Source organism: Myotis nattereri (assembly GCF_964212035.1).
Source record: "Myotis nattereri genome assembly, chromosome: 18".
NCBI classification, from domain to species: Eukaryota; Metazoa; Chordata; class Mammalia; order Chiroptera; family Vespertilionidae; genus Myotis; species Myotis nattereri.
This window is the reverse complement of record NC_138093.1, coordinates 2,671,188-2,814,303: the sequence shown is the minus strand read 5'-3', so window position 1 is coordinate 2,814,303 and position 143,116 is coordinate 2,671,188. Positions and strand designations below refer to the sequence as shown.

The window sequence follows — 143,116 nt, the reverse complement described above, 5'->3', positions numbered from 1 at the left end:
GACCTAAGACTACAGCAAAAGCAACTGGGTAGGAAACGGAGGAAAACAGTGTTTACTAAGGTTGTTCATACTTGGGTTCCTTGGGAAACTGAATAGTAATGAAAGTTGAGAGCCCTGGACCATGAACCCCATGCAAAGTGCACACTAAAAATTTCAACGTGAACCAGCTGGGATTCAAATCAGCAACTGAGTTTTTTTCTTCGTGTGGAGTTTTCAATCAGGCTTATGTGCTTCAGACAATGAATGGACTGCATGACGGTTGAGGACTGGAAATGATACCTCATTATCCACTAGCTAGGTCAAGAGCGTAGGTAACAGCTAATACCACTGTTTCCTTGAACCCAGAGAGTGCTGTAAGTCAGGCATATCCTTTGTCTGCTAGTTCTTCCTGTATCTGCTCCTTCCCCGAGGAAGAGAGAAACATCACCTTATTTCATAAACAATAAAGTCTCTGATGCTCACGCTCTTCTCTCCATTGAGCAAACATGGGTTTGAAAAGGACAGTGGAGATGGGAAAATTACTCATTAAACTTGGTTAATAAGATGTAAAAAAAACCTACTTTATGATGAGGCTTAGAGATGGGTGAGCAATATGACAGCGAGTGTAGAGAAGGAACCCAGGAAACGAGCCCACTGTCCAGTTCTGATAGCTGTGCAGATGGCGCTTTCAGGGCCTGCCGCGAACCTTCGTGAAGAGGGGCTGTGGAGCTAGAGGAGACTCACATCTGGAAGCAAACAGAACTGTACACAAAGCAGGCGACTGTTGAGTCTGTGCCTATCTGACTGTCGGTTAGCAGGTACGCGCCGTCTCATGCTGAGCACTGGGCCCGGAATCTGGACAGAAACTTCTCTGGCCCTTGTTTTCTCCATCTATTCATAGGCAGGAATATGCTGTTGGTGGCCGTCAGTCATTTGTGGCATATAACAGGCTCACAGCGACTTTCTTAGAAATTTCAGATTCAATATCTGTATTAGCTAAGATTAGGTTTAGCAGCAAATTACAGAAATAATAGCTCAGTAAAAGACGGAGGGTTACTCTTATCTCATAGAAATGTCTGGGGAGTGGTTTGTGGCTGGCACACTGACCAGGCTACCAGGAACCCAAGACCCATTGATCTCGATGTCTGTCCTGCCAGGCTTCACCCCCGTATCCCAAGGTGGCAGCACATTGTTCCAGGGGAGCAGATGGGGGAAAGCCAGAGGCCAAGGGTGAGGAATGTCCATGACGACAGCCACAGACACTCCATTTGCACGCTGTTGGCCATGCCTGGCTGCAGGCTGGAGAGAGTGCACTGAGAATGGCCGTCAATCTGAGGCCCTGCCACCTGGGAACAACTTCACGGCGATAACGAGCTGTCCCCCCAGTTATCATTTAAACTCACATCATTATTTTTATTTAAAAATGCTTTTTCTTGAATGGGTAGAAAGAGAATGGGCTAAGAAATATGTCTTGCTTATTTGTTTGCTTTTAGATTCCACATGTAATTAAAAACCATCTGGTATTTCTTTCCCTGTCTGACTTATTTCACTTAGCACAACACCCTCTGGGTTTACCCATGTCGTCACAAATGGGGAGTAGTTGCTAACAGACAGTCTGAAACCAGACTATGGAGTACTTTCTAACTGTGCTTTCAAGGTTCTGAACAGGAAGATGCTGCCAGCTCTGTGTTTGAAAGTCTTAAGGATGGGCTGAGTCTTAAAAGAATGTTTAATACACCCACCTAATGAATGACCAGTGGACTAGGACTCACCACGCTCATCCCTGCGTGACCCCATCTTCCCTCTCTCCCAAGCACGATGAAAAATCATGTGCTCTGATTGCATTCTTGGAGACCCTGCTAACTTACTGGTGAAAAATGCCAGCTGCCAGTATTTGGCTTTATGTTGTCATGTACTCGGTGAGTGATGCCAACTGTAATATTAACTAAAACTCAAAGACCATGAAGTTATTAAATGTTTGTTAATTAGTCAGTTAATACAACCACAATCTTCCTGAAAAAGTAACCTTAAGGTAAGGCTTCAAGCGTAAGAAAGGGCTGGTCAGATAAAGAGAGAAACAGGGTGGGAAGGGAGAGAGAGTTCCGGGCCGCAATCACATCCTGTGGGAAGAGAGAGCCAGGCCAACTGAAAAAGTTCAGGGAGCAAAGGATGGTGGGAGATGAGACTGAAAAGGCAGGTGGGCAGAAGCCAGAGGGGGACTCTGTAAGCCGCCGGGGCTGTGGGCCTTTCTGTAGGGGCCATGGGAAGTCAATGAAGGGTTTTGAGCAAGGAGCGACATGCTCAGAGCAGATCTACAATTAAACAGTTCAGTCCAGATACCATGTGGAAATGGTATTAATACCCTTGCCCCACCACTGCTACCTCCAGAGGTACACACACCCTACAGCGACTCCTACAGGTCAAAGCAGAAACTGAGGAAAGGATCTACCTAATAAAATGGTCATTTTGAATTCTCAGATTTTAAATTACAGTAATTAAACACACAAAGGCTTTCCTCTTAAGCCCTCAGAGTGCATGTGAGTGTGTTTTTATAAACTTTCGTAGCTGGGATAAACAAATTACTCAGGAGTGCTCCATTTTAGAGATGTTGCTCAACACATGAAATGGGATATTACAGCACTGCCAAACCACTTTATAATCGTTTTAAAAAGTGGTTATTTAAGTACACAAATGTGATCAATGAATACAGAATTACATAATCACTGAGAGAAGCTACCGAGTTTTCATAACGGCCCTTGCCTTTTCCTCTGCTGATATTGGCACCAAAGAAACTAGGTTATAAGCATTGTTTCTCTCTGTGGCTGAGGAGACAGTTCCAAGTACCGAATGAATGGAGTTCATTCAGAGGCCTTGTAAGGGGTGGCTCCTTTCTGTGCATAACGGGCTCAGCAAGGATTTTTAGAACAGAACCCACTTTCACTTTGTAACCCGCTGCCAAGGTCCTCGCATTTTCAAGGAGCTCCACACACGGCAGTTACTCAGGTTTACCTCTTCTTCCATCCCAGTTTCTACAGAAGAATATTAAGGATGCTAGTCTACCATTCAGGGAAGGCAGCTCCATCTTTAAAAAAAAATCATATGTTGCTTAAAACCTAAATTACAGAGGACATGTAAATTCCCAGTAGACTAAGCTTGACACCTTGGCATGGGATCCGAACATCTGAGAGGAAAACGGAGAGAGAGCTGGGGGGGGGGAAGCGGCCCCGAAAGGAAAGAAGGCGAGGAAACCGGCCTCTTCAACAGGCCGCGTCTCATTGTCACTGTTGTCCCGAACGCGTCAGGGCCCCGTGTACTTTTGTAACTAATCTTTCTAAAGGCAGGACAACACACCACAACAGCGGGAGAAAGGAGGCTCGCGCCCACTTCCTGCGCAGCCTCTGACACCCCGTCACCCCTCGGGTGGCCTCTGGCTTCTGCAGTATCCTTTCTCATTATGACTGGACTACAAAGAGTCAGAAAGACAAATTGAAGGTCCCCCCCCCCTTTTTTTGTTAAATGTACCCATTTTGTCAACTTATTCTTTTTCGTTTTCCCCGTTTGAACCACAGACCAACTTCCCGAAGGTGCCAAGTTCCCAGCTGGCAAAGTAAACTGTAATCTAATGCCACGGCTTCAGAACAACACAGCCAAACGACTTTGATGTGACAGGGAAGGACTTTCAAATTACATACTATAATTGTACATGTTTTTAGATGCTTCTGACTTTTCATGAGTTCAACACTTAAAGGTACGCCGGGGTTTTTTCCTACCTCGGCCAGGGAGCTAACAGATTCCCAGGACGGCCCGGGGCCATGGTCCTCCTCAAAGTCACCGGCAGTAGGCTCGCAGGGGGCACGCAGAACCCGTGAACCGGGAGGAACGAGGGCAGGAGGGCCGGGTTCCTGGCACCTGCTCGCCCTTCAGCCGGCTTTTGTGCCGACACCCCTACTCAGGCCTCCGCACCTCACTCCCCTGAGGGGCGTCAGGAATGCTCCTCCTCGACAGAAACCCCTCCGAACGGGGACGAAAGATCACAGCGCCACCCGACACTGAGCCATTGCGGGGGGGGGGGGGGGGGGGGGGAGGAAACTAAGTCAGGGGAACCCGCCTCTGGCAGGAGTCCCACTGACAGAGGACAGGTCCTCTTTCTCCACGTGGTCTTCAGGCCTGAAGGCGGCAGAGAGAGCACCGCTGACCAACCCCTCCATGTCCTCACCAAGTAAGTATCTATCAAACTCACCACGCTGGAGCTGGATCTGTATTAGGGAAACGCTGTGTGATAGCTGCACGCGTGTTCTGACCATAGTCCGTAATGACCGAGGAGCGTGACAGTGCCTACCTCACAGGGTGTGGAGAGGATGAAAGGAGGTAAGTACAAGGTGCTGCGAGCCATGTGCCTGGGGGGTTGTGACTGCTCAGTAAGTGGTCGCACTATGGGAGCTGTCAGGTAAAGCTTCACTCCTAATCCAACTAGAAGAACCTTCTAACGGAGCTACCTGAGGATAAAGCAGGATCCGGCCCGTTTGAAATGAATAAAACTAAAAAAAAAAAAGACCGTACCCTTTTATGTAATGATGTTTACTTTGAATTTATATTAGTTCACACAAACACTCCATCCATGCTTTTGTTCCGGCCCTCCGGTCCAATTTAAGAACCCATTGTGGCCCTTGAGTCAAAAAGTTTGCCCACCCCTGGGCTAAAGAGTAGTTCTGATGTGTGCAGGATCTAGGAGAAGAAGGGAAACTTTTGACATGGAGTTATGTATAACCACCCCAACACTTAGATTTCCTGTAGCTTCTGTAATTCCTGGCGTTTGTGAAAAGATTCGCACAGCAGAGAGGAATTATTTATGACTGTTTAATTATTTTAACTAGATTTGACTAGACCAGTGATGGCGAACCTTTTGAGCTCGGTGTGTCAGCATTTTGGAAAACCCTAACTTAACTCTGGTGCCGTGTCACATATACAAATTTTTTGATATTTGCAACCATAGTAAAACAAAGACTTATATTTTTGATATTATTTTATATATTTAAATGCCATTTAACAAAGAAAAATCAACCAAAAAAATGAGTTTGTGTGTCACCTCTGACACGCGTGTCATAGGATCGCCATCACTGGACTAGACTGTCCCAATATCTTATCAGTTCAAATGTAATATTAAATGCTATGTTGTATGTTGCTCTATACTTATTTTAAATGAATTGTAATGTTAGTTATAAGATTTGGGATTATTTGTTACTTCTTAAACTTTTTATATATTGATAGTCAGCTGATCACTCAGTTTAGCTTCGGTTACACAATGATAAGGTCTTTTTCATCACACAATTATTCTTTTAAAACTGAATGTGCATGTACCAATGTCAGAGTGTGGACAGCTGTCCAAACAACGCGAGCTCTATGTATTGGGACAGGTGCTGTTATTATCCCCAAATCCACAGCACAAGTGCTGCTTTATAAAATATTTCGAGAAAAAAATAAATACGTATATTCCAGTACTAAAACAAAGCAAGAAATTTCATTTTATTCCATGCACAAGGATCAAAGGATATCACATGGAAAGTTTACAGAAGATTGGAGGGGTGTCTGCCGCTCTGAAGGTGTTTGAGGCCACAGAAGAGTGCCTGGTTTGGGTCTTTCTGCAAAGCTCAGGCACTGCTTCAAAGGGTTCCTAAGAATCACGTGACACACCTGCAAAACCCGAAAAATCTTAATTTCCTAATTGTTAGACGGCGAGTTACTTCAGGGCAAGGGCCATGTCACTCATCTTGGCCTTGCCGGTCCCACGTACAAACTCGGCCATGGCTGCATGAGGAGCATGGCTGACGGAAGACCCACCCCCTGGAGGAGAAGGCACGGCCTGGTCAGCATGCACCGTCCCATAGAGCAAAACCAATGGCCGGATGATCAAGAGCGCTTGTTCTCAAGGAGGGGTGGTGTGACTCCCTGGTGGACATTTGGCAATGTTGGGAGTCAGTTTTGGCTGCTACAACCTGGGGCTGCTGTCATCCGAGCGACCAGGGACGCCACCAAATACCCTACATGCCCAGGAAACCTCCCTCCACAAGGAATGATCTGGCCCCAAATGTCCAGTGTCAAGGCTAAGAAACCCTGACCTAAAAGTCGACTATTCACAATAGCATCAGTGAGAATCCACAGAATCCCACCTTGTTTAAATAAAAAAGCTTTGTTTTCAGTGCTCATTCCCCGCCCCCCGCCCGCCCCCCCGAAACAGCAAATCTGCTGACGTGGAAATGTGGAAGCAGAATACAAAACCTCCCATTTTCTCTCGGCTGGTGGATATCTTTTAATACGTGTTTGTGTTTATCGCCACGGAGGACCTGTAGGAACTGTGCAAGAACACACGTGACGGCGGCATGCGGACACACGAGGTGCTTCATCGCCCCCAGGTGCATGACCTGTTAGTGAGACATGGAGAGTGGGCGCACGCAGGAGGGCTGGGCCTGTACTGCCATGAGACACTGAAGCAGGAGAGGTAACAGCGATAATGATCAGGAGAGAGGGAACACTGTATGAGTGCTTCAATCTGCCCGGTTCTATACTAAGCACTTTACATGCATTTTCAACTAACTGGTGAGCTCTACCAATTTCAGAAATTAAATGTTCCAGAAGGAATAGAATTTGCTCACATAAAACTGTATTGCAATTCCTCTTTCACACATCCTCTCCTCCTCTAGCCGGGGACCTTCAGGAGGGCAGGGTCTCTTGTCTTATTCATCAGTGTGTCCCCAAGGGCCTGGCCCTCTACCACAAAACAAGGCATTCATCAGAGGTCTGTCGAATGAAAAAGGGGCATCACTGTTCAATGAAACATACATCTAGGGAAGTTGCCTAAAACCCTCCCAATCCTGCGGAGAAGAGAGGTTGCCACGAATCTGGCCTTGGCGCCTCCCTGAGCGAGCACCTCACTCACCTGGGCATGCACAGTGGCTAGGAGAGTCTAGCATGCCACAGGCACTCGGATGATTTTGAACTGGACAGACATTGAGACTGTCACCTTCTCAAGGTTTTCCACGACGGGAAAGGTCGCCTACTCCTTACAAGGATCGGACTCAGCAAATAGTCACTCCCTTCTGTCATGTGAACTGTCTACAGCCCTTGTGTGGTTCCTGCCCTTGACATGTTCGGTCCTGATAACAATGAGTGGCACTCAAATACGTCAAAATGAGGAACTATTCCAGTTGGGTGATTCCTTCACTCAGCTCTCTATCTGTCCACGTGAGCTGCAGAGGGTTATAGAAGTAAAGCATTTCTTACTGAGCCTTACGCAAAGACCTCCAGCGGCCCAGCGAGGCTGCTGCCTTATCAGGGGAGCCACCCTGGGTGTTGGGGTGGGTCTGTGGGAAAGGAGGAAGAACGGGAGCAGGAACAAGTTAAAAGTGCTGAGGCAGAAACTGCATTTCTATTCTGGGCCTAGCACTCAGAGACCACCGCCAATCAACCTTCCCCACGCCTTATCCACAAAGACAAGCATCCCTTCTCTCTTGCTTCTCATCCACTCAGAGAAGTTCTCCCTAAGCCTCAAAACTCGAGCATGTGGGCAGGACAACAGCACCTGGACAGGATTTGCTTGCTGTACTGTTCATTCAGAGACGACGCCTTCCTCATTCTCTCCATGAACTAATATCTAGGGAATAGTCTGGGACACATGCTCACCACCACACACAACTCAGAAAGTAAAACAGAGAAGTGTCTGCCTCCCGAGTTTCTGTGTGTCATAAAGAATAAGGGAAAGAAGAAAAGGTCATATTCCCGCCCTCTAAAATGCCATAACCAAACTAGTACATATATTATTATTGCAACCACTCAGTGCAGACAACAGTATAGATCTGACCAAACTGAATGCGGATCAGATGCCCCAGAGTGTGGAGTTGGCAAGTAAACACAGAATATAACAGTGCCCAACTTCTTTCAACAGAATTTCCACATCTGTTGATTCTGAGCTGAGGAAAAGGCTTCCTGGTCATCTCGGATCACTTGGCATCAGTCTCCAAAAGCAGATTCCTTCTCAGTCTACCAGCCACAGAGTGGAAGACCCCAAAGGGGGCTGCCAGGGAGCCGAGCACATGGGAGCACTCGCAACGCTTCTTGCCTTCTTATTTTTCTGTTTTCTCTGGCAGAACTTCCCCCTAGTCCAATGCAGAGCTGCAAATGAAAGCAGCTGTCCACAGGGCAGGAATTCCAAAGACCAAAGCAAAAAGAGAAAGGAGTGGGGGTCAAGTGAGGAGAAGGAGGAGGACAAGAGGTCTCCTGGCAGCTCGGACTTGCACAGAAGTTGGAGGCAGAAACAGACTGGAGGGCAGATGGCCCAGAGGCAGCCATGGGCAAAGCGATGCCACCCGGCCCACCCCAGGCTCTCAAGCAGCTATTACATTTCTGCACAGACTCACAAATTTTAAACAATCCAAGAGAGAAATATTTCTACATATTTCCCCCTGGACTTCTGGTGGCCACTTTTTTGGTTCCTATTATATATTCATTCATGCTACTGAATCATGCCAGGGATGAAAATCAATTGAAGTTAATGCTTGAATTTCTTATTTTTATTTCATTACTTAAAAGTTATTGAGAAAGTACAGGTCTGATTGTTTTGGAACCTGGTTTCAAATCATTATAAAAGGATTATGGTTTAAATATTGCAATTAATTACTTCCTTTTGAGGGAGAACTTAAAAGAAGTAAAATATATTAAATACAACTACAGAATACAGAATTTCAGAATATGTTTTAAAAACAGACTTAAAGAATATATAAATATGCCACTGTATTTTAGGATTTTAAATATCTTTTATGCAAATTAACATACCTAGCATTCAGGGATAACAATGTATGAATTCTAGAATGTCAGAATTCCAAAGCAGATCGGAAGACTTAATGGAGTGCTGAGGTTCTGGAAGGCAAGTGGTTTGAATCTATTTGCAAGTTTGGGAATCTACACTTTCAGCACAAAAACTTTTCTGCTGCCCTCGCTTCTTTAAAAAATATATTTACAAGCAAGAACGACTGTGAAATAGGACCCACAAATGTTTGATCTCTGTAGAAATTTCAGGAGTGTAACTGTGGGCAGTAAACACTTTTTACAGACCGACTGCCAAATCTGGAAGCCTTTTCTTTCGGCCGGCACTTTCCCACCATCCCGAGGACCACTTCTCGTTAGCAACCGAATTGTTCTCCGCAGCCCTGCTGTCAGGGGTTTCCTTAGAAACCATTTGGTGAAAGGCTGTGGCTTTCTTCCACAGAATCTCAAGCAGTGAAAAGGCAGATTTTCTGGCATAAATCAAACCCCATTTCTAGGGTTCACTAAATCCTTTCTCCTCAATATAATGTTTTGTGACTTGATCTTAGCAGTTAATGGTACATGCAGGAGAGCTGGTGTGAACCAGTTTTCAATGAATTTTATTCCATTTCTTTTGTTATTCAAGCGGAACCATTTCCAGGGCTTGTTATACCTTGCGGAAGGTTTAAGGGCACAACTAAGAGACAGAATTCTACTGTGTCGCAACATCTGTAACCCTCCCCCCCACACCGCCCCCATTGGGTTTACTCAGGTGAATTAACCTTTGTATTGCCATGGTAATGTCGGCTCTAACTTCAGAGTTGTTCTTACTTATGAATATACTTTTTAAAAAGGGATGGAAGTGGGGACATTGGCAATAAATTTTTTTGTACTTAAAGTACAGATACTTCAACTAATATATACCAATAGTGTTTGAGGAAGTAGCTAGATGTACACAAATTCATAAGAAATGCACTGACAAGAAGCATATGTATCAATAATTACGTCTCCAGTGTGGACTTGGAAGACCACTTTAAATGGAAACCTGAAATCATCACTGAGAGAGAATCGTGCTTTTCCAAATCCCCTAACTTTTGCACACGTTGCTCTCTTTGCCAGGAGTGTGCATCTGCCTCCCAAACAAATCCTAGTCCTCCTTCAGACTCTGCTCAACCATTTCCTCAATCACTCATTTATTCACTCATTCATTCATTCCATAGATTTTTCTACTTGCTAGATTCTGTGCGACATGCTGCATGGACAAGGCTGACAGCGTCCCTTCCTCCTGGAGCTGGTGGCTGAATCTGAATCGTTCCTCTGTCCTTGATTTCCTCAGAGACAAACACTTCCTTCTTGGTACTACCATCTGACATACTATGCATTTGTTCCTTTTTCTTTTGCTCTGCCTCCCCTTCTAGAATATAAACTCTACAAAGCTAGATATTTTGACTATATCCTTAGTGATAAGAAGTATACCTCACAAACACAGAAGACTTCTGTAAATACCTGTTGAGTGAATGGGTTTGAGCCAATTGAACTGTGTCTTCAGCATTAACTCTCTACATGAGACTGTCCTTATGAGCATGGACTACAAATTTCTCTATATAAAAGCCCAGCGACCAGAAGAGTGGAATGATCAGAACAACCAGAACGACCGGTGGCTATGACACGCACTGGGGCAGCCAACCAGCCTGATCTGGGCCCTGACTGGCAACCCCCCCAGCCGGCCCGGCCCCCGATTGGTCCCTAACAACCCGATCGGGGGCAGGGCCAGCTGGCCAACCACCCACGGCCCCTCATCCCCCCCCGCCCCCACCGGCCTGGCCCGATGGGCCCCCATCAGGCTGGCTGACCAAACCCCACCTGTGCATGAATTCATGCACCAGGCCTCTAGTCTGGTAATAAACCCCCTGAATTTGTGAATTTTGATTACCTAGGTATTTTGATGATTTGAAAGGCACCTGAAACCGATTCAGAAGCCCAGACCTACCTGGTGCACCTATATTGCTGCAATTTGTCACCCTGACTCCCCTCTCCTTTTTAAAACATATATTTTTATTGATTTCAGAGAGGGAGAGAAACATCAATGATGAGAGAGAATCACTGATTGGCTGCCTCCTGCATGCCCCACCTTGGGGATCAAGCCCACAACCCAGGAATCGAGCCGTTATCTCCTGGTTCATAGGTCGATGCTCAACCACTGAGCCACACTGGTTGGGCCCCCTGACTCCTCTTGCCTCAACACCACTACAGTAGAAAAGGTAGTTCTGTGAACACCAGCAGATTCCTAAGTGTTTCTTAACTGTCACATGAACATAGGAATGGAAGAGGGACATGGTCCCTCCCACACAGTTTTCATCTAGGTGGGACCTCGAAGTGAAAGTGCCACTTCCTCCACAGAGAATTTCTTGTGAGAAAGTGCTAAGCATAGCTAATTATTTTTAGGTGGAAATGAAAAGCTTCACGTTAGGAAACTGATTTCACTGACTATTGAGGGATCTCTTTGTTTTATAAAAACCACTTATGGACATGAATGGGTGGTTGCAGAGTGTTTAGTCAAAGAAAAGATCAGCTGTCCCAAGGTTATCAAGAAAAAGAATATAATAGCCGAAACTGGGGATATGCCCGCAACCCAGGTACATGCCCTTGACCGGAATCGAACCTGGGTCCTCTCAGTCCGCAGGCCGACGCTCTATCCACTGAGCCAAACCGGTTTCGGCCATTTCTTTGTGGTTTTATGCGTGATTACATTGAATGCAGATTACTGTTAACTTGATCTTGTACGAAATTCGTGCAAGAGTAGGCCTTCGTTCCCCCAGCTGCCGGCACCGGCTTCCCTCTGGCACCCGGACCCAGGCCTCCCTCACAGCCCCGCTTCGTCTGGAAGGATGTCTGGTCTAATTAGCATATTACACTTTTATTATAGATTCTCAGAGATGTTATTAAAAGCACCAAGGGCTTTCTTAAATTTGATAAAAAATAAAATTGAAAATATTCTATTAATTCATTCTTCTAGTTATTAAGCTGGTCCTTATCTGCTACATCCAGTTACTACCTTAGTTCTTCTGATTTTTCAAAAATTTTTTCATAGCACTTAACCCCTCATAAACAAATATACACACCCTTGTGCATGTGCGCGCGTGCGTGTGCACACACACACATACACAGAAAATAAATCTTGGTCAGAACCTACTTTTCAGCTCTATCTATGGCATCATATAACCTTTCATGCAAGCCATCTGGCTCCCTTTCCTTAATTTCCAATCTAGTACTGCTTTTAATGATCACCCAGCACTCACTCATTCGCCTCAGGGATTCAGCTCTCATGTTCTATATCTTTTCACCCTCAGACGGCTGAGAAGACTAGTGAACTTCCATCAGGACTAGCAGCAGAAAGAGGTGTTGACCTTTAGCCACAAGGGCTGGAGGTACCAGGAGAGGTGTGGACCAGGTTAGTGGTAGGATGGCCAACTCATTCTGCTGCTGGGATTTTTCCAGTTTAGCACTGAGATTCCCATATCCTAGGACTCCCCTCAGCCAAGGGGTAGGTCACCTGACTGAGAGGAGCCTGATCTCTCTGCCTTTCCAGTGAGCTACTTCCGAAGACACAGGAAATATGGATGTGGCTCCAAGAAGAGTCAGGCCAGTGGAACCTAATTCAGTGGGTGAGACCGGAGGGGCAATGCTGGTAGACAGACAGCAAGCACTGGGGTCCAATGGTCTGAACTTGGGTCAATGTGGCCTTGTGGGTATCCATGGAGCACAGGACACAAAACCTCTGGCAGGATAGCTAGCCTGGCTCCATTGCCTTGGCAATCCTGCTGGGAAGGAGTTGCTGGTAGAGTGACATCTATGGAAGGCCATGCCAGACAGACAGGGGTGAAATGAGGACTCCGGGTCCCATAGCCAGGGAGAGGCACAGGTAAAATTTAAACCTAGGTCTTTCTGTCCCCAGGTCTGCTGCTCAGGCATTTAAATAAAGGTTATACTATAAATTCTACTCCTAGAAATCCCCTCCTACAGTAGTTCTGTCCATGTCATTTCTTGCTTCCCAGATGGTTAAATTCTATGAAGGTAAAGATTACTTCTCATTTATCTTGTATTTTTTAATTAGCAAAAATACTCAGAAGAACCTAACCTTTTGATGATGTTGAATTACATAAAATTAAGTGAGACTAGTATACTCCTACTTTATTCCCTTGACCATTAACTAGATTAGTGATAGCGGACCTTTTGAGCTCAGCATGTCAGCATTTTGAAAAACCCTAACTTAACTCTGATGCCGTGTCACATATAGAAATCTTTTGATATTTGCAACCATAGTAAAACAAAGACTTATATTTTTTGTATTTATTTTATATATTTAAATGCCATTTAACAAAGAAAAATCAACCAAAAGAATGAGTTCGCGTGTCGCCTCTGGCACACACATCATAGGTTCGCCATCACTGAACTAGATGCTTGTGCCTGCCCCAGGGCATGTCCTTCAAATTCTATCCAACCTCACAGCCCAGCTCCAGTTCTAGAATCTTAACTTGAGATTATAGAGATCTCTGCCTTTTCTGAAGTTCACCTCAACATTTTATCTTTTTGTGGATTTAAGTCTTAATCTCATTGTTCTCAGAGGCATCACTAGCTCCTTTGTATCCTTACGCTTATAGCAGACAGTCAATCAACGCCGATGACTTGAAATCCAGAAGCAAAAGCCTGCCGACAAATCTGCTCCCTTCATCGACAATTCAAAACAGGAAAAGAATGCTAAGCTCCTAACGGCAGCCGGACAGCACTGTGTCCAGGCGTTGCTGTTTAGTTTACAAAAGAGTTCCTTTTGTCCTGAATGAGGAACTTACTCCATCCCCCACATGTGAGTCATGGAGACTGTTAGCACATTGCTAGGGATTTTTAAATTTTTTTTAAAGAAGAGAGCCTTTCCTTATGAAAAGGCATTCTCAGCATTTTCTCAAAGAGAAAAATATTAATATACAGTTTCTTTAAAAATAGAATGAATATATGCAATAAAAACGAACAGGAGCCCAATAACTTTGGGGGAACTATACTTGGAGAAAGGGATCACAGAAACAAACAAACAAACAAACTTCAAAAGACCATAAAAACGATGATCAAAAGTGTCAAGCGCTAAGCAGGGGTCACAAGATAAGAGCTGAAATCTGTTCATGGAAATTGTCACTTGGTAGATAACTGCCAGCCCCGTTAGATCTGCTGGGTGGGGTTTAGGGATGGGGCAACATTGCTGAGCGTTGAAAGGGGGAGGGAGTTGCGGAAGTGAAGACCGCATTGCAATATATTAGTAGGACAATGATGGAAATGTCCCCCCAAAAAGTTTTCTTTCTTCAGCTTGTGCCTCCCCGCCACAAGTTATTTGGGTCTTCCCCAGACTAGACCCACTCCCTGAGGGGCGCCCCCAGCAACAGGTGCAGCGCGGCTGTTAGAATTCAAGCATCACGGAAATTAGCTTCCTGTCACAATGACAACGTACACATTACAGTGGAAATTCTGGTACTCCCTAGAAAAGTTCTTAATTTTTTTTTTTAGAAAGGAATGTAAATGTACTAATCAGTAAATTCAAACACTCTATTACATGCCCAGTGTTGTTAAGTGGACAGACTTAAAGTTTGGCTGACTAAAGATGAGCATACTTCATAAAGAAGACATTTATGAGAAATGGGTGAATGGCAGGATTTCATTATGATAGTGAAGTAGACCTTAAGTTAGTTGTTCATCAAGGTAAGTCTTAGTTTGTCTCCAATGAAGTCAAGGAGAGATATTACTTGGAGTGAAAACACCACCTAAAATACTTTAATCTCACAATAGTTATGAATTTGTTTGATTTATAATCTTAATATTTACTTGATAAAATAATAATCTTATGTGTGTTTCTTAACTTAAAACAGACACACCAATTATTTGGGCCTCCCCAAGGCTAGAACTACTCGCTGAAGGGCTTCTCCCAGCATTCAAGAGAAAGGCCACTGGGTCTATGAACTAAAACCAAAATTTCACAAAAATTTTTTTAACACTGGTATTTGGGTAGAGGACCTGTACCTATAGGCTAATCATGACATATATGGTTTTACTGTCAATGACAATTTTGCCTAAATCAATAAATATTTATGCAGACCCAACATATGCAAAAACTGGTTAAATGAGCTGCCCCCTTCTTATTTCTATTTCCCATTGAAAGGTAAAAGAGAAAAGACTAAATAAAATAAAATTACTGAAAAAGAGAAATCTTTTTTAAAGGCAACAGGGAAAACAAACACTATCCAGAAGCACCAACAGGGCAAGTGTCTCTGTAACAGAGAACAAGAGGACACCTTGCCAGGTGCCAAGTTGGAGGGGTCATCCAGGAAGGGCTTCTTTTTATTTTTTAAAATATATTTTTATTGATTTCAGAGAGGGAGAGGGAGAGAAACATCAATGATGAGAGAGAATCACTGATTGGCTGCCTCCTGCATGCTCAACTGTGGGAATCAAGCCTGAAACCTGGGCATGTGTCCTGACTGGGAATTGAACCCTGACCTCTTGGTTGCTAGGTCCACCGCTCAGCCACTGCGCCATACTGTGGGGCTGGGGAGTGTTGATTTTTTTTTTTTTAATTTTAGCCATGCTGATGAGTGTAGAGTGGTATCTCATTGTTAATATTACCTAATGACTAATGATGATGCTGAGTACCTTTTCCTGTGTACTAGTCATTCATAAATTTTCTCTGGTGAAGTGGTGGTATTTGAGTCATTTTTAAAAACTGAGTTCTCTTAACTTTGAGTAGTGTAAAATAACAAAAAAATGTCTATATTGGCCACTTCCCCAATACCTAACACAGAGCTTTCAAAACCCTTGTAAGGGGGGCGGCTGGGAGAATCTTTGGTTCTAATCTTTAGTCTTTGGCCTGGGTTCCTGACACAGAGCTCCTAAGACTTTTGTAATTCCCCAGGTGACAGGAACATCTGACACTGAGCTCCTAAATCCTTTGGAATTCCCTGGTGACAGAGACATCATTTGTTCTGAGGAGGCTCTGGGTGGGCTCCTGGTTACCAGAAAGAGCATGATTAGAAGCTTGGAACTTTCAGTGCAGTCCCTCAGTCTCTGGAGAGGGCAGGGGCTAAGCAACAGTGCCAACGTGATAAAGCCTGCATAGAAACCCCAGTAGTTCAGGGTTCGGGGAGCTTCCGGATTGGTGAGCATATCCATGTGCCAGGAGGGTGGTGCACCGCTACACAGGGACAGAGGCTCTTGTGCTAAGGACCCTTGTAGACCTCACCCAATTTACCTCCTCATCCAGCAGTTCATGTGTGTCCTTTATTACATCCTCTATCTACAATAATAAAAGCGTAATATGCTAATTAGACCAGATGTCCTTCTGGATGTCCTTCCTTCCAGACAAAGCCACAGTGGGCAGGGGCTGGGGCAGAGGCAGCTGCTGCGGTGGCAGGGGCCAAGGCCCTTGCATAATTTTGTGCATCGGGCCCCTAGTCCTATATAATAAAAGCGTAGTATGCAAATTGCCCCCTCGGCTAAGAGGTGTCTGGAATTTCAACCAGGGGCCAGGACCAGCTGGGGGAAGCTGGCAGCCACTAGGGACCCTACCTGTGCACAAATTTCATGCACTGGGCCTCATTATACAATAAACCAGTAAACAGAAGTGTTCCCCCTGAGTTCTGAGAGCTGTTCTAGCAAATGATTTAATCCCAGGAGGATCATGCAAAACTAAAATTGTAGTTAAACTGGACAGAAGTTATGGGTAACCTGGTGTGATATTGCAATTTATAATAAGAAATATACATTTGGTCTTCTTCCACTGTTCCTGGCACAGAACTCCCAAAGCCTTTTGCTTTCCTATATACAACCATAGGGGCATCTTTTGTTACATTACATGGCCTGTGCCACCAGTTACTGAAATAGCTCCGAGCCATAAAGAAAAAAAGGAGTGTCTTGCTATGCACGACTAGCCTCTTTTCAACCACACCTGAGTGTATGTCAATGAGGTAACTTTTGAAAATCCCTAAAGATGGGGGGCTGTCAAAGGAACCAACCATAATTAGAGAATTACAACTTTTAATCCCACTGCTTCACTCTGACCTGCAGAGAGGGAGGGGCTGGAGGTTGAATCAATCCCAGTGGCCACCCAGCTGGCGTGGCTCAGGGGTTAAGCATCAACCCACGAACCAGAAGGCTACGGTTCGATTCCCTGTCAGGGCACATGACCGGGTTGCAGGCTCGATCCCCACTATGGGGCGTGCAGGAGGCAGCTGATCAATGATTCTCTCTCATTGATGTTTCTCTCTCTCTCTGAAATGAATAAAAAAAAAATTTTTTTTAAAAATCACAGTGGCCCATGATTTCATTAGCTGTGCTTAAGAAACGGCGCCTCCATAAAAACCCCACAGGAGGGGTTCAAAGTTCTCAGGTTGAACACCTAGAGATGGTGGGAGAGTAGCCCAGAGGTCATGAAAGCTGAGGCTCTTCCTGCATACCTCGCACTACACATGTCTTCCATCTGGCGGTTCCTGAGTTCTATCCCTTTATAACAAACCAGTGATTTAGTAAGTAAAATGCTTCTCCGAGTTCTATGAGCTGCTCTAGCAAATGCATCAAATCCTGATAGGGGCAGTGGGCATGTCTGATCTACAGCCATCCAGCAGCCCGGGGAACCACGGGGGCTGCCTCCTAGGACTGAGTCCTTCATCTGTGGGATCTGACATTATTTTCCAGAAGACAGTGTCAGAATTGAATTCAATTGTAGGACATCTGGACACGATCTCAGTATTCGGGGGATTGCAGACTTGCTTGGTGGTAGAAAAAACAAGCATCATTCCTCGGGACTATTACTTGTGATTGGTGAAGTGGGAAGCAGTCTTGTGGGGCTGAGCCTTAACCTGTGCAGTTGAATTGTAGGATGCTCAGCTGCTGGGGGGGAAACCCCACACATCTGGTGTCAGAGAATGTGGCTGTAATGTGAGAGTAAAGGAGAAAAGGGAGCTTTCCCTCTGAGCAGAACTTACTGGTAAGTCTTCAGATGCAAATCCTTTGTCATTTTGAACATTTCCTCTCAGAAGTTATTTCCGTGCTCTGATCAACTTCTATTGTATGGACAGCCTCTAACAGGCTGCCCACTGGAAACCCATGCTGACAACCCAGTATCTGAGTGCCTTTCAGACTTAATCAGAACATGAATGCCAGAGTCCTTTCTTCTTCCTTTGGTGATAACATTTAAGTCTACTCTCTTAGCAGATTTCAATTATATAATACAATGCTATCTATAATAATAAAAGTGTAATATGCTAATTAGACCGGACGTCCTTCTGGATGAAGCCGGGGCTGCGAGGGAAGCCTGGGTCCCGGAGGGAAGCAGGTGTCAGCAACCAGGGGAAGGAAGGCCTACTCTTGCACGAATTTCGTGCATCAGGCCTCTAGTTAACTATAATCATGTTACCCATTAGATCCTCAGACCTTATTCATTTTGTAACTAAAACGAAGTTTTACCCACCTTTCCATATTTCCCCTACTCTGTAGTTCCCGGCAATCACTTTTCTACTTCTCAAAGTCATTTGACTTCTAAGATACCACATGTGACACTACTTAGTACTTTCTGTCTCTGACTTCTCTCGCTTGGCATGTCAAGGTCCACCCAGGTTGTTGCAAACAGCAGGACTTCCTTTCCTCATAGCTGCATATGTACACCTCTTTATCCATTCATCTGTGGATGGACACTCAAGTTGTTTCCACATCTTGGTATTGTGAATGATGCTGCTATGAATACAGGAGTGCAGGCATCTCGAGAGCCTGTTTCATTTCCTCCTAATCGTGGTCCTTTCTTGATATGAATAAAACAGACAAATGAACACGGATCCGGACTATCAACACAATTTATGTTTTGCAAAGCTTTAGTTCCAGTGGCCAGGCTTGTTTTCCGATGGTCCCTGACTGCTGGATAAAGAATGTGGGTGCCCCATTTTCCAGGTTCCTGAAAGGTAGCCTTTAAATCTTGGAATTTCCCAGTGATAGGTCTATTATTTGGGAACCTCCCAAATCTGTAAGCAGCTAAGAAGTGAGGATAGCCCTGGGGATTCCTAGGCTTGCAGCGGTGTGTGAAATGAGGGCGGTTTTGTGGAGGAAGGGGCCCTTCACCTTTGAAGTTGGGCGTAACTTGAGGCAGCTAGTGTCAGGTCTCCTGTATTCACTGCCACTTGTTTGCCTGACCTACTTTCTCTTATCTCAAAGCTCTTTGATTCAACAGTTGTGACTATTTTGAGAAGAAACCTATTTTGCATTATAACATCTGTGTAAAAAGCATTGTAATTGTGGATAACAGTAATTATTTGTGAAGAACTGATACCAGACACATTTTTATCCAACAAACTTTTATTAAGTCTGTTGCACAGGTACATTCTAGTCGACAGGACACAAAGATAAGACAGTTCTTGCCGTCAGGGAGCTTCCAGTCTAGGGAAGACTCGGACCAACGTGGACAGTAGAAATGCTTGGTGCCATGGAAGGAACAGGAAACAGGAAGAATGCCACTACCAGATGAGTGGATGAGGAAGAGAAGCAGGGCCTAGAAGAAGTGACATTGGACTCAAGTGTGAGAGCTGAGCAGGGAGCACCCAGGAGGAAGGGGCACGCTCGGGAGAGGTGGTGTGGAGGTTTGGGGGGGCTGGGGGCGGCCTCAGTCCCGACTGCAGGTGAGTGGCACGCAGCAGAGGTCAGAGTTGCAGTTAGAGAAACACCGGCCAGAACACCAAAGGCCTTATACACACGATGACAAGAAGTCTGGATTCTACGTTCCAGATGCTGGGAAGCACTGAAGGATTTCAAGCTAATAAAGTGTTTTGGAAAAAAATATTTAGAGTAGTGTTACAATAGATTATATGTCCTCGGAGCCTGGAATGGGTTTTAGGGAGTGATGAGGTAATTCTGGAGGAAAACAGGAGGCCCTGGAATGAGGAATTAGAAACAAGCGACATAAGCAGCTGAGGGGCCAGCACCATGAGGCGGAGGGCTCGGTGCGGCCGTGCGCTCCTCACAGCAGGCGGCTGGGGAAGAAAGCGTGTCTGGTGGGAAGAGGGCCAGCTCTTAGTGAAACACTGAGAGCAGCAGGCCTGCGGTTCAATAGCTGGGTTGGCAGCTCAGCAAAAAAAATTGCAAGTGAAAACAGACAGGAATACCATGAATTCAAGAAAATTTTATTAGAAAGTACGTATGAGGTTAAAAACAGAGGCAGACCCTTCTAGATAAAGGATAGTAAAACCACAAAGATCCACTCCATTAAAAATGAAATCTAAAATGTTTAGAAATGTAAGATAACGAACAGGGTCCTGAGGCCGATTCCGGCCCCTACCGCAGTCCTCCTATGTCACAGCTGTGGGGGCTCTCTCAGCTCCTGAACTCTCAGGGGGAGCAAGATCAGCCAGGTGACGTTTTAAAGTAGCAAACTGAGCATCGTCTTGAATTTCTGCTTGTCTCTCCACTGTATAGATTTGCTATTCCTGATCTTTTGGGGGGACCACCTTGTGTATTTGAACATTTCCCGTGCTTCCTCTTACAGGAGCTGGGTGGCGGGGCACAGCTCAGGCCACAGGTACTGAAGCTTCCAGAGTGGAGAACACTGACTTAAAAATCAGACATAAAAAGGAGACGATCCCCAGGGAGGACCTCAATCTAATGGTACAACCAGTGGGATGGTATCGGGATTCATAAAAGCCTTCAGGCACCGAGGTTCCAGGACACTGATCTCCTAGGAACACTTCTTCAGGGGCCACGGGTAGGTTGTTGCCAAGTGCAGTTGACTTGACTCTGGCCAGGTACAGAGAGGGGCTGCATGGTTCGTACACTGGTTGTTCTCCACAGCAAGTCCAAACCAGAGAAAAAAGGAGGTGCAGGCCCCCTAACAGCAGAAAGCCCTTCACCTGGCCAGAGCTCCAGGCAACATCCATTCAGAGAACAGGAAGTTAGGAAAGCCATAACTTTAACAGTGACCATGGAGCCACAGGAGTGGATAAGCCCTCCTAGGCTCTCACTGGGTTGTACTGGAAACAGCTAGATGGGCAAAACTCAGAGGAAGGGGGTGCTGACCATTAAGTCGGGTACACTCTAATATGCAGAAGGGAAAGCCAGCAGGGAGGAGTAGGCAGAACTATGGAAGAGGCTATAGATGAGACACGTTCTCTGTAAAAGAGGGGGAAGAGATGCACTGCAATCCAGAGAAAGGTAAGGAGTCATGCTCATCACACAAGATGAGGAACCCTGTATTCCCTGAAAAAAACCACATCAGTAGGGGGAGACTAGAGACAACACTGAAGTTCAACTCCTAGCTAGTCATGTGTCCAAGGTAGACTATTCCCAGGGACAAAAGCAAACCAAGAATATCAGGTAACATGAGATTCAAGCAGGGGCACAGCAGGTGAACAAGGGTCACTGGGCCACCACGTCCACCTGAGCAGGTCGTCTGGCGTCCATGTGAGTGGCACTTCCTGCGGCCGTGCAGTGCACAATCGGTTCACTGCACTCAGTCACCCTGGCAGTTCCCACAGGGGAGGACCTAGCTCTTTTGGGCTCTTGCTTTGCAAAAGGGATGAGACCAGAAGGACTGAGAGCTGGCCAAATGTATCCACACATCACAGGGAACTTTTCCCGGTGGTAAGGAATGGCAGCCAGACCTCAGCCCAGCCAGTGCCTTTAATGCACAGAGAGACCATATGAAAACATCAGCCCAGGAAGGAGGGTTCAGAGAGGGAACTTGTCTATGCGGCTCAGAAGGGTTCCATTAGTGAGTGTGCTGGGTGGAGGATCGACATTTCCCTGTCTTCCCAGAGTCTAGTAATTATACTCACTTACCTATTTGGATGTAATGCTCATCAAGTATCTTCAAACGGCAGCTAAGAGAAGGAATGCCCTAAGTAGAATACCCATTCTTTGTCTCTCCCCAACACCAGTACAGCTGACAAAATGGCAGCCAGCTCTGTGTCTCAGAAACCGGTAGACGTAGTTAGGATCAGTCCACACTCAGAAACATGTCTGGGCAGCCTGAAGGGTCCTGTCAGCACGTCTGTAGGCTGAAGTCCATCCGCAAGGCTGTCCATCTGCACCGAGTTAGGATCCCTGGACAACACCCTACCAACAGTCCCCCCAAAACCACGACACACATCAACTGTGGTTATCTGGGGCCCGTCAAGCATCCAGAAAGAGGTTCCATGTGTTACCTGGATATTATAAAAAGAGCAGAATTAGACCAAGCTATTAGAGCAGTGTCGAGCATATCAACCTCATTCCCCTCTTCCCGCTGTGCAGCTGGTCAGTGTGTACAGCAGGCGTCACTATGGTCAGGTCACCCAGGGAGCGCAGCCATGAATGCTGCATTCCCCTCTCGGTGTCATCTCTAGAGGGTGGAGACGGTAACTTGTGCTTCTCCCTGGCCCCGAGAGAACAGAACACACCGCCCTATGCATGACACTCAGAAAATGTTTTTTGTACTGAAAGGCACGGTAAGGGCCAGTTAGTTATTATAGGTCTTCAAATTAGTTGTGCAAGGACTTAGGCTAAATCTCTGCAAGTGGTGAACACCCCGGATGTGCAAGGATCTCGAAAAAATGTGATCCTCATGAAAAAAGGAAGCCTAGCTCTCAGGAGGCTTTGGGAGAGGGATGTAAAAGTACTGCCAATGACTCGCAGAAATGAGTAATAAGCTCAACTCTCTCCATGCCCCTCGTCATGTGTCCAGCTGGTTACAACAGGGAAGAAAAATCCCACATCTCCTTTCAGTTTTGTAGGAATTTCACCCTGAAGTGGAGTTTACATTTACAGCAATTAAATGTTAGCACAGCCCTGGAAAGACTAAGTGAGGCATTTCTAGGATCCATTTCTTTGTGTGTGTGTGTGTGTTTTTTATTTTTATATATTGTATTGATTTTTTACAGAGAGGAAGGGAGAGAGATAGAGAGTTAGAAACATCGATGAGAGAGAATCATCGATCAGCTGCCTCCTGCACATCTCCCACTGGGGATATGCCCGCAATCCAGGTACATGCCCTTGACCGGAATCGAACCTGGGACCTCTCAGTCCGCAGGCCGACGCTCTATCCACTGAGCCAAACCGGTTTCGGCCATTTCTTTGTGGTTTTATGCGCGATTACATTGAATGCAGATTACTGTTAACTTGATCTGAATTTATTTTCCCGACATCTGACATAAACTTCTAAGAGTAAGAAATATCAGGTTTTAATCAGTCCCTGTGCTCCCCTCCAATTTAACTGTGTTCATGGTCATGCACATTGATTTATATTCAACGTATCTCAACTCGATTTCGCCATTGAGAACATTCCAGACTGAGTGTCACCTAACGCATGATCACTAATCGTGTTCTCAATCACCTCCCTGGCCTCGCCTCTCCCCTCGGGTCCACTAAGTGCATCCCAACTGGATGGCTCTTGTTAGGCCGCATGTTCACCAAGTCCTTCTACAATCATTCACGTGGCACCTGTTATGAGCAAAGCATGAACACAGGTGTACAGAGACCATGCAGACACACAAAACACAGCCCTTGGCTTGAAATCTAGTCTAACTAGAGAAATAACATGCAAGACTAATAAGATATTACCGGGAATCAAAAGAGCAAGGGAAGAAACTGCAGCTTAGGTAAGGTGGGAGGGCACCCCAGACAAGGGGCTCCTAAGTTAGCATTTAAAGGGTAAGATTCCTGTGGGATAAAGTAGGGAAGGAGCGGCCCAGGAAGAGACACAGCACCTAGCAACGAGTGGCTGTGAAAATCAAGACAAAACTGACCAGATATACTGACCAGAAGCAAGATGCAACGCAGACGATACCAAATAATGGAAGACAGGCGAGGATCTCCGCACATGCTGCCAGAGAAGACCGCCCTTTGAAAGCGCCATTTCAGCATGTGATGGTATGGCATGAACCATTCGTTAAAAGCAGAAATAAATCAATAAATACCAAGTAGCACGCGGTTCAGAGTAGCTATTCAAGCAGGAGCACACCTGGTGAACAAGTCACTGGGCCACCACATCCGGCTGAGCAGGTCGCCTGGCGTCCACGTGATGGACTTCCTGAGACTGTGCAGTGCACAACCCGGTCAACTGCACTCAGTGACGCTGACAGTTCCCACAGGGAGGGACCTAGCTTCCTGGGGCTCTTGTTTTGCAAAAGGGTACTCAAAGGGACCAAGGGCAAGAAATCAAGTCTCTCAGCAGACTACCATCAGTGGCCTGGTCCAACCTCTTGAAATAGTACGGGAGAAAAATGCAGGTACAAGGCAAGGCACTCTATTCCTGAGAAACACCGGGAGGCCAGACAGGGGCCCAGACCACAGGTAAGTGATGCGAGTATCAAGATTAGTATGATTCTATTAGTAACTTCTATGTAAGAATTCTTACAGATTCTTGAAGTGTTACCTGAAACTAATCTAGTTTTGTAATAAAGAAAATAAAAAGAATTCTTACAGCTTCTTTAAGAATTGAATTAGTCCCAGAGTCTCACACCACCACGTCCGCAAACCCCAACTACTGATGGAGTTTAACTGGCCATAGGACAAAATTATTAGAAACTAAAACATGTCATCACATCATTATTTAATAAAAAATGTTTATTTTAAAAAAATTAATTATTTATTTTTGAAAACATATTAATACCAGTTACTGCTTCCTTTCATTACACATAACACTTCAGCTGCATTATCACTATTAAAAGCTTTAATCTTTAGCCTGGAAATCCAGGTTTTCTGAGCTCCAAATATTCTACTTGCAAATTCACTTTTTTGAGTGGGTGGGTGGTGGGGAGAGGGGGTGTACTAAAGTGCAATATTACTTAATACACAGAAATCGTGTAGAACCAACTGGCCAGAGGAAAATCTTTGTTTGGTAGTAATATCAACAGGCCTTTTGACATACATTTTACTTATATCATCACATTTAATCCTCACGAAAACCCTAAAGACAGTAATATCTATAAGGAAACTGGCATTTAATGAACGATTTCTAAGTACAAGACACTTTTCAAAGTTGTTCAAATGTGTAGTAATACCCCATTCAATCCACATGATAGTCTGATGAGGGAAGTACCTTTATTATCTGACTTTTGCACGTAATAAATACAATTGAGAACTCGGGGACTTTCCTAAGGTTACATTGCTAATAAGAGGAGTCTGATTTCAAGGGTTCACACCACTTGACTCCAAAGCCCAGGCAGGCTCCAGACCACAGCTTTTCCCTGTTTCTGCAATTGGTGTGCATGGAATAAGCAACGCTGTTTACACTACTGTCAGAATTTTGTCAAGTATTGTTTAGTGAATGACCAAAGACCAGCAACAGCCAGAAGCAAAGGTATGATTAAAATACAGTAGATTCTCTGTGGGTCGGGATCCAAATAAGTCACTATTTTCAAAAGACTTAATGAGCTCTGATGGTGAGTTGTTTTAAAATGCTGAAAAGAAACACTGTCACCCAAAGTTACAACAGAGAATATTGCTGCAAAACAAACAGAAAACCAAATAAACAAAGTAAAATGCAAGGAAATGAGGTTAGGGTGAATCATATCCCAGGCCTGCCTAGGTTTTAGAAAATGCGAAACTGAATCCACTCCAAGTAAATGAAGTCTGTGGAAATCCTGCAATTTGATATTGACAAGGGTTTAATTTTAGTTGAAAAGATTCTAGATATACATGGGGGGAGGGGGGTGGGCACAATCTATAAGTATCAGAAGTGACCATATGGCTAAATCTGAATAACTCAAGATCGACACAGCTTATTACCTATTAGCACACACGTTTAATGACAACTTATGTGGTCTTAAAATTTTGTATATTGTTTTGCTAATCTCCAGGCTTAAAGGATTCTAGAATTGCTTATTTTCAAATCACAATCTGCTCAAGGAAGGTAGAGGAGGAGGGAGAAGAGACTTACTGGAGTTTAGACCATGAAATAAAGCAAAGGCCCGCAAAGAGCCCAGGTTGATTACTGATCTAGTATTCTTTCCATTCTAATCCACTTCCTCCAGACTGAGGTTTCTGAATCCTACAGTGAGCGTGGTTTAGAACTCACCCAGATTAAAGCATTCATCTCAGAACAGCAAAATGGTCCCAACTCACATAGTTACTGGCAACAGAGCCAAAAAGAGTGGGCACCCTGACTCTTTAGGCACACACAGTTCCTGTGCACACACACGAGGCCCGTTTACAGAGAGCACCTTATTGGAAATGCGGGTACTCACGAGCACAGGCTCGCTACTTAAAGGACACTGTGGTGGGGAGATAAACACTTTTGCATTAAAAATATTTTTTTAATTACCTAGAAAAATTAGATATGAGGTGATGAATACCACTGATCATTAGGGAACTGCAAATTACAACCCCAATGACATACCACTACGCACCCACTAGTACTCAAAGCACTCACACACAGCACTAAGTGTTGGCAAAGATACGGAGAAACTGGAACTCTCACCAGCAGTTAGTGGGAATGTAAGTTACACATTTTGAAAAACTGTTCGCACTATTTACTAGACTAGAAACACATGCATCCTATAACCTAGAAATTAAATTCCTGGGTATATGTTCCAACAGAAATGGGTGCTATATCCAACAAATATACAACAAGGTTCGTATCAGATTTATTCATACTGACCCGAAACTAAAACATCTTAAACATCCATGAAAAATAAGAAGAGAAATAAACATGATACATGCATATAATGGAATACTATTCAGCAAGAAAAAAGAATGAACTTCTGCTTTATAAAACAACATGATGAATCTCACAGAAATAAAGTTGAGCCAAAGAAGCCAGACATGAAAGAGTACATTGTATTATAATTCCATTTATAAGAATAAAGTAATTTATGGTACTAGAGGTAAGATAACGGTTACCTCAGGGAGGGGAAGGCACGTACGGGAGGACACAAAGGGAGTCTTCTGTGATGCTGGGAATGGGCTGTATTTTGATCTAGGAGGTGGGTGCATGGTTGTACACATATGCAAAAATTTGTCAAACTGTACTTACGATTTTGTGGACTTTGCTATACACAAGCTACGGCCCATTCCACGGTATCGTCTGCTCCATGTCCTTTCTTGTCACGGAACTTTTTTCTTTTTCATTGTTGTCCATCTAGTATCGTATTGTATGAATGTACCCCAACTTTCCTTCTTATTGGTGTGGAGCATCTATATAAAAAGTGTAAAAATTTAATTTATTTTTTATCCCAAATGCACATCTCATCCGCTCACTGGTAGACTGCTTGCTAAAATACTAAGAAATAAACTCCATTTGCAACATGACTTTAATGTTGCCACCTTCTGCTTTAAGCATGAACAAATCGCTGGGTCCACATTTATTTGTTAACCAACCAAGGTTACTGCGCAAACCTCAATGGCAGAGAGATAAGAATGAAAGTTTTTCTCAAAGACAATATATCGGAGTAGAATGTTTGCTTAAAATGACCCTTTGTGAACCAACAAAACACTGTATTTAGAGGATTGGTCTACGGTGAATGAACCTACGTTATTTCAGAGACCTTCCGTGAATGGGAAAAAGAATGAGAACCAACCGCGGTGGGATAAAGGAGGCTCGCGGCCATAGCGTAGCCCGGTGGACACCAGGCAGCTGTAAAATTCCGAACTCCATCTCTCCGTCCGCCAACATCACCAACTGCGGGCGCCGTGCGGAGCCCTTTCTGTGCATCCTCCCAGTAACGCCGCCTCCGGGACGGGCCCATCACCTCTGCTGCACGGGCGCGGTGACGTCCGTCTGCCTAAATAAGCTCACAAACATCTCCTCCTAGGTTCTCTCCTGGAAGTTATAAAACTTTTAGGCGGTTTCTCCATTGACATCTTCCATGCCTTTGAAATTAATCTTTGTTTATGGTGTGCGGGATGGATCCGGTGGAATCGCTCGTAAAAGTGTGTAAAGAGCAGCCCGGCCGGAGTGGCTCAGCGGTTGGGGGTGGACCTATGAACCGGGAGGTCGCGGTGGGATTCCCGATCAGGGCACGTGGGGGGTTGTGGGCTCGATCCCCAGTGGGTTGGGGGGGCGTGCAGGAGGCCGCTGACCCATCATTCTCTCACCATTGATGTTTCTCTCTCTCTCTACCTCTCTGACATCAATGAAATAAATAAAAGTGTGTAAGTGCAAAGGGTGGATGGACCCCAGGAAAAAAGCCAAGGCACGGCGGGGGAAGCGGCGGGAGAATTCTGAATAGTCAACACCAGGCCCTCAGATCAGCAATCGGTCTGGGATGACGCCACCAGCGACCAAGGGCATTTACGGTAAACACGACCCGTCCGCCCGCGGAGCCACGTCGGAGCCTCTGGAGGAATTCCCCCGTGGAAGCACCGGGGAGGCCGAAGTCCCCTCGGGCAGGAGGGGCTGGGCTGCCCGACGCCCAGGGCGACCCAGGCCGGTGCCATCACGCCCCCTGGGACTCTCCGAACCGGGTCAGGGGACAAACCCGAGGAAATCAAACCCGCGACCCGCCGGCGGGTGCCCAGCGGAACACTCAGCGGGGAGGCGGGGGCCCAGGGGGGTGCCCAGCGGAACCCTCAGCGGGGAGGCGGGGGCCCAGGGGGGTGCCCAGCGGAACCCTCAGCGGGGAGGCGGGGGCCCAGGGGGGTGCCCAGCGGAACCCTCAGCGGGGAGGCGGGGGCCCAGGGGGGTGCCCAGCGGAACCCTCAGCGGGGAGGCGGGCGGCCCGGGGTGCCCAGCAGACCCCCCAGCGGGGAGACAGGCGGCTGAACGACAACAGAACAAAACGGCGGGAAAGGAACTGTGCCCTCGCGCAACCCCCGGCAAAGGCGGGAGTCCCTCCCCTCCCTCCTCCCCCCACCCCCTCCATCGTGTCCGGAGAAGCAGGGCTCCCCCGTGTACCCGCCGCTCCGACAGGGATGCAGAACCACTGGCCTCGTCCCTCCCCAGAAGCCACGCTGGGGTCCCGGACGGACTAACCTCAGCTCCAGCCGGGCCCTGACCTGCCGACCTGCCCTCCCGCCCCGCTCACCGGCGCGGAAGCCGGCGCGCTGTCGTAAAGTGCCGTGAACGCGCCGGCGCTTGGCGGCTCCGCAGGTGAAGCGTGCGGCTTGGGTCCCGGCTGGGCGCGAACCCGCCGGGGGCTGCTGCTCGCCCGGGAAGGCTGCAGGGAGCAAGTTGGGAAGCACCCGGCCCGACGCCGACGCTCTCGCCGGGTGAGGGTCTGCTGCTGGTCGGGGAGCAGGAGAGGAAGCGGCGGGGCTGCTCAGGAACAGCGATTCCCACCCGATCCTTGTTGAGGAGGCGGGACGTCAGGTGCCACAGCCTCACCCTGGGGCCCGCGGGGCCGCCAGGTGCCCTGTTGGTTTCCCTCTTCGTGTGCATCGCTGGACGTCGGGTGTCCTCGGGGTAGCTGACACCTGTCTCTCTTGTCCATTTGTCCTGCAGGCGCCCTCCCCCCTGGGCTTTGACATGCTGTACCTGGTCGGCTTGGGCCTGGGAGACGCCAAGGACATCACGGTCAAGGGCCTGGAAGTGGTGAGGCGCTGCAGCCGCGTGTACCTGGAAGCCTACACCTCGGTGCTGACCGTAGGCAAGGAAGCCCTGGTAGGTGCCAGCCCGCGGGGAAGGCCGCTGCCCCGCACCCATTGCATCGCAGCGCCGAGCGGAACCGGCGCCCCAAGGATGTGGGGAGAGTGGGATTGTGCACCAGTCAAGCGGCCTGGAAATGAAAGGGCGTCTTGTCGGACTTCGCAAGTCTGATTTTGTGGCTTTCTCCAGTAAATAGGAAGGGAAGGTTATTTTCACCCCCGGGGATGGTTCTCAGAATCCCTTATTTCAGGAGAGCGCCAAGAAATCCTTTCTGAGAGGAGGGCGAGTGAGGGGCCGATCCAGCCTTCATGGGCTGGTTACCTATTCAGAAACCAGGCTGAGAGCCGCCCCTGCCAAGGATGTCCCTAGAGGATGGTGATTGCCTTTCCGCCTATGTCCATCCAGAGAGGTCTTCTCACCTTTAAAGAGCCAGCTCCCATCCCAGTAAGGCTTGTACCCAAACACCTGTGGGTGTTGAGTCATCCTGGTGTACAGCCGGCTGTCATTAAGGGCTCCTTGAATTTTGGAGGAGGGAGTGAGTTCAGGCTCATCGTCAAACTCCAAGTGCGATGTAAATGAAGATGCCCAGGTCGGTGAGCAGGTTATCGGAGGGAGGAGGGAATTTTACAATTGTCCAGTCTAGCAAGTCTTCCAAACAAAAGGCTTCCCTAGGAAGTTTCAGGTCTTCTATCCTCTCAGAGCCACAGCCTCACGGGCAGCATTATTTCTCTATTCCGTAGTGTTCAAGCTTAAACTAGAGATGGAGAATCTGATTTGGGTGTATACATCTTGAATTTCTTTAGGCACTTTCTGTGGATAAATATATGCCTTTGGTATAAGGTACCTGCGTGCATGATGCAGAGACGTGGACTATGATGTTTGTTTGCAAGTGGCTCGTGATACGTCTGTATTTTACCCAGGAAGACATAAATAATAACGGACGATTTAAGGAGCAGTGCATGATGGCAGTGGGAGGGGGAAACTGTAAAATTATATGGCTGGGGAAAACTCACATGATCTTATCTAAGTCCACATGCTTGCTTTTGCCAACTAGGTAGGAGAAGCTGTCTCATGTTAAATAACTAAGTTGTTCATTACAATTGGAGTAGATCAGTGGTTCTCAACCTTCCGGCCCTTTAAATACGGTTCCTCATGTTGTGACCCAACCATAAGATTATTTTCGTGGCTACTTCATAACTGTCATGTTGCCACTGTGATGAATCGTCATGTAAATATCTGATATGCAGGATGGTCTTAGGCGACCCCTGTGAAAGGGTCGTTCGACCGCCAAAGGGGTCGCGACCCACAGGTTGAGAACCGCTGGAGTAGCTGTTGCTTGGTGCTGTGATGGTCAGGGCAGACTGCGGAGTAGTGGAATTTGAGCTTTGTTTCAAAACAGTGCACTCCTACTCTTTCTGTTTTGTTTTTAGTCACATTTACCTCATGGTCCAGCTAGAAAATGGTCATATTTCTGCAGCTCTGCAGGGTCAGTGGAGGAAGCTGTGCCTCCGTTCTCCTGGCCAGAGGGCACTAACTTCGGGGCCCCAGCTCCCTGCACAGAGCGGAGCCCATGGAACTCCGCCCGGCCGTGCCCGGTTGGTGCCTGTGAAGCTGTGCAGTCGGCTGAGGTTCGGAGCCCCAGGCAGGCATGCAGCTTCCCTGTGCTCTCCTTCTTATCTGTAAAAGGATAAAAAATAGTGCCACCCCCGCTGTGGTAAAGATTCAATGCACTCCTGTACTACAGACGTTTTCAGAACAGTGCCTGACCGCAGAGTGAGCCCAGTGTACCAGTAAATGGATTATTACACATATTGTTATTGTAGATGAGATTTAATAAGAGGATGAACAAGAGCATTTCTTGCTGAAGAAAATATAATTGTGAGCCAGAGCGTGGAGGAGACAGGCCCAGTGTTCGCTATGTCCGTTCTTGGGCATAACTAAACTATCTTCCGTCTCCTCCCGGGGTCTCTGTTCCCTCTTCCTTCCGAACCCACGTCCCCTGGATGCCAGCTCACTCTCCTGGTCCCGTCGAAATGCTGTGCATGGACATTGGAGGGACAGAGAAAAGGACAGCGAAGGACTTTGCACTGAGAAATCTGTGGCCAGCTATGACCTCTATTCCCTTCTTCCCCGCGTGCCCTTCCCCTAAATCCGAATCTTAGAAAATGACTTAAATGATGAGGTTCTGGTCCCTGTTCAAAAGTAACTCCATCTAGATGTGTGTGGTGACGGCGAAAGTAAAGAACATTTCTCATCCATAAAACCATCATCGTCCCTGGAAACCTCCGGAACATTATCTCTAGGAATGGCAGAGGAGAGGGCCTTCCTTTCACATTTGAGAAACAGACCCTGGTTAAGGATTAGGAATACTTATCGGTCCCTCTTGGAACGATAGCCTTCCTCCTGAGTTGACATCAGGGGATAAGCTCTCGGAGCACTTCACATGGAGGCTTCCTGTACGTTCCGAGTTCTCTTTTCCCCTGCCTCTCTTCCTTTCTTAGCAGTAACTAGGACAAACAGTTTTAAATCAGTCTTTCCCGCAATTAGATAGGAATGTTTGCTGCTTCTGTAAACAACTAAATCTTCATTTTCTCTCATTTCTCATTGGTGTGACCTTTTATTTTAGCCAAGGTCCCCTAGATTTTCCCATGGAAAATTTAACAAAACCCAAACTGCCATGTATGTTTATAATTATTGTTTAATACAGTTCTGTATTACTGTGTTTCTGAAGGAAGGCTCAGGCATACGTACAGATTCTCTGTTTACCCTCCAATGTTCTGCCTGGTGTACTCGATCCAGATTTAGAGGTAGATTTAAAATGCAAAAAGCCCCAGATGTTAGGAGGTCTGCCTCCTCTGGGGATATTAAGAAAGCCCCAAAGACAGAGTTTAATTACAACATGATATAGACCGCTAGCTCAGTGATGAGTTGTATTCAAGGTCTGTTTGGATAATTGCCAAAATCATCCACACCAGCCCAGACAAAGATTGGTGCGCATGTGTTGAGTTGGTCACCTGCTGTCTCATTTGATACTGGACTTAACATCCACAGGAAGAGTTCTACGGAAGGAAATTGATTCTCGCTGACAGAGAAGAAGTGGAGCAAGAAGCAGATAATATTTTAAAGGATGCTGATGTCAGCGATGTCGCCTTCCTTGTGGTTGGCGATCCATTTGGGTAAGTCGAAGCAGGTATTAGCATTTTAATTGCATTTCCTTTTTTCTTTTCTTTTTTTTTTTTTTAAATCAATAAGGATCATTCTGTTACATTGAAAACCTTTCACCTGCCAGGTTTTGATGGGGGACTCTGTTTGCATGGGCTCTGTCTAAAATCGTATAGTTTGAGCCCTAACCGGTTTGGCTCAGTGGACAGAGCCTCGGCCTGCGGACTGAAGGGTCCCGGGTTCGATTCCGGTCAAGGGCATGTACCTTGGTTGCGGGCACATCCCCAGTAGGAAGTGTGCAGGAGGCAGCTGAATCGATGTTTCTCTCTCATGGATGTTTCTAACTATCCCTCTCCTTTCCTCTCTCTAAAAAAATCAATAAAATATTTAAAAAAAAAAAAAAACACGTATAGTTTGAACTTTCATCATCTCCAATGTAGATGAAGAAAGGGTGCACTCCTATGCAAAGGGGTGTGTACCATTGCTTCTGCTGTTCTTTTAGGCGGTCACTCAGGCCAGGGATGTAGCTAGTCTATCACCATTAAATAAGCTTGTTACGGTATCAAGCGTCCTACCTGCTCTTTGTTTCACAGGTAAATTGCAAGCATCGCTGCTTCCTTTGTCTAGACCTTTTCCTTTCTAATTATCTCATATTTCACAATATTGCTGTCCCTTTACTTGCCTTGAATTCAGCATCTACCAAGCTCAGGTTTCAATTTCTCAGGCCCACGGGGAGCCCTGTCCCTCCCCATGACTAAGAAGATGCGCTTCCCCTGTCTGTCGGCACCATCAATCTCTGATGTCAAGCCGGACAGAAGAGTTCTTTGTCTCCAGCCGGTGACCCAAGATTTATGTCGCACGTTTAAGGGACATAAGGATCATCTAATCACCGTGAGCCCACCACCGAGGATGTTTTTCAAAAGAATGGAGTTATGGTGTGCATGTGTCTGTCAGAAAGGAAGTGATTTATATCCATGTGACGTGCCAGGGATTGGCTGTCATCATTAGACTTGGCTCCTTTCAGATGTACCATACAGCAGCGCCAGCCCTGCTCACGTGCCACCTCTTCCATGCATCCTCCCTTATTTCATTCAGGAGTAAGTGCCCCCTCTCTCTTTTTGGACTCTTAGGCAATTAATTTGTCCTGTGTCAGTGATGGGCCAGGTATAATCCTGGATTCAGGTTTACGTAATAATTGCTGCACTCTGGTTATTTTTCATTCACCCACTGGATTACTATTGGGATATAATAGTTGGGGATACAGTGGTTGGAGACAGGACGGGAGGGGATGCGTACATTTTACTTGGGTCTTGAAGAATTAGCATTTGGGTGGATGATATGGGCAAACCAGGAAGGGAATACAGAATGCAGCAAGGCACCGAAATGTCTCTTTGTGGATGATAGCAGGAAACGTCCTTTGTTTACATTTTCAGCCCCTTACCTCTTATTTGGTTAAAAAAAATTTAAAAAAGGGAAAATTGTACAATCTTAAATTCTTTTTAAAATATTTTTCAACTGTAGTAAATTAATATATAACATAAATGACCACATGGTTTTTTTATCCTTTGTGGGTGCCTTTTCCCTCATGGCATCCACATGCAAAAATACACCTTTCTTCACCTGTTCCCGTGCGCCCTCAGGTCAGTGGGTGTTTCCACCTCATGTGATGCGTTCGGAAAGTGCCTGGCACCTCCTAACTGCCCAGGAAGCGTCTGCATTATTATCAGTAGCCCATTGGTTTCTCCAGTGTAATTAAAACCTGCCACATGGGGATTAATGTATAGGATTCTTCTCTCCTCCCACTTTCCCATCCCCACAGGTTAGAGTATTTTCTCTTGGTATACTTGAGGCCCAATGCACAAAGTTCATGCAAGGGGCACGGGCCTCGCAGCCCTGGCTTCATCCGGGAGGTCGTCCAGAAGGTCGTTCAGTTGTCCGGTCTAATTAGCATATTACGCTTTTATTATTATAGATTCCCTAAAGTAGGTTTAAAATACCAAGAAAGAAAAAAAGGTCAAAAGTTTTAAACATGGACATTTTCAAGCGTATCGTGTCAAATTAGTTTTCCAAAGGATGGTGCCAGTTTATAGCTTCTAGGAGTTCATGAGAGTATCATTTTTACCAGCTCATTGCAAATATTAGTGAATTTCCTGGTCACCAGCCATACTTCTCTCAAACGTGTCTGCAAACTAATGTTACCATCAAATAAAATTTACCATAAACATACCAAGTCCTACACATTCAAATTGGTCGCCATGATGTTCGTTATTTTATTGATGCCATTGATCAAAACATTCTTGGATCTCCTCTTAAACTTGCCTTCCTAGCAATTCCAAGGAACAAGCACATGAAGACACATTTAGTACCATTTCTGGGCACGTGACTATCCACAGTCGTGTGTGTGTGTGTGTGTGTGTGTGTGTGTGTGATTGTGACAGAGCCACGTGCCCAGAAATAGTCATGTTTGTCTTTGCGCGCGCACACACACACACACACACACACACACACACACTTTTCCAGCCACCATAAATGAAGCAACTTTTTCCAAGCCCTGGCGTGGACGGAGTGCTTAGTATACTGGTTTGAGCCCATGTCTCAAACCGGTTTTTTTCCTTCTCATGAAAGCAATATAATCTAGATAATCGTGATGATAAAATACCGGTTTTCGTCACATTTTTATAGCGGAAATGGGGGGGGGGCGCTTATTTAATCACATTCATGTCAGTTCCACAGAATCAAAGCCCTTTGCCAGATCATTAAGTCTTCTAGCACCCCAGCCGCATCTGGTCATTTTAAATGAACTCGTGATAGAGAGAGATACGGTTTTAAACCAGATTTCCTTTCCGCTCATCTATTTAAATCACTCACCAAAGTCCATAATTTAGTCTTCCTTCATCTAGTGATAAGTCGTGAAATTCTGTTGGCTGTGCTCTTAAGAACATTTTTTTTACAACTGCCATCCGTGTCATTTTTTAAAAGCCTGCTCTAAATCAAATTGATGGTTGATTTTCATACTAGTTTTTATTGTATGTGGATGATTAAAAACAGGCCTCCCTGGGGGGGCATTCGTTAATCTGCTTGAGACGGCCTCCTGGGGTGCCAGCCCTTGATCTTCCTACTTGGTATGCGTTGTCCCAGCGTCTCCAACATGCTAATGTTGCCCCCAGCAGGCCTGGGCTTTCAAGGGGAAAGGCCTCTTTAGTAATGCGGTCTGAATCCATGTGGCACATTTCAGAGTCTCTGCATTTACATTTATATACAGGGTGGGCAAAAGTAGGCCTACAGTGGTGAGTACACAAAACAGAGTTTATTCTGGCATTGTTATTTATTATTACAGTTGTTTGTATTACAACTGTACACCTACATTTGTCCACCCCTGTATATTCTCTCTTCACCACAGTCGACCTAATTATAAGCATTAGATTCAGCTCAAAAAAGGAAAGGCAACAGGCAGAATGTTCACACACAATACTAATTAGGATAACAGTTATATATAACATGACTGCCGGACAGGGGTGAAATCTGGCTGATTCTATCAGCTACAACTCTATCAACCACAGCTCTGACTACAACCACGAACATCAACGGGCTACGCAAACGTTCTGTATATCCTGCCACCCTGGATTTCAAGTACAAAACACACCCCTCAGAATAGAGCAGAGACCAAGAAGTAGCTCTGTCTCTGCCACAGTTTGGGTCCTGACGCTGAAAAGTTTGGGAGTCGCTGCTCCGGAGTTCAGCTGCTGGGACCCGTCCACAGGTGTCTGTGCAGGTGTCCACGGGACAGAAGCTCAAGGCAAACTGTCCTGTTCCCTGGAGCTGCCCAGGCTGCTTGACTCGTGTTACAGGTGCAGGTCAGCCTCGCGAAGGGCGTGTGTAGACTTACCCTGTTCCTGCCGAAAGCCCGGGAACTGAGGAAGAGCAGTGCCCTCGCCCCTCGGGTTGACGTGACGCATGAAATATTACGGCTTTGCTGTCTTAGAAAGTCAGTTGGTTCCTTGACCCCAGCCGGTCTGTTCTCATCCCAGGGCCACGACGCACAGCGATCTGATTCTGAGGGCCACCAGCCTGGGCATCCCGTACCGAGTCATCCACAACGCCTCCATCCTGAACGCCGTGGGCTGCTGTGGTCTACAGGTAACCACGGAGGAAGTGGTTTTTAAAAAAAAGTGTCATTTTTCTACAATTATTATATTTCATGGACTATAAGATGTTATTATTTTATGCTACATTTGTGTGTACTCAGTTTTTTAATACTAAAACTTTTTATACTGTTTTTCTATAACTTAGGCTCTCCCCCTCCCCCCCCCCCCTTGGAATAGACCATTGAAATTAACTAGAGGAAGGTTTTAATCTTACATTAATATGCGCCTACCTCAGAAGTAAATATAATCTAATTAAAGTGGCTCAGGATTCCAAAAGCCTCCACCTTCACCTGAATGCCTTGCTGCCTTGCTGAGCCCACTCTTTGCACGCAGTGTTCCTTTCTGTGCCATTAGGGCCCTGTGCTGCAGCATTTCTTAAAAGAATCTATAAGAGTCCAAAGCCACCGATAGTAAGCTTTTAAGCCAATTTTGTGGATATTAATGTGTAAAGTTAGTTATTTTTAACCCAACAATCTTGGTTCTTAGAAGTTTCTTGTTACATGTTATCTTGTCCTTTTCTTGGAATGACCAGAATAGCTGTATGTGGTCACTGTCGCAAACGAGTACCTTACAGGTGATAAACACGAGGCCGGGGCTCCAGGTTCTCCTGGCTTGTCTCTCAAAACACCCAGCAGGGCTGCGGCCTTGCAAGCGGCTGGTGCTTGGAGATGTTATTGACCTGAATTTCATGCTCAGCTTTGTCGTCTTGGCTTTGGGGTGGTAACATCGCTGTCTGAATCCAGTTCCCTTTTGGAAAAGAAATATTGCTTTCAAAAGAAGTGATTTTAGGATGAAATCACATAATACAAACAGCATTGTGATTATTAGTAATGCGCATCGTTAAAATAGCATGAAGTGGTAGGATTTCTTCCTTTGCATGCTTCTGCTGGCCGAGTGGGCAGGTTTGATAAACTAACTGGCCTTTGCCATCTCTACTGTAGATGAGTCTTTGAAATGTTATGTAGACAAGTGCGGGCACTGGTAGGAGCCGTTGGCATCGCTCGTACTCACTGATGGGCTCTGAGTTACCTTAAGTGCGCCGGAAAAAGAGCCCGGGGTCACAGTGGCTTGCTCAATGGGACGTTGCTCGCTGTGCAGGCAGCCAGAGAATGAATGGGGTAGAGGAGGCCGCGCTCACTTTGAGAAAGGGATCAAGAGTAGTGCAGAAAATAGCACAGTGCCCGTAATGTGGCGTTGACTGTCTCTGTAATTACGATAACACATTTTAACGATAAAAAAACACAAACCTGCGTTTTCGGTTGTGGTTGACTTCAGGGCAAGGTTGTAAAATGTTCTCGTCATTATGCGGCACTTCCACTTTCTCCGGCTGTTGCGTAAGTGACCTCACTTGTTGTCATCTGTTGCTCTGTTTATGTGGTGGGTTTCTACTTGTGATAACCGGCACGTTGACCTCAGAGTGGCTCTCCCCGTCCTTCAAAAGCATTAAATGGGCTTTCTTGGTGTCCCGGGGCTGGTGTGGAAGTGACAGCCTAACCCAGCACAAAGGCTAAGCCAGGTGGTACGTGGACCGCGCTCTGCACAGTGATGTAGCCTCGGAGGGACTCGTCCAATACGCTGTCTAGTCTGTGAGTCACTTCGGAATTATTTTTGACCGCCTGCTAAATAATGGGCATATGAAAAAGTTTTTCCTTCCTTCCCATTTCCACTAGAACTTTTACTGTAATCCCTGTTTGAATAGCCATCATTCTCCTCCCCTTGTAGTTGTTTTTTGTTGTGGACCTGAGTGTGCCATTCTCCTACTCAGACAGTCCTGGTAAACCCATCAGGACACAGTGCTGAGTGGTGTGTGTGTGTGTGTGCTATGTCACTGACTCCACCTCCCCCTGCACTTTATCACAGTGCCATGCATGTCCTTGATATGCAACAAGTATCCGCTGAGTTGAATTGCTTATTTATGTATTTATTCCCCCCAGTTGGATCTCGTCTGTGGGATTATATGCTTTAAATTATAATCCTTTCATTTAATTCCTGTGTGGATTCGCTCGTTTGTGTGTGAGAATATAAATCTCGTCATTTTCCGTCTGCCTAGTCGTTCGGTTTTATGTACCTCGTGTGCGGCCCTGTGCAGTCTTCCCAGCGTCAGCAAAAATCCGCGTGGTGTCAATGCTCAGCAGATGCATGAGGGTTCAAAAACCAACTCCCAGACCAGGATTCCATACGGAAAACTAGTAACTCGCCATTATGTGGTTTAGTGGCGCTTTTTGACAAGTCTGCTAGCTCAGCTTTCTTTCATTTTACAGACTTAACTGATCAGATTTTGAAAGCACAGACATATAAGAGATACGTGTGGGGCTTTATTGTGGTCTTAGCAAGTTAAATTTACTAATTTCGCCATTTGCAGAGAAGATATTTTTTAACTTAAAAGTGACAAAATATTTTTACTTGAATGTAAAATAATGAAAGCATTAAAGCCTAATTATAAAATGGAATTTGCAAAGCATCTGCGCTTTGGAAATGATGGGACTACTGGTGGCAGTGAGACGAGTTAGAAAACTATTAACGTCTTTCAGGCAAGTGGTGTTGAGGGCTCTCAGGGAAGAAAAATCAAGTCAGTTTCTAGGTACATTGCTGAGTGGGAATGGACAGGAGTGGACATTGTAGAGCTGGAACGGACGGGTTGGTTGCAGCGGTTCTCAACCTGTGGGTCGCGACCCCTTTGGCGGTCAAACGACCCTTTCACAGGGGTCGCCTAAGACAATCCTGCATATCAGATATTTACATTACGATTCATAACAGTAGCAACATTACAGTTATGAAGGAGCAACGAAAATAATTTTATGGTTGGGTCACAACATGAGGAACTGTATTTAAAGGGCCAGAAGGTTGAGAACCACTGGTTTATGGTAAGATGTCATAAGGTAGAGATACTTATTAGAGGCAAGTCGGGCAATAGTTATTTTTAGGTAAGTTGCTCAATGCCATTGTAAATATTGCCCAAGATTTCCTACCTCTGTCCCCTTGTCCCTGCCAGCTCAGCCTTCCCCAGTGCGCAGTTGCCACAGCCTGAGTCTTACCCTTCCTCCAGTCCCACTGACACCCTCTCTGCAGAAGCCCCAACAGGTGCTCCGTCAGAGGGAAGTGCTGCCCTGACAGCGCTTACGACCTACGTGTCACCGTAGGTCATCGTTGCTTGCTGCCTAACATGTGCTTCACTTGTGTATCTTCTCTAACCAGATAGTGTTTTATATGTAATGAAACGGCTCATTCTGAGTTGAGTTTTTGTCTTCAATAGACAAATCCATTATCCAACATCAAGTTAGATAAACTGCTTTCTGAGTAACTTACTCCAGGTTAAAACAAACAAACAAAAGCGTGCATTGATCTACTGTAGAAACCAGCTCTGGTTATGGCCTTCACGCCTAGCTTTGGGTCAGCAGTGTGTTGGGGGGAGATGGTCACGGCCCAGAGGCTCCTATAAGCCGGGCACCCCGGTCCTGCAGCCTCGGTTCTCGTCACTGCAATGTTGCCGCAGCGGCTTTTCAGTTTACCGGCAGGTGTTGGGTTGTGCAACACAAAGATGGGCCCTTCTGTTCTTTGAGGTACTGGCATCCAAATGGTGAAACGGTTTGCGTAATGTTCCAGGATTCATTGAAGAAGTTTGCGCCACCGCAGCCCTGGGAATGGTAACAGCCCCTAAATCAGGGTCCAGGAAGCAGCGCTGGTGGGCAGTTCCTTTAATCCCCCGAGTCAGGCGGTCCGGTCCGGAGAGAACGGTGCGGCTGGTACCTGTGTGTGACCAGCATCTCAATGCCCGTTTCAACGCTCGGCCCCTTCTCTGTGAACGAGGCACTTACCTCCAGGCCCCTAAATACCGACGCCCCTTCTGAAGTGTTTCTGATGGTTGCCTATATGCTTTTCCTGAACAATAGTTTTCCCTGACAGCAGTGGTTCTCAACCTTCCTAATGCCGCCACCCTTTAATACAGTTCCTCATATTGTGGTGACCCCCAATTTCATTGTTACAAACTGAACATAATGAAAGCATAGTGATTAATCACAAAACAGTATGTAATTATATATGTGTTTTCCGATGGTCTTAGGCGACCCCTGTGAAAGGGTCGTTCGACCCCCAAAGAGGTCGCCACCCACAGGTTGAGAACCACTGCCTTACAGGGTTTTTAATGGAGGTAAGACTTCTATTTCAGAATCTGGTCTCAGATGCCCCACATGCGCTGTAGAGTGCAAACAGCTGAACTTGTCAGAATGCAACCACGAGCATCGTTGCTAATGGCCAGTGCGCACCGGAAGGGGCTGGAGAGAGGCGCGGGGGGCCTTACTGAGGGGCCGGGGCGGAAGGCCCTTCCTTGGACCTCGGCTCCAGGTTCTTCTTTCCTGACTAGCCATTTGCTCCTCTGAGCCGCGGTGGTCTCACCTGTTAGGTAAGGATAATTCCGTTCCCCGGGAACCCCGCCGACTGCTCAGCGGTCTCTGTTGGTCTGTTTCTTACCAGATGCTTTGTGTTTCGGTATTTTTAGCGGCTGCCTAGCGGAGTCACGAACTGGTTATGAGCCTGTACCACACACGGATACAGGGCGTGTCGGCACCATGCCGGCTGCTGGGCCACGAGAGCCAGTTGCCTTTTCCTTTTGGGGACAGATGTGGCCGCCACCCACCCGCCCGCCTCTCAGGCCCGCTTCTAGCTTTTTGTTTCGGCTCTCATCTGTGAACGGCCCTCGGCGCACTGTCCCGCGTTAATTAGGGCTGTGTGTGTTTTTTTCTAGCTGTATAAGTTCGGAGAGACGGTGTCCATTGTTTTCTGGACCGACACGTGGAGACCGGAGAGCTTCTTCGACAAAGTGAAGAAGAACAGACAGAACGGCATGCACACGCTGTGCCTGCTGGGTAAGGGCGTGGGGCCCGGGGAGCCACGGTGTGCGTTCCCGTGGGTAGAAGCGGGAGGCTAGTCCCTCGGGCAGTTAGGAAGCTAGTCCCGCTCTGTACCTGATGCCTGTACTTGGTTTATGCTGGTTTATGCCTCACCTGTGGCTGCGTCCCTGCTGGTGGCAGCAGTAAATGGCCAGGACTCAGGCCTGTGGCCCTCAGGCCCTAAAGGAGTTACTGTCTTGCCCTTTCCACGTGATCTATAGTGACTTTACCTCCTCTAAGGTGGTGTCCACTGTACCCCAGGGGTCTCCTTCCCATTACCTGGTTTAGTTTATTTATTTTTTCATCTTACCCTATTTGAATTATTTTATTAACTTGGGCTTCTTCCCTGCCTTCTCCCCAGTGTGAGAGGTCTGGCACCGGGCAGCGGTACAGTAAATATTATTGGAAGGTCATTGGTTGGAGGGTTTCTGTAGTTTATTTTCTCAGACTTGGTCTCATTGCCCTTTGGCACAGAAAATCTTTCACTCTTACTCATTCAGTTCCCACCAGAACACATTCCTTTTATTCCATCACACGGACACCTGATCATTCTGGGTCCAGACCAGACCTCGGATGCTTCTCTCTGCATACGATGCCCACATCCCACAACTGACCGGGGAGCTGTGTGTTCTCATCTCAGCTGATTGTCAGTGCCGTTTAGTTCTTTGTTAATTAAGTCATTGGTCTCATCGTTTTGTCCTTGGATTCTCCACGGGGAAAGAGGCCAGGCTTACTTCCTTGTAGTTAGTACGACAGCTGGGTGATTGGAAATCGGGGTTCACGGGAGTCTGGGCACTTGGGTGTGTTTTACAATAGAACTGAGCGGTTTTACAACAGAACAGGGAGAGAAGAGCCTTAAGAGGCCGGCCACTCCCACACTTCTCCATGCAGCCATAAAAGGGGGGTGCAGCAAAGTAGCTGACCTTTCGGAAGCTTTGGAGAGCAGGTAGAGGTCAGCCTGCGGGTATTTGCTGAGTGTTTGTTTCCCGGTGTTCACTGTGGCTGGGTGGGTCCTGCCCTCAGGGGTTGGAACGAGCAGTGGCACACATGGAAGTTTAAAAGAACAATTTCGCTCCATTGTGTGGCGGGGCAGGAAGGACAGACTCCAGTTTTGGCTCTTGAACTCTCTTTCTAAGAGCTGCCTCTTTTCTTGGCTTTCCTGGGAAAGGACAAACAAGGCTAAACAATATATCTTTCTTTCTCCGTTAACAAAAGCAGGAACAAGGTGTGAAACACAGGGTGGGGCAAAAGCAGGGTTACAGTTACTTGGATGGAAAAATAATAAATAACAACACGAGAAGAAACTGTTTCGATTTCTCACAACTGTAACCCTCCTCTGCCCCACCCAGTATGAGACTCCATGGTGCCAAACCCTCCAACCGGAGAGCTCATCATGGAGTCATCTGGGGCCTCATTTAAGTTCGTTTGTACTTACTGAATGACCACTATTGGGCCAAGCCTAGTACAGTGGGGTCTTGACTTACGGGTTTAATTCCTTCCGTGACCGAGCTCGTAACTCAATTTACTCGTTTGTCAAATCATTAAAGTGAATGAGTGAGACACGTGATGCCGGGCTGATGTTGTGGAGTTCACTGTGACGTTCGCTGCGCCAACTAGCGGTGGGGTATCTGAAGCTGGCTCGTAACCTGAATTTTAGCTTGCAACTCAAAGCAAAAAATCGGCCGAGAGACGGCTTGTATCTTGAAAAACTCGTTAGTCGGGACACTCGTAAGTCAAGGCCCCACTGTATATACCATGGTAGGCAGCCCCAGAGGATCACACACAGATGAGTAGAGTATAGCATTCGTTGTATAGATTTTCCAAGGACAACGAGCATTCGAGGGAGGTCAACAGAGGCCTTAGGGAGGAGTTGGTGCCCAGCCACTTCCAGGGGGGGCGGGGGGGAGTGGGCGAGCCGAGCACACGTATTCAGGAGGCGGGTGTGCAGTGTCTGCCCTCTGTGCCACGCTGGGTCCTGGCTCTGAGCTGAGCAGAAGCTCCTGTGCCAGCGCGGAGGAGAGGAGGGACTGCGGCCTGTGTCGCGACAGGGACACATACTAGACGGGTCTGGCTTGAGATGAAACCACTTACGTTCAATTTCAAAGCATTTACCTGTGAAAATTCTCCCAAGCCTCTTCATTTTTTTTTTAATCCTCACTTGAGGATATTTTTTTTCTCATTGGTTTTTTAGAGAGAGGGGAAGAGAGGTAGAAGAGGAGGGGAGAGAGAGAGAAACATCGACACGTGCCCCGACAGGGGCCGAGGATGAACCTGCAACTGAGGTACGTGCCCTTGTCCAGGAATTGAACCTGCGACCCTTCGGTCTGCGGGCTGATGCTAACCGCTGAGCCAAACTGGACAGGGCAATCCTCTTCGTTTTTAAAATACAATTCTGTAGAGCATAACATTTAAAAAAAGAAAGGAAATCTTAAATTACAATCTTTACTATAGCAAATGCCAGTTTAGAAGCTCCAGGTGAATGAATGAATGAACGAATGAATGGGTTCAATTCTGAAAAACCTTATAGTAAGCATCCTTTCTAAGAAAAACGTTCACGCTCACTTGGGAGCCCTGAAGGGGCCATCGCAAGCCCTCCGCTGCGCTCTGTTTATTGTTGCAAAAGCAAACTCTGGCTGACCTGCGTGTTGTGAGCCTGTGGAGAGGAAGCAGCTGTTGCCACTGTATTCCGAGTTCCTCTGAGGCCGGGAGGGAGTCTGCCTTCTACCTTTTGCCAACTAGTGCAGCCGAGCGCCAGAGCACCCAGTGTGTGATGTGCGGACGGCCGGGCTTCCCGGGGGTGGACCCGGGCGGCAGCCTCCTTGGCATCCCGGGCCTGGCCCAGGTTAATGCCGGGAAAGCCCTGATCATTTATGACTGTTGGTATCATAGTGTTTCTTCTTGAGTTATCAGGGCACGTCTGACCGTTCAGAGGAAGGCAGACGCCGCTTCCCGCATGCAGTCAGAATTCCCTGCTGTGTGTGTTACGTGCACTGCGACTACGCATGCACTGCGACTGACCGAGGCAAGGACAGGAGCACACCCGCTGCTCACCAGCTGGGAGAAGTGGACGCAAAGCTGCAGATTCAGAGTTAGGGGCTGCGCATGCCGGTGTTTGTCAGACTCTTCCCTGTGTCTTCTCTCCCAAGAGGAACTCGATCCCCTCAGGATGGCCTCGGGGCCAACCTGAGTTTGTTTCCTAATTCCCTGCACACAACCACAAGCTCCCATTCCCCGTGGTTCCGTTGAAAAGCAGCTCAATACAAGCTCATGAGCTTTTTGAAAACTTGAGAAGACTGTTGCCCCAAAACTTAGGCTCACACATAGGACGCTGGATAGAGGGATTAATCACACCCAAAGATAACTGTTGTTTTTTTTACTTCCTACAGACATCAAAGTAAAGGAGCAGTCGCTGGAAAACCTAATCAAGTAAGTCCTGCTCTGGGAATGCTTTTAACCCCTTAGCAAGTCCATAGGGCCTGCTTCAGGGACATGGGTTCTAAGACCGTCGGAAACCAGCTTTCCTTACTGTTAGAATTGGACCACTTGTCATCTTACGAAGTGATAAGGCGTGTGATGGAGCGGAACCAGCAGTGGGCTTGACGGGCTCACTTGTGAGCATGTGGTCGGTGGTCGGCACCTGGCAGGCACAGGGCACTCTTTGTGGAATGAATGAATGAATGAATGAATGAGGCGTCAGAAGACAGGGGTGTGAGGCCTCAGTCTGCCCGTGGTTATGGCTCTCAGGCAGGTAACTTCTGTCTCTGAGCCTCATTCTTCTCATGAAGGTAAGAGTGACAGTCCTTCTCACTTAGAGACGCAGCTCCTTCCCTGTGACATAGGGCTGGTGTCCCTGAGGAACCGAATTTAGAACTTCATTCATTTAAAACTAATATCAGCTCAGTTATTGGAAAACTTCAGTTGATTTAGAACAACTTCAATGTGTAAATCTATCAACAGCCATGCATTTTATGAAATCTAAATGCAGAGCAAGTATTCCCAATGAAAATTTAGCATTTGGATCAAGATGTGCTTTGAGCGTAGACTTCGTAACAGATTTCAAAGACTCGGTACAAGATAACTCTAATAATTTTATAGGAGTGGATGTTGAAATATAACATTTTGGATACATTGGGTTAAATAAAACATTATTGAAATTGATTTTGTCCTTTTAAAACTTTCATTATTAATGTGGCTACTGGACAATGTAAAACGATGCTTGTGGCTTGCGCTATATTTCTTTCAGACAGCTGCCTCAGGATTGTTTGAAAGTCATAAAATAATCTGTAGCAACTGTTTTGTAAGCTGCCACGCTGTTTTTATTCCGATCACTGAGCAAACACTAGGCTTCTTTGTCACACAGACGTAGACATGTCTTATTCTCCAAGATGTTCAAGTTTACTGTTTAGTTTATTTTGTTAGCGGAGGAAGTGAAGAGAGGAACTTGGGGGTCAAACATGGGAATGAAAATGAACGCGATTGGACCCAATTAAGCTGAGATACAGAACAAATTGGCACTCATTTTGGATGAGTTTTGCCTAAGGTGTCACTTTGAATGAAGGTAACTTTTAGGCATTATCTTCAAGTTGCTGGACTTTCTTTTCTGCCAACATGTCAGTGAGTGTAGAGGGCACATGCAGTAGAACAGTGAGCAGAGCTGAGGCACCGAGGAGAGACCACTGAGTTGGTGCTTTCACAGCGGCGTAAGGTGGGTGCCATCTGAGCTTCAAGCAGCCCGGTGTGGTCCCTGAGTGTACCTGGGGGTGCTGCGTTCATATGCACAATGCCTTTCACGGCTAAGACCAACCACAGCCTGTGTTCTATCACAGGGGCAGGAAGATCTACGAGCCTCCTCGCTACATGACCGTGAATCAGGCGGCCCAGCAGCTGCTGGAGGTGATTCGGAACCAGCGAGCACGAGGAGAAGAGCCAGGTACCTGGGTCCCTGATGGGCTCTCACATCTCACACTCAGATCTCACACACACACTGCTGGGCTCTCACACTCACATGCACACACATACATGTACACACATGCACTGCAGCCCTGCGCTGGTGAACGCTGGAGCAGCCGACGGTACACTGGCTAGACGGCCACCACGGAGGCGGCGTCACTGCGCCCCCTGCTCGTTCTTGTCCAGTCTCAGCTGAAACCTCAGCAGCCGAGAGCTGCACTAAAAGAAAAATAATGGGGTTCTTCCTAGTAAAAGCAGTGCCATCCCAGAAAGGGGGGGTTCTCACAAATGAACTGTAGTTACAGTACAGAACTCCACAGTGAGGTTTGTCCGGCAACAGTGTATGTATTCTCTGCTTCTCATTCTCAGCACTGAGACCGGGGCTGGTTGTCTTTAGCACAGACACGAGAGCTTGTCCTTATATTCCTAACATCTAGGCAGCGCGCAGAGCATATAATAACTGTTAGTTGTCAGCAGGTTTTGCTGGGGGGTTCTTAAAGGAACCCGTCAGTAAGTTTCAAGGCACTGACTGCCTTGGGCATCTGTCTCCTCCTGGGGAAAATCTGTAAGGAGATCCTTGAGTGCAGACGATTCAGAAAAGACTTAGGTCAGATCATGGGTCCTCAATGAGCCACTCAGGAGGTTTGCGAGATTTGGGGCCCCTTTAAATGTCCCGTTGGCACTGCTGTTGGCTTGACTGCCGGCAGGTTAGTGCGCCTGCGGAACTGAGCGGCGGTCTCTCTCTTTCTTGCCCAGCGGTCACCGAGGAGACGCTGTGCGTGGGCCTGGCCCGGGTGGGGGCCGAAGACCAGCAGATCGCTGCGGGCACGCTGCAGCAGATGTGCTCCGTGGCGCTGGGGGGGCCGCTGCACTCCCTGGTCATCACGGGGGGCAGCCTGCACCCGCTGGAGGTGGAGATGCTGAGCCTGTTTCCCGTGCCCGAGGCCAGCTCGGGGCCTCAGAGCGCCGAGGGGCCCCGCCCGTAGGCGCGCCTGCGGAGGCTCATTCCGGGCCCGGTGCTCCTGCCTGAACTGTGTGCCAAGGGGAACGGGGCTCCTGTTTACCCGCGAAGCGCCGCACAAGCGACCAAGAGCGAGCGGACTCCACGCTCGGTTTCCTGTGCCCCGAGTTCTCTCTCTGCCATCGTCAGCCGCTGCTGCTGTCCTGGCGGTTTTTCAGGATGTGAACACGTGGAACAGACCAAGCGGGAAGCTGGAGGGTGGCACCACCCGGAGACGTTGAAAAGCAGCTTTTCGTTCTGAAGCCTGCACCAGGCGGGACCCCTTCCTCCTTCCTTAAGTCAGATGCCTGCATGCAGGTGCCCGGTCCCGCCTGCAGTCGCGTGAGCCTGGCAGCCGTGGGGTAAGGGCTGCAAGCCGAGGTGGGGCCTCCGTCACCCTGACTCCCAGCTCACCTGCCACAGAATGACTTCCTCCCGAACCGCCGTGTCTTCCTCCGCTGACATCCTGGTTACGGAGCTCGGATGTGGCTATATTTGGGGCTTATGTAATTGATTGTTAATATAAATGTGCAGCCAGCCATGTACAGTTGCTCTCTGGTTTTAAATAGCAACTCACAGCCAAGTGGGAAACTTACCGACCACGGAATAAAAGTTTTAAAAATTTGGGTTTGAAGACAACGATGGATTAGCACGATGCGTCATGTCACTCACCTGTTAAGATGCCCAATAGAGACGCAGGATTCTAAGGGCTGGGAAGGTACCTCTGCTTCGATGTGAATCTGAAGACTTTGCCTGCTTATACCCTTTTAAAACACTGACATGCCTGCGCTCAGGAAGTGCTGGGGGGTGCTGGGTTTTGCGTGGCTTTGTCTGCAGTCCTGGGCTTAGCGGGGGCTCTTCTAAGGAGGTCGGTTCTCTGGCTGCCTGAGCATTTGCTGTCACTGTGCTTTCAGCGTGACTCCTCGTCATACGTGTTCATCTGACGAGGGTGGCGATTCATTCACACCGACATGGTAGCATGTGCTAAGCCTGAACTTCACGGCCTGTTTTCAGAGCCTGGAATACGGCTGGATGAGCTGATAGTTTGAGTGACAGCCCCACTGAAGCGCTTCCTCTCTCTCTTCCGTCCAGAACACAAAGTACTAAGTGGCTGTCGCTGCAGCTCCATCTGTCTGTCCTGCCGGCTCCTTGCTGCCGTTGCTGTCTCTCTGGTCTAGGAGTGAACAGTGTGCTCACGGCCACATCGTGGGCGATGAGGTGAACAAGGGGAGGGAGAGCACTGATTTCTGAAGCTGCTCCGAGGACTGCACTCCGTGAGCCCCGAGGGAGCCCCTCACACTCATGCCCTGAGCACCGCGCCCCTAGAACAGCACAGGGAGGCTTCTGGGCGCAGCAACAGCAGCTCGCAAGGTCAGCAGTGACCTGCTGCTGGGAATAGCGTGCCTGCGCCTGTGAGAGCAGAGCAGGCTGCTCCGGGGCTGTGACAGGCCTGCGGACTTCAGGGTCAGAGGCGAGTCCCAGGGAACTCCGGGAGGGCGGCCTGCAGATGCTGGAGCCGGGTCAGAGTCCAGTGCGCAGGCGGCAGCCAGGAAGCCGGGGTGGGGGTGTTTGAAAAGGGCCTGGCAAAAGCCTCACTCAGCAGAAATTTCTCGTGCTTCCTGCCCAAAGCCGGACTATTTCTGGGGGTGGGAGTGAGGGTGGGAGTGGGAGGGCCTGGCATGGAGGTGACATGGGGCAGGCGGGAAGCCAGACAGTCCCTCCCAGCGACTGTGTGTGGTCACCCGGGCAGCAAACAGGCCGGTGAGCTGGGAAAGACGAAGCAGAAAGATTGCAGAGGAAGGAAGAGGGGCTATGATGGGCCTTCAGGAAATGGAGGAACCCATGCTGAAGTCCTAAGATGTGGGAAGCTCAGTGTTGTTTTTCCCTTTGCTGGTGTGAGATGCTGGCAGTCCCGCCATGGATGTGACCAGAGAGCAGGTGGCCTTTGACTAACTGCCGCCGAGGGAGGAGGGAGCCCGTCCCGGGAGCCATGGGAAAGGCAGGAGCAGGTGGGAGCAGAAGGAGCACACAGGACAGGGCCTTCCGTGGCAGGGATGGCGACCACCGAAGAGGCCGCTCAGAGAAGGAGGAAGAGGAGGAGGAGGAGGAGGAGGAGTGGGGCCTGGTTTTATGAAAAAGTTTCTTTGAAGGAGAATCACTTCTGAGTTAGAGGGGAGAAAACTGGAAGGAGATCGGAGGCTCACGTCTGCACTCCCTATACGCTGAGGTCACCCCGAGAGAATGAGGGTGGGGAACCATTTGAATTCATGGAAATAAATACCAAGGCATGGTCATGAGGGAAAACAGTGAGTCAGAGCCACAGTGAGGACGTTCACCACGTCCAGACCGCTCTCCACTGACTTGTGCCATTTCCTGGCCCAAGAGTCACTCTTTGCCTCCCCAGTCCTCTAGAATCTATTCATAACCGTGAGGTTCGGCGTCTTCCCGGCTCATCCAACTGATAGGCACAATTCAGGTAGATTTTTAAACAAATTTTATTAGAAGTTTGATATAGTTGTTTATTCGTATTAAATACATCTGAGGTTAAACAAAACGTACATATGAATGTCTTCAGATAACAGAAAGCGAATCTACGTTACAGGCTCATGGTACTGAACTCACTTCCGCACATGGAAACCAATTTACGGCAGTCTCTGAAACTGACATTCCAGCCTCGCCTCACACGCAAACGTTTGCTCAGAAATGTGTTCAGGCCACAGTCTTCACCAAAGGATCCAAACCCAAACTCCACCGTGGCCACCAGTCCGGAGGCCACCCGAGACAGGAGGCCAGGTGTTGCGGGCACTGCGACTACCAGGAAGGATTTGGCAATGTTTCCGTCACAGTACTGGACAGAAAGGCCCATTCTGTTCACTGATCAAACTCAAACATGTTGGGGCATGATATCCCATGGGCAAAAATATCACTGAATTCGATGCTCTTAGAAGCAGTGGGCTAACTTGGCAACCGCTTGCCAGGGACACATCTAGTTCTAACAGGAATCTTCACTGAGCCTCATCAATGCAGGATGTGCGATGTATAAACAAAATTCAAATACTCAAGTTCAAAATAAAGCTGTTTCCACCAGTAGAAGGGGAAGTTACCGGGGCAGCAGCAATGTGGAGGGCGGAAATGAGGAGATACAGGGAAGCTCTTCTAAGATTTATAATCCAGAGAGGAAAAGAGGGAAACGGGGAAACTCCCAGGAGTATTTAAATCACTGCAGGTAGTGTTTATGGAGGCACCTCCAAGCTCTCTCTCGAGAAGTGTTGGGGAGTACATCTGGGATGAATGAAACAGATGATGTGTTCTACGTGTCCTTAAAGCAATAGGAACATGGCAACTTTCCATATAACAAGGGAGACGATGTGCTTTCTCACTTGGATACAAAATCCAGGTGGCCCAGCTGGCCGGTTCCAGGCCCACCTCTGCCCAGTTCCTGCCCAGCATGCATAATAGCCCACATCTCTGTGTGTCCGTGGTTTCTGTTATGAAGGACCAGCTCACCAAGCTACTTAAAAAAGAAGGGCCCAAGGGAATGTAAAGTCACTTCTTTGTGCAAAAATGCCAAGGAGAAGCTGAGCTGAGCTGGGCTGTGCAATAAATAAACAGCACAGGACGGCTTCTGCTTGTCCCAACCCTGCCCATGGCACCCACTGTTACCTACAGTACCTACCAGCTAACCACAGCCCCTGCGCATGTGGGTGTAAATCCAGGCCCAGTTCGGGGTCTGGGGATCTGGTTAAGCATAGATTACTACTGATCATGAAAGAGGGTTGGTCCTTTGAAAAGCTTACTTGGAACACGTTGGTACTTCTCAAAAAGCAACTTCCGGTACGTTCATGTCTCTTAGCCATGAGCTCACGTCTCTCGACGCCCATGGGCACTGGCTGTCTTCAGGCCAGTCCCTTTAGCAGCTTGCTCAGTGAGTGTCAACACTTGTTACTTTTTTTTTTTTTTTAAGTGCTTCAAAGTGCTTAAAGGAGTTATGGCTATTCTTTTTAGCCTGCAGTTGAAGTTCAGGGGCAAAGGCAGGAATTATGCACAGGAGATGATGGGAGGATGTGTCACATGAAAAGCCCACAGCCAGAGCCGGCACAGGAACACTTTGCAAAGGTGGGAGCCCACCTTTCTGTGTCATTCCGTTGGAATGTGGCTGAGGCTGCATCACTGAGGCTTCTGAGGTCGAAACAGTCTCCCATGAATAAAACTTTCAGTCCATGTTCCCGAAAGGCTAATTCCCTTTTTTGCCAGAGATCTTGTGACTTGGAAAATGACTGATTTTAGAGAGGAAGGGGGAGAGAGACATCGATTCTTGTTGTTCCATTTATTTTTGCATGCATTGGTTAACTCCTGTATGTGCCCTAACCGGGGATCGAACCTGCAACCTTGGCGTGTCTGGAAAACGCTCTAACCAACTGAGCCATCCCACCAGAGCGAAATAATTTGTTTTGAAGATGGCGACAGAAAACAAGAACACCTTTCTCAAGGTAATGCTTTTATGAAGAATTGAAAGTAGCAGTTTAGCATTTGGGATTCAGGTAAGAGTTCAGGATTTTACCCTCCTGAAGTACATCGATTTTGTTCTGGACAACATGTAAGGCCCAGTGTGTGTGGCTCTGGGGACAGCGTGCCGCGATCCCAGGCTCTGCAGCGACCGCATGCTAGAGGAGCAAGCGGAAAGGCAGGACCTGAGGCTGAGAGGATGAGTTCCCAGAATGCACACCGAGCAGAACGAAGCAATCCTTCCACTGGCTCAGCCTTGGCAAGTTAACAGAACCCACTCATGTTAGAAGCATCCAATACACAGATGTCATCAAAAAACATTTTTTAATCAGAAACTGGCTTCACAAAGAATAAAAAAGTAAAAATATTTAATTTTATCTTCCATAAAGGATACTACAGAAATACTATTCTAAACCTCATAATTAGGTATGAAAAGTAAGACGCTAAAACTCCATTTATAAAGTGCGTTCATTACCAAAAATGGAGGGCAAGGGCCTTTATTTACAAGGCTGTTTGTCCCACTGACAGAAAGGCAGCTACCCCGTAAGGAGGCGGCACAGGGGGGTAGAAAGCTCTTGGCCTGGAGTCCGAAGGCCCGGGTTTTATTGGCTCTGCCGCTACTCATCTCTGTGACCTAGAGTGAAAGGCAGCTTTTGGGGGCTTGACATTCTCATCTGGAAAATGAGAGGTAGAACAGACTGCTTCGAAGGACAGGCGCCTTAGATGTCAGATTCTGTGTGAAGCAATGAAATACTTTTGCTCATGTTAACAATCTATAAAATGGGTTATAGTAGGAAAAACATCAGCAGACTCCAGCCAATGCATCTGGGGTCAATGATTGGCTGCTTTACAAAGTGCACAGAAGTCACAGTATTTTGGTTACTGGCATCAATGCCGAGGCCTGTGCCTCAGGCCCCTGCTGAAGACGGTGTGGGGACCATGAGGATGGCCGTGGGGAACACGCAGCTACATTTACACGCGGCCCTCCTACGCAGGGATCGGCCAGGTAAGGGAGCTGCACAGAGCTGGGCAAGCCCTTCCTCTTGAGAGTACAATCTACACTCACCACAAAACTAGTGTGGATATTTCCGCGTGGGGAGGCTTACTTGGCAAGGCAAGCTTCCCCGGAGCTGTAGAAATTTGTCCTCCGAGAATATTTTGGTTTTTAAAATATTGGCAAAGTTCAGAGATTCCCCCCAAAGGTTAGCCCAACAAGAGGGATATTCTGAGTGTATTTTATAACAATAATCAAGCAGTCTTCCTCAGTGAAATGGGCTACTTTAGCGATACATCTGGGTCAACAACACTGATGAGACAAAGCAGTTCCTAAGAGTGAGGAAAGGTTGCTTTTTCTCGCTGATCTCTTCCGGCTGCACACACACGTTTAGAGGCACTTCATTCCAGCATAACTGTTCGTGCCACCCGACCACCTCTGGTGGCAGGCGCAAATCAGACTTTCCCGTCACCGGTACTCCCTATTCGCTGCCTCATTGAAGGGAAAGCCACACTCGTGCCTGTTGGTTGAGGGTGTTGTTGGTGCTACTACTTGCACAAAACTTCACTAGGAACAGAGGGCTCAGCGAAAGGCAGAACTGGACCCTCAGAACGCACTCGTACCTTTTACAGGCCACTGCAATCACGCACAATTGGTTTCTAAGGGCGCACATCCCAAATCCCCCCGCCTTCGCCTGGCTGTCCTTCCTGGCATACACCTACCCCCTGAGGCCAGCCAGGCTCCTAAGTGCCGCTCCTCACACTGACGCGGGAGCAGCAGTGCCATTCTCAGGACGTGCCCTTGTATATCCCCCTCCGACAGCGCAACAATGGTTTCGGCTCCGCACAGTCAACCGCAGGGTTCTCAGCGCTGGCACTGCCTGGCAGGCAGGAGACTTGAAAATACTGCTCCGTCTGCAGAAAGGGGACAGTCCGCAGCCCGTGGCCGCGGGCAGCTTAGAAAGGCAGGAAGGGCGCAGTCTAGTCCTCCTAACAGCGTCGTTCATAGATCATGGGTCAGAGACAGGGAAAAGGACACGCTAGAACTTAGACAAAACCAACAGCAATGTCTGCCGCATCCGTGGGAAAGTGCTGCTTCTCAATCTACAGTCTAAACAGCCATTTCCATCCTGCAGTCTGCAACCTGCTAAGTCACAAGGGAAGAAGCACCGTGAAAGAAGGCAGTACAATGGACACGCCAACCACATCAGCATCTCATTAGACGGAATGTGTAAGTGGACTGGTCGAGCACCTGTCATCTCCAATTGCAATTCTGCTTTTCACACACAGGAACCTAGAAGTGAACTTATTTGTGAGTCCTGAGATGCTGTGTGAGGGGGCGTTCTGTTCCCACGTTTACTTGTGCGTCCACAGTCCCAGCGTAGGAACGTCTGTGTGAGGCCCGCACAAGCAAGCCTGGCGTGTGACATCACTGGAAGATTGGAGAAGCAAAATGACACGTCACCATCACTGCTGTCTTCACTCCATTCATAAAATCCTGCTCCCTTCATTAACAAAACCCACAGAAAGCAGCAAGGACAGACACGGGAAAGTTTGTCACAGACACAGTAGCTGTTGTAGAAATCTGGAATCTAGCACATGTGTGGAGTAAGTCAAAACAACTCTCTAAAACAGATACATTTGCAGAGTTCTGAAAACACAGTTCACAAAATAATTTAATGTAATTATTGAATCTGATTTAAAAAGAAAAAAAAATCACCTTTTATTTTTTTGATGAGATAAAGCAATGAACGGAAACTTTCCATATATCTAAACCTCTGCTGGAAGTTCACAGAAAGACAGACTGTACACACCGCTAACTAGAGTCTTACTTTGTGCAGATTACAGAATATCCGCTTAGAAAAACACACATGACCTTGGGTGCTGGCAGACACTTTCTGAGGCGAAGGCACTTTGAAAACCCAATATGGTTTGGTTCATAAGTTTGCAAGGTACAAACAATTTTACAAACATGTGATTACACCGAAGAACGTCAGCGAGTGTGACATTACATATAACACAGATTCCCGGCTCTCTCTCTTTTTTTTTAAGAACACTGGTTTTGTGGGAATGAGAGCAGCAGTTTCCAGCGGCCTCAGTGGAGACGATCCAGACAACTGGAGGCCCACAATCTGAATTTCTTACTGGCCAAGAGGAGGGGTGGCGTGAGGACATTTGAAACAAAAAAAGAAAAAGGAGAAACAAACAAAAAGCAACACCCTGGGACAAAGCCAGAATCTCAGAAATCACAATGGTGCAGAGGGGAGAGCCACAGGGCCAGACCCAAGTCCAGGGGAGGCTCCGCGCCCTGGTCCCCCAGCAGTGACCGCCCGCGTAGTGCTGAGCGGGCGTTCTGGTCTATCTGGGGCTGGCGCTGTAGTGACGACCTGTCTCGGAAAGCTGGGTACAACGTTCGGGATTGTACAGTACCAGAAAAACGCGGTCCCCAAAGCAGCAGTTTTTCGCTCCTTACATGGCTGCGAAGTCGATCTGTACGTAAAGCTGTCTCACTCCGGCCTGAAAAGTTAAAAGAAAATCAGAAAGTCAAACATGCCAGTAACAAACTATATAGTTCAGAAAAGTCATTAAAAAAAAATCCCATTTTTTTGATAAAGGAAATAATTCTTTTTCCCTTTCCTGCCTCTATTTTTCATCATAGAGAATAAGAAGTATGTTCATAAATCACAAAAAAAAGTCCCTATTTACCTCTACAAGAGAAAGCCACGCAACCAATGACAAGCGTGTCCATGAGTGTCAGGAAAATGAGGTCACCGTCTGCCAGGAGTAAGGGGCCTCTCTAATGGAATAAAGAGCTGGGCGGCCCCAGGAGCTCCCCAGCTTTTTGCCTCATTAAAAGAAACCCTTGCTCTGATCAAGTTGAAGCTCTTTGAAATACATTCAATAGCACCCTCTCCTGAAGAGGGTGGCAGAAAAAAAGACAGAACTTAACATCTGTATGATTTTGAGCTTAAGTTAAAACCAATTCACTTATTCTATTTTAAAAGTGTTGATAAAATACCAACCCTACTTATCTCATAAAATTGTTATGTAGTCATCCAGTGTTTGACAAATATTTAATAAATCCTCGCTACATGTCAGGTGCTATTATAAGGATCATGTGTGACATGAGAAAGGATTTCATATGCTCTAATAGGCTAGTAAACCAAATTATTATGATTGATTCATTATATTTGATCTAGTCAATCCATATGGCCCCAAAATAACTATACTTAGGAACTCTCCTGTAAAATTCTAGTGTGTCTAAGCTGAAGACAAAACTGGGGCCCAAGTAAACGGTTTAATTTCTTTTCCCTTTTAACAGAACCGTGAATGAAAGCAAAATGGAAGCAGGGTAGACTCCTGTGCGCTTGCAGATACAGAGCTATGGTGATAAGCAATGACATAGCTCAAGGCCATAAGAGAGAAAGAAATGCAAAGAGGAAAGCAAAGGGCTGCTAAATGATCTTTGCATAATCGTGAGTTAATTACTCGCTGTCCCCTGAGGGGCTCAGCTCCCACAGAAGCTCAGTCTAACAGAAGCCCCTCTGCTTCCTCCACTGCCCCCCACCTGTCCCGCTGGGGGCAGCCTCCACTGGGCCAGCTTCCCATTCTCCTCTCCCAATTTCCTTTAAAGGAGAGAGAAAAGGGAATTTCCAAAGAATGCAAACTAGGGTTCCTGACTCATTCCAGACACCTGACAATCACCCAGCTGGTCAACGGCATGCGGGTCCCCTCAGCAATCCCACCGCTGGGCTGACGCCCGGAGTCAGGCTGGCTGGGGACTGTCCGCACACAGTGGGGACCACAGAACACTCCTGTCTTATATCCTGAGAATAACGCACAAATATAATGCCGCTCATAGGACACTTGTTTAAACTGGAAAGACAGCTAGTTCTTTTTAACACCTATGCGCCCGAGAAAATAAATGTTAACCTGGTGCCACAGACTCAGAACATCCTCACTAAATGCCCATTGTTGTGGCGAGGAAACACACCGGAAGTAAGTGTGGAAACATAAACAGGAATGTGGCTACTGACAGTTACTGGTTGGTTTGTATTCTCTATCAATTCTCCAAAACTACCAACGTTCCACTAAGTCAGCTCAGAATGAGTGAGCAGTGAATCTGATGAGGTCACAGGCCATGAGCAGTGGCTGGGCTCTGGGCTCCCTTCCCTATAAGCTGGGGACAACACTCTTGGGTGGACAGACGGGGCGGTCAGTAAAGGCCGCAGGTGCTATTACCATTCCACCAGGAGCGGCCAACGAACAAATGCCTAAACCTGGGGCCCCCCCAGCACAAGCCCAGGGATCTGTGGCCTGGCCCCGTGGCTGTTCTCTCCCCTCCTCAGGAGGCCGGGTCCTGTGGACCTCAGTCCGTGATGAAGAAAGCAAGCGAAGGGCAGGGAAGGAAACAGGCAGACTCACAAGCAAAGTCAATTTATAACCGAGTCAACCCCCCACCAGCAGGCGGGAAAGAGCCGGCCGCCTGGGAAGGGGAGGCAGCTTCTCCCGCTGCCTGCAGGCCTCCCTCGCAGACACTTGGGGCAGCCCCGGTGAGACAGGAAGGGAGTGGGAGCCGGGCCTGGCGGAGGCGGAGGGTCTGAGGCCCCCAGCTGGCCTGTGAGGAGGCTCCGGGTTCCTTCCTGGTATCAGCTGTGACTTCTATTTTGAGGCTAGAGAGTGGGCACCAAGAGCTGAAGCAGGAAGCTGGGCTCAGGGCTTAAAGGCACCACGGAAGCAGGCCAAGGAGAGGTTGGGAGAAATGAGGAGGTTCTACGGGAGCAGATGGCGTGCGGCAGGGTCACCTTCTGTGCTTGGGCAACCGAGGGGGGCATGAGCCCCAAGCACATTCTAGATTTTTCTTCAAACGTTATTTCTCACACAACAGAAGTGTATTTAAAAACTGACATGATTTTCATTCAGCCAGTTTAAAACTAGAAACATAAAATGTTAAATGGCCTTCCTAACCCAGTGTCCCACTGTCTCCTGTTCAAATACTAAACATACAAAATAAGTTTTCTATCTCACCAATTCTCAAATGATAACTCATTTTTTAAGAGTTCATACAACAGGAGAAAGAAAGGACTTTTTCTATGTCAGTAGGAAACCTTGTAGTTTAAAAAGTGGATTACCACTTAATTAATACTCCTGAAGGAATCTGGGTACCGAAGAGGCTGCCAATTCTAGATCCGTGCCGAGCAGCCAGCGGCTTTAGCCCTGGGAGACTAATGGGCTGAAAGGAGAGTGAAAAGGCCAGGCCTAATAGGCAGTTCTGAAACTGTCAGAAAACATAGCTTCACAAACAACATGGAAGGTCATGCTTCTCAAATGTCTGATGTTATCAGTCTTCTCAATTTCAAGTTGTCCTCAGAAATTTTAATAGCTTTTTAACCAAAAACGATGACTTAAATTCTGATTTAAAAATCAGCTATTAGAAGACACGCAAACAGGTCACAAAACCAGAGAGTAAACTGATTGCTGAGAAAACCCTCCTCTGGCCTCTGGAACTAAGGCCGCCAGCATTCCCAGTCTCTGCAAGACATGCACCTAAAGCACTAGCAGGGTTATGGTTATGAGTCTGATTCCCTCTGATAAGAAAACCTATGAACAGGTATAATTTTAAATGTAAAAATAAGGTTAAAATTTTTTACATTTTATTCATGGAAGAAAACGTTACTGCAAACCCTGGATGAACTAAGAGCATGTGGACATGCATTGCTAGGGCATGAGCAGAAAGGACACATAAGTGAATAAAGCGCTTCAATCCTGCACGTGTCAGAGCTGAACAGTGGTCACAAAAGCACCCTCAAATCTGCGGAGTGGGAGGCATTAGCGGGGCAACCCCGCGCCCCTCTGGGGAAACGTGTCGATCCGTCTGTACCACGGGCCTCAGTCTCTCCAAGAAACGAAATGAAGTTGGCTTGCCCTCAGCTGACAAAAAGGCTTAAAGTATTTTCCAGAGCTTGACATCTTCAAAACCCAAATACAGTTTCCAAAACCAAAGCAGCAGCTGAGTAAACCTTCAGCTCCGGCCGTTTGAAAGGCCAGCGCTTGTCGGGTTCCCGGCAGAGCTTCTCCTCCGGTTACAGCCCCGCAGCTGCCCGCTCGGCTCTGGCCTGGAAACGCGCCTTCTCGAGGGCAGTGTGACCAGGCCGAGCCCTGGACAGGCCGACAGGGGCTCCACTCTGAGGGTGGAAGGGCACGCCCAGGGGAAACTGAGGCTACAGGAGAGAACAGTGACCTGGAAACAGCAGCGAGCTCAGACACCCTGCAGATCTAGCCCGCTTCCCGTGGAAGTCACATGGCGTAGCCTATGTCACATGGTAGCCGCGTGACATAGCCCAGGCCAAGTGGGAGTCACGCGACGGAGACTGGTTAGTGTCTGTGCACCAAGAGGCCTGGTTCTTCGATCTGCAGCAAGCACGCGGCACTGCAGCGAGTCCCTGTCGCCTGTGCACGATGATTTCATTTAGTCCCAAAGGCGCCGGGCCCACTTTTCTCTTCTGGAGAAGAGCGAGCGCTTGTCTCCGAGAAGGTCCTGAATCTAACTCAGCTGCGGGTTCTGTTTGCTGTCCGTGCCTACAGATACGACGTCTCTCTTCCTCTCTAATCTAGAATAATCCCCGCCATTGTTTTTCCTTTCATGACATCGACACCTGGTAAGAACCCAGGCTGACGCCCTTGCAGAAGTGCCCACCAGCGGGTCTGGCTGGCTGTGATGAGCTCCCGCTAACCCTGCTGGCAGGAGGGCCGCGCTCCCAGGGCTCCGGCACAGACTTCCAGGGCACGCTATGCGTTTCCTCGGGAGCGCTGTGTTAAGGTAGCACTGGCAACCGTGTTGGCATCTAGTTTCTCGCTAAGTATTTCCAGCGAACCAGACCAAGAGAAGAATTTGTGTGTTCTCGCTCTCCCCGTGGATGTTCTTGACATAAAGTCTGAATCTCCCAGGACGTCCAGAATCACAGTGGCCGCCCTCACGCGGACTGTCAGTCACTGTGCTCACGGCGGCACCAGCGTTCACTGACATAACCACGTTGCCACTGCACGGGCTGCTTTGTGCTCCCAACAGTGAGAAGAGAAACTCCACAGCATATTAAGCTACTGAACGACACAGATCTGCCGTCAAATAAAAACGCTGGCATCGGCTGCTTTTAGCTGAAACCACGGACAAGGCATTATTCTTATCCCAAATGCTATTTAGAATTCCTGGCTTCACACAGCATCTCGCACGTCTTAAAGGAGCATACAGCAAAGGGGAACCCACTTTTTCTTAAAGGAACACAAATCAGTATAATGATGAGGATTAACTGAAAGAAGGATCTCCCAAATTTGACTGTGATTGGAAAAAAAAATACATCTATGCTTATTTCATAGTGTAGCATATAAATACATATACATACATATATATAATGTTAAATAGTAAATATTTTCAAAACGGTAAATACAATAAATTCTAAGACCCTTAAAAGGAGTTAGTGAAAAAGTCATACCTGAGTAAAAATATTATGTGTTTGGCTTAAAATCCACCTGGTGTCAGCGTCAGGTGCTACTACTAACTTCAAGGTCCCGACGTACACGTCAGAACATAAGGTCCAGAAGTGCTGTTCTTGTAAACTGTAGACTCCTTGTAAGTGCTGCACCTGCAACAGAAAGGCAGGGATTAACACCCTCAGGCGCAGGGGCTCCTCCCACTGTGATTCCTATGCAGCATGTCAGTTCGCACGGATTCTCCCCGCTAGCAAACAAGGCGGGTGTTTGAATCCATGAAATCCTGGGACTCGTGTGCCCGGCACCGTGACAGGCAGGTGTTTGGGAAACAGGAATGAACACATGCTGAAATCTGTCGGGCACAGCTGAGAGTTCCTGGGAGAAATTTACGTGTTCAAATACATCAGTCAGAGAACAAACAGGAACACAAGTGAGCTAAGAAATAGGGAAACAACAACAAAGTAAACTCAAAGAAATAAGAAGGAAATAAAAGGCCGAAATCAATGATCCAGAGAGACAGAAAGAGAGAACTCACAAGATGGAAAAACTAGTCTTTTGAAAAGGTCAGTGAACTGGAGCCAGTGTTTCTTTTTTTCTTTTTAATTGATTGGTTTGAGAGAGAGAGAGAGAGAGAGAGAGAGAGAGAGAGAGAGACACCAATGTATTGTCCCACTTATTGATGCGCTTGCTTGCTGGTTGATTCCTGGATGTGGCCTGACCAGGGATCGAACCCACAAGCTTGGTGCCTGGGACGACACTCTTCCAGCCTAAAGCGTCTGATGCTCCCATTTCATCAGCTAAATCTAACCTCTCAGCACGACCCGAACCTGGGCCTGCCCTGTCCCCTGCCCTCTTCCAACTTCCCGCCACCTTCTCTTCACCAGGCCTCAGCACGTGGCCTTTCTCTTCCTCAAACACACTCGTTCCCCCCACACGACTTCTGCCACCATTTCTCAACCCTTAAAGGCCTAATGCGTGGCAGCAGCACGGCCTGGGGCCGGCGGAGACTCACCCGCTGGTAGCACTGCGGCAGGGCGCCCTCCAGCTGCGGCGGCGTCCGCTGCATCAGCACGCCCACCGACTCCCGCAGGAGAGGGATGACACTGGGGAGAAGGACGCAGGTGATTAAAGCCGCGTTCTGACGGCCTGTCCTGGAAGAGCGTCGAGTACCCCGCCCCCCCGGAGTGGGACGTGGTCAGGTTTATCAGCGAAATATGAAGGTGTTCATGTGATCGATAAGCTATTATCTAAAGTGAAAGTAAAGCGCTAATTAACGTGTCAATGTCTTAGCCACAAAACTTGCACGTTTTGCATCCGAGACCTAAACCAGCAGTCAGCCCACTGTTGTTAAACAGGCTTCAGTCTTCCAAGGCAACCCACCAAGCACCTTTAGCAACAGTCCACACATGCTCAGTAGCGCTGTTAAGGAAAATACAAAACACGATACGGCATTCTAGTCCAGTGGTTACTATTTCTCCAACCCGATTATGTGTGTCTTCTCTCATTATGTAAACCTGGGGAGGGGAACCGTTTTCCCGCCAAGGGCCATTTGGATATTTATAACGTCATTCGAGAGCCATACCAAGTTATCATCTTAAACATTGGTCAAACATTTCATGGACTCACCCCTAATGCCTTGGCAGGGGTGACTTCTCGGGACTGGTTCGGCCCGTGGCCACACCTTCCCCACCGCAGGCTGAAGCCAAGAGGCCTGAACCCAAGCACAGCTCTGGCTGAGCAGCGCCTCCGTGGCGGGCGTGGTCCTCGCCGGGCTGGGGAATCGCGCTCCAGGCTGAGGGTTAAACGTGGCCGACCATGAACGGTGTGGGAGGGCGGCTCTGAGGCCGGGGTTTTGAGTCAGATCCACCTGAGAGTCGGGCCTGTTTTCATCTGACAGTGAATCGGAACCTTTGAGGGAAGGACAAGGCATCCGAATCGTTCCTGCCTCCTCCCTCCCCTCCTTCGGGCGCGCGTCTACACTGGTCTCTCTTCACCGATTACTCCCACTGCCTCCTCAGTGGTCCCCTGCCTCCGGTCCACTGTGGGGTCCACTGTGACGGACCCCAGGACGCTGCCTCCTGCTGTGATCTCAGGTGCACCCTCCCTGGAGTGCGGCTGGACCAGCCAAGGACGTGCTGCTCATGACAGAGATGGCAACAGTGACGAGATGTCACTCTTAAGGCAGGTGAAAGGCTCCGGCTTCCGACTCCTTCGCCCTCCTCGCCGGCTCTCAGGTGCTGGCTCCCAGCGGAGGATGCCCCTGGAGAGGACCGAGACCCTCAGTGCAGAAGCCCAACCCCACTCAATACTGCCAACCACCACGGAGTGGCCTGGAGTGGGTTCTCCCCAGGTGGCCTGGCTGACTCCCATGTCACGGCTTTGGGAGAGGCCCTGAGCCCGAGAGCCCGCGAGCCACGCCCAGGCTCCTGAACCAAGACCAGTGATGGCGAACCCTTTGAGCTCGGCGTGTCAGCATTTTGAAAAACCCTAACTTAACTCTGGTGCCGTGTCACATATAGAATTTTTTGATATTTGCAACCATAGTAAAACAAAGACTTGTATTTTTGATATTTATTTTATGTATTTAAATGCCATTTAACAAAGAAAAATCAACCAAAAAAATGAGTGTCATAGGTTCGCCATCACTGCCCTAAACGCCCCTCTAACCTGATTTCTGTTCCTTCTTTAAAACCTCAGGTGTCACCCCTTTTAGGGCATCTTTCCTGATCCCAAACTGTCCTCCAAACTGTAGGGAATGTCCTCTGCTCCTACGGAGGTTGGAGGGAAGTGGGCAGCTGGAAGCGGGGATAAGGGTTCCGCAGCCCCTCCACCCTCTGATCCGAGCGAGGTGGCTGCCCCATCCACTGCACTGTCACCACAGGCGAGGACCCCCCGGTGTAGAAAAAGGCCAAGAAAAGCATGCAGTGACTGCAAGGCAACCAGGTGACGCCTTCCTTCCCTCTCCATCCTCATTCTCAGCAAAAGGCTCCCGGCGGCTGCTCTCACCCTCACCGACAATCCCCGTCTTCCTCCCTCCGCACTGTCCTTCTCAGAACGACGCACCAACACAACGCCCCTAGAATCACTCGAGAAGAAATAAGCGGGGGTTCTCCCTATCCTGCTTAACTTCAGCTACTTGATAGCTGGTTCTCCAATCTGTACCCCAAGGATCTGCTGATGCCTGGAGATGTCGGTGGAGACCATGACCGTCACAGTGGAAGGAATTACACGGGGAGCGTGTCCTTTTAGTAAGGGTCGAGGTGTTGTGACTTTGCTGCCGAGAACATCTGGAACGGTGGCCTGTTTAGACAGAATTTTAACGAAATGCTTACATTCCACAGCGGCGAGCAGGTCGCCAAAGCGCATGGATGCACTAGTCCTTTTTCTCCAATGAGAATGTTAGAGTCATGGAAGAATTCCAGCTGCAGGAGCTGTAACTAGGTCGCGAAGCCGCGGTGGGGAGAAAAGGGAGCTTGCTACATCACACGGGGAAATGCCATTCAGAACCAAGGTCAATTTCTATAATAATTTCAAAGGCCATAACTACGTAAAAGAAACCTGTAGAAACTCTAGCTTTGCCTTTAAAATTGTGTTTAGCTCAGGAATTTGGGTCCATATTTTTCTGATTAACTATTGTGAAGGGGACTGGTAAAGTAGACTTGAGCATGAGTGTATCTAGCCATAATGAAAGGATAGATATGGGGAAAACGACAAGCGTAGCAAATTCCTGACTGAGCTCAGGCTCAGAGCTGCCCCAAACCCCAAAAGTAAGCATTTGGAAACAATTAGAGGTTCGCTTCTGGTTGACTACTCGATTCCAGCTTTAACAATGCAACGCCGCCTTCCTAGCCGACACAGAAAGAAATGAATCATTTGCTCTGACTTTACCAGTAAAACAGGGTAATGACTTTATTCTTCAAGAGCTGAAGGCAAATCAAATTTATAATCATACGATCTTAAGTGTAAATTTAAATGTGACAGCGGAAATCCCAGCAGACTAAATAAGCACGTTAGTCATTATTCTCTATGGCTAGTAATTTTGCGAATGAAATACATTCAGATCTTATTTCAAAAGCAGCTTTTGTGGAAGAGCCTCCCCTTCCAACAGGAGGGTCTTTGGCAGGAAACTTCTGAAGACCCGCCCGGTAATGATCATGTGTAACAATAGGAACTGAAACTGCTTAGACCTGAGAATAAACACCTAATAGTAATGACTGACACATAATTCCTACTTCAGCTCCTTTATCTGGCTTCTGAGCCAAGTCCTCCTGCACGCTATCAGTGGTGCTTATAATAGACACACACAGAGAAAGATAGTTGTACTTCTTAGAAGAACGCACACATTTGAAGGCCTGGTGTATGTCACATACTCCAAAATGTTTAGTGGACAAAAAAAGCCAAAAAAAAACTGACCCAAAATTGTAATGTACCCTCCACTTAGCCGTGTGGTCCTGTGGCGGGCGTTGAGATGCTGTCACTTTTGTATAAATACAAGTATTCCGTGGTAATAGACAATGACTATTAACCGAGAATTTCCTAAGCCTAACATAGAACAGATAACCCCAAACCACAAGGCCAAGTGGCTTACCTTACAATTATACTGTTTCCAGGCCAGTGGCTTACCAGTGCATCTCGAGAGGACCTACTGTATCAGTAATGGGAAGGAGACGCCCTGAAATACCCTCAACGTGGAGCCCAGCCACGAAAAGGTCGCCTTTTCCTGAAACTTCTGGAACTCAGCTGTAACATGTCACGCATCTGATCTTTAAACCGAAAGCATTAGTAAATAATGCCAAGTTGTAAACAATTAGCAGCGCCTTTGTTTAGACAACACTTAATAATTCCTAAAGTGCTTTCATACATTTTTCTAACTTGATCCTCACGGCGGCCTTAAGTGACCGTAAGGCAATGCTGGAATCACTGTCAGGTCTTCTTTTGTGACCTGGCATGTAGCTATCGGGGGGACACTCCGCGTGGGTGTGAGAAGAATGCGTGCTCTGCTGTGGTTGGGTGGAGTGGTTTGTATCTGGCTGCGAGGCATGGGCCTCAGGCTGTTCAAGTCTTCTCTTTCCTTGCTGACCCTCTATGTGACTGACTGACTGATTTCCTCCTCTGCCTCAGCCATTTTTTAAGTTCTATATCTGAGTTCACTGCCTCTTCCTTCTGCCTGGTCAAATCTGCTGTTGCGTCCCTCCGGGGAAATCAATCCAGTTATGTTTATCCTTCAGTTCCAGAATGTCTGCTGGGCTCTCCTCAATAGATTCTCTCTCTCGGCTGATATTCTCATTTTGTCCATGTACTGTTTTTCTGCTTTTGTTTCGTGTCTGTGCTTTCTTTCCATCAGCTGGGCGCCCTTCTGACTGTAATTTTGAATTCTGTATCCAGCTACTGATATGTCTCCTTTTTGTAGGCTTGGCTTCTGGAGACTGAATCGTTTCCTTTAAATGTGTCATAGTTGGCTGTTTCTTTGTATCTCTTATTTTTTTGTTTGGGTTTCAGTATCTGAAGAATCAGCCACGACTCTAGACTTTGTGGTCTGGCTTCTTAAGGGAGGTCTTTCTCTACGCAGACTGGCGGGAGATCCTGAGATCTCTGAGTCTTGTCTGGGCCCGTGTCCTGTCTGGCAGGTGCATGGTGTCTCCTATTGGAAAGGTTGATGGCTTCTACGCAGGAGTTCTTGTCTGCAATACTAGGCCTTCTGCAGCGGCAGGAAATCAGTCCTAGGGTTCCACCTGGTGTCTGTCGGTGGTACTGCAAAGTCTAATGTATGGCTGGTGTCTTTGCACCTGCCAGTTTGGGCATCTCTCATGTTATTGGCTAATGATCACTAACACACTACTGCACTGGCGCTGTGCTTTCTAATGTTTCCAGGACTGCTTGCCAGGAACCTCACGTGACCTTAAGATGTTGGAATCACTGTTAGGTCTTCTTTTGTGACCTGACATGTAGTCGATCGGGGAGAACACTCCATGTGCCAGCCTTGCTTCCCTAGGGCACTCCATCTGCACCATCGAACACAAGGAATGACCTGAGTGACATTTCTCAGCTCCCCCAAGGACAGTGCACGATCAGTACTTCCTAGAGGTGTAGGTGAGAAGCTAACAGTCACATACACATGGATGCTGTAACGTATTAGGGCAGCGGTCGCCAACCGGTGGTCTGTGGACCACTGGTGGTCCGTGAGGTCCAAAAGGTTGGCGACCACTGTATTAGGGCATTCCCAGAATGATGTCTGAGAAAGGGTGTTAGACGAATCAGTATTTACAAATGTTCTCATGGTTTTATATACAATTAAAAAATACAATTAGTAGGCAAAAATGTTCCCACTGTGGATACACATACAAGCACCAAGTTAAAATCCTGAGAAACTCTATCTTAGTTCCGAAAAGTACAGTTCTCAAATGATACCCACTTGAAAGGCAAACCACAAAGGAAGCTTTCAGACACCACCCAAAGCCATTTCTTAAAAAAAAAAAGTGTATCTCCGCAATTTCTCATAAATGATATGGTAGCTTTTTACATGTTAAAAAAAATGTTTATGTTTACTTAATACGGGCTACGAATAATTACCTATTTGACCACAGAATCTACAAGATTTATCAAAATCAGTATCTGGTCCAAATCCTATCTTCATGAACATGGATAACCGCCTATGATTTAGAATTTCAAATTCATAATTTGGTTTCACTAGTATACATGCTTTCCATCCCGTACCTCTCTTATGACCATTATCTGTCATTTCTAAAGCCTAGTGCCCTAGTTTGCCTCTAAAAGTTGAGCTATTTGTGTCTTCAATATGACAAGAAGGAAAAGATTGAAAAGTTTTGCACCTTTTCTTTATATTAACAAATGATTACGGTTAAGAGGCACAAAGCAGCGTGAGATGATACCTGGTGAGCTACAGAAAACTAATTTAAACCATTTCAGCAAGGCTTTGGAAATACCACCCAGTACCAGCTCATTTCTGCATCCTGTTTGTGTGTTTTTTCCCATCATGCATAGGTACCCCTTTTATTTAAGTAACTCAGAAATCAAGCCACAGATCTGGGCAAAGGGCATCGCTTTAAAGAGAAATTCAGTTACTACTGACTGTTCAAAGGTCTGCATCTAAGTCACGAATCTACTTTCCATTCCAATTCAGCTGCTGATGGGAAAAAGGAGCAAAGCCATTCTGAAGCCTCTTGCGAGAAGCGTCCATTTTCAGAAGATAACAACTGCACTCTCATTGTCACACTCAATCTACTGCTTTCCTGGGAAACGAAATTCATCACAGCACCACCCAGTCTTACCCAGAAATATCTATCACCATTTGCCCACGCTAGGAAATGTGGGGAGAAGAACTGTCTTTTTCTAAGCAATCACTTTCGCTGCGCAAGTGAAAATGGGACATTGGGCAGGCAGCCTGGAAGGGAGACATCCATTTCCATGGCAGGCTCTCCACTGAGGAACATTTATATGCAGAGAACGTATAAAGTCCCATTAGTTCTTTTGTTCTTGATGAATTGCAAATATATATAAAAATTAAGGGTAAGGGAAAATGACTCCTTTATACTCTATTTTGTTGTGGCTGTAAAGGGTTTTCATTTATTTCCTAAAATTGGCTTTGGCTAATCAGGCAAAGTCTTTAGACCAATTTGAAAAACATCTCAGAGTGATCTTGCAAATATTTCATTATCATGTGAACATTTACGTAAATTAAGTTTGCTTTCTTAACAGAAAAGTAGATAATTGGAATGTCTTTATTTTGGACTTTGAAGCTAAAGGTTTTTTATTGCCCTCCATTTAAAAAAATTATGTTTTTTTAAGGTCAAGTCAGAAATGTTGGTTTGCCTTGAAGACATTAAGGAAGAGCATAATTTTATAATTATACCTGGAGAGACCCATGTAGCATTCAGGGTTGAATATATATATACTAGAGGCCTGTTGCACGAAAAGATTTGTGCAATAGGCCTTCCCTTCCCCTGGCTGCGGCACCGGTTTTCCTCCAGCACCCGGGACCCAAGCCTTCGCTCTGGTGGGAACCACCTTCAGTGTTCGTTCCACTGCTTCGCGCCTACGTATGCAAATTAACCGCCATCTTTGTTGGTGGTTAATTTGCATACCTTGCTGATTAGCCAATGGGAGGTGTAGCAAAGGTATGGTCAATTACCATGTTTGTCTATTATTAGATAGGATACACACACACACAAACACACACACTACAGTACTATACACACCCTATATATATCCCCCCGCCCCCCCGTCTATGTAAAGAGAAATATGTGCTTTACAATAATGAATCATTCTTGCCTGGCTGGAGTGGCTCAGTTAGTTGAGCGTCATCCCATGCACCAAGAGGTTGCCGGTTCAATTCCCAGTCAGGGCACGTGCCTGGGTTGTGGGCTTGATTCCCAGTAGGGGGCGTGCAGAAGGCAGCCAACCAATGATTCTCTCTCATCACTGATATTTCTATTTATCCTCTCCCCTCCTCCCTCTCTAAAAATAAACATATTAAAAATAATAATAATGAACCATCCTTATGCGTTGCTCTGTACATTGTTATCATTTATTGTCATTGAATTAAGACCTTGCTAGCTAACTAATCACCCCAAAATTCTATGGACTTAAAATAACAGCTGTACTACCTCTCACCCGGAAGCTGGATACGCGAATGCTGACCAAGCTCAACAATCAGCACAGAAAGCAGAGATTCAATAATGAAAAAATAAAAGCCTAAAAATGACTAAAGAAATACTGTTAACAGTGGAAATGTCACCTCCAGGTGTTGTTCTCCCGATTTTTCTTTATACTTCTCATCCCTTTCCAAGTTTCCTATATTGACTATAAGTTTATAATCAGAAAAAGGTAAAAAAAGTTTTCTTACTCAGAATATAATTTTACACATAATACAAAAAACCCAACAACAACAACAACAAAAAACACACCACAAAACAGAGGCTTAGAATAAAAGAGAAAAGCCGAAGTGACACACACAAAATTATCACACAGTTCTCCTGGCTGGTGGAATGAGAGGTGCTTGTTCCCTTACCCTTTTCTACACTTCGCCATGTTTCTTTGTGAACGTAATGACTTCCAAAGCAACACACCGACACCTACCTCACGACGATGAGCATGGCTATGAGGATGGAGCAAATAGGGTCTGCGATCATCAGACCAAAGTTCTGCATCAGGATGGCGGACGCAATCACCCCGATGCTCCCCAGCGTGTCTGCTAGAATGTGCAGGAACACACCTACAAACAGATCATCGGGATCAAAACGCAGCCGAGCAACTGGCAACGCAAACATTTCTTGAAACCATCGTATTTCCCATGTTAAGTCCTACATAATAATTTGAAAATGGCAAGGCTGTGGAATAACTGTTAGTAATGAAGTAATAGAACCTTGGGGACTAGAATACTCTTTTCTGTTTCAATCAGCAAGGCTCACCACACCTGATGCAGAGTACCATAAAGGAGGAAGCAGGGCAAGGCATGGATTCTAAAAATCATTTGTGCACATTCATCTCTGGTTAAAAGAGCCCAGAAGTTAACAATTTAGAAAAAAATGTCATTGGCAGAAAGAACCTGTCAAGAAAACATGGCTAAAACAGATCATGGACACAGAGAGCCCCCTGCTGGTCACTAAAATTATCATCTGAGACGAATTACCTACAGACCTTAACTATTAAACTTGACAAACTTATTAATTATCCTGAAGACTTTGCTACCTCAAGTTACATACAGAGCTCAAACTTGATATAAAAGTAGGAATTTTAATATTTTTAATTGGATGTAAATATATTTGAACTTTTAATAATTAAATATTTAATTAGTAGGATTCTAACGGTCTAAGAACCTAGATAGAATATTAACATTTAAGAATTGACACGATGGGAAAACCATTTTAAAATGTCAAGAAGCAAGTTTAACTAAATATTTAACTAGCAGATTATTCAACATTTAGATCTTTAATAGATAAAATGTACTGTATGGCAAAACACCATTTCTTAAAATGTCTCTTAAAATACATTTTTTTGTGTGCCACAGAATTTTAGTAATTGGTTTATGTGTGCCATGAGATGAAAAAGGTTGAAAATCGCTGCCCTATACAACTTCAACCAGACCTTGCTAAAAATAGAACATTCAACAGCATCAACTACTTTAGCTGAAAAGAAATATCTAACGTGTAAAAAGCATGGTCTACTTTAGAAATACTTATTTTTCTTGTTTTTTATTCACTGACAATTTTTTAGATGTAAAATATACATTTGCTTAAACTTGAAAACACTTCCTAATAATTTAAAAATAGACTATTAGCCCTGGCCGGTTTGGCTCAGTGGATAGAGCGTCGGCCTGTGGACTCAAGGGTCCCAGGTTTGAATCCAGTCAAGGGCATGTACCTTGGTAGGGGGCACATCCCCAGTGGGGAGTGTGCAGGAGGCGGCTGATCGATGTTTCTCTCTCATCGATGTTTCTAACTCTCTATCCCTCTCCCTTCCTCTCTGTAAAAAACCAATAGAATATATTTTTAAAAAATAAATAAATAAAAATGGACTACTAACCAGTCTAATCAAATCCTAATGCACTCTGGGAAAATAAATTTCAATTCATCTGCCACCGTGGAATTTTATATCAAGTATTATAGCAAATGTAATTCATTCCTCAGTACCTATTACTTTTTCATTGTGTAGGGTAACAATTTTCAACCTTTTTCATCTCATGGCACACATAAACCAATTACTAAAATTCTGTGGCACACCAAAAAAATATATTTTTTTTGCCAATCTGACAATAGATAGATATAATTTTTAATGACTCACACACAAATAGTAATAGTAACTACCGACGCTTTTTAGCTCCAAAGTAACTTCTTAAAAAGTCAGGTACCTATATTTGTATATTAGGATTTCTGGTACCAAGAATTAACCTACCAGATGCAACCTTAATATGCAATTATGCAATATAACTAATAAGATGCAACTCTATTGTATAACCTGTATATTTATGGTTCAAAACAGGGCATTCACACCAGATGACTATTGTCATTTTTTATTCAACCACTTAAAGAAAAAGAGGTCAGTGCCCCTGACTAAATAGTCAGGAATTGCATGTTTTAAAAATTCTTGCGAATCATTGGGATAGGGTATTGACCTTTATAACAATTCTTCAAAAAAAAAAAAAAATGGCTCTTTTTTTTTTAACCTTTGTAACAATTCTTTAGGGAAAAAACAACAACAATGGCTTTTTTCTATCACCAAAATATGTTAGAGGCACCCTTATAGGAAAATATATTTCATTTCCCTAGGGTATTTCAATAGCAAAGAATAGTAAGTGTTGGGATCACCTTAAGCTTTAAAATTAACTGGAGAAAGATACACAGCAAAGTGGATTGAGGGGCCCTACGCTTCAAAACTCTTAAGTGACGTGTGTGATTTTTAAATCTTTATTATTTTTTAATCAGTGTTTCGGTGGGATCAGAATAGAAAACAGCTCTAAACATCAGAAGAAAAAGAAAAGAACTGTTTGTTTTTTATTTTCCTTTGGGAAGTCCTGGCTGCATCTCATTTACTGACCTGACCACTGGCTTTCTTAGCAATATGAAATGCGGCAAGAAGCTGACAAGTTCAGCTCATCAGTTCTCCACGTGGGAGCACCTGTACGGAAGAGGCGAAGCAGCAGGCGGTCATCCCTGTCCTCAGCCATCTGCTGGGCTGCCGCAGCCACCATAAATTAGCGGGCACTTAGAGAATATACACTAATGTTCACAACAGCTGTATAAAAGATAGTTAGAAGGCAAATCTAACCTCCCCTCACACAGTGATGGTTTCTCAACTAAAAATGAACTCTCATTATCCAGGCTCATTGACAGCACTGGATATAGACGCACTCCTTATGCATCATTACAAGCTATTTCAGCAAAGGCTGTTTTAAGACAATTCTGTACATTTTGCAAATGGGAAACTGGGGACTGGAAGACACGCTGAAGTGCCTGAAATAACCTCCTCAGTATAGAGGAGCAGATATACAGGGAAATGTCAAAAGCGAGAGCTGCCTCGGAAGCAGGGGAGATAAGCAGGTGTAGCGGGACCGGATCCCAAGCTACTGAGAAGGTCAGGCCGAAGTCAAGCTCATAAAGGCAGGAAGTCGGGCAGCTGGGACTCAGAAAACCGGACAATGACGTCTAAGTGGAAATTCCGACCAAAGATTGGTTCCCACCCCAAAACAGGAACAGACAAGACGGATCTTCTCTGGCACGTCAAATCTGGGAACACACTGTTTGACATGACAGGTAAGCTCCTGTTTAGGTATCATTTTTGATGCCTGTGGATATAACTGAGGTCTCACTTTGCATTACATTTTTAAAAAATATAATAGACTTTATTTTTGAGAGCAGTTTTAGGTTCACAGCAAAGTTAATGAGATTTTTACACCCCCTGCCCCCACACATGCACAGCCTCCTGTCAACATCCCTACCAGGGTGTACATTTGTTACAACCGATGAAGCATCGTCCACACATCGTCACCCAAAGGCCACAGTTTACATTGGGGTTCACTATGGCCACTGAACATCTTTGGGTTTGGATGCATTGCATTTGTAGCACTAAATTTTCCACAACATAAATACATATGGAATATTATTCTTGGAAAAATTATTTAATAATCCTGCAAAGGTAAATATACGACTATGATGTTACTATAGTCATTGGGATGGGTAGCATTTATACTTATGCAGTATCATTTCTCAATATTTTATTCTTCTTATTACATGTGAGAAAATAGCCAACTGACAATTAAAATAAAAGAATGTCTTTTAGTACATTATAAAGTTGAAAAGGAAGAAAATTGATGCTAAAACCTGTCATAGGCTAATAAGGGTTATTTATCCATAAACTGACATATAAGAAAATTCACTAGGAAGGCTAACGTTTTAAACACAAATACTATGTTAAAGGAAAACTATGAAGCCAGCTTCATGGAACAGAAATGGACAAGTGCCTTGCCATACCTTGTAGAATCTGTCTGCTGGGTCCTGCTGTCTGTTTGAAGGAGGGACCATCTGCAGAGAGGTAAGTTAGGTTATTTTAGAACATGTCTTCAGTTCCTGATGCAATGTTTGCGATTCAGAGTACCTTTCATTCAAATGTATCGCGAAGGATGCATGACTATACAGCCACGTCAGACCTACAAAATTAGGTTTAAAACTTAATATAGTAATAGAGAAAAACACTGTCATTTTGCTGTGTGGGGACAAAATATGTAGCCACCTGCCAATCCTGCGGACAGTCAACAGTGTACCTGTTCTCAGTGCCTTATCCAGGCACCAGATTTGTCTACAGGCTGTCGGCCCAGGTAGAGACAGTCATTCTGACAGCTATTCGGAGGTGTCTCTGCTGCACGGGCATTAGAGCTACAGGAACAACATGACCCCCCCGCGGTCCCCCCCCCCCCCCACCCCGAGCACACTCTCAAAGTCCTTCTGGGAACAGAGCATGCCTGGCTGCTTACCAAACCCCTTTCTCCTTCGTGCTAGCCAACAACAAAACCACACTTCCGGCTGCCTTGAGTTAGAAGGTGTGTGTCACTCAGTAGTGAACAAAGAAATAGGCGGAAAGCACATCCGGGCTCGTCAGCATGTCCCACGTGACCTTCTACCTCATTCTCAGGGTTAAGAATCCCACTGAGGGAAAGAGCCTGGATCCTGGAATTGCCATGAGGGACAGAGCGCCTACCTTATTGACCTAACACAAGAGCTGAGCCTTTACTGTTTATATCACTGAGATGCGAGCAATTAAAACAATAAGCCGCTGGCTCGACTCACGTGCAGGATCCCGATAAATAGGAAGCTCCCAGCGCTTCCCAGGGAGACCGTGCTATCCTTCAGGGCAAAATGGGATCCAGGCTGCATTGCTACTGTGTCCCCAGATGGGCTCCTCAGTATGGAAGGCACAGGATAGTCAAGAGCAGATTCTGGAGTCAGACTCCTTGTCTCGAAGGCCTGGCAGTCCTAGTCACCAGCTGCCAGGATCTCCTCATGACCTGATGTCACGAGGAGTTTTTAAAGAAATCATCCCAACTATGAAGGATACATAGTTTTTCAAAATTATTTTGGGATGCATGTGAGCACAAAACTTAGAAAAGCAAGGTTTTAAAGCATACCAGTGTCACAGTTACAAACTCAGTCTCCAAGGCCCCTGTCATATTTTCAAATCTAAAGCTTTAGAATTCTGCCAATATGGCAAGTACACAAAATATTTAAGCATATTATTTAAAGATCAATCAAATTGTACCCCTTAAGCAGCTATTAGTCTATACTCAAAATTTTCATAAATAAACTATTTCAAATAGAATTTTTAAATAGAATACTATGTTGCTAAATACCTTATAACTTAGTACCCAATGCAATGTAAGTCAGCATACAAAGATTCCTAAGAGCACAATGAGGTAAATATCTATCAAAATTACAATGAAAATGTGAAGAATTGCAAACTCCGATTGTATTTTTATAAGCCTATATATAGCACAAAAGGCCTTGTCATACTTTTAAAAAACCATGCTTCTGTCTGGCTGGGGTGGCTCAGTGGTTGAGAATCAACCTATAAACCAGGAGATCAAGGTTCGATTCTCGGTCAAGGCACATGCCTCAGTTGTGGGCTCAATCCCCATAGGGGGCATGCAGGAGACAGCCTATCAATGTTTCTCTCTCTATATCCCTCTCCCTTCTTCTCTCTCTAAAATCAATAAGAACTTATTTTTAAAAAATCATGCTTTTCATTTGCTGAAATGCAATTGTTCCTCATTCACGGGCACTCATTTAAAATAGTGGCTTTTTATCATAATACTAGAGGCCCGGTGCACAAAAATTTGTGCACTCGGGGGGGGGGGGGAGTGGGGGGGTCCCTCAGCCCGGCCTGTGCCCTCTTGCAGTCTGGGACCCCTCAGGAGATGACTACCTGCTGGCTTAGGCCCACTCCCCAGGGGATTGGGCCTAAGATGGCAATCAGACATCCCTCTGGCAGCCCGGCAGCCCTTGGGGGATGTCCACTTGCCAGCGGGGAGCAGGCCTAAACTGCAGTCGGACATCCTTAGCGCTGCTGAGGCAGGAGAGGCTCCCACCACCACTGCTGTACTGGCAGCCGTCAGCCTGGCTTGTGGCTGAGCAGAGCTCCTCCTATGTGAGAGCGCCCTGACCACCAGAGGGTAGCTCCTGCATTGAGTGTCTGTCCCCTGGTGGTCAGTGTGTGTCACAGTGACCAGTCATTCCCAGTCGTTCTGCTGTTAGGGTCAGTTTGCATATTACCCTTTTACTATATAGGATAGAGGCCTGATGCATGGGTGGGGGCTGGCTGGTTTGCCCTGAAGGGTGTCCCGGATCAGGGTGGGGGTCTCACTTGGGCGCCTGGCCAGTCTGGATGAGAGGATGATGGCTGTTTGCAGCTGGTCACACCCTCTTCAGGGTGGGGGTGCACACTGGGGTGCCTTGCCAATCTGGGTGAGGGGCTGAGGGCCATTTTCAGGCTGCGAGTGACTGAAGCTCCCAACCTCTCCTTTTTTTCTTTTTTTTATTCTGGGATTTATTTACCTTCTATGGCTGTCACTGGAACTGAGAGCTGGCTTTAGCTCTGAGGCTCGGCTCCAGCTCTGAGACCTCGGCTGCTGAAAGCAGGTATCTGCTTTTGTTTGGGTTCTATAATTGAAACACTGTTTCAGCTCCAGCTGGCTGAAAGCAGGTTTCTGGGGATGGTTTTGCTTCTATAATTGCAACATTGTTTCTTAGAGTGCAGCTCAGAGGCCAGCAGCGGCAGGCGGGGAACCTTGGCTTCCTCCATCACTGGAGCAAGCAAGCCTCCTGTTCGCTTCAGCTGCCTGGCTGCTGGCCGCCATCTTGGTTGGCAGTTAATTTGCATATCTCACTGATTAGCCAATGGGAAGGGTAGCGAAGTTACAGTTAATTACCACGTTTCTCTATTATTAGATAGGATACTCACTGAAAAAAAGCCCTATCCACTGCCTGACTCCACGCCAGTTTCACCACACGCTAAAAAAGAACTGGCGTGAGAACCAGGCTGGTTCGCTGGAAAGGAAGCCAACTGTGACACTGTAACAGACCCTTTCACCAGGAAGAGGCCTCTGCGCAGGTCTGCGTGAGGGAGGCCGCAGGCTGCACTCACCGTGGGAGTGGGAGTGGAAGTGTCCATGGTCATGGCTGTGCGCATGGTCGTGGCTGTGCGCACTGCTGTGTTTCAGTTCCGGACCGTGGCAATGGTCCCCGTGGCCGTGGGCCTGGTCCAGAGCACCGTTAAAGAGGGAATGGCTGTGTTCATGGCCTACGAATAGCGTTAGAACAAAAGGCGTGTGAAAATATGTTTGTTAATGGTTACAGTAACACTGACATCAGCAAAAGAACTAGCTCTAAAACCAGACGCAAGTTCAGCCGTGGGCAAACTACGGCCCGCGGGCCGGATTCGGCCCGTTTGAAATGAATAAAACTAAAAAAAAAAAAAAGACCGTACCCTTTTATGTAATGATGTTTACTTTGAATTTATATTAGTTCACACACAAACACTCCATCCATGCTTTTGTTCCGGCCCTCCGGTCCAGTTTAAGAACCCATTGTGGCCTTCGAGTCAAAAAGTTTGCCCACCCCTGCGCAAGTTCATAAACATTTACTTGTAAAGTGTTATTGATTCATTAGAATAACACAGTTCCTACCACACAGTACAGGAAGGAAATAAAGCAGAGATTGACAAACAGATCCTAAAATTTATATGGAAATTCAACAAGGGATCCGGAATAGCCAAAACAATCCTTAAAAAAAAGAATAAAGTAGAAAAATCACATATTGCGATTTTAAACCCAACTCCAGGATTACAGTAGATCAGTGAAGCAGAACTGAAAGTCCAGAAACAAACTCTCACATTTATGGTCAACTGATTGCTGGCAAGAATGACGAGACAATTCAGTGGGGGAAATCACCTTTTTAGCAGATGGCGCTGAGACAATTGGTTACCTACATATAAGAAAATACTGGACCCATACCTCACACCACACACAAAAATGGACTCAAAACGGATCAGACCTAAACGTAGTCTTAAATGGATACAGTTAACTCCAAAATTTAAGGATGGGTCCTCACCAGCAAATCTACTCATGCAGTTACTAATTTTAAATTAACTGAAGGGGGGAAAACATTATCATACAATAGACACAGGAATATCCTCTGGCTGGTAACGCAGTGCAATCAGAAACGAAGCCCAGAAGCCCAGCCGCCAGCCCCGGGAGCAGCTCGGAGTGCCTTCACCCCGCCCCGCTGAGTGCACGGGTCAGGCATACAGGCTGCTTCCTCCTGAGGTTCTCACGCAAACGTTCTGAGGTTAAACCTGGCATCAGCGTTTTGTAAAAAGCTACCCAGGTGATTATGAAGGCTGGCGCAAGGAAAAAAGCTAGAAGTATTTCTCATCAGCACTGTGCTAGAGGTCCTGACTATGCAATGAGACAAGCAGGAACGATAGTTATCATTCTTCACGGGGATAAAAACTTTCAACTACCTAAAAATGAACCCAATGAAAAATATTTCTGTTAAAATGCCTAAGACAATTTAATAAAGGACATGGAATTTCATATGAACATGAAATTTGATCTGAATTGTGTCCATTTTTCACAAACGCAGACAATGAATTTCTGGTCAAAATTCCAACAAAATGTTTCATAAAACTTGACAAAGTGATCAAAAAAAACATATGTTGAGTCACTCTCCAAAAAACCTGGAAAATCCAGAGACAGGACTTCCCCTACGAGACCTGAAACCAGGGAACCCACTCTCTGGAGTTCTGTATGGCTGCTCACGAGAGAAGGGGGGCAGAGACATGCGAATGGAAGGATCTGAAGGGCAGATTATAGTAAATTTCAAACCCACATACACTATAATTTTTTAGTAACTAGAGTTGCTTTGTGGTTTTGAAGTTTGTCTGTCTGTGTTATATAAATGGTGTCATAATCAACAGATGAGCTACACAGGTCTGGAAGGACCCACACCCAAATCGGAGCACGTGTAACGGAGCAGGTGCTACTGTCTAGTGAGGGGCACGGAGAAGTGGAAGACATTACTAAGAGCCTATTCACATTACTTTTGTTATTAAAAGTCCAAGTTTGACTTGGGAAATGATCAGTCTTGAAAAGTGAGTCACTGTGACAGAAACAGGAAGTGAAGAAACGAAGGGCCCGGCCGCCATACCAGAGCCATGCGAGTGCCCGTGGCCTCCGTGCTGGAACACGAATATCCCCACCAGGTTCACCACGAACCCCAGGACGGAGACCAGCAGCAGCCGCTCGTGGTGCACGTCGGGCGGCGCCAGCGCTCTCTGGAAAACACAAGACAAGGTTCACCGGGGTGACTTCCGAGGGGTCAACGGGTGGAAGCAAAAAGCCACTTTAAAAAACATTCAGTTCTTTTCAGAATGAAAAATCCCTCCAAAAATACCTGCCAAAGCCGTACATCGGAATAAAACCATATTCACACACTGCAGGAAAGGTAACAGTCACTGTTTTAAACACAAGTATTGGAAGCATGACCGTTTGGCCTGAAGCCCCTCCTTCGTGGCATTTTAAAGCGTTGCCGCTCATTTCAAGTTCACTCCCCTTTAAATCTTCTCCTTGACTTCAGGCACCGAGTGCGAAGGGCCCCCGGCAGAACTGGGGTTCTCTTAAGAGCTCTCCCGCAGGCCCCGCCCGTGCTGCGTCTGTACTTTCCCGGGTCAACACTTCACTCACACCTGCAAAGCACGGTTATTTGCTTTCCATTCCAAGTAGCTGCACATCTACTTAATTTTTCTCAACTATTGTGTGAGCTCCTCCTGAACCCGAGGCCGTACTCAACGCTTAATAATCGTGTGAAAAACAGCTCTGTTACATGTGTGTTTAGTGAATAGACATCTTCCTTGCATATATAATTTACTGGCTCTAGTCATTATCTACTATACCTCAACTCCTTCTGAGAAAATAAAAAAGGCAGTGAAGATCAAAAACAGCCCATTGACAAAGCCAGCCAGCACTTCCGCTCTGACATACCTAAAGAGCAAAGTAAACAACGGGGTTATTAAGTCATTTCTTACAGATCAACCAGTAAACTTACGCATGTTCGATGACGCTAAACCACTTTATATGATTATAAGTGGCCAGCAAAGTCCCAGTATTTATAGTGCAGTATGTTTTATTGTACATATATTATAAAAACAAGAACATGAATTTAAATATTATGAATTATGTTGAATAGCAGAAAATACATAGATTTCCTCACAGCAATCAGAAGACCTTGGAGTAAGGAGGTGTAGAAAGACCGTCCCCAGAAATGTGAACCAGCTGTCGTTGGAGCAGGAAGAGCAGGACTAAATAGGCAAAGAAGAATCCCAAGAGAAAAAGTGGAAGAAAAGAGCCTGAAAAGAGGGGTTTTGTAACTTATTAATTCCTTCTCGCCTTAGGCCTTCTGCTTTGCGCTGTTCAGCTTTCACATCTTTGGAAAGTGGAGCTTTATCTGAAGGAAACTAAAATTATTTCTCAAGTATCCCTGAAACCACTTGAGATTTCTATTCCTATCACTCTTTTTCTAAGATTAAGAAATGTAGCGCAAACGTTGACCTATTTTTAGAATCAACTCTAGCTTCATGTGATTCTAACTGAACTACTTTTTAAAATTCTGCCCCTTCCCCACGGACTTCTGACGCCTCCTGCCTCCTGCCCATGGGAGGCGGCGGGGAAAGGGTTTCTTTACCAAGAGGCATCTCGGGCCTAAAGTCGTTAGGAACAACTTGAACTTGGCAGCTTTACTTGTTCAAACATATTTCAAAGGGCGCTCACAGCAGTTAACCACTCTGGTCCTTAAACCATATAATAGGAGCATCAAGAATACCACTTTCTGTAGTTTTAATGACCCAAAGTGGACTTAAGATTTTATGGTGCCAGGGCACATGTTCTCTCTGAGCACGCAGCCTCTTTGGGGCTCTAGCTATAGCGGATCTCTTGCTCCTACTATAGGAATAGTCTGATTAGTGTTTCTTGTCTCACCTTTTATCATTTTACAAGGAACCTAATGCTCTGGTGATACCCCGAATCAGCAAGTTCTGTCCTAGACTTCATCCTTCAGCACCTGTCAAATGTGCAGTTACTATTTTTACAGAATTGCTCCCCCATCAGACCCCAGGTTCCCCAAGGCAGGTGCTACACCTTCCTCATCTTTCTATCACTGGAGGAGCAAAGCAGTGGCCCGCAAGCATCTGAGCAGAACAGAGGATGTGCAAGAAGCAGAGGATGCCTGCTCCAGAGCACAGGCAAAGCTGGGCGGAAGGAGAAGGTGGGAAGGGAGCCGGAGTCAGAGCATGCTGGAGGAGGGTGGACGGAGCAGGGGAGGGAGAGGATGGAGGCCCTGCACCTGCAAGGCAAGGGAATCAGTGAAAGAAGGAAGGACAGACTGCGAAAAGCCAGAGCACAAGGGCCTGGAGGGGAGACTGAGGGAGAGGAAGAGGGAGCACAAGAAAAGAGCTGAGAGACACAGCAAAGGGGAGGAGGAATGAGCGAACACAGGCCCAGTGACCAGAAAGACAGTGAAGAAAGGGGAGGCTGTGAAGGTGGGGGGTAGGACGGACAGGAAGGAGTGAGAGAGGGAGCAGGCAGAGGGGGCAGAGAGAAAGCGGGCAGGAGAGAGGAAGAGGATACTGGTTCTCACCGCCTCTGACACATGGATGTAATTACCCTGCAGAATGTCCTATACGCTAAGAAAAAAGAACCCACGCAGGCAGAGTCCGTCAGTAAATGGGACCACTGCGGCTTCCAGCAGAGATGCGAAAAAGCCAGCTCTGCCCCTCAGGGCCCCAGGCTTGGGGGTGGGACCCTCCCCGTGTGAAAACACCCTCTGAATATTTGAGTCGCTCTCCAAACTCAGCCAGCGGGGAAGGACTGTACAGAAAAGCGGAGCTGAAGAGGATATGTAACATGAAACCATATTGGAAAAGAATGATCTTAAATAAATCAACAGCAAAATGTCCTCCTAAAAACAAAGAAACAGGATCATTTACATAGGCTACAACTTTTACTTTTTCATCTGTTTCAAAAAACTAGGTTAAGTGTTGAGAAATTCCCTTACCTAGTAACAATCTCACCTACAAATTTTGGGTAAAATCAAGATGCCTTACCCCTAAGCAAAAAAACTTAGATGCAAAAAAAAAAAACCCCCGAAAGAAGTAAATACTGTAGATGACAGGGATTCAGTGTTCAGAACCAGGCGCCACTGCCCCATGTAGTCAGGACGGTGGTCGCCTGTGGGAAGGAACCAGGAGGAGACGAAAGAGATTCAAGGGTTCAAGTTCCCTAAGTGTGTTCGATTAGTGAAAATTCTTTGAGCTTGAGATTTGTGAATTTTTCTGTGTTTCTTACATGTCAACAAAAAGGATTTTAAAAAGTCTTACCCATAAGAGAAAGCATCATTATCTCTCCATTTCGAAATAACAGACGCTGCCAACCCAGCCAAAATGGCAGTGCTATCGAAAAACATGTGAAAAGAGTCGGAAATCAGCCCTAAGCTGGAAAAGAACAAACATGGTGGCGTATTAGAATAGTAACCAAACAGGAGGCATCCTTCTCTAAAAACCTAAGCATCAGCTCTGCTCATCAGGAAGGAATCTTCCAGAAAGATAGCAATGAAATCTGATCAAGAAGAAAAGGAGAGGGGGAAGAACAGTACAGGTAGATTAATTCCATACATTCATTGTTCCTTCATTCTTTCACTCAGCAAATATGTATCAGGCATCCTATGTACCATGTGTAAGGTGCCCGAATGAGACAGAGATCCCTCCTTTAATACAGTTTACATTCGAGTGGCAAGCTGAAAGGCAATGGGCACTTAATGTGGGGAAAACAAAGAGGTTATCTATTCTTCCACTGAGGGTACAGTCTCATCCTCAAAAATATACATCAACTCTAATTAAGTTTTCACCTTAAAATGAAGGTTCTGAGCAAGAACCAGAATTCTGCAACAAGATCAACTGCTTCTAAGAACCTTTACTTGCGAAGAATGAGTATATTTTATTCATCTTTCTTCCAAACAGAAAAAATTTCTTGACATTTCATGTTCACAACATCTTGAGACTTACTTATTCCAGAATGAAAATGAACAGACATTACAATGACAAAGTTCCCGTGAGAAATTCACTCTAGGAACTTAAAATTCTCGTGGAACCTTCAGCAACAGAGATAATCCAGTCACATAAAGAAACTGTTGATCCATCAACAAAGGGACCTAAAAACTGTGGTATCTAAAGAAGACATAGAAAGCCAGATTACGAAAAGGCCCACCCATTTTCTAAATCTGCCAACGCTTTAATGGGAACACATTTGTACTCCCAGCGCACTGATAAAAGTTAACCGTGGGGAGCAGCGGTTGTGGATGTGACGGTGAACAGGAAGAGGAATACCGGCTACCTGAGCTGGGTATAACAGACACTGGGTCAGTGCTAGACTCCAAATCTAGAACATATCTGGACAATCTGAGAAGAGAGCCTTAGGTCAGGAGAGCAAGCCACAGAAGAACAAGTCACGTACCACTCACGTTTTCCTTACGTACTGGTGACTTTCGACAACAGCTTGGAAATCCAAGGTTTTCATAATTTTCTCAATAGCTTTCTACAGACCAAAAGAATTACTATCTAAAATGACTTTCCATGAAAGAGACAATCTATGCACTTCAAATATGAATCCACTGAACAAGACATTTCACATAGCAATTTATGCAATGGTAGGCCACAGTAAAATATAATGTGTTGTAATAGAAAGTAACTATGGCAAAACTCTACATATATAAACCAAGATAGTCTTGATACAGTCAGCACATATGCCACAATATGGCATAATGCAGGAAGAATAAACGATATAAATATTGTATATTTATAATAAATTATGATTATTCCAATAGAAGACAATACAGTTGACCCTTGAAGAGCAGGGAGGTTAGGGACACCCACCTCCTGTGCAGTTAAAAATGCATTTAACTTTGACTTCCAAAAGTTTAACTACTAATAGCCTACTATTCACCGGAAGCCTTACCAGTAACATAAATAGTCAGTTAACACAGGTGTTATATTATGATATACTGGGTTATTTCCATAAAGTAAGCTGGAGCAAAGACAATATTATTAAGGAAATCATAAGAGAACATACATTTACAGTGCTGCACATATTGGTTGAAAACCACCTGTATGTAAGTGGATCCGCATAGTTCAAACCCATGTTGTTCCAGGGTCCACTATACAGCGCTTTTAACATGTACAATACATTGAAGGGGGTTACTATTACAGGGCACACATATCTGATTCCTAGCGGACTCAACACGGTTATGACATATACTGAGATGTGACCATGTTTCGATATGCAGTTACTGTCCAAGTGGCCGCTCAACGATGGCCTTCATGATTTGCTGAGGATTACTGACAAAACTGCATCCACATTTGCACTGAAAAGTGGTCCACGTTTCATATAAAAGTATACCTGTCACCAAAACTGGGGATATGATCTAATGTCATTGCTCAGTTTCCACAGCGATAAAGCTCAAGGACAGCAACTGTCTGTGAAAATGGACCTCAGTGAACAGAGACTACGTCTGCTTAATGAACAGAACACGAAGCATGGACGGCACAGGTTCTTAACTGGGGGTCCACGAGCTCTGCCGAGGAGCCCAGGACCACGCTGAAGTCTCGTATAAAAGACTGAGGGTTGGCTTTCATCAGATTCTCCAATGGATAGGAGACGTACAGACCAATCAGTACGCCCGGAAGTGTGATGACCACATTGTTGGTTGAACAATGTTATAAGACCCTGAAGTTATTCAACAGCAAACAACTAGAGAGTAGTATTTCACTTCCAGAGTTCCACGGGATATACCTCTTCCCAAAGCAGTTAAAAAACGAACAGACAACAACAAAGGTACCACCAAACACCACGAGGGGTAAGCTTTTAGAAAGCCCTGTGGGCTTCCCAACTGCAGGCCGGACCAGAGGGAAATCCTGAGACAGTTTCAGCACAAAATTAAAGAGAGAGGTGAATGGAAGAGATGACACGCGTCTGTCCAGATTGTCCCCCGTGTAAACCTCTTCCCCATTCCAAGATCTAACAACAAAGTAAGCAGAACATCTTGGGCATCCCTCTCGGAATCTTAAGGATGAAATCCAAGGGCCACTCCCACCCGGACAGGCAAGGACACTCCCCCGGGAGGCAGGAAGCGCGTTTCTCCCAATTCCAAGGAAGTGGACAGAGACCCTAAGGGATGTGGGCAGACTCTCTGCACCTGCCCAAATGAGGAGGGGACTTGTCACTCTTGTTGGACAGAGTGGGGGCGGGGGGAGGGGCTGGGGGAGGGGGAGCGAGGACCCAAATCGTAGGAACCGCCGCACGCGTGGGCCCCGATGCTAAGAAACGCAGCCACGCCAGGCAGCTGTGGACAAGAGCCGGCAAGTGAGCTGCAGGGGCGGCGGCGGCGGCAGGACCTGGCCCTCCCGGCGACTAGCTACGTGGCATTCAGCAAACAGAGCCCGGTCTCCGCCGCCCCGGCTTCCGCCCCAACCCTTCCCCCTCCGGTTACCAGTTGCTCCAGATGCCGTAGAGGAGTTCAACAAAAGCGAAAGAGAGGTTCAGGCACAGGAAGAAGAACAGGTTCCGAGACGTCTTGTCCGACAGGATCGACCTGGGCACGACAAAGTGGGCAAGAGCGCGCGAGTCCAAGCGGGGCTGGGACCCGGACGCCGGGGCCCCTCTCCAGACCCTCCCAGTGCCCAAGTGAGGGTGTCCCTAGCACCCCCTTCCCTGCACCTCGGGCCACCCTTCGGCCTGGGCCTTGTCCCCACTCCCCCGCACACAAGGCACCCCGCACCTAAACCAGCCCGAGATCTTGCCCAACAGATTGAACTTGGGTGGTTTGTATTCATCGTCCTTGATGGACAGAGGCAACATCTTCAATGCCCGGCGAAGGGCCGGGTCTCCCGCGCTCTGGAAGCGGCTCCGTGGGTGATGGTGGTGACAGTGGTGACGCCTATGGACGGGAATCCCCCGCGATCGTCCCGGGCCGCGCGCCGATACGAGACACAGACACCGACACACGCCCGGGAACTCGCCGACTTCCGGCCTGGGCCGCGCAACGCGTCCTGGGACGGGAAAGGGGGCGGGACGTGGGGGCGGGGCTTTGCGCAGCGGGCGTGTCGTGTGCGGTGGGCGGGGCTTAGGGCCGGCGTTGCCAGGCTGCCGCGCAGGCGCCGTGGGGGTCGGGGCGGGATGGCAGGCAGCACCGCGGGGTCTGAGGCGCCGCGACCCGCCTCCTAGAAGGAACTCCTGAGGTGAGGCGGGCGCTCGCGGCTCCCACGCAACCGCCTCGCCTCGACGTCCCCGGAGGCGCGCGGCCTGGGCCCGCCCCGTCGCCACGTCCCCCGTTCGAGTTAAACCCCGGCGCGGGCGGCAGCAAAGCCCGGGAATGCAGGGGGCGACGCGTCCTGTCGCCGCCATTCCGCAGGCAGCGCCAGTGACGGTCTCGCAGGGCGCCCTCAGCGGGCAGCCCAGTGCTGGTGGCCCATCCAGCCAGCCCGAGCTCGGCGCCGGGCCCGTCCGTGCGGCCACGCGCGACAGTGGGCAGCTGCGGTCCTGAGGGCCGTGGGCGCGTGTGCGGGCGCAGGGCGCCTCGTCCTGGGAACGCTCCACGGGCGCCTTCCCGGACGTGGTCGGGGACGGGCAGGTGCATCCCGTGAGTGACCCCCGTCACCGCGGGGAGAGCGGGGCCGGCAGGGCTGGCTCGGGGTGCGGTGGGACAGGAAGTGGGGCGTCCCCGCTCCCGTTCACCCCCGGCCCAGCGCCGCGGGCTTCAGGAACGCGCACGCGCACGAGTGGGCCGGCGGGACGCCCCTTCCGCGTGTGGCCGCGAACCCGAATCCGAACCTGAACCCGACCCGCGGGGCTCGGGCCAGCCCGCCCGCAGGCGAGCACGTCGCAGAGGCGCTGGGCGCCGAAGGGTTGCCGGGGGGAGTGCATGGGGTTCTCCGGTCCTGGACCTTCGCTGGAGCGGGCGGCGGGGGTGGTGAGTGGCTGGTTTTAGTTTTGAAAATATAATTTACTTATTCTCTAATTTAAAAAAAAATGTTCTTGTTCGTTCAAACTGCTGTGCAAAGAGATCGCGGAAATGTACGTTCTGGAGAGGGTGCGTGGCCGTGGCCTTTCCTGGCGTGTGTTTCATCCGTCTCTTCCCTGAAGCGCAGGGACGTGCCCGTTAGGAGCGTTTCCGTGTGTTCGTCCTAGAGTTTGAGTTTCACTCGGGCAGGAAGTGGGTGCGCCAGGTGAGGAGGGTGAGGATTTCCACGGCAACTGGACTGTCGGCGAAAAGGCTGAATTCCAACGGGATGTGACTGCAGGGGCCGAGGGGGTGCAGAATAGCCAGGTTCCAGCCGCTGAGCCCTCCCTCAAGGTCGGCTGCTCTGAGCCGGTGGAGGGTGGGGGAAGGAGGTGGGTTACGGAGCCAGGTGAGCCTGTGTGTCTGCCGCCTGCCTCCGAGTTCCTGGTGCAGGGGGTGGTCCCGGAGGCGGAGGCCGGGGGGTGGGGGAGGAGGGCCACACGGTGGTGGAAGGAGATGGACTCGGGTGGTGGACGCGCTGTACAATACACAGCTGGTGCATCATAGAAGTGAACCTCCGACACCTAGATGGTTGTATTAACCAATGTCACCCCAGTAAATTCAAGGACAAAAAAAGAGAAGAGATTGTGCATTTTAGCATTGCTATAAATTGCTCCACTGGTTCACGCAGGGATCTTTTCAAATCGTTTTAAAATGAGTTGGAGAAATCGAAGTTCAATTTCAGTTATATTGGGGCTCCCAAATTCCACCCGTCTCCACCCCGAAGACCTAACGTAGGTTCTCCTGGGACCGAAGGGCCTTCTCCTTTCGAAGGGGCGATGCGATGCCCCTCAGAGCGTTCCGTCTTGGGCGGCACAACCACCAACTTCAGCGCCAAGGCCTTGGGGATACAAACTGCACCATTGGAATCAAGGACGGTTGTGTGAACGGAAAACGCCTGACCGTGTCTCACTTCTCTTGTCATCGTGAAAAAATGTGTCTGTGCCCATGTTGTCCAATACATGTTGTCCAAGCCAGCGTCGGTTTCTGTCATTCCTTCCGCAGTCATTTAGTGATAGCCTCCTGTCTGCTGGGCTCTGAGCCGGTGGTGGGTGAGGGAGGAGGTGGGTCACAGGTCCAGGTGAGTCCAGGTTCTTTCCGAGGAATTCGTGGAAGAAGCTGAGGAGGGGGTCCGTGACGGGCAGGTGTGTTCAGGGTTTTGGAACCGTGAGGTGTAGGTGCACAGAGCTGCCCTTGGGCCCGCGGGGAGGGACCGCTATTGCTCGGTCAGTCTTTGATGTGTACTGTCATCCTTTTGCCCTTTCCGTAACTTGTATCATGAAAGAACATGATTTTGGAAAATAAAAAATGATTCTTCAGCTCTTTTCTGGTGGTCATTACAGAGGCACTATCTTAGAAGTCTCCAGATTCTTGATTCCTTCACGTTACAAGATTACATGGGTGTATGAGCCTGTAAATAGGTGGCATGGTAATGAACAGTTTAAAACGAGTAAATGGATATCTACTTTGAACATTTTAATAACTGCTTATACCCTCTCCTACGAATTAATTGCATTAGGTTAACTGTGCAGACTCTCTGGGGGAGTAAAACCAGCTTTTCAGGCGTGTGATGGAGGGTTGTGAGAAATGAGAGCAGAGAGAATTAAGGGGTAGAACCTCTCCAGCCGGGGCTCTAGCTCCTTTGGGGCAATAGTCCCTGAGGAATCGGAAGGATGCCACCTGCCATTCCTCGGTCGTCAGCCCTGGCATTTATCCGCAACCCTGTTTTAGGGGCCATGGTTTTTTAGATGTTTCACATGGAATGCCTTGTGACACTTTAGTGAGAAAAGGAGCTGTGGGGGCAAAAAATCTACAGATACTTAGGAATCTAGAAATTGAATACAAGCGGTAATTGCTGCTGCGTTTAGAGAGTTTGCTTTATGGCATATACTAGTATGTTCTGGTTTCAAATGTGTAAACACACAAGATAGTGGGGATGGTCTGCTGTTTCTGCTTCTGGATACGGAAGAGGAAGAGGAAAACAAAAATGTGGAAGTGTTATCACCAGCCTGTAGGATGGCATGATCTACCTCATTACCTAAATGTGATTTTTAGAGGACAGAATAGCAAATTTTAATTTCTAGAAATAATTCAAAGCCTGTGGACAATGGCATTGAAAGGAATTTTTAAAATGTTCCTGCTAATTGACAAAAACATCACAGACAATTTTTTATTTCCCCTTAATAGGTCAAGAGAGTCTGTTCCTATCAATTACTGAAGCCATAAGGAAAAAAATTTGAACTATCATGATGAGGTAAGTATCAATATTTTTTTGGCTCTGTTGAAGTTGTGATAAAATACACATATTTGCCACCGCAACCATTTTTAAGTGTACAGTTCAGTAGGGTTAAGTATGTTTCCATTATTGAACAACCCATCTCTAGGACTTTTTCATCTTGCAGAACAGAAATTCTGCACCCGTTAACTCCCCATTTCCCACTTCCCCCAGTCCCCCGCAACCACCATTCTACTTTCTGTGTCTATGAAATTGACTACTCGAGGTTCCTCATGTAAGTGGAATCATAGAGTATCTGTCTTTTGTGCCTGGCTTATTTCATGTAGCCTAATGTTCTCAAGGTTCATCCATTTTGTAGCAGGTATCAGAATTCCCTTCCTTTTTATGGCTGAATAGTATTCTATTGTATGGATATACCACATCTTGTTTATCTGTCTCTTGATGGACATTTGCGTTGCTTCTACCCTTTCACTATTGTGAATAATGCTGCTATGAACAGGGGTGAGGTACCTGTATTTTTATTAGAGAAAAAAATATTCCCTATAGAGGTAACTTTGTTTCCTTGGAAATAAGTTTTTGCTTGAGCCATGGTCTGTTAGAAAATACCATCAGGTGTCTTTTTGATCTTATCTTTTGAAGTAGTAATTCAGATTATAGAGGAAAGTCAGTACCTATAAAATTGAAATATTCTTGTGGATTAGATCAGAGCTGAAAAGAAAGAAAGACCCTAAGAATATAAAGAGACTCGAGTGTGAGAGTTGGACGTTTATTCTGACCTACCACTCTTCCAGTGGCTCAACAAAAAGTACTTAATATTCTCTACATCAGCTATCCCATCTGTGAAATGGGGTGGGTGTATTTTAATTCCCTTCTTTCTGCTTTGAGATACTATGTAGCATAAAGGGGGAAAGGGTCTGACCGCTGCATTGCTATCAGTAAGCTGTGAGGGCAGACATTGGGTGGGCCAGCTCCTTACCATCCCTAGTGCCGGCCAGCGCTGGGCGCGTGATAAGCCCCAATAAATGTTTGTTGATTGACAGATGTCTACCACAGACGTATTTTGACCTTCCTTTAATAAAGTTAGAAAGCCCATGTGAATTGAGATTGCTTCCATGTTAGCTTTGATACCTAAAACTGTTTATAATGTATGTATCTGAAAATCTGTTTGTCTCAGAGAGGTGATTACAGATGTGAGCCGGTTGCTGAAAGCCAGTATAGCGTATGTAAAAACTGGGAGAGGGGTCCATAGAATATTCCAGGCTTGCCTCCCCTCTTTTTCTTTGTGCCTAAAACAGAGAGAGGTTCACATGAAAAGCTCCCGTACCCCGGCCTGGTGAGAGTGATGTGTTTACAGAGGTACTGGGCTTCTTTTCAACTCATTTCTGGAACTAATTTCGCATGGCACTGTACTGGGCTAAAAATGCCGTTCTATTTCTAGGCTTTCTTCATAGGATGCATTGACTCCTCTCATCCTTACAAGTCATAATGTTCCTCTTAGGAATAAGGCCACTCCTTCCTCTGCCCTAATCTATGTCCCTGGGATTGGTCACTTCCAAACACCATCATTATCACACAATAGTTGCAATCAGTGGGCAATTCCAGGAGAAAGATGCCAGGCTCGCAGGAAATTTTATCCAGTGCAGTTCAGACCTGTGCACTTTGAGGGGAAAGAGGACCTCACTGTCTGCCCAGTAACACACAGCTAGATTCAAGGAGGCAGGGCTTTGGAAAAACTTTATACATAATGTGTATTTTACTTCCTCTTAAATCAATGAGGATAAAGCAAACCTAGTTCATAGGTAATGGCTGCTTAAAGAAGTATTGAGAAGGAATGTGATGCTTTATATAGGCTCTCGGAGGGGGGATTAAAAAGGCCAGATTGCAGGGTAGCCTTCGCTGTGGAAAATGCCGTAAGGTCTTTCTTAAGGGACAGGTATATACCCAAGAGAGATGAAAACACGTTCACTTAAAAACTTGTATATGAATGTTCATGGCAGCATTATCCGTAATAGCAAAATGTGGACTCTTCCTGTTCGGCATGTAGACCTTTTGTCTGCAGCTGCCAAGCAGGAAAATCCCGGAGGGAGGGTCATTCACTGGCCTTCTTATTTTTGCCCCGGCCCAAACCACCTTACCTAGGAGGCGGAGAAAGTGAACTTGAACCAACGAAGACCAGATGAATGGCTTTCCTCATTAACAAGCATGGAGACTCATGAGAAGGCTGATGTTTTGTTTCCATTGCTCCTCCAGGTGTTTCCACATCTGCAAACTTCCTGGCAGAGCGCTGGGCACCCGCGTGCTCCGCCTCTCTCTGGTGGCCGTCCTCCTGCTGCTCCTGGTGGCTGGGGCCCTCACCACTCTCCTTCCCAACAACAAAGATGACAAGATGCTCTCGTGGCGGAGGGAGGTGAAGGCCCAGGGCCAGTCCGCCCTGGCTTCCTTCACTCTCATCATGCAGACGTACAACAGGTCGGATCTGCTGCTGCGGCTGCTCAATCACTACCAGGCGGTGCCGCAGCTGCACAAAGCCATCGTGGTGTGGAACAATGTCGGGGAGAAGCCACCGGAGGACTTATGGAACTCTCTGGGGCCGCACCCCGTGCCCGTGATCTTCAAACCCCAGACCACCAACAGGATGAGAAATCGGCTCCAGGCCTTCCCTGAACTGGAGACCCAGGGTGAGTCGTAGCAGCTACAGGGAGCTGGGACATAGGCGGATGGCTGGATTCCTCTGGTCTTAATTGTTTAGAGAAGAAGAGGGAAGTTTAAGAAAGCACTTTGAAAAACTTCAGGGACAATTTCCAGGACGTCAAGTAGCAGCTTCGAGGGGAGGAAAGCACGTCCCTGTTACAGCAGGGACAAGAGGTGGTGATTGTGAAGGGAGACACGCTGTGCCTGCACATACTGCGTCTCAGAGCTAGTGGATGCCACCTAAGCTTAATGCATTTCTTGCCCCCGCCTTCTACGTAGCAGTCACGTGAGATTATCATTTGATTTAAGGAACCTCGGTGCTACTTAGGTATAGTTTCATTAGTTTCTACAATAATAGGTGATAACTACATGATAATTTCCCCTCCGGCAATTATAAAAATCAGTTTCAGTTCAAATAAAAACTTCTACTAGACAAATCTCTCGAAGAATACATATATTTACTAATTTGTTAGACAGGACCTCGTGTGAACAATCTGTATAGACACTGGTGTATCTTACTCATTGTGTTTTCATTTCCAAATGGCTCAGTTTTCAATTTCTCCCTTTCATTTCAGCGGTGTTAATGGTCGATGACGACATGCTAATTAGCGCCCAAGACCTTGCGTTTGCTTTCTCCGTTTGGCAGGTAAGGTTGCCCAATCCTTTGTGAACTCTTCAGCATGAAGTCCTATCTGGTGTTTACCTAGAGCAGCGTGGTTTAATGTGGTGCCATCCAACACAGCTGGGGCAGCTTTTGTCCAAAAGAGAGATTCATTTGTGATGTGGTCATTGAGACTTCCTGTGCTCCGTTCAGCCAGCCTGCAGGTTATGCTGCCTTTACCTGTATTTGACTTATCTGTGGGATTCTGGGGTGGAAGGCCAGCACTTCCTCCCAGAGAGCAGTGCGGGAATGACCTGGTGTGTGGTCCAGCAAAGACTGGCATCCAGAGTTGTTTTCCGCAGGGCCACAGGCATGTCTCAGATGAGAAGTGTATTTTTGTATTAACCTTTGTTCAAAGAAAGCATTTACTATAGCCACAAAATTTACTCCTGATTCTGTGGTCATGGTTTAGAAATCACTAATGACAAATCTGCATGCACCATTGCGGTGACAGGTGTGCGCGGTGTTTGCCTACATCCTGCTGGGATGACAGGCACAGATTGCTCACTGGCCCACCATTCTAAAAATACAGCGCTTTCCTGCTGACCGTGTGTTAACAGGGGCTGGCTTTTAGCGGTTGCACTAGTTACCTGAAACCACACTGCAGATGAGCACTGAAACCCTGTCCAACATTTAAACAAGTGCTCCCCAGTAAGTGGTCTGATTTGCATGATAGTAACCTCCTTAGTTAGAATTCTGCGGCACCCCAAAAATATATTTTTTGCTGATCTGACAATAAAAATAGGTGTAATTTTTATTCACTCACACCAGACGGCTATTGTTGTGTTGGCAGTTGTCATTTTTTTTATATGACAATCTAAGGGGGAAAGGTCAGTGCTCCTGACTAAGTAGTCAGGTACTGCTTGTGTTAAACGTTCTTATAGCAACCTGTTGGAAATCTCTGGATTATAGTTAAGATTACGTGTTCTCCTACGGGTGGTTTTGCTCATTTCAAAGGCGTGCTAAGGGACAGGGCTTGCTTAAGGCAAAGAGAAACCTTTCACTAAAGAAGTCATAGGCCTGGGGCGTGACTGCCTGCCATGACCTGCCCAATTAGGGATTTATAATCAGATCACCATGAGGTTTTTTTCCATAGAACCCCTTCTCCATGCACACTTTGAAATGGGATTTAACCCTGCCTGAGAGCATGTGTGTGTGTGTGTGTGTGTGTGTGTGTGTGTGTGAGAGAGAGAGAGAGAGAGAGAGAGAGAGAGAGAGAGAGAGAGAGAGATACTGGTTTAGTGTCTATTCTTACCTCTTTCACATGCTTTACTGGTTTTCTTTTGCTTGTTGATTTGTTTTAGTCACTCTCACCTTAATAATATTATGTTACTACTGTCCTTTCTTCAGTCATCCTGACACATCTCATTATATATATTCATATTTTTTAAAAGGAAACACCAGGCTGAAAAGGGATAAAGATATAACATTGTCTAAAAATCAACAGTGACACAGTAACTTTCAGGAACTTGGCATCCACATGGAAATACAGTAAACTCATACATGTAGACCCATAATCCTAAGAGATCAGAACAGTTTTCGAAAGAATCACACTGTGTCATGGCTCCTAGAATAGGCAGCATTCATGGAGCCGCTCCCCCGAGGTGCACTGGGGAGAACCAGCCTCTGGTGACTAGCAGTGATTGATACAGATCGTGTGTGAATCAGGACAACGTCTGCAAGGCTAGGGATTTGGGCTGTGAAGGAATTTGACTGTGAACGTGTCAGGACCTGGACATATGAAGTTGCCTGGAGTTCAGTGAAACAGGAATAAAATGAAGCTGGCAGATTCGTTTCCTTCTCTTTGTAATAAGTCATTGCTTTTCCACTATGTCTGCTCTAAAGAAATGTCCACTCACTTGTTCTTTTTCCATCTGTTCAGCAATTTCCTGACCAAATTGTAGGATTTGTCCCCAGGAAGCACGTTTCCACCGCGTCGGGCGTCTACAGCTACGGAGGCTTTGAGCTGCAGACCCCGGGCGTGGGGGACGGTGACCAGTACTCCATGGTGCTGATCGGGGCCTCCTTCTTCAGCAGCAAGTACCTCGAGCTCTTCCAGAGGCAGCCCGCAGCCGTCCACGCCCTGGTCGATGACACGCAAAACTGTGATGACATTGCCATGAACTTCCTCATTGCCAAGCACACCGGGAAGACTTCGGGGGTGTTTGTAAAACCTGTAAACATGGGCAACTTGGAAAAAGAAACCAGTGGGAGCCATTCAGGAATGTGGCATCGAGCGGAGCACTTCCTGCAGAGGTCTTATTGCGTCAATAAGCTCGTCAGCGTCTATGGCGGCATGCCCCTCAAGTACTCCAACCTCATGATCGCTCAGTTCGGCTTTCCCTATGCCAACCACAAAAGCAAGCTGTGAACGCCAAGCAGAAGCAAACCTCACACGGCTTAGTAGTTGACTAGCTTCTCCACACTGTGGTTGCTTGTTTGTTTTTAAGCAACATCATGAACTTTTATCCACCCTGGAAGTCTCTACAAAGGAAAACATTGCAGCACTTCTTGGATGTAAAAGCCACATGAACTTCAAAACCCAATAGCGGGAGCTCTTCTTGTGAGGAGCGTTCATGCGCGGACATAACTCCTGGGGCAGTGACTTGATGGTTTGCATTCTGAAATGGCCCTACAGTTTCTTTGACGCCTGGCATTTGCCTTAAGGACCCATCGTGAGCTGTTTCCAGGACCAGAAGTGCTTCAGCCTTTTCATTAAAGGACAGTTGCTTGCATTCAAAGCCTGAGATGCTTCTAAGCAAAGTGCCCATGGTGCTGGAAAAAGGCACGAGGAGAGATAGATCTCACCCGTATCACACAGTGGAACTTTCCTGACTCTGTCCAGCTTCCTGTGGTCCCCCAGCCAGCCTTCCCAGGGCTGACTCAGCCTGGCTCGGCTTTGCGGCAACCATCGTGCTTTTCTTTCTGCCCATAAGTCTGCAGGACTCTGAGGCTGCATGTCACAGCTGAAGGACGTCTCTGTTCTGCTTGATCTCCATGCGCGTTTCCTGCATGGATCACGGGAAAGTGCAGCTGCTCTTTTTATAAGCAGCTAACATGCGGCGAGGAGTCGATGTTTTACCAGGTTCGGGTAGTGCATTTTTGTCACTGAGCCTGACCTTGAGATGGTACATTGGTTTTTATTTTTTATAAAATATCCCTTCTGAAAGAATGTTGAGTAGGCACAGGCAGAAGTCAAAACTCTAGTATCAAAAGGTCTTTACTGTTGGGGCATAGGTTATCACATGGATGCTAGAGTCGTGTTTGTTATACACAGTCAGTTTCTTGCATTGAGAACTTTTTTTTTCTCTGCCAAAAAGAAGATCTAAGGCACTATTCATCATGCAATTTTGATTAATAGATACAGGAAGAAATAAAGGATCTTTCTCATGGTGGAGGAATTCTGTGGGGAGTCTGCACAGGTCAGGTTGCATTGCCCACTCTGCTGTACGAACTAGTATGTGTTCCACGGTGTCTGGTCCTTGCTCATCACTGGCAGCGAGGAGCACTTACGTAAGCCTCTTGTCTTCCCCCCCTCCTCCTCCCCATCCACCTCTCCCTCCCCCTCCTCCTCCCATAATGCCATTATATCCCCACAATTGCAAAGCTGTGAAAACATTATAATAATCCTGGTTTATGTTCCAACAATGAGGTCTTTGTGTAGGTAGTCCAGTATGTGTTTTCTTTTGCCTTGGCATGTGTGTGTGTGTTAACGCAGCCAGATGAAGCCAGTAGAAAGCAGAAGCTAAGAATGTAATGTTAGCTATCTGCTCTGTCCTCTTGGGATTGCACTGTCACATAAATAAAATGAGCTTCTACCATTCAGGTGTTCTGTGTTGATTAAGCAGACTCGTATTTTTTTACAAATGTCTCCTGTGTTCTAGTACATTGCTCAGGGGAAGGCAGAGGCATTCCCTACATTCCCCACCGGATAAATATCCCAGATTGTTTTTTCCATTTTGTGTCCTTACACTTAAGCAGCGCTAAGTCAGTGACATCATTTTTCAGGCATACAGCAAATAGGAAAACCGAGTGAAGCACAGCCTGTGGGACGAAGTCCCTGCCTTGTGGCTGGAATTGTGCTGGAACCGCCTTTCCCTGCACTTCTTGTTAAGCTCAGGCCTGAAGCTGCATAAGGGAAAGCTGTAGCTTAGGGGTCCGTGTTCCAGGAGAGCCCCTGGGCCTAGATCCTTCCTAGACTTCATGTTTACTGAACCTCTTGGAGCCCCAGTGTCCTCGTCTGCCAAAATGAGAATCGCATCCACCTCGGGGGTGGTTTTGAGGAATAAAGGAGGCAGCGTGTGTAAACACAGCACAATGCCTTTCCCACTTACAGTGGTCTGGTCAATAAATGACTCTGTTGGCATGTGTCCTTGGTAATAAGTGCAGTTAATTGTACAACCTACCACCGAGATATTAGAAAGGCCTCTGGCCCACCAGGTGACATATTCTAGAAATTGTTTCTACATAATAATGAAGAGAATCATGGCCATTTTCATTTCATTTTCTTCCTTTCAGATGCCCTTTTTCTTATTAAAACATAACAGCCCTGGCTGGGTCCTCAGTTGGTTACAGCATCGTCCCAATACGTCAAGGTGGTGGGTATAATCCCTGGTCGGCACATACAAGAGTCAGCCAATGAATGCAAAGATTAGTGGAACAAAAAGCAATCTCTCTCTCTCTCTCTCTCTCTCTCTCTCTCTCTCTCTCTCTCTCCCCCCCCCCCTCCCTTTTCTTCCTCCTTTTCCCCTTTCGTGAAGACTCAATGATAAACCCAAATATTTTCAAAAATACCCTCAGGGTGGACAGAATGCAAAGAGCGTTTGGTACATTGGCACCTGCACGGAGTCCTGGCTGCACTTGGTTTCCGTACCTGCTGAGCGAAGATGAAGATACTGCCGTGCAGTCTCACTGGTGGCTTCAGGTTTCAAAGGCATGATGGGTAGAAACTATGTAGTAATAATTGGCCACGCCATTCTGTGACCCAAGATCTGGTCAAAGAAGAAATTGTCCTGATTAAAGGTTTATTTCTCGTTTTTTTCTCATGCCTCTTTCTATTTTCCCACCTGAAGAAATCAATATGGAGCTTCAGTTTCTGGGGCGGGCCTATGAATAAATAGGTATTTCTGAAGCACTACAGGACCATATTACCTAATACAGTGTGTATTTGCATAACATTTCTAGTTAAGGTCAGATGATTGAGTTCAGGTAAGCTAAGTAGAGATTCTCAAATCCTATTTATGAGTATTTTTGGAATAAGCTTAACAAGAAGCAAGTGGAGACAATTTATATAGGAAAGAACCCTGCAGTGGGAAATTGGGAAACATGTTTCTCTTACCAGCTAGGCAATATGTAAATTTATCTGGGTCTCAGTTTCCCCATCTCCAAAAGAAGGGTGAGCCCGGCCTGTGTGGCTCAGTGGTTGAGCATCAACTTATGAACGAAGTTGAGATCACGGTTCGATTCCTGGTCAGTACACATGCCCGGGTTGTCGGGGGTGGGGCTTGCAGGAGGCAGCTCATCAGTGATTCTCTCTCATCATTTATGTTTCTCTCTCTCCCTCTCCCTTCCTCTCTGAAATCAATATATATAATCATGGGTGAACTACGTGATTATTAAATTTCTTTCCAGTTGTAAAATTCTGTGACCCTAAATCAGAGTGTTGGATTGGTAGGTTTTAAAGGAGCTGTGTGCTGCTACCTCTTGACAAGAAAAAAGAATCTCTGAGGTTGAGCTCTGTTGAGCTTGCTAGCTCCCCTCCACCCTAAGCCAAACCTCCCCCGGAGTTTTTCTCAAATGTGGCTACTGTTGTACAATTTCAGGATCAAAAGACATCCCGATGATGATGGGATGATAAAGCAGAAGACGATGATGGTGTCGACGTTTCGTGGTAAACACAGGAAGAGGTGATGATTTAAAAGGCGTGTTGCCACTGGCCTTTATGAAGATCCCAGAGAGAGGTGCGCAGGCTCCCAGACCACATGAATCACACTGAACCAGGAATGGACAGGTACCGTCAATCTCATATTTTTAAACCCAGAACACAAATACAAGTTTTAATGACCGAAATACTGGATTCTATTGCCGTTTGTAACAGTTTTACGGGCTTACCAGCAGGTGTCAGTGCAACCTAACTAACGTTTCTAGTGGATTGAGTACCTGCCAGTAAAGAGTGAGAATCTTCTTAAAATAGCAAAGTCAAGGACCTCCTGTCCATGTGTTTGATTAAGAATATCTTACGTGGAGCTGTAGAAAGGTTTCGGTCCTTCAGAAGTCTAGTTAAAATGGGCCCTTGCCTAGGTGTGTCACAGCATCACATAAGTTATAACTTAGAGGCTCATAGGTATAAGCTGTGGACAGCACTGTCATGGCATGGAAGACTCGATCTTAAATTAAGTACAAAATGCTAATCTGTGGCAAAGTGTAAGAATAGCAGTATTTTTACAACCCACACATCACAGACATTAGCGCCAAATGAAACTCATTGGTCCCTGGGTGACAGTGTTTATCAAAAACTCATTCTTCGTCATCAAAGGCTGAAAATAAGTGGTTTCCATCAATAGTTAAAGGATGAACATGTCATGGGTTAGCCACGTAATAGAATGTTATTCAGCAATAAAAAGGACAAACTGCCGGTACACGGAACACCATGGCTGACTCATATCAATCAGTAAGGCAAGCGAAGAGGCAGCCCTGAGGGCTCCATACCAGAGGGTTCCATGAGCATCACGCTCTGGAAAAGGCAAAACTAGAGACAGAAAACGGGTCAGTGGTTGCCAGGCCCTGGCGGGGAGGAGGGTGTTGACGACCAGAGGGCATGAGAGAAATTTGGGGGCTTGTAGACATATTTCAGGTCTTATTTGTGGTGGTGATGATGCACTTATCAAAACTCAGAGAACCACACTCTCAAAATTGGTGAATTTTTGTTTTACATAAAATTTACCTCAATAAGCCAGACTTTTAAAAAATATTTTTATATTTTTTATATGAAGGGAGAGGGAAAGGAAGATAGAAACATCAATGATGAGAGAGAATCGTGGCTCGGCTGCCTCCTGCACACACCCCCTCCCCCCACTGGGGATCGAGCCTACAACCCGGGCATGTGCCCTGACCAGGAATCCAACCGTGACCTCCTGGTTCATACATCAACACTCAACCACTGAGCCACTTCGGTCAGGCAATAAGCCAGACTTTTCAAAGAAGTGAAAGCCATTCAGACACATACAGAATATTAATAATGCATTGGTAGTAAAATGTGTGAATAACTGAAGCATATAATGAGATAGAAGAGATGTTAGCAACCCCAACCCCTGCCTGGGAGTCCCAGGACTGTGGTATCAGCCGGCCAGCCCCCTGTGTGTGGCCTCGAGTGACCCAGTTCTCTCCATCTCAGTTCACTTACTGTTAAAGAGGTGGCATTAAATATGTAACTTCTTTAACCTTCGTGAACTTCTCAAGCTAGAAAAACTAAACATAAAAAAGGACCAGATGTATCACTCCATGGAGTCTCCACCAGCTGGTCCTTAAGGGAACCCAGGTGGAAGGGGTCACTCCTTCGGGAGAAGCAGAGGTATATTTAGCCTTACTGCTCAGCACTCCTCCCGAGGGGGCGCTATATGGTTTGGCCAGCAGGTGTCACAGGCTCATCTCTGAAAAACGGACATTTCTCCCTACCAGATGCTTTTCAAATCAATGTCTGCCTCATGTTTTCCCCCGTAATGATTATGAGCACTGTTTCTCTATAAAATGCTAAATAGTCCATCTCTTCCTCAATTTTGTTCCCAGCTGTAATCAAGTATGGGAATTAAATCTACATACCACGATGGGGAAGAAATCTCTTTTACTCCATAACGGCTCCGTGAATGTCCCTTGCCCAGTCTTGGCAAACTCAGCCCTTAAGGGCATTCTCTTTATTCTTAGCGGCCCTTGCTTCGGGAAGCCTTCCTCTGGCAGCTCCTAAGTCACAGGTGTTTATATCCTAAGAAAGCAGCTTCCACACTGTCTTGTAACTGTTACGTATAAATCAGTCCCTCTCCTCTTTGGTCTGCTCCCCACACTGCACCTGCCTAGGCGTACCAGCACTGCACCCCCAAGTATGTAGCTTAGTGCCTTGTGCTCAGTCACGTTTGTTGAGGGCGAGCGAGTAAGTAAATGAATAAATTAAAACAATAGGCGGTGTTTCAGTGACCAGGTGAAAAGTAAAGGGACCAGTAGTGCTCGGGCCAACAGAAAAGCACGCGGAGGCACACAGCTGCTTTCCCTGAAGGAGTGTTTGGGACTGATTGGCTGATCAAAACAAGGGCAGCAGCGTATAAACACCCCAATTGGGAAGAAGGTGCAGGCTTCTGTGATGGGTTAACAGGAAGCCTCAACCTTTCGGTGCCAAAGACCCTTTTGATGTCTAGGGGAGCCTCTGGACCCCTTCTCGGATTAACGTTTTTAAAAAACAAAATATGATTACAAAGAAAACTAATTACATTGAAATACAGTTTTCAAATGATGTTTAAATAATTTGTTAATGAGATCAAAGCAGCGGGTTTGATAACTACCATCATTTTGTAAAAGTGATGAGTGTAGATGATATTTTGAGAAATCTGTGACAACTATAATATGATAATGAAAATATATTTTTGACAGTCACGGGTACTGCTAATCTTTTGAAGTTTTTGCCTACGTGCATAATTGATGGAAATGCTAAATTTCAGACTAGGAAATTAAAATTACAATTTTTCTCTTTTCTAAATACGCACTCTTTAAAGTCTATTCATGAATCATGCAAGGGGATCTGTGGCCCTAAGGCCAGGTGAAGTTAGAGTGGTGGAAATAAGGAATTGTGAAGGATGAGGGAGCAAAAGGATCTTCATTCCACAGGTCATCTCCCTCAGTCTTTCCCTTCAGAAAGCTCTCAGTGCTCACGTTTAGTCTTTGCACACACACACACACCCCATTCCAGTAGGGCTGTAACTGTCACTTCGTGTGACCCTCTTTCCCACACCTGTCTGATGTCTGTCTATGCACAACATCGTCCATCGAGTACGGCTTGGTCTCCCCCGCCCCCATTGGCTTTTTCACCAATGACTACTCTCTTCTTAAAATGTCTTTCATCTTCGGCTGAGCTCTTTCTCTTCCTCATACATCTTTGGTTCCTTCTCAGCCTCCTCCCCCATTTCCTCTTCTGCCTGTGGCTCTACCTTCTGCCTCCCTGCCCACTCTGCACATGTTCTCAGGACATCTCAGCCCAAGCCTCCATCCTGAGCCCAAATCCCCATATTCATCTCCGTATGACCCAACTCCTCTTAAAGGTGCCAGGGACCACTCAAGCTCAGTGTATCCAAAAGTAAACTCATTCTCTTCCCCTCCCTGCTGCTTCTCCACGCTCCCTTTCTGGGTGAATGGCACAGCCACCCACGTCTTCCCAAATCAAAAGTCTGAGAGGTCTTCTTGACCTCATCTCTCTTACCCCCAAATGAATTGCCCGATCTTTCAGGTGACCTAGTTGTGAGATCTCTCAAGATTGTCCTGTTTTTCCAGGTCTACTATGGCTGCCTGAAACATGTTAGTAGTTCCCAAGCATTCATTGCTCACAGTTGCCAAGTGTTTTACGTCTGCTGATTTCTTTCATCCTCAGATCGTCCCCGATGGCCAGGGGAGGGCAGGCGGAGAGGAACAGGGCGAGTGTGACCTGCCCTCGGCCTCCAACCCCCAGTAGGACAGTCTTGAGTTCTGAAAAGGGACTAAGATTACTTCTCCCGAGGAAACACCACCCCTCCCCCCACCACCACTTTGGTTGAAATGGAGATGGGAGGCTGAGTGGAGGTTCTCTGAGACCCGGGAGATCACCTGGAGAAAGGAGGTCTTCCTTTATCGGACTCCTCCTGCGGGGTTGGCTCCCCCCACAATCCTGGCAGCAGTGTGGCTGCAGTGTCACTGCAGAGCTCGGGTCAAGTGCAGAAGGGGACAGACAGGTCCTTCTCGTCAGAACTGCCAAAGCAAATCACTCTGTTGAGGTCTTCTCATTTTATCATTACTTTTAAAATGTATCTTTATTGTTGAAAGTATTACAGATGCCCCTTTTTCCCCATTGACCCCCGCCACCCCGCGGCCCTCCCCCAGGCCTTCGCTGCACTATTGTCTGTCTCCATGGGTTTTGCATGTATGCGTATAAGTTCTTTGGGTAATCTCTTTCCACTACCCCCACCCCCACCCTTCCCTCTGAGATTCGTCAGTCTGTTCCATGCTTCTGTGTCTCTGGATCTATTTTGTTCACCAGTTTATTTTGTTCATTAGATTCCACATATGAGTGAGATCATGTGGTACTTGTCTTTCTCTGACTGGCTTATTTCACTTAGCATAACACTCTCCAGGTCCCTCCATGCTGTCTCAAAGGGTAAGAGATCATTCTTTTTTTTTTTTTTTTTTTTAGCTTCATGGTATTCCATGGTGTAAATGCACCACAGCTTTTTTATCTACTCATCTACTGATGAGTCTTAAAGCAAAGGTTGACAAATTTCCCATTTTTTTCCCCACACAAAACATGTTCTCTGGATACAACTTAATTAAAAGTCAACAATAATACAAGCAAAAGATTCTCATACTTGGAAATGAGAAATTGAGATATATATATTATAAATATTTATAACTGAAAATAATAAAAATTTAAGGGGCCCAGCAAAAGTAGTTTTCAGAGAAAAACTTATTGTCTTACATGCTTGTATTAGGGAAGAATAATGAGCTGTATATGCAACCTAAAAAGTTAGAAAAAGGGAAAAAATTTAAGAAAGAATATAATAAACTTAAAAGCAAAAGTAGTGGTTTAGATAATGAAATATAATAATTAAGGTCTACAAAGTCAAAAGTTGGTTCTTTGAAAAGACTCAATAAACCTCAGCATGATTGATAAAGAAAATTGGAGATGACGCAAATAAATAATGTTAGCAACCAAAAATATAACAAAATAATATTTTGTTAATTTTATGCCAATAAATTTGAAACTTTAGAGAGGATACACAAAGCTTTAGAAATAGCTCAGTAACCATTGAAAGCACTGGCAACGTCATTGAACATCTCCAGCACCTCTCAGGAGGTTTCATTGGTGTGTGCTGCCAAATTTGCAAGGAGAAGATTGTTCTACTATTTTGCAAACTCTTTCAGAAAACAGGCAAAGTGGGACCATTCCCTGCGTGTTCTGGTTCTTGATAACAATCAGGAAAGGGCTGTCTGAGAAAGGGAAATTACAGGCAACTTTTGCTTATGAGTGGAGATACAAGAATCTTAACAAATATCAGCAAACAAACTGTACAAAATCATCATTATACATCACAATCAAGAATGCAAGGCTGATGTAACTTTAGAAATTTCTAGACTGCCACTCATCAGCAGAAGTGATTACAGGAGGCATATCCTATAAATTCTTTCTGGAAATTTGATGTTATCCCAAGAAATATTTGGGAAGGCAAAAAATAAAATACTAAGTTGTTTGAATTTACACCCAAAGTTCCTAATTTTGCCTATCTCCAGCTAAAACTCTTTTTATCACCTGGCAGAATGGAGTTAAAAAATGAAAGATTAGTTTTTCATTTGTGAGTTTTGTCCTTAAAATACATGTTACTAAGCATGCCACTGGATACAGCTTTATTTTCTCTTATTTGGGGTTTTCCATCCAAATTCATGTAAACTTTGCAAGAAGACTTTTGAGTGGCACTCTCTTATTCCTCAGTTCAGTTATCAGCAGCTATTCCATTCTTTTATCTTGCTGTCATATTAAAAGTCCTCCTATTGGACTTCATACTATAGAATTTTTGTGTTCAGATATGAATGTTGGACAAGTACACTCATAGGAGTAGCTTAAGCCTCTTCTGTCTCAACAGTCTGGTTTGGTATCACATTTGATGTTGCAGAATATGTGTTATTTCCCAAAAGAGTCTTCTTTGAACCCCAAGAGTGAGCTGTGCAGCCCTGAGTCCTGGGCATTTCCGTCTGTGGTGGCATCTCACACTCGGTTCGTTATACTCCTTGTTAGACTACAAGGTCATTGGGGTCGGGGTCACTGTCCATTTCTCTGTTGCATCCCAGTCTGTGCCCAGTGCCTGGCTTAGAGGAGAAGAGCAAAACCTTGAATGAATAAATGAACCAATTTACTGGTAATATTTCAACCTTTGCTCACCTGCCCTCAATACCCAAGAGGGAAAGAATCATATAAAAAGTGTTGTTGAGGTCTTTCAGTCCAATCACGGACTCAAAGGCAGAGGCCTATATATAGAATCTCTACAGAATCAGGCTGCTGCTAAAATATTCCCAGGAGAGGGGATATAATTAGCTTTCTCCATTTATGGGTAGTTCACATTTTTAGAAAGTGCTTTTAAAAGAAATTATTTAATCAAAAAATCTTCCTCCTTGATTCTATCTGCCCTTTAGACTTTTATAGTTTTGTAGCTTTCCACGTCTAGAAGTATAAATCTCCACATTTGCTCAAAAGACACAAAATCCAAAAGATTCAAAATGTGGTAAGGACGGGTTATCATGCATGGACATCAGCTAAACCATCTGCCTCTTTACCCCAAGAAAATCGGCAGGTCTTGCTTTTGAACTAGGACGTTCAGAGAAACATCTGCACTGAAGAGGGACTGGGGCTGGGGGTTGGCGGCTGCGTCCAAGGTGGGAAGCGGCCTGGCGTTTTAGCTTTCTCTTCCATGCCAGAGAAGCCTGCTTGGGTGCCTAGTGTCCTGTCACCCCAGACGACGAGGGCTCGTTTCCAGGCGCGGCGTCTCGTACTAGACAATGCTCTGCACGCTTCTCTATGTGCCTTGGACCTGCCCCCGTTGCTACTGCCTGTCATTGTCATCTCGGGGTCTGTGTTTGAAAGGCCAGCATCACCTCCTCTTCTGAGCCAGCCGTTGCTTCTTCCAGCCACTCTGTGCCTGGCGCAGTCATTGCCCCAGGCCTGGGAAACATGAGGTCCACTCGTCCTGGTCCCGAACGCTGTGGCCACCCACGTACACACATCTCTCCTCCCTGGGCTTCTCACTCAACGTCCTCTCCCGCATCACTGGCAGGTGGCCCTCATCGCCTGCGGGGCTCACTGTCCGCTCTCCTCTTCCCTCAGCTCTGTCTCGTTTTAGTCTAAACGGCCTACCACAGCCGCTAACATTCCCTGCAACCCCCCTGCCCTCCGTCTGTCACCTGATTTAAAACCCACCAGGCAGCAGTGTCCTTACTGCTCTGCCTCCACCGCTAGTTTCTCTGCTTCATCTCCCCCTCCCCCCTCACACTCACACCATCCAGCTTTATTTTAGCTACTGCCTGTCCTCACCCCCCCCCCAACTCCAGGCCCACTCTCTGCACCCTCCCTGCACCCCCAGCCTCCCGACTTGTTCCATCTGCATCTGTATGATCTGCTGTCTCCTCGGGGCCAATTGCAAAGCCCACCTGAGGCCCTGTTTCCTCCACAGATGCCTGTCCCGGTCAGTCCGGGCTTTCTTCACCTCCTTCCCTTTCTCTCCTCTCTGTGTTTTATTGTGAATTGTACACACTAGTAAGTACAGCTATGTGGCCAGCTTCACAGATGGGTGTGACGAGAACACCCAGATAACCAGCACTCAGTTGGCAAATAGAGAATTCCTGAAACAGTGGGAGCTTGCCCCTGCCCCCACGGGCCCTTCCCAGCCAGTGACCCAGGGTTCATAGCTCAGCACGTACAGTAACTAACCGCCTGCGCCTGTGGCCCACGTGCGTTGATTTTATTCTCCTGCTGAGGGTGGGCCCTGCAGGCAGGCGCGGTGCAGTGTGCTTAGGACTCGCAGGTGTCTCAGCAGCACAAGCAGGTCCGGCTGTTCAGAGAACTCGCTCCCTGATGACAGGAGGAAGAGCAGCCTGAGGACAAGCAGCAGGAGTCGGAGGCCCAGAGCTCACATTGCTAAACCTGTCCCTCGTGGGAGCTTTGGAGAATGGCACCGTTCCACTTGGCTGCTTCTCCTCCCCTTTTCTGCTCCCTGGCATCGGTTGCCTTTCCTTCGTGCGGCTCTCAGCTCGCTTGGGAATTTCTCAGGGAATTTCCAGTTTGGGGAAGCACAGTGAAAAAGAACGTCTTGTCGGTGACCAGAGTCCATGGCAACGCGACAAAACACCAGGCGTCCCCTCCTGTTCCAGTCAGAGGCACCCTCCCTCCTGCTGCCCCGTCCCCTCGTGAAAAACTCCATTCTCAGCCCATGTCTATGGGATCCAGTCCCCTGGCGAGTGCTGGTGACAGTCACAGCTTCAAACTACCCACAGACCCCCAGCAACAACTCCAGCCAGGAACAGAGGAGAGGCAGTCTGTGCAAGTTAGGAACCGCACATTCACAATAGACATCTCAGAAGAGACCCTGCGCACAGGGCATGTGACTCACGGCCATGAGCCAGTGGCACTTAAACATGCATAAGAATGGTCCTGGAGCAGCAGCAAACTGTGATTCTGATGTTGGCCAGACCGTGAACCGTGAGCTGCTGGGCAAGGAAGCATTCCTTCCTGCAGAGGAGACTCGAGACCTAGCAGCAGCAGGAAGGGAGTCGGCGTTTTGTCGTATCTCGGCCCTCCGAAGACTGGGGCAAGATCATTGTGCGGAAGAACTTTGTGCGGAAGAACTGTTTCAGGCTTGGCCCATTGCAGTGAGACAGTGGGGATGAGCAGGAAGGAAATCCACGCTTCTTGAAATGGGTTGTTTTACAACTTAGTTCGTGCGCAGGCCGGCGAAGCGCGTCTATGAGGCAGGACAGGATGCTGCCAGACCAGCAGCTGCAGTCAGCCCTCAGTCAGCTGAGCGACTACGCTTCACCTTTAGACCCCCGATCTGAAGAGAAGGGACACATGACACACAGAATGGGAGGCTATTTGCAGACCCACCCCCCACCCCCAAGTCAAGGAAAAGCTGCTTCAAACACATTATAAATGAGCTTCTGTATATCTATATCTCCATCCAGAGAGGGCGAGTCAGTGAGTAGACGGGAGAGACTAAAATAGCCAGGTCGGTTCCCATCCGCGGGCACGTCCTCCGGCCACACACACGGCTGCCCAGTGGACCGCCAGGTCCAATGGATGGTGTGAGTAGCCACCCCTCTGTGCCCAAGCTTCTGCTCCGGAGAGAAAGCAGAGCAGTTCAGGACCCACCATGGACGTCATGGTGTGAGGCTCCTTCCTAACTCTCTCAGCACGCAGTCTTCCGCCTGGGGCAGAGCGCGCTGGAACCATGTCCTGTTTGCATGGTCTACACCAGCCTTGTCCCTCCTCGATGGCCGTGGCCCTGTGTGTTTGGACTTTTTTTCTCTACAGCATAGTTCTGGTTCTACCTTGGAGATTGATTATCTGCACCCTCTTGGAGTTAGGGTTTGTTCTGCCCTAAGGTGTGGTCTTTAGAACAGCTTATCCATTCAAGCATTTTCATGTGTTTAGTGAACCACTATTTCTTGACCAGCCAGCCCCCTTTCTCTGTGGTAGAGTGACACGAACAAATACATCAGAAGCAGGATGAAGGCCTCACCCATGTTGAGCTTCCAGACTAGTGAGAAAGGAAGACAATAAAACTCCATGGGCTCAACCAGTGTGGCTCGCTGGTTGAGCATTGACCCTTGAACCAGGAGGTCATGGTTCAATTCCGAGCCAGGGCACATGCCCAGGTTGCAGGCTCAGTCCCCTGTAGGGGGTGTGCAGGAGGCAGCTGATCAATGATCCTCTCTCATCATTGATGTTTCTATCTCTCCCTCTCCCTTCCTCTCTGAAATCAATAAAAATATATATTTTTTAAAAAAGCAAAAACAATGTATTTGTCTCACATCTCTCACCTCTCTTTTCCTTTCTGAACTTAGCTGTAGCAAGAGGAGGGGATATTTGCGCTGTAACAAAATGACCAAAAATGGTAGACTGGGCTTAGGACAGCTTCATAGTGTGTGTGTGCAGTGTTTGCAAAATTCTTCCTTATGATCTGCCTGGAGATAAATATTTACAACTTAAACCAGTGCCAATTGCAAACAGCCATTTTATACAATGAAATGAAAATGACAAAATCCAGTCTTCCATTAACCAGCTCTGTGTCTATGGGTCAGTGGTATACACCTCCGGCTTCAAGGTCTTCTTTTATATAATAAGGCATTTGGCTTCAGTAGACGCTCTTCTAGTTCAAAAGTCTATTATTAAGCTTTCATTTTACCATAAAATTCCCAATCCCAGAAAAATGTCAGGAAATGTAACATTTTATCAATTATTGTCACTGAGTTCTGAATTCTGTTGGACATAGTTTAATTTAGTGGCAGTTTGAGAATAAAGTTGTTTATTCTCTTAACTGAGGAAAAAGTAACACCCAAATGCTTATTATACTGGAACTGTTGTCTTTAGATTTTTATCACTTAAATGTAGCAGAAAAAATTCCCTTCATATTATCCAAAGGAAATAAAACAATTCACTTTTAATAGCAACAAATTAGCTCAGCCGGAGTCTGACGCATACCCCTCTGGAAGAGGACAGCACCTTGAAAGAGAGACCAAAACCCTTTAAAAATATTTGCAGCACCACCAGTTCCCATTTTTCTTGGGAAGTTCCCCAGATTCATGAAACTCAGAACATCCAAAGATCCAGGTCTGATGAAAAAGGAAAGTGTGTTCTTTAACAGTCGTGTTTATCAACCGGCAGAAGAACGAAGTTTAACTTCCCGGTGGGTGAGTTGGGTTGGATCTGAGGCCACCTTCCCATCAAATAGGAAACTAAATGCAACCCAGGGGCCAGGAAGGGCTGCCCTTCTCTGCTTAGGGATGAAAGCTAATCACACCCTCTGACTACAGTGAAACAGAAGAGTGAAAAGTAGAGAAGGTGACGAAGAGGGAAAGAAGCTTCTAAATCTTGGGAACAAGGAGCATTTTGCCACGCAAGCTGCCTGTGGCTGCCTTCACTCCTGCGCCCCAGCAGTCTTTATTTTTTCGATTGGTACTACTTTTTTTTTTTTTTTGCATGCCAACATTTTTTTCTCTTTTATGTTATTTTTTCCATCTCCATTTATCCCCTCTATGCCCTCTTCCACCTCCCCAGACCCCAACACCCCCCCCTTAATCACCACACTATTGTCCATGAGTCCTTTCTCTATCTCTCTTTTTCTCCATCCCTCCATCACCATTACCCTCCCCACTCCCCCGCCTCACATCAGAGCTGTCAACCTGCTCTCTATCTATGAGCCTGTCTCTGTTTTGCTTAGTAGTTCAGTTTGTTCTTCGATTCCCACACAAGAATGAGGTCATACGGTACTTGTGTTTCTCTGACTGGCTTGTGATACTTCTCTCAAGCAAGAGAGAGCCGCTCAGCTTGGGGCTCAGTGCATCACTTAAGCAGCTCAGGTGTGTTTGAACAGATTCAGGCAAACCTGTTTTCATGCAGGTGCTGAGAATCCTTCTGAGACCAGCTCATCCTCAGGGAAGAAAGACTAGCTATCGCCAGTCCTCCCACAGTAGCAGAGCCAGCAAATAGTCCTAGCACCTTGAGGGAGCCAAGCCCAGCAGGTGCCTAGAGCCCCCTGGTGGGGGTAGCAGGTACTGCAGAAGTCACAGGGCATCTGCTGATGTTCCATAACTGCTCTATTCATTAGCACTTGTACAAATGCACTGTCCCTGTAGAAAGGTTGTAGGCAGAAGGACGGGGTCTAGTCAGGAGAGGCTGCGTCGTCACAGCAAACGTTACTTACAACGCAGTGATCCTTGCCTCACTGCAGTGGGCTCAGAGATGTGTGTGGGGCTGGGGGGCAGACAGCGTCTCAGCCACCATGAAGGGTGGATGCTGGAAGGAGCAAGCAGGAAGGGGCAAAGGCTGGCAAAATATACTCTTAATTCTCCCTCATCTATCCCCCTATAGTACCAATGACACCAGGGGGAATGGTCTCTATACATAATGCTTTTACTTAATCCTCATGGCAGAGGACACAGCTTCAGAGAAGTTAATTAATTCACCAGGAGTCACACAGCTATAACAGTTCTTGGCTCCAGTACTGTTCTTTTTATTATTCCAAGTTTGCTACAAGGTTATATGCTTTAAAACAACCCCAAACAATTACTGAGTTCCTACTCCATGCTTCATTATCCACCCCCCAACAATCCAATAGGTAAGATTGGTATTATCCTCACCAGATCAGAGAGGTTAAGTAACTTGATCTATGTCACACGGCCTGCAAGAAGATGAGATGTAGCTTAAACTCAGACCTTCTGCCTTCCCCTGCAGAGCTGTTCCCATTCCGTCTTTCAAACTGTGGCACCCAGAAAGGTCAGGCATTTGCCCCAGGTCTGCAAGCAGCAGACTGGATTGAATCAGATCCCACAGCTCCCAGCCCATGCTCTTTGCATCACAATGCCACCCCTGAATTAGTGACAGGCACTCCAACTGGACCTATTGTCAGTGTCATCCATCAGAGGCTGGGAGCTGCTAATCTGGGGAGAAAGCTTCCTTCTTGAGCCCCGAGCGCTTTATTCTTTATTGGACCAAGACGCTGCACACTGCTGAAGCACAGACAGATTCCTCGGCCTGCACCCCCGGGACAGAAATAACTTCCCCATTCATTGCATCAGAAGTAAGACTGATGCTTAACTCTGACCCGTGGGATGTTTTTGAGGCAAAATCTAGAAAGAAAACCTCTGTATCAGTTGAGAAGGAAGGCAAGTGAAAGGCTATCGGGGAAGAAGTGTATAAAAGGAAATAGAGAGTACATAATGGATAAAGATTGAGGACAACTATTTTTTCCAAACGTAAGGGGAAATGTGTGTCATGAAAAATGAGAGGAAACAGATCCCCATGGCAAATGTTTACAAGGGCGTAAATAGCGTCAAGGCGGGGAAGAAAGCCCACAGTGTCGTTTGGTTATCAGCCAGCGTGCAGGTGACTTCCATGCAAATCCAGCCTATTTGCAGGGAGCGTTGGAGACCCATCTCAACTGGACTGAACTTGTCTGCAGATAGACTGACTCTCCCCAAGAACCGTGCTTGTCAGAGGGCCCGCAGGAATCTCTGTCTTCAAATCGTGAAACCGGGGAGGTTAGATGGAGCTTGTAGCACTTTCCCCAAAGGCAAACCACTGACTCCAATCGGGGCCCCTCAACATGACTGCCTTTCTCTAGGTGTGGGGGCTGGAGGAGGCCAGTGGGGGGAAGGGATCTATTAATACTTTCAACAATAAAGATTTTGTAAAAAGTGATTGAATTTTTACCCAAAATTGACACAGAAGGACTATGTAGCAGGGGCTCAACGTTTGCCCTGAGGAATCAGCAATGGGTTCTGCCCTGTGGGCCCCACGCGTGTGATTCTGGTTTAATTGGAGCAAAGACCCAGCAATTACACTTCAAAGTTCTTCCCAGGCAATCTGAGGTCTGACCTGTGGCCTCCCACTGCCAGTCCTTTAGGAGTGGGCCTTTCGTCAAACAATCAGCCCGCCCGCCCGCCCGCCCAAATACAACCAAACCAGAGCCTTCACTGGGGAATGAGCTATGTTGTGTCAGGACCAGGCCTAGTTACTGTGTCATTTTTTAGTTTAGTTATTATTAGGTAATCTGAACACGTGCGTATCACGAGTGGCAATGAGTCACATCTTTAATATGAGAAATCATAGTAAGTTAGCGTTCAGCCTTTTACCTAACATGGTAAAAGCCTTTTCCGCATCTTATTGTTAAGTTCAAAGCTTTATCTTTAGCAGTTCTCTCTGCTCCCTTCAATGCCCGCCTGTGTGTAGCCCGAAAGTGCTGGGCGTGTCTACTGTCTTTGTTCTCACCGTCACCATGCAAATGCCTCCAACGTGTACTTCCTGGAGCACCTGCCTTTGTCTTCCCCATCCTGGTGGATGGTGCTGCTCTTCACCTGGTGCCTTGGCCAGGGCGGAGGCTCATGGCTGACTTCGCTTCTCGGGCGGTTCCCTTTTTCCCCTCACCCTCTCACTTTCCCCGCATCCATTTGCTCCTGTGCAGTGTCACTGCCCCCCTTTAGCGGGGACCTTTTTTCCCAGACCAGGCTCTTATCTGGTGGCCTTGCCTCTGGCCCCCTTGCCAGTCCATTCTCTACATTCCTTTCTCAAGTATAGATCTGATCATGCCATTCCCCTGCTTAAACCCTGTGTTCTCTACATGCATTGCATTCCCGTGCTGACCAGTCTGCAGAGATTCTAACGAAAGTAAAGATGCCTTTCCCAGTGCTCCAAGTTCTGCGGAAAAGACTGGGACTGGGAACTCTTTAAGCATTGTTAACTCTTGTTGGATTACTCAGCCATAAGTTGCCTAAAAGGTATGTCTTGAGCATCCATTATGCGCCCAGCTATGTTAGGTATTATAGCCATTTTATCTTAGAATATGATATAAAAATTAAGGAATGTCTCCTTACTTGGATATCACAGGAAAAAATTTAACAAATTTTAGTGTTCTAAAACTTTTTATTCTCCTCCTCCTCCTCCTTTTCCTTGTCCATCAGCCACTATAGAAGATTCAAAATAAAGATGTCTTAGTTTTGCTACAGGAAGTGAACAACAGAATTTTGATGTCCTAGGAATATTTTACAGAGGCACTTGATCACCTGATGACATTTAAGATATTACTGACCACAGTAAGACACCTAATTACCTAACACACTTTACAACATCCAGTAAGTCCATACAACTATTATCAGTAACGGATGGAAAAAGGGAGACATGACTGTGAAGGACATACTAGTAGAAGGACATGAAGTAGTCTCTTGAGAAATCAGGGAGCCTGCCTTATAAATGTGGTCTTGCTGCTACATTAGTGCTCAACACCCAAGTTCCTTGAGGAGATCATGTTTTCTTCAAACATACAAATTCTACACGTATTTTCATGCTCTAACCTATGCATGGGGAGATCAGCACATAAGAGAATCTCAGTCATCATAAAACAAGAAACTCCCTTTTATGCTGGGATTTTCCAGTGTTTCTGTGTCCCTACTTTTCTAGAAGAATCATCTTTTTTTTTTTTTTTGTAGCCTATTTATAACAGAATCCCTCTCCTCATTTATCCTGTTAGAATCCTCAGAGGACACTTGGGGAGATCCTGCCTACCCCTGCCCCCCAGCAGGAACCAGTTGGTAACAGATCACTGGAATTCCATCAACATGTACAAAGTAACTCAGGAAGTATAAGCCTAGCATAGGGCTGTGGGCTCAGCCCTCACTGGCAGACGCTGACCACCTGCAGGTTTCTGGACCACAGCCACAGCCTGAGCTCCCACAAATAACCCACCACTGAAACAATCGAACCTGTGAGCTCTTTTCTGCAAGTTTGCCCTGTAGGTGCTTTTCATAAGCATCAGCAATCTGTTAAAAATCCATGGTTCTGTCGTTATGGCAACCGTCTTACCATATACATATGGAAAGAAAAAAAATCCCATCTAACCAGTAACATCAAATTATCATGACAGTTTCTATCTTAAATACAAAACGATGAACTCATTTCTAACTAGAGAAGCATAAAAATCAGGATAACGCCATACTTTCAGACCTGTTTTAGCAACTACATGTAATGGTACTATTGGCGGCCTTGCTGGTAGGTGACAGGATTGGAAAAGGCAGATTGGAAGAAATAAGACTCAATATTAGACACCTATGTAAAATGAGTTTAATTGTGCAAAAGTTAAAATTCATTGTGAACTGAGAACATACAAGCATTGAAATACTCCTAAAGTGACTGGCTCCTGTGCAGGTATGAAATATGAGGCCCGTGTTTTATCCATCTAATAAAAAAGCTCACCATCTAGGTGCTTCTTTTGGTCAGAAAGAGAAGTGTGTACCGTATCCCTTCAGGCTATTTGGATAGGTTGTTCCTCTGAAGCCAGGAGACGCTTCTCATAGAGCCCTAGGCTGGAGCGAGTGAGCCTGGAGGGAGAATCACCCAGCATGCCCAAAACAGCCTCGGCCATGACACCAGGCACAGAGGATCCGAGACAGAGGGTCTGACCGCGAGGCAGCAAGGGACCAGGGGGCCACAGCCACTCCTCTTGTGTTGAATTTTGTCAGACCCTCCGAGTCCTAAGATCAAGTGGGCCCAACTACAATGCACTGTAAGATGGAAACGGAATGTCAGGAAGCAGACATGAACATGGGCTAGAGGATCCGAGGCAGCTACACGAGGAGGGGTCCAGACCCACTTACCATCCAATACAGCTGCCTGGGGCCTCATCTCTACCTTATCCCTGCAGCCTGGGGGTTGGGGGTTGAGGCTGGGTTGCGGGGGCGGGGGGATGCTCCCTTGATGATGAGCTGGTGGAGAAGAAGGAAGATCGGGCATGGTTTACGGATAGGTTGGCTCAATGTGGGGTCTGAGGGGTGGTCCTAACATTCAGCTATGAGGGGCGATTCTCTCCAGGGGCAGAGCTTTGTGAAGTGCATATTTTCTTTGGGTAGAAGAAGTGGCCCCAAGAGGGAATAGACATAGACTAAGGGGTAATGGTGAGTAGCTCAGGTACCTATTTAAGAGCCTGGAGAAAGAAACACTTGAAGATCAGAGATAAGGAAGTCTGAAGAAGAGGCATGTGGATGACCTAAGGGAGTGGTTATGAAATGTGAGATCACCCAAGAGAGACCACCGATCCTGGAAGAGGCACTGAACAACCAAGGAGATAGGATGACTCGGCACATTGCCATCAGCCAGCTCTGTCATCAGCCACTCCTGAGCCAGCACCACGGGCTGGACATTGACAGTGAAGAAGGCGTCCATGCAGGGCTCATGTGGGCTCCATTCACCGCTGATCTAGTCATGCTGCTAGCAGATGTCCCACCTGCCAGCAACCGAGCCCCATACACAGCCCCGTCCCTTGAAGAGACCAGTAAGCCACTTGGAAGCAACAACACGCATTGGGAGATGCCCAAGTCTCCTGTAGAAACCATTACAGGACCAAGCTGTGATGCTGGGCTTACACTCGCAGGTTTTGCTTTCCATTTGCTAGTCAGATGTTAGAGGCATTTATTTCAATCTTCTCTATGAAAGGCTAATTTTTAGCCTGATTCACCAAATAAATGGTAGCTAAGTCTTGCTCACTAACATGGAAACTGTTCCGAGTTGAAATCAGCCATCAATCCGTCATCAGCATGACCAGCTCATTTTGATTAGGCCTGAGTATTCATGAGACCAAAGTTGAAGTCATTGACCTTTATAAAAGTTTCATTTTAGGAAGGCATATTTCATTTTTAGAATATCTGTGTCAGAGGCGAGCTGGTGCAGGCCAGCCCTCTGCTGCTCGTCACTCCAATCCTCAGTCCAGTTGGTACAGCAGGTAGACTTGCTTATGTACTTTCAAAAGTCCATTTGGAAGAAACATAGAAGCTTGCAAAGTAGTTTAAGCTACAGACTCTCCTGAGTGGCCATACTTAGTTCATTATTCCCAGGCAATGAATCCAATTCAAGCTCAATGATAGTGGGAGTTGGCCCACTACTGGCCATATGCTCCTGTTCTACCCCATTCTGGCTTGACTGTAGGCCTCCGGGCAAGGCCATTCATTGCTAGGAAGGGAACCGTGTGGCCAGTTCTGACCAGTGAGTTATGAGTAAAGTGATACTTCGGGTTAGAACACTTAGTTTTCATGGTGAACCCCTCCAGGCCTTTCTCTTTCCCTCTGCGTGGTGCCTGATCATCTATAATAATAAAAGCCTAATATGCTAATTAGACCAGCCGTCCTTCCAGATGACCTTCTGGACGAAGCTGAGGCAAGCCACGCGGCTGCGAGGGCCGAGCCCCTTGCACGAATTTCGTGCGTCGGGCCTCTAGTGTTGAGATAAAGATCGTAGGTGTTTCATCAACCTGGGTCCCTCTGTGACCAGGATAAACTGAATGCCCCCACCCTGGCCCCACTGCACTCAAATGGTTATTAAACATCAGCCAGGAATACATCTTTGTTTTTTGTAAGCCATTGAGCTTTGGGGGTTGGTTGCTACTCCAGGTCATTCTTACCTCCCTTCCCTGATGTCCGTACTCATGGAGAGGGAAGTTATGTTACTGGTTGGGTGAAATAGGAGGAGGGGAAGACCTGGGGGCAATGTGTATCTGGCCGCCTTGCCTCCCATTTCACAGTCACCACTTGACTGAAGCGCGTGTGGGGGTCCCTTTGACAGCGGCGTAGGTGAGCACTAAGTGTGCCGCCAACAGCTGCTTCTCAGACAGCTTCCCGGCGTGCCAAGCGCGAGCTAACACACTAGTGGAAAGGCCCCAAATAAAGCGGCTAAAACACGTCCCTGCAATTTCCAAGTTTAGCTCCTCGTCACACTTGGCACAGTGGTGGAGACGGGCATCCTGTAAGATACATCTTTACCCTCAAGCCTGTGGGTGGGAAAATCCACTTATTTCTCTAAGTATATTGTGCTATGGCCTTAAATGCATTTCCCCAAAGAATCCTTAAAACGCTGTGGGACAGGTGTTGCCATCTCTGTGAATGGGTGATGTTGACAATTTATTCTTATGTGCAAGGCATTGTGGTAGGTGCTCTATGTCCTTTGACTTACACATTTACCACAGCAAGCCCACACGGTAAAGGGCCGGCGTCTTCATCCCTCCGCCCTTTGACAGAGCCGCTGTTGCGTCCACTCCTGGTCCCCTCTTAATTCATCTTTCAGTCTTTCCTCTCACGGCTCCACGTGCACCTGAGGCTGAGATTGTGGCCTGTGGAGGGACCTGTGGAGGACATTTCTGTTGGTACCGGGCGGGCTCCCCTTCATCTTTCCCTGGACCCATGAGATGTAGCAGGCAGCTGGAGAAGCTCAGATGCTGTGGAACTGTTTGCAATAGGGAGCCTATAGATGAGGGGTCCAGAGGCAGAAGGTTGTATCCTCCGCCGGGTGAAAGCTGCTGCTCTTGTTCATGCTCAGCACCGCCTGCCGGGTTTTCCGTAGCGAGGTTCCCAAATGCATCTCTTCCTGTAGGTACGTCGTCCTGCCTCGCCCTCGTCCGGCGCTTTCTCTAGTCTCATCACTATCGGCTTAGAGGCAGCTCTCACAGTCTCCACCATGGTCTGAGTCTGCATCCTGCGAGATCAATCTGGTCAGCTTTCCTTTATCCTTAAAAATGCCTGTTGGCTTCCTGCTGCGGCTCAGGGACCAAGTTAAGCACGGTAGCCTGACACACCAGACACTGAAATCCAGCCTCAGCTTCCTTCTCGATCCTCCTTTCCCGCTTCCTTCCAGTCCCCTTTCCTGCCCCCACTCCCCCCTCGCCCGGCCACCTGGCAGGTGTGCCCAGCACACCCCTCTTCCTGACGTTTCGGGCCTGTGGTTTGGAACCAGCTGGAGCGCCTTCCCTTCGACTTTTCTATCGAGCAAACTGGGACTTATTTTCCAAAACCAGTTCAAGTGTCAGCTCTCTGGTACAGCCCTTCCCAGCTGCCCGCAAAGGTCCTCGGTCTCTAAGGGACTCGTTCCCATGGATAGCAGGAACATCATTGTGTAAAACGTGTCTTTTCTACGCAGTGGGGAGCGGGGCCTGTAACAGCTCAGGCCTCGCTGCATTTCCTGTAACATGTATAGGCCGTGGCACATCGCAAGTCCTCGGAAATGTCTGTGCAATGAAAGGAGAAAGTATTTTCCCCGTAGAATATGGACTGCCAGGCCCAAGCAGTGTTTTGATCAGAAGAGACAGACACAGGGGCCCATCCCAGGGACGTGTGCTCCGATAACAGTTCAGCAGGGGTTCCACGGAAACTAAGCAGGGTTCACACAGATGCTGGGGAAAGCGCCCTGCTGTTCCGGGCAGCTGTCCCCTCCCGCTGTCTCCAGGGCAGTTTGCTAAGGCGCTGAGCACCGCTGCCGTCTGTGCTGTCTCCTCAGCCCTGGGCGCAGGCCCCGCACTGTGGACAGTGTCCCCCTTCCCAGCAAATCCGACAGCTGGCTCGGTCCCCCGCAGGGTCCTGATGGATCAAGCTTCCTAGCTCCGGGTTAACAGAGCACTTTTCCCTGACGCATGAGTATTCATTTACATCAACACAACTCTGCTCAGAAAAAGAAACGGGCGGCAAGAATGAGAGAACCACCCGTGTCTTCGGTACTTCACTTTGGACACATTCCTAGAATATCCTCTTTCCCATCCAGAAAGGCCCAGTAAACCCCCGATCCCAGAAGCTGCCTCCACCATGCCGCTGCAGTTGCAGCCTGAGATCAACTCCCAGCCGCTCTTTCCAGGGGCTCAGAACCTGTGATTGTCAATATTTCCCTGAGGTCGCCCGTTCTGATCACACATCACCGCCTCTGTGTACACGCTCCCACCCAGTGACGGAGCACATCTGGCGCGGCTCGCGCAGCCAAGCAGCTGGCAGTCAGCAGTCTGCCTGCACGTGGCTAATGAAGCCCCGAGTGGATAGCTGGCTCTGCGCTCCCACGCGGCCAGGACATGGGGAAGGGTATTGCTGCAATCCTGACAGCCACTGCGATTTATTGTATGTTTATGGCCCTTGTTCCTGCACTCACCGTGGTGGACAGCACACGTGATTTGGGAGGTTCAATCAGTTCAGCTTGTGAACATTTCCCCCCAAAGTGTGCTCACTCACCAGCCTTAGGACACCTACAGGCCTGGAGCCCCTGCCGGTTCCTGGCCGAGCAGAGTCAGGAGATGAGATGTTGCGCTTTTCAGTGTTGTTGGTTTTTTATAGAGTCAACAAGATGAACAGCGCGGCTAGTGTCTTTTGTTGTCTAATAAAAGTTCCCGTGAGCTCTTACTGTATGTTTGGGTCCTCAAAGCTGCCTCTGTGGAAACAGGTTTTATACGAAGAATAAGATGGGGGTCTCCATGCCTCCACTATAGGCCCCACGAGACCAGGCTGTGAGATTTGGGAACCTTTCGTTTTCCGGATTTCCATTTTCATCGCTTTAAAATGAGGGATTGGACCCAAAATGGTGTTTAACCTCTTCCCCCTCCACCCTCCTCCTCCTTCCTCTTCTCCTCCTTCATTTTGCATCGAACCCCGTGGGAGCCCATGAGACCACATGCGTCCACGTGTGGCTAGAAGAACAGAATTCCTCCCGACGTGTCTCTGGGAATGTTGCCCATACAGGGCTCATAAATGCGTCTTCTCTCCCTGCAGCTCACAGAGGGGGAGTGCGCCCCGCCTACGCCTGCTACTTGGCCTAAAGGGTGAGAACTGGTGACTTGGCCAGTCCTGCCGGGCCTTTGAGAGGCAGAGGGATTGTAAATGGGCACTCGCTGCTTCCGCTTATCCCTGGCACCGCATCCGGGGCTGAACGAAACCACAGCAGCAGGTGGCACTCGCGCTTTTGGGGATGGAGGGTCGGAGGAGAGAAGGGAGGATGCCAAATTTTAAAAAGAAAAGAAGAATGGAAAGGAAACCACGGGAAAGGAAGAAAGGCAAGAGAACAGGACGGGGGTTAGAACAGCAGCAGGAGAACGTGTGACCCGGATCTGGGGCGTCTCAGGAACCCTGCAGTGACATGCGTGATGGAGAAGTGGAGGCCCCGCTACAGAGCAGAGCGTGCAGGCGGAGCAGCTCTCTGTGTCCGGGTGCTGGCTCCCGAGCTCAGCTCCTCCTCCACTCTAATCTCTGCTCCAGATAATGAACCATGTGAGTTGTGGGGAGACTAAGGGGCAACTGCCTGCAGATCTGGGTGCCCTGAGCTCCCCCTTTCTAAGTGTGGCTTAGGCAGCAAGGGGACTTCTCCCGGGAGGGTCTAGCGTGTGGGACAGAGGACTGGGTCAGGCCGCCCTTGGAACAAGACCTTCCATGGGCAGCTCTGGCTCCTCACAGTCCCTGGAGCACAGCCCAGAGCCATCAACTTTAATCAGAAAAGGCCATTTCTTAAACCATTCTCTTTTCATCCTGCCCTGTGATGGGGCTTTTAAATACCTTGTCTGACAGACCCCAGACGGCCCTTTACTGCAAGGTTTAACTCTTCGGAGAGCAGAGAGATAGCCACGGAATATAAGTAACATTAATAATCCGGTCGCGGTCAGAGGAAGCTCCATGCAATGCAAGAAATCACAAGGAAAAATAAAAAGACCACATTAAAGACTTCTGTAAATAAAAAGCAAGTTTTAAAAGACAACAAAAGCTGGGGTAAACATATTTTTAAATATATTGTGTACTACTGAATTGCCAAAGCAGTAAATGCTCATTGTAGAAAAGCAAATAAACAAACAAAAAAACAAACAAAAAAAACCCAAGTGATAGAATATATATGGAAAAGTGACCGTGACTTCCCTTCCCCACCATGATCTACTTCTGACTCTGTTAAGTTTATTAACAGTTCCGTACACATTTCGGGGCTTTGTCTAGGCACATATAAACATGTGCACCCCAAGTATCTCCCCTAACCCCACACTCCTCTCCCATCCCTAAAGGGTGACCTCTCACCAGCATATGCAGGGGAAGCGATTTTCCTTCATGAAGGTTTTCCTAGAGAAATGCGTAGTCAGCAGTGTCTTAGTGCCTGTGTTCCTCCTTGGACCACATGCACGCACCTCCCCATCACCCACTGAAGCCCTGAGATGACCTGCAGCAGGAGGCTGCTGTCCGCACACGAGCCACCCAGGGTCTAGTGGGTGGTGGTCTGCATTCCCTTCACACCCCATCTCCATGTCCCGCTCAGGATCACCCCGAGCTTGTAGATTTTATTGACGTGAAATTTAAGAGAATGCAGAATGCTGTGTACTGAGTGTGACTTTCCCCGGGGTCTGGGGAGTGGGGACTACCAAGGAGCTGAAACTTTCACAGGGGCTCCCTCCATGGGCAAGACTCAGTCCCCTTAGCTTTCCAGTGTAGCTCCCTTAAAAATACTGCCTTCTAACTGCCACTGCGGACTTTTGTTTTTTAAGGGAACACAAAGTGTGATTCCCGGGAGGCCTTAGCAGGACAGTCGGTGACAGCTGTTGACACAAAGTCCCACACAAACCAGGTAGAATGAGAATAGGTGGCACTCAGAGTTTAGCCCCTTCAAGATTGTCCTCACCAGTGTGACTCAGACACCTGTTTACTCTCATGAATGTATGCTAAGCATGCAGCCAAACACACACACACACACACACACACACACACCATATACATATTCAAAATAAGATGCTAATTTTCAGAGACTGCATTGTATGAACCATTCGGGACTTTAAGACTCTCGGAATATAGTCTTAACTGCCTCAGAATTGGTGAGGCCTAAGTTTCACTTTGGAATTCATATTTCGCATAATTTTGCAGAACCAAGGTAGTTGCTTTTCTTTCATTTTCAAACTTTTTCAGATTGGGCTCCTCACACCTCCATGAGAAAAGAAAGAGATGGCTGTGGCTTTAGATAACCAATTTAAAAGTAACCTAGCTTACTTATAACTCAGGTTCTTAATGAAGAATTTTCCATTCAGTAGTACTAAAAACTAATTCTTCCAGTAACAACTACACCCACTGCCATATAGCATTTTATTTCACTAAAGGGAGTAATACTCTACACATTCTAAAAATTATCAGAAAGTATATTTGCAGGAAAATGTAAAAAGAGCTCTTATAAAACTCATAGGAAAAAAGTTTGTAGCAGCTAAGTGGGCAAAAGACCAATACCATTTATAAAGAAAAGTAAATAATGAAGTAAAAGTATGTTTAACTTTATAAACACATAAATCAAAATAAAGCAACAATGAGACATCACTGTTGTCCATAACATTTACCAAAGAGAATGTTTAGTGGCCGTCCTGGTGGCAATGTGATGGCGTGAGCCCTCTCATCTTGGTAGAATTATAATTTAGTGGGGCTGATCTGACAAAACAGCTTGGCAATATGTATCAAGACACTTTTCCCAGTACTTCTAATTTATTAATCTAAATGAATATTAATTATTGACAAATTTATGCATAAAATATTATTTAAATATTAAGTAGAATGTCTAAAATTTAGGAACAATCTAAGTATCAAACATTAGGAGACAATACAGATATATTATGGTGCCTGCATGCCATGGAATATTATGTAACCCTTAAAAGTATTTTTTCAGAACTTCATTTACTAACATAAGAAAATACATAGGAATGTTTAGTGAAAATTCAAGATATCAAATTATTTTAACATCAACATAAAGATGTATTGGTTGATAATTAAACAGTGGCTAATTCTATTGATTTGGGGGTTGAAGATTTCATTCATTCTTCATCTGTTGTTATTGTTTTTTCATCCATTGTTATTTTTTCCAAAATTATCCACAGTGGTATGTATTACTCTTATCAGAAATATAATTCTTTGTAATTAAAAACTATGAGCAAAGATAATATGCCAGGTATAGACAACATACCAGTGACAGATCAGAAGTAGGATCTGATCTCAAGGCATCTGACTCCAAAGGATATTTAACACAAAGGCATTGTGATTTGAAACCTTAAGAGTCTTGGACTACATCACATATATTTAACATGTACACCTATTGAAAAATCTTGGAGTGACAATTTGTAAGTCTAATTACGCACATTAAAAAACGAATATCCATCCATAGTACTTTAAGTTTACTTATAAAACAACATTTTTACCTCCAAAGTTAGAGTGAATTAGGCACTTATATTTAGAATACTGTCACCCTATTATAAAATATCTGGTGCTTACCTATATAATGTTAACTAACACTAATGTGTATATTAATAAGTATATAGATAAAAAGTAATTCACACCCTGAGGAAGTTTCAAAATTATAAATTAAAATCAAAACTATGTAAATGAAGTAAAATATCTCCCTTAAGAAAGGGTTATAAAAATGATTAACATTTCGATAAATTGATTACAGATTCTCATGGGAAACTTTCACCCTGAGCAGACTGGATAAACCCTATTTAACAAAATCTAGGAGTCTTGTAATAAATCCACTGGTTAGGCAGTTAATCTAGTAATGCTCAGCAGGCAGACGTCAGGATGAATTCAGCACTTCTGAAAACAAGAAGTTCACTGTGAGCGGAAGAAGTAAAAACATCCCTATAAACTTTTATTTAAAGGGCAAAGAGCCAAGTAAGAAGTTTGTGGAAGTTCTGCTTGAATTTAGCATTCTCTACAGAAAACAAAATGGAATTCACATGGTTATTTCTTAGATTAAATGAATTGGTTCTTCAAGATGTTTCCCCAATACTGTTTAGGAATTTAGAGTGTAAAATATATTGAAATTTTCTAAGTAGATCTTAAGTATTCTTAGCACTCACACACACACACACACATACACACAGATTACACACAAGGTTAACTAACTATGTGAGGTAATGGATATGTTAATTACCTGGATAGCAGTAATTATTTTACAATGTATATGCACATTAGAACTCATGTTGTACACCTTAAATATATATAATTTTTATTTGTCAATTATACTTAATAAAGCTGAAAAAATAAGTAAAATAATTGAGGGGAAATGCCAGGGAAAGGGGAAACACAGGTGGGGGAAACCATAAAATCCACTTATAAAATTAACTCAAAATGTTGGCTAAATTCTGACTGTACCTACATCAGCAATACTCTAATAATAGTAAAATCTCTCTTTGAGAACTGAAGAGAGATTTTCACTGTTGCTCTTCTAAACAGCATTTGGAGACCAAGTCCCACTAAATTAAAATATACTAGTAACCTATCTTGGCTCCCTATTGATACCTCAGAGGGTCCATGCCTTAGGAAGAAGACTACATTTCAAAGGGATTCATTCTAAGACTAAAGACAAAACTGAAATACATTCTCCCTCCAAAAAAAGTGTACAATCAGTCATCTCTGACTTTAAGTGATTAACTGCCTGGTAGAACAAACAGAACATTCTTCAAAGGAAGATAACAGAACTCAGAATCTTTACATTGTATTATTCACAATGTCAATAAACAAGCAAAATTAATGGATGTACCAAAAAATCAAGAAAGAGAAAACTCAATCAATGGAAATGACCTAGATGTTGGAATCAATTGAAAAGCTAATTCAAATAGCTATAATAAATAAGTTTAGAGTCTATAGAAAAAGGTGAATATAGTGATGAAGAAATGGATAATTTCAGAAGAGATATAGAAACTGCATGTATGTGAACACTGGAAATCTTAGAAATAACACAATATCTAAAATCAGAAATTCTGAAAGGTATTAACAATAGAGTAAATGCAACAGAAGACAGGATCGGTGAATTTGAAGACAGGAGACTAGCAATCATGTAAGCTGAAGCATACAGAGAAAACAAAATTTAAAAAAGCACAGGTATTAAATAATTTATTGGAAGAAACAAGTAATAAAAAAATTTGCAAACCCTAAACAGAATAAAAAGAACAACAACAACAAAAACCTATACCTAAGCATGTCATAGTCAAGCTGCTGAAAACTAAAGATTAAAAACAAAGCAGGCAGAAGAATAAAACACATTCTAAATATTGGTGAATAACAATAAGAAACTTGAGACACTCAGAAAATAGAAGACAATGAATGACATCTTTAAAGTGCTAGAGGGGGGAAACTGCCACTAAAAATTCTATATCCAGGCAATTAACCTGAATGTCAAAAATGAAAACAGATTCAACACAATCCATATCAAAATTTCAACAGCAGATTTTGCTGAAATGGAGGAGCTGATTTTGCAAGGGGCCCTGAAAAGCCAAAATAGTCACACACAAAAATAAAGTCAGGGGCTTTATACTTTCCAAACTTCAAGAATTACAGAGTAGTACTGGCATAAGAATAGACTAACAGACCAATGAAATAGAATTGAGAGTCCAGAAAAATATCAATACATTTATGGCCAATTGATTTCTGACAAGGGTGCCAAGTTCATTCCATAGAGAAACAACAGACGTTTCACCAAATGGTGCTGGGACAACTGAACGACCATGTGTGAAAGAATGAGGTTGAACCCCTACCTCACACCAGTAGATCAGTGACCTAAGTGTAAGAGCTAAAACTATAAAACTCTTAGAAGAAAACATGGAAGTACATCTTTATTAACTTAGATTTGGCAATGGATTCTTAGCTATTACACCAAAAGACACAAATGACCAAAGAAAAACTAGATAAGTTGCACTTTATCAAAATGAAAACTTTTATCAAAGGACATGACCAAGAAAGTAAAAACTACAGAAGGGGAGAAAATATTTTCAAATCATATATCTAATAGGGTTTTAAATTTTTTTTATTTATTGACTTTAGATAAGAAGGAGAAAGAGAAACATTGATTTGTTGTTCCACTTATTTATGCATTCATTGGTTGATTCGTATATGTGTCCCAACTGAGGATCAAACCCACAACCTTGGTGTATCAGGATGACACTCTAACCAACTAAGCTACCCAGCCAGGGTGGTCTAATAAAGATTTAATATCCAGAATATATTTTAAAAATCCCTACAACTCAACAAGAAAAGACAAACAATCCTATATAATAAAAGGCTAATATGCAAATTGACCGAATGGTAGCACGACCGGTCGCTATGACGCACACTGACCACCAGTGAGGAGAAGCTCTACACAGGAGCTGCCCTCTGGTGGTCAGTGCGCTCCCACAGGGGGAGTGCTGCTCAGCCAGAAGCTGGGCTCTTGGCTGACAAGCACAGCATCCACGGGGAGCGGGCCTAAGCCGGCAGGTGGACATCCCCCGAGGTGGACATCCCCCGAGGGCTTCCGGACTGCAAGAGAGTGCAGGCCAGACTGAGGGACAGCCCCCCCAAGTGCACAAATTTTGTGCACTGGGTCTCTAGTCCAATTACAAAATGGGTGGCTTCGTCAGTTGGAGTGTCATCCAGTACACCAAAGATTGTGGTCACAGGCTTTGACCTGTAGTAATCCTCGTCCTAACCTGTCTTTCGCTGTCACTCTGCCATCCCACGCCAACGCTGGCTTCATTATTTCCCTTCCTTCTACCCTCATCCCACTGATTGTGGCATCCTGATTTTTTTGGCTTCTCCAGTTGCTTCTGCCATCTTTTTTTTTTTTTTTTTAAGTCTATCTTCTCGTCATCATGACATTTCTCCAGCTTTCCTGTTTGTTACCTAAACCTCTGGTGTGTCCCCTGGATGCCCTCCTTAGAATGACTACCACAGGAAGCCCAGCTGGCAGAGGCCCCGGCAGCTCGGGCTCCACTCTGCTCCTTGGTTTTGATACCAAAAGGGTGGGCCCTGGGCATTCTGATCCTGATTTATTATAAAACCATAATACACATTTCCTAGAATCCCAGGCTTGAAAGGAACCCTGAGGTCTCCCACCATCTGAGTTAAAAGCCCTGTGTTCTTTCCATTGTTCTGCCCTGCTGTCTTGTTGCTTTCAAATATTTGATGGCGGATCTCATATCCCGAAGTGTTCTTTCTAATCTCAACATCTCAGTTCCTTAGCCCCTCTGTCCAGCCTGATTGGCTTCCTCTAAATCAGCTTTATTTAATTACTGCCCCTGTCACAATGGACAGCGGGCAGCATTTTAAAACAATGTCCCAATTATATCCTGGCCATTTTGGACTGGAACAGGGTTTTATATTATTTATATTCACTTTCGCCTAGCCTTCTCCATGACGCAGACTGGAATCTTTTAAAATACTTCTGCTGGAACCAATGCATTAGCTACTTCCTGCTTCAGCCTCAGCCCCATCTCAGATCCAGGTTGGGGAGGTGGGTCAGCCAGTGCCACGCTGTCTACCCAGGGCCAGAGCCCCCACTAGGTTCTCTGCAGCCACGCACAGATGCATCTCCTGCGTGGGGACATCGGATATGTCGTGTTTGTGGGCCAGGCGCGGTTCTCTCCTGCTAGTTGTACCTCCACGTCCCTCCCAGCCCCTTAGTGCATGAGACATCATTAGAGGGAAAACCTTCAGTCCTTGCAGTTGACTTTTCAGTATTAGTAACACATTTCTTTCCCTGCACAACTGATTGAGACACAGCGTGCCCTCTGCCACTGATGAGTTGCCCCCGCACCCCCACCCCCATTCTCTAGGTAACTGACCCATTCACCCAGGACACATTCTGTCTCATTTAATTGGTTATTCTAACTGGTCCACGTCTGCCCCCAAAAGATTAAAGAAACATCATCAAACCCTTGCCAAGTTCTGTGTTCACCACGTCTCGTCGCACTCCTCCTTTTTAGACCTTCATGAAATCAAAAACCAATGTAGCCTGGCATAAATTTTCTTTCCTCTTTCAAATTCTCGTTATCACTGCTCGTTTTTTACTTTAAAAGCTACCAAATCTTGCTCTAGCTGGTTTGGCTCAGTGGATAGAGCATCGGCCTGTGGAATGAAGGGTCCTGGGTTCGATTCCGGTCAAGGGCACATGCCCAGATTGCAGGCTTAATCCCCAATAGAGGGTGTGCAGGAGGCAGCTGATCAATGATTCTCATTGCTGTTTCTCTCTCCCTCTTCCTTTCTGAATGCAATAAAAAATATATATTTTTTTAAAAGCTGTCGAATCTTAACAAGATCCACATCAAGCTCCCCATTCTGTGCTGTTGGGAAGTCTTCCTCCATTCACCAGGATTAGTCAGGAATTAGTGGTTTTCAGTTTATGGTTTATTGTCACTGGAATGTGATCTCTTCTCTGGGGGGATCCCGCCCTGTCCCTGGAGCACACCTCTCCATTAGCGTTGCCCTCACCTCCTTTATCGATGAGAAAGCAGCCTGCACCGTCACTACTCCAAGGTCCTGAGAACACAGTATTTCTTCACAAGGAAACAGGGAAAAGAAAGCCCTCTAGCATGTCTGGTATTACTCATGTTTCTCCTTTCTCTTCCTAGTAAAGTGTAAAAGCTCCTAAAGTCTCTTTACTCTTTCTGGAGAGTTTGGTAAAGCAGGACTCCAGTTATTTGGGCAAATCCTGGGAAGTCCATGTTCCCTTTGCGTGGTGGAAACAAGGGCCAGACTGGGACGGGTTAGCAAGGGTGAGCCTGGAAGAGGCCTGTCATAGAATCATTTTATTATGTCAGAGACACAAACTTCCAGAGCCACTCAGCTGAAATGTCTGAGCAAATGAACGAATGAACCCAGTTGCTCAGATTCAATAGTTTACAAAGAGCCATAGTTTGTCTCCTTCCCAAGATTTCCTTAAATCCTTCCCAATCTGCTTAAGTATTATCAGATCCCCACAGAAGGACCAGGCGAGATTGGAAGGGAGTGACCAAACGATTCTTGAGGCATAAAGTCGTCATTTGCCTGAGACATGGGGATGAGGCCAGGTAGCTGGTGACATCATGACCGCACCTGGAGATTGAACTCCCCTTTCACTTTGGTGAGGCATTTTCAGCCACAGTTACGGCCAGGTCCTCCCTGACGCCCAGCCTCCAAGAGTGTGGAGTGATGGGGTGCAGGCTCCCCGTGTCACCTTCCCTCCGCCAAAGCCTTATTTGGAAATCCCAGAGGTGGCTTAGTGGTGAAAGGTAGTTCAAGTACTTTCCTCTCCTTTTTATTCTCTGAGCCAACATTCAAATGCTCAGCAAGCCAGAGCTGCTGCCGCCCCCCGGGGGCTGTGCCTCGGAGCCCTGAATATTTATAGGCCTTTGAGAATTCCAAGTGTCAAGCTCAGGTAGGGTGCTATTTTTATCTGGCTGCTGTTGGAAGACATACTTGCCATGGTTCACACACTAGAAAAGAACTCTTCTGACTGTAACTGCATTGCATTCAAATTTGGAAAATGGAAAATGGTATACCTTTTTCACCCAGCCTCTCAAACCCTCCCCCCACCTCCAGTGTGCTCCTTTCCGGTCACTGTCACTCAGGAAGTACCTAGTATCCTGACTTTAACACCATGCATTATTGTTGCAAGCTTTGAACTATATGTAAATGAGATCATGTAGTATGTAGTCTTTTGTACATGGTTGGTTTTTCCTGTCACTTTTAGCCAGGACCGTGTAAAATAATGTTTATAGAAGCTTTGCTCATAACAGAAAATAACTGGAAACAGCACAAACATACATCAACAGTAAAATGGATGATTAAATTATGGCAAAATCGTATAATATTGTGCTATAATATTGAGTCATCAATACTAACAACTAACAAAAGGTGAATGACCTGTAGCTATACTAGTACATAGCAACGTGGATAAATTATGCAAATGCATAATTTTGAGTGAAAGAATAAAGGGCAAATTTACCGTTTGATTATATCTATATAAAATTCAAATTCTGGCAAAATTATATAATGTTTTACTTAGGGCTAGCTCTTCAGGTATAAAATCTCCAAAGAAAGCCAGGGAATGGCTAATATAGAATTCAAGGTATTGATCACTGCTCAGTGAGAGAGTCGCAGGGAGGAGTGCATCTATGAGGCTCTGAAGGACACTCATGTTCTAGCTGTAGGTCTGAGGGTATGTGCATGGTGTGCACTCATCGTTGCCCTTCAGTGCAACGATGTGCATGTTTCTGGATTCATGCCTTCATGTATGCTGTATTTTAAATTTTTTAAATTGCAGATTCCAAGGACACAAAACCAGATGTTCCAATTTAGTGGGTTAAGATGGCACCAAGAAATCTGAATTTTTTTCAGGTTCCCCTGGTGCTGCTGATAAAAGCAGTGTGAGGCCCATATGTTGAGTGTTACTTATTTTTCCTGTGGGTTTGAATTCCTCATCTTTGGAACTTGGGATTTCAAGAAGAGCTACCATGTGACTCAAGGAGGCAGTTGGTAATAAACACACAACTCTTACAAGTCCAGAAATGATCACTTTACGATACAAAAAGACTAAACATTTACAAAAGAATATCAAAAGAAGTTGCATTGTTAGGTCACCTTGGGAACGTTGCACAAGAGGAGGATGAACAAACAACATCAAACATCACCGTACCATGTCAGTACCGTCCAGAGAAACCCAGTCAACCATTACACCAGAGGTCAAAGTTTTAGTACCTGAAAGTCAACCCTGCACCCTCTTGGTTCACCATTTGCCTGTAAAACATAAAACCCTGGCGTTTTTACAAACATGACGTTGTTGTCCGTGAACTTGATAGGAATCCAACTTTGTTATAGGGAGGGGGGAAAAGTATAAAAAGATGACATAGGACAGCTGCCAGTCCATGTTAATGTTAAATTTTCCTAAGATGCATTAAGTTAGACCAACCAGTCCAGGCAACACTGTTGAATTATTTTAGAGCTCTCCCTTGCAGGTGTTGCTATTCCAAGCAGTCTTGCTAGGGCATAATTTTATGTGACATATGTACAGGTCCTGGCACTATATATACACATCAAGGGACTGCTCCAGGTCGCACACCTCCGTGCCTCTGCCTGTGTTTCAGGCAGGAAGTTTGCCCTGGGCTTCAGGTCACAGCCAGAAGCTTGGGCAGCTGTCACCCTCTGAGAGTCCACCGTGTCCGGAAGTCAGGACTCAGCCTGTTGCTTTCCCCGTGGAATGGAATGAAGGCTCCAGGCTGATAAATAGTGTCTGTGGCCGAGCATTTCCAATGCCAGCTACACTTTTGATTTCTGTGCTTCTACGAGACTGTAGGACCCCTTCATGTTGGCCTTTCGCGCAAAGTAAACGATCATCCCGATGGCGGGGATGATTAAGGAGGACGCACAGTACAGCACGAGGAGCCCGGGAGAGAAGTAGTCCTTGTTACCTACTCTTCCTGGAAAATAACGAAATGGGAGCGATTAATGTCCAGTACACAAAGAGATTGTTTAACTCACATTTCCATATGTTCACAGCACGTACAACACGTTCTCTAAAGAGAAGCAAAGCAGGGAGAAGGGCCCTTAGGGCCCCACATGCATATTCCTCTGAGTCACACGAACAGTGGCCATGGCCATGGCGGGTCAGTGATAGCTGTCGGCTCCCACAAACGTGGAACAAACAGGGGCAGGCTCACTTGTAGAAGGGAAGGCGGGGCACCACTTCTTAGGGCTCACATGCGAGAGCAAGCCTTGGAGAGGCGTGTTTGCTTTGGGAAATGTAAATATGTACCAAAGAATTAGGACTCTGGTCACCACGAACTGACGTGACTGACGACTTAGTTGTGCAAGGAAATCCATGTAACATCTGGAGAGTGATCCTATAGTCACACACCATATGTAAGACAGGAAGCTAAAGAGTCCTTGCCAATGGCCTGTACAGAGATATATGGAAAACTATGTCTCAAGTAGGGCATCTTAATATACATGTTCTTCCTCTTCACCATTTATATCATCTCTTGATAAACTGAAGTTTGGGGATAGTATTGTATTTGAGCATAAATGTCACTTCCTCAAAGAGTCAATTTCTGACCTACAGCTCCCCCAACCTAAATCAGGAGCCCTAATAGGCTTTCATAACCCATTATACTTCCCCTTTATGGCTCTTATCACACCTTGTAATTAAACATTTTTTTGTATAACTATCTATTAAATTTGGTTTCCTCCTGCAGGTTGTAAGTTACTTATTTTGTTTTTTTGGTCCATCACTGAAGAGCAAGTACCAGGCTCACTGCTTGAAGTAGTTGGCAGCCAATATATATTGATCTGAGAGAGAGGAAGGAAGGGAGAGACAGACAGAAAGAAAGGGAGATGGAGAGAGAAATATCGATCGGTTGTCTCCCGTATGCACCCCAATCAAATCTGCAACCCTTTTTGGTGTACGGGATGACGCTCCAACCAACTGAGCCACATGGCCAGGCCTACCTATTTTTTTGTAGTAATACATTTCCCTCTCTGTATCCTGTCATTTTGTCATGGAGTTGCAAGTTGGGTACAGAAGGTAATAGCATACAAAAACTAAAATTAGTCCTCTCTCTAATCTACTAAAGTGATCTGACAGCCGCAAGCCTATTTGGTATCTTAGCCTTACAAGAACCTCTGCACCCGACAGCAGGCCCTGGCTGGAGACACCGCCACCTACACCCCCGTCTGCACTGCTCCATGTGACCGCACAGGGGTTCTGTGTCTTCAGGTGGCATGTGTATGTCTAGTCCCAGAAGAATGAGTGATCTGACTAGAGCAGTGATGGCGAACCTATGACACGCATGGCGGAGGAGACACGCGAACTCATTTTTTTGGTTGATTTTTCTTTGTTAAATGGCATTTAAGTATATAAAATAAATATCAAAAATATAAGTCTTTGTTTTACTATGGTTGCAAATATCAAAAAATTTCTATATGTGACACGGCACCAGAGTTAAGTTAGGATTTTTCAAAATGCTGACACGCCGAGCTCAAAAGGTTCGCCATCACTGGACTAGAGGATTCTGATCACTGGAGGTCACCCAAGTAGAAAACAATCGAGAGGGTCAGGCTGGGAAGTCAATTTTTCAAATTGTTAAGGTTTTTACCCTTCACCCTAAGCATAATAATAATTGCCTCTTTTTCCTCCCTCCCCTTGCTAGAGCAGATCTAACTAGTCTAAGTGGAAGGGTCAGGTTTTAATGGGAAGTCATTATCATCATGGTGGTTAGGCATCAATGCCAATGGCATGTTGGGCAGTGGTATTTCTGCTCCTATTGTTTCCCCTTCAATTTAATAAACATTAGCTTTTGCCTTCAGTTTTCCCCCTCAAGCATCTGCAGTAAAACACAGATTTGCTGCTGAGCTGCTTCCCAGAGCAACTTTCCAACACAGTTTCCCATTAGCTGTATAAACACTGAAAGTCCTAAGGGCTCCCAACTATTTCTGTCACTGGAATACATTCAAGCCAAAACAAAACAAAGTTCATTTTAAACCTCGGATAAATACAGGGGGAAAGTAGTTCAAAATACCCAGGAAAAATATCAGGTTCTGTCTCCATTGACGTGTCATTATTTTAAACCATATTTAGCCTGGGGCCTGAATTCCTGAGTGCCCAACGTGCTGTGCCGTTAAGTGAACATGACAAATACCTAAATTACTAATTTTGTAGAACAATTAGATAAGACAGAAATAGTTTTAGAAAGTAGAGAAGCTGTGATTTGTCTTTAAAGAGTATTGTTAACCAAATTACAAAAGTGTTAGGAGTCTGATTCCCTGGGGCTAGGCTTAATTGAAGATGGCCTCAGGCATGGAGGGTTGAAGGAAAGAGGAATGCATGCATGTCAACCTACTCATAACTGAGATCTCAGTCCGTTCAGACTCATCCCCAACCTCACTGGAAGCTCTGATCACATACACCCCCGTGTCATCCTCAGTGACCCGGTACAGGGTGAATGTTCCATTCTTTGAACACATGGTCACTTCACTGACCAGACCAACTCTTTCAGGGCAATCACTGCAGGCGATGACTAAAGGTTTTACATGTAATTGTAACATTTTCCCCTTCTTTAACATTTCTAGATGGGTGTATTGATATTGTCGTGTTTCGTGTTTCGAGGAGGTACTGTGGAGACAGAAAACAGAACGTAAGGCCTGAAGTCTTGAGAGTTTGGGCCAGATGAGTAAAAGTTTACCTGTTATCTGACCTAGTTTCACATTCCCTTTCCATTGACAAGTAGTTGCTAACTCTGATGGCCAAGTGCCCGGGGCTCTTAGGAGAGTTGCCTTTGATTGTAATCCCATTCACTCCAAGTAGGGCTTCCAGTCCACAGCTGGGAGCTCAGTGGCACACAAAGGAGAGGGAGATGGATGAGCAAAGGCTGGCCTATTCTGCTCCCACCAGTGAGACCAACAAGTCTTCCTGTTGAGTGGTCATTGAGGGGTTAAAAGATTAAATAGCCCCTGAAGCTTCTCTGCTGACACCATTGCCCGCTCCTCGCCCCCCTCCATCAGAATAAAATAGAATGGACAAGGGGCTGGGATGTTTAAGGAGGTAATTCTATAGATATTCATAAAAGTGGTTCTGCATCAAGATGGCCACCCCTGATTGTTATGATTATTATCCTGAGAAGAACTGGTCCAGAAATGGGCAGTTTTCAGAGAATCAAGTTCTCTTCTGTTAGGAAGGAATCAGATCTGGCTGGAACCCTCCTCTTCCTGCCATGTCAGTTCCAATTTTCTTGGAACTCCCAGGGTTTAGAAAATACGTTGAAACACTTAGGAGACACAAGACCTCAGAGAGCAGTGCCAAGTTGTGAACCTTGAGAAAAGCAGATGGGAACTCTGCACTCACCAAGGATTCATGTCAACTTCCTGGCCTGACTCCAGAGGTGGAGCAGCTGTGCATTATTATCTTTGGAAGCATTAAGAAATGCACACTGTCAACATGGAGCTCCGTTTTGGCCAACTCATTCATCTCATCCTAGAAGTTCTGTACCATCCACCAAAATTCAGACCTATCATTAACATTTCTGAAAAACAAGACCCAAACTCTAACCTTTCACATCAAGGGTGATACTTCTGGACTGCAAGCCACGCTCATTTTTAGATTCACATTCGTACACTCCCGCATCCTCTAACTGGGCCTTGTGGATGGTATATGCGCCTTCTATGGACTTGAGCACGGTGTCCCCTGACTCAGCTTTCTTCTTCAGGATTATCCAGGTTTTGGGAACATTTCCACATGTACAGGAGATAATGACAGTGTCTCCTTCCTTGACGCTCTCAGAAGGAGAAGCTGTAAGTTGCATGTCTTTTGGAGCAACTGTAAAGAGAATTTGAGAGGCAACTCTGATTGGGTGAAATATAAACCACTTCTGCACTAAGTTCATAATAGCATCAATACCTGTCAAGGAGCTATATGTGCATGTTTAGAGGGGTGAGTAAAGACGTCAAGCATTGACTGGTTGGTTGTAAAAGGTCATGTTTTTAACAAGAGAAGACATTTCTTATGCTTCTCGCCTGCCCCTTAATCCTTTACCCAGCCTAGCCAAAAGATAGGTGTTGTATAAATAGCTATAGAATTCCAATTTGAAAAAGAGCCCTTTTTTGGTTGCATTGCCGTGTAACCAAAAAGGTTTGTCCTTCCTTGAAAGACAAAGGCTTTTATGGGCTGAATCCTCTCAGATCAAGAAATTCAGCTGTGCAGAGATGGCTTTCTTCCCATCCTTAACAACCACAACTAACATTTTCTAAGCGCCAGGCACTGGGCTAGGTACCTGACATCCCGCATTTCTATGATGACATAACCCATGGGAGGAGGTCCTCTAGTACCATTGCATAAGTTTATCTGTTTTTCTGACTTGATTTGAGATTCTGTCCTCAACCCAAGTGATAGTACCATGACATCCATCCAAAGGGCTTTCTTTAAGGTTGTGCATTGCCCTTCCAAAGTTCTTCCCTAAAAATGCGAATTACTATTGAGATGAGGTAACAAGAAAGTCACTAATACCTTAGTGGAAATAATACCAAGGAGTCTGAGAGCCCCAGTGAAGAAAAAGGCCTTGAACACCAAAAGGGAAAGTATGGAGAAAAACTCCAAATTGATCACTTTATGGTTTTGCCTAAAATTACCTATAGCTTAAACTTGTCAACTAGGAACTGTTTTGTTCTCAGTCTTGGATCTCCATCCTGGAGAGAGGCTCTGGATCTGATAGGTTAATCCATTCTGGCATTTCCATGCCATCAAGCTGAACGAAAGGATGTGGTCACTGCTATTCTTAATCTCAGCGTTTACCGAAGATTTAAGTGCCCTTTAGGCTTCTAAGCAAATACTAGCAGGCACCTTGTGAGATTACCACTGAGAGTCCAATTCAGCCAGATATGGTGGCTTTAATCATAAGTAATTTTCAAATACCTACATATGTCTTCTTATTCTTATTTCTACACCATAATCATTGCCTCGTAAGTGTAACTGGGATTCCTGGCATGGTTCCTGGACCTGGCAGTCCACTTGAGGTTTAAAAGAGTTTTAGGATAACAGACTTGGCATGGTTCATGATAAAGTACTATTCCAGGCATTTTCCTTGCATAGGAAACATCATGAGCTCTTCAAAACCCTCAATACATTTGTTTAGTAGAGATTTTGTTTTCAAAGAGGACTTTGGTTTCATCTTGTTTGGGAGTCTCTGTGCTTCTTAGACTTCCATGTCTATTTCCTTAACTGGGTTAGGGAAGCTTCCAGCATTTTTTTTTTCAAATAAATTTTCTATTTCTTGCTCTCTTCTCTTTCTGGCACCCCTCTAATGCAAACATTGATATGCTTGAAGTTGTCCCAGAAGCCCCATATACTCTTTTTTTTTTCTTAGCAGTTAGTTACCTACAAGGGAGGTCCCATAAGGTTGTAAGTTGATTTCTCAATAGAAACTTTGCAGGCCAGAAGGGATTAGCATAAAATATTCAGAGTGATGAAAAAGCAAGGACCTACAATCAAGATTACTCTACCAAGCAAAACTATCCTTTAGAATTAAAAGACAGATAAAGAACTTCCCAATCAAACAAACAAAAAAAGCTAAAGGAGTTCATATCCACCAAACCAGTATTAAAAAAAAGTTAAAGGGTCTTCTTTAAGAAGAAGAAGAAAATATAAGATCAAAAATATGAATAATAAATGCCTATCAATAATTACTTGAAATGCAATGGATTCAATGCTCTAATCAAAAGACATATGGTGGCTGAATGGATAACAGCAATACCCTTACATATGCTGCTACAAGAGACTCCCCTCAAATCAAAAGACACATACATACTGAAAATAAAGGGATGGAAAAAGATATTTAATGAAAATGAAAACAAACAAATAAAAAAACCCAAAAAGCTGGAGTAGCAACATTTATACCAGACAAAATAGAGTTTAAGATAAAGGCTATAACAAGAGACAAAGAAGGGCCCAGCAATTTCACTTCTGGGTTTTTATCCGAAGAAACCCCAAACACTACATGGAAAAAACATATACATCCATATGTTTATTGCAGCATTATTTGCAACAGCCAAGATATGGAAGCAACCTAAGTGTCTACCAACAGATGAATGGATAAAGAAGTAGTGGGTATATACAATGGACTATGACTGAGCCATAAAAAAGATTGAGATCTTATCATCTTCAACAACATGGATGGACATACAGGGAATTGTGCTGAGTGAAAGAAATCAGACACAGAAAGACAAATGCCAGATGATTTCACTTATATGTGGAATCTAAATAATAATAATAATAATAATAATAATAATAATAAACTAACACAGAACAGAAACAGGCTCATAGATCAGAGAATATTTTGGCAGTTGCTAGATGGGAGGGTGTTTGGGGACTGGATGAAAATGGTGAAGGGATTTAGATGTACAAATTGGTAGTTACAGAATAGTCATGGGATGTAAAGTACAGCACAGGGAATATCGTCAAAAATATAATACCTATATATGGTGTCAGATGGACATTAGATTTATTGGTGTGATCACTTTGTAAGTTACATAAATATCTAATCACGGGGTTATACACTTGAAACTAATATAATATTGTGCATCAAGTGTAATTTAAAAATAAAAATTTTAAAGAGGGCTTTGTTCAAAACCACCAACACAACCAAAATAATACTAGCAATAACTCATTAATCACACTCTGCTCACCTTGGATAATTAATTCAACTTCATCTCTGCTTATCCCAGCCAGGCTTCTCCCTTCACATACATAAATACCAGCATCTTCCCTTCTTGTGGAAGTTAAGGTGAGCGTTGTATTCTCAGAAAGAAACTGCAGCTGCCCATTCTTAAGCTGCCTGCTCCACCGGAACCTGGGCGCTGGGAGGCCATCACTGGAGCAGGTCATCGTCACAGAACTGCCTTCCTCCAGGATGGAGGAGGGGCTGACCTGGATGCTTGTGTTCCTGGGGGCAACTGAAAAGGGCGGGACACTTGTTAGCTTGATCCCTTAGGCCCTGAGTTCCAAAGAGCTTTAATAATGTTGCAAAACCTATGCAAGCAGTGGCTTAGAGCAGTTCATAAACCTTGATGACTTCACCAAAGGGAGTTTCCGTCCCTTTATCCTAGCAGATGCAGAAGCATAGACAGAAGAAAATGGACACATCCTAGGTATTTCCTAATGGAAATAGGTTCTGTAGGAACTCTTGCTACCCCAGAGGGGATGATCCATGACAGTGTATGTTGACATTTATGGAACGTTAAACATGACTACAAATTATTGGACTCTCCCGTGAAAAGGTAGAGCCTGTTTCTACCCGTTGAACTCACGCTGCCCTGTGGCTCCCTGTGACCCATATAACACGGAGGAAGTCACATGTAGGACCCCAGCCCAGGCCTCATCTCCCTCTCGAAACACCTCGCTCTGGTGGCTAAACCTAGGCCGCCTTCCTTGCGGGTGAGGGCGCACATGGAGAAAGGGAGGCCCAGGCATCCCAGGAAGGCCCCACAGACCTGCCAACTGACCCGCCAACTGACCTGCCAACTGACCCGCCAACTGACCGCATGAGCGAGTTCATCTCAGGCCACACTGAGCAGACGACACACCCTGACTGCCCTTCCAAAGCTGCCGTCTCATTGACTCACAGGCCAATAGGCGGTTACTGTCTTCTGTGTTGGGGTGTTTGTTAAAATAATCATTATTTGGACATTTCTTTACAGTCTTTTTCTTTTTCACGGAGGTTTTAACCCTTAACCTCGTGTCCACTGACTATTGCCTGGCAAAAGAGATGAAGAAACCCCTGTGGGATCGTGGGTGCGCCACACTTACCGTTCACGTAAAGCGTGTGTGAGCTCTGCCGCTGTGTGGGCTCCAAGTCCAGCTCGTCCATGTGTAACTGAGCCAGACAGACAAGCGCTTCGCCGGTGTCTTCGGTGGTGGGGACGAAGGTCACGTCCAGACTCCCGGTCTCTAGGGATTTCTTGTCCGCACCCATCAGAAAGTTTTTATTCTTCACCACACGGCCCCCCTTCAGGAGCTGGATCTCCAGCCGCTCCAGCGGGTACACCTCTGGCACCTTGCAGCTCACAGTGACCGGGCTGCCGCTCACTAACACGCCGCTCGTCTCAATCTCGGGGTCTCTGGGGAACGCTGCAGACACCAAGCAAAGATGATGCTCATGTGTGGCTTTGAACGGAAAGCCAGAACTAATCGCTATTAAATCCAAAGGTCTCCAATGACAGCTTTAAAGCCCTTGGGAGAGAATGACCACCACTGTGCAATAATGACATTAAGTAGAAATGTTTGTGATACTAAATATATATGACGCTGGGAACAAAAAGTAGTAAAAGAAGCAATCCTGTAATAAATGTACTTATTTTCCTCTTCTGCATGCAGCGCTGCTGAGAGCCATGGACGGACTCTCCCAAAGACCTGTGAGTTTCCCCATCTTATTTAGTAACTACATGTTCTACGTGTTTGCCAAGATGTATTGAATATTGACTATGTGCTAGTCCCTTACTAAATCTCCATCTTTAAAACTGCCTGATAAAGTGGGAGTTATTTAACTTACTTACAGCTAGGAAAAGCTACAGAGCACTTATTTTAAACCTAGGGAAACGGACAAGTCTGATAGTGGCTAAGAGATAGTCACTGGCAGCATATCTGGGAAGTTCTGAGCTGAGGCCAGACTCACATTTCCCTGAGCTCAGAGATCAAACCGGGTGGCAGGAGCCGCATGGGCTCTAGGCATCAACAAAGCCCTGCCCCCGCGGTCCCCCCCCCCCACCCCCTGCCCCGCACAGATCTCGGTTTAGACATCTGAATTTCCAATGACCACGTGTAGGCAGCAAGTTGTACATCTTTCTCAGACAATACTTGTAGTTAAGAAAAAAACAACTGTAAGAGATTCCGGTTCTACATAATATTTATATGAAATCTTATGCAAATCAATGAACACAAGACTAAAATAGTTGCCAAGAGCTAGAGCAATGCTAACATTTTTCTCTCCCTTAAGTAAAATGCTGTTAAAGTGATACATCCTCAACTGCTTCCATTTGCAGGGACGCTCCGCCGTGGTTCTCATTTCTGCTGGAAACGAGCCTACATCAGCAGATCCTGGGCACTGGGTAATATAACACAATCAAATTCACCCTTCTTTTGAGAGACTCAAATCCCTTTACAGATAGACTCTAACTCCTTTCGAATCCAGAGGGGGACACAGTCTGGGCAGGTTTTCTGGTGGAAATCTCTACAATACGGCCCCTTGAATTCTGCTGAATTAGACAAGGCAGAGTAACCCTCCCAAAGCAATCACAAAGGTTGGTCACTGTGCATATGTTGTCCCTCATTGGTTAAAAACGGAGGCGCTCCAGCAATGTTGAATCCGTGGACATCTGGGGTTGTAAGGGCTCTTATACAGGTGACAAGCACAGTAAGAGAAAGCGTAGGGTGTGTATGTAGTTGGGTCACTGGCCCCTGACCTACTGCCCCTGGCCGTGCCCTCTGCCCACCCATACTCCCTGCCTGCATTCTGGCTTCCCCTGCTCCCCTTTTTGCTGCCTCATTTCCCCGTCCTGCCCCTCACCTTTCCACATGCGTCTTCACAACAGTAGGCTCGGCTCACCTGCTCTAATGCTGAGTGGCCATCATGCCTCTGCAGTTATTCCAATGGGCACTGAGCCCACGCCCTGCTCACTCTCACCTCCAACACCCCCCACACTCACACAGAGGGGACAGGAAGCAGTGAGCACGTGGTGTGTGCCCGTGCCCAACTCGGACAAGGCACAGGACTGTGGATGCTGTGCCTGTATATAATGTGTGCTTAAGATTTAGGCCAACTAAGTTGCATCGGAAATTCTGGTTCTGAGAGTCAGGAACCATTCCCAATGCTGACTTCCCTTCCTAAACACACGGATCTCATTGCACATCACAGGCTCATATTACGTTTCTTCCAACAGAACTGAGAACAAAACAGGAAAGCGCTGTAACAAGTACTCACAGTAGAGGTCCACCTTGATGCCCTTCTCCAGTTTCTTGCGCCCACAGGTCACGGTGCACAGGTACGAATGTTCGTTCTCAAAACCCACAGGACTCAGCGTCAGCGTGGACCTGGGCCCCTCGCTCCGCACCTGCCCGCTCAGAGGGCTGTCTGTCTGGGTTCTCCAGGAGAAGGACGGGGCCTCGCAGTCCGTGGCACCGCATGTCAGCACGACCGTGCCGCCCAGCTGAGCAGCAACCTGGGGTCCAGGGCCGATCTCAACCGTGAACGGTTTTTCTGGTGGAAAAGGACAAGACGCAAGGAAGGTGAGAGGATTTCCTTCTTTCACCACATTCCAATATACGGTCTTTGTCGGGTGTTTTCTGTTTTGTTTGTTTTGTTTTCTGATTTCCTTTAAGCTAACATCTGCGCCAAGAAACGGTTACTCCTTTCCACCTGGGGACCATCGGGATGAGACCACACCTAGTAAGATGAACCCACAGCAGTCCACCGACTCAGTCATTGAACAGAATGAACGTGGATAAAAATTTGTCAAGAGAGAGGGGGGCATATGTCATAGCAATAATTCAGTGTCTGCTCAAATGCAGGGCATCAAATCCCTGTGATAGTGGACAGCACTCAAGTCATTTAAGAGATTCCAGCGCATTCAGCATTGTGTAAACCACTTTATGTATATGGTCTCACTTAATCCTACGACCTCATAAACGGTTGAGTTAATTCTCCTCCTCTTCCTTTTCCTCCTCCTGTTTCTCCTCCTCCTCCACCTTTTCTTCCTTGAGGAAACTTAGGCTCAGAACTGCTAAATAACTTTATACAACTTGCAAGAGACAAAAATTAAGGCTTGAAGCCAGGTGGGTCTGATTCAAGAGCCTAGCTTTTCAGCCACTTGAACAACTCAATCCAGTCACCCTTGTGTGGAGATAAAACAAGACCTAAGAAAAGCACTGGAGAAAGCCACAAAAACACGTCTTCCTGTGAGATAGGGCCCACAGTGGACCAGTGCCTGGAGCGTCTGTCCCAACGGTGTGAAGTTACGCATTGAAAGTCACACTGAAAGCAAAGTCACGGGCCAAGCATTAAAGTGGCACAGGAGCCACCTCTAAACTTTGATGCAAAATAAAAACATGGGGACTGGAAACTCAGATGGGAGGGCAAACTCTGCCAAGTCTCCAGCATCCAGGAAAGCCCTTTGGCTGCCAGTGTCATTCCCGCTGGGCACACACCCTGCTGTCTGGGGAGGAAGGGAATTCGAAATCTCTACTTCGTTCCCCTGAAGAAGCAGGAAGTGTGGGGCCACTCTGAAAGTGACAGGTGAGCCTCCGCGGGAAACCACTCACGTGGTCCTTGTGACTCGTGGGCTGGAGATGGAAGAAAGAGACCTCAACACAAAACACCCCAAATCCACCACCCTGTGTGGGTTCTCTTCTGTGCTAGGGGAGGCGGTTTCTCTCAGTGTGGCTGGTCTGGTTGTGACATTGTAGTAGCTTCCCAGGAAGGTTTCCTCGCATTACCTCAGTAGACTGATGGGCTCTGAGGTCCTGAAAGGGACAGCTCGTTCAGAGCAAGGCCCAGGGTTTCCGGGTTCCTGACCCTCTGGTGTGGGAAGGGGGAACTTGACAACAGAGCCACTTCCTGCCTGTGGACACGTCTCAGATCACTTTTTTTTTTTTTTTTTTTTTTACAGTGGCCACTCTGTTCCCACGTGAGTCTGTGGCTCCTGTGGGAGTACCTGTGAGGTCACTGAGAGGTCCTTTGAAAGTTCAGTTCCTTCTTTACCACTTAGGCTGTCTATATCCTGTGATGCAGAACAACCCTTCCTCACCCAGCTGTGTCTCCCTCTCACTGAAGTGGGACGCAGCTTACGATGGGGTGGAGTCTTCCGGGACAGAGGACCAGCCGTCCATGCTTTTGTCAGGGATGCCTTTCCTGGTCTCCTGAGAATGACAGGCGAACACCCCCCTGAGTGCATCTACTGACGGCGAAGTTGAATTCTACTTTTTTAACCAAGTTTAGCCTCATGTTTTCACATAAAAAATGTGAGCTGCCCACCTTTACTAAGTATTCATCCTGCCATTGTGGAGCACCTCGCATGTGGCAGGCACTGCCCTCTTGCAGGTGTGAGGAAGATGAATATATAACTGAGCTGGAGCATGCGACAACGAGATGGGGCATCGGTAAGATCTGAGGGAGCAATCGGGCATCGAAGCTGCCTCACGGTGGCTCAGCCCAGTGGCAGCCTCTTCCTCTTCCTTTGCACATCTCACTTACCTTGAACAAGTAATTCCACCTCTTTTCTGTCTTCTCCAGCCAGGTTCACTCCGGCGCACACGTAAATTCCAGAATCCTCCAT

At 46.3% G+C, this 143,116-nt stretch overlaps 4 protein-coding genes across 8 annotated transcripts in view; 2 read left to right on the top strand and 2 right to left on the bottom strand.

Annotated features, from left to right (window-relative positions):
• The first annotated feature begins 28,838 nt into the window (after positions 1–28,838).
• DPH5 (diphthamide biosynthesis 5) lies at positions 28,839–48,117 on the top strand. Of its 2 annotated transcripts, none has more exons than XM_081112430.1 (8): positions 28,839–29,074; positions 29,207–29,365; positions 32,402–32,526; positions 36,541–36,649; positions 41,399–41,519; positions 44,930–44,969; positions 46,370–46,473; positions 47,250–48,117. In XM_081112430.1, the coding sequence occupies exons 2-8, from the start codon at positions 29,231–29,233 to the stop codon at positions 47,477–47,479; spliced, it is 864 nt and encodes a 287-aa protein (XP_080968556.1). In that variant the 5' UTR covers positions 28,839–29,074; positions 29,207–29,230; the 3' UTR covers positions 47,480–48,117. The 2 variants fall into 2 exon arrangements, with proteins under 2 accessions (XP_080968556.1, XP_080968555.1); XM_081112429.1 differs by having other exon boundaries at positions 28,849–28,974.
• A 6,533-nt stretch (positions 48,118–54,650) lies between these two features.
• On the bottom strand, positions 54,651–85,609 carry SLC30A7 (solute carrier family 30 member 7). Of its 2 annotated transcripts, XM_081112427.1 has the most exons (11): positions 85,368–85,600; positions 85,080–85,181; positions 81,916–82,029; positions 79,438–79,525; positions 78,693–78,819; positions 76,630–76,785; positions 73,467–73,517; positions 69,577–69,712; positions 61,493–61,583; positions 60,483–60,632; positions 54,651–55,509 (listed from the first exon to the last, which is right to left on the bottom strand). In XM_081112427.1, exons 1-11 carry the CDS (start codon positions 85,445–85,447, stop codon positions 55,462–55,464), a joined length of 1,143 nt encoding a protein of 380 aa, XP_080968553.1. In that variant the 5' UTR covers positions 85,448–85,600; the 3' UTR covers positions 54,651–55,461. The 2 variants fall into 2 exon arrangements, with proteins under 2 accessions (XP_080968553.1, XP_080968554.1); XM_081112428.1 differs by lacking the exon at positions 81,916–82,029 and having other exon boundaries at positions 85,368–85,609.
• A 130-nt stretch (positions 85,610–85,739) lies between these two features.
• Positions 85,740–96,057, top strand: EXTL2 (exostosin like glycosyltransferase 2). 3 transcript variants are annotated; one of them, XM_081112201.1, is made up of 5 exons: positions 85,740–86,459; positions 88,836–88,902; positions 91,135–91,562; positions 92,151–92,221; positions 94,119–96,057. In XM_081112201.1, the coding sequence occupies exons 2-5, from the start codon at positions 88,895–88,897 to the stop codon at positions 94,605–94,607; spliced, it is 996 nt and encodes a 331-aa protein (XP_080968327.1). In that variant the 5' UTR covers positions 85,740–86,459; positions 88,836–88,894; the 3' UTR covers positions 94,608–96,057. The 3 variants fall into 3 exon arrangements, with proteins under 3 accessions (XP_080968327.1, XP_080968329.1, XP_080968328.1); XM_081112203.1 differs by having other exon boundaries at positions 85,758–85,827; XM_081112202.1 differs by having other exon boundaries at positions 85,936–86,558.
• Positions 96,058–129,809: 33,752 nt separating this feature from the next.
• Positions 129,810–143,116, bottom strand: part of VCAM1 (vascular cell adhesion molecule 1) — a 17,952-nt gene continuing 4,645 nt past the window's right edge. Inside the window, exons 4-9 of the mRNA XM_081112200.1 lie at positions 143,035–143,116; positions 140,767–141,042; positions 138,597–138,917; positions 137,477–137,743; positions 134,349–134,615; positions 129,810–130,725 (exon numbers count right to left, since the gene is read on the bottom strand). The exon at positions 143,035–143,116 is cut by the window's right edge and continues 185 nt beyond it. Coding sequence (XP_080968326.1) covers positions 130,565–130,725; positions 134,349–134,615; positions 137,477–137,743; positions 138,597–138,917; positions 140,767–141,042; positions 143,035–143,116 — 1,374 coding nt within the window. The 3' untranslated portion in view covers positions 129,810–130,564. The remainder of the gene's footprint in view (positions 130,726–134,348; positions 134,616–137,476; positions 137,744–138,596; positions 138,918–140,766; positions 141,043–143,034) is intronic.

Bases quoted from the DNA above. Each gene is read 5' to 3' on its own strand.
- DPH5 (XM_081112430.1), top strand. From the start codon at position 29,231: ATGCTGTACCTGGTCGGCTTGGGCCTGGGAGACGCCAAGGACATCACG. The intron at 29,366-32,401 runs GTAGGTGCCAGC...TAACATCCACAG, and splicing joins CCGTAGGCAAGGAAGCCCTG to GAAGAGTTCTACGGAAGGAA. The intron at 44,970-46,369 runs GTAAGTCCTGCT...GTTCTATCACAG, and splicing joins TCGCTGGAAAACCTAATCAA to GGGCAGGAAGATCTACGAGC.
- SLC30A7 (XM_081112427.1), bottom strand. From the start codon at position 85,447: ATGTTGCCTCTGTCCATCAAGGACGATGAATACAAACCACCCAAGTTC. The intron at 76,786-78,692 runs GTATGGCGGCCG...CGCTATTCGTAG, and splicing joins CGGGCACTCGCATGGCTCTG to GCCATGAACACAGCCATTCC. The intron at 69,713-73,466 runs GTATGGCAAGGC...ATCTGTTTGTAG, and splicing joins CAGCAGACAGATTCTACAAG to GTGTGTTCCTGCACATTCTA.
- EXTL2 (XM_081112201.1), top strand. The intron at 91,563-92,150 runs GTGAGTCGTAGC...CTTTCATTTCAG, and splicing joins CCCTGAACTGGAGACCCAGG to CGGTGTTAATGGTCGATGAC. The intron at 92,222-94,118 runs GTAAGGTTGCCC...CCATCTGTTCAG, and splicing joins TTGCTTTCTCCGTTTGGCAG to CAATTTCCTGACCAAATTGT.